The sequence below is a fragment of the Schistocerca piceifrons genome, chromosome 3, assembly GCF_021461385.2.
Source record: "Schistocerca piceifrons isolate TAMUIC-IGC-003096 chromosome 3, iqSchPice1.1, whole genome shotgun sequence".
NCBI lineage: Eukaryota > Metazoa > Arthropoda > Insecta > Orthoptera > Acrididae > Schistocerca > Schistocerca piceifrons.
The window spans coordinates 218,578,313-218,722,491 of record NC_060140.1 but is presented as its reverse complement, the minus strand read 5'-3'; the positions used below and the strand labels follow the sequence as shown (position 1 = coordinate 218,722,491).

Genomic DNA, 144,179 nt, shown 5'->3' with positions numbered 1-144,179 from the left:
ACAACTGTATTCTTTGATTTATTTTTTTCTAGAAAGTTTTGAAGCACTTTTACGCAAACATCCGCTTCATTTTTCGCAACATCATTTGATCCCATTATGCATATGACAGTCATTTTCTTGCTTGGATTTTGTTTGAATGCAAGTGTCTAAAACGTGTTTAGTTCCTGCTCCAGGTTTGACAACACTGGTTACTGTTATGTCTTGATTTATTTCTCGAAACATACTAGATATATTCCTGCCATGGCTGTCTGTCAGAAGAAGCACATTGTTCTTTTTACCTGATGTTCCCCGTTTATCTTCATTTTTCTCAGAGTGATTATTCATTTTCAGCGCATTGTCTTTTGCAATGTCTGGACCATATACACTGTCTTTAACACCATCACTGGACTGCAGAACACCGTATTTGTTTTTATCCGTAAATGTAACTGCTGTTGCAAAGTTCATTGTTATTTCTCCAGCTAAAGTCCAATGATGCATTGGTATCTGGTTTTTCTATTTAAATTACCCAGATCAGGGTTTTCAGGCTGTATTCTCACATCAGACCAGGAATGACACACAGGGTGAACCAGAGTTTAACCGACAAACTTTCAGATGTTCAGGAGTACCAGAGGCTTGCGGTAGAGTTATTGTATTTCATCTGGTTACTTGGCCCCATTAGCTTTGTATCTGTATTGCACTTAAAATAGTGTACAACATTGCAAATGTTGACAGTATATGCTATGCTGCATCTTATTTTCGTTCACTCATGGTATCTCCTGTTGACAACAATAATGCCGTCCTTGGCTCTCCCTCAAGTACGTGTTCAGTGCTGCTCGATTCCGTCTAGGATTTTGTTTTCTGGCATTGCTAGTTGTGAGTTAACAGTGATGCACAGCAGTACTCTGAATCACTTTGAAGAGTTGGATGGTATGAACCTTGTCAATGGGTCCAGTTAATGCAGTGGAACAATGGCACGACAGTGCTATGCTGAGCTGTTTCCACACCAACAGCAACCACATCGCAGTACGTTTGCATCTGTACATAGTCGCCTATGAGAAACTGGTTTCTTCCACGTTGAGATAGAAGATACTGAGTGTGTGAGGTGTGCTAGAACACCTGACAAGAAAAAGAATGTATTACATGTGATTGATGGCAGTCCTGTCTCTAGTAGTTAGGGCATTGCATCACCACTGAACAAAAGCCAGTCACCTGTTTTGAGAGTCTTACTTGAACAACAAGTGCACCCATATCATCCGCAGAAGGTGCAGTCTTTGCAGCCAGCGGACTTTCCATTTCACATGGTGGTTGCAATTTTGTTCCTACAGCAATGTACAGAAGGCCCCAATTTTCCTGCTTTCATGTTATTTACTGATTGGGCCATTTTTATTGAGAGGACAAGTTCAATAGTAGAAATAACTTTGTATGGCATGACGAAAATCCACACACACTTGTGTAATATGACCACAGTAGAGAGATTTAATAACAAAGGAAAAAGTCTTCTCAATAAAAATGATTAACTTCTCAGATGCTAACTGGCATACGCCTGGGGCACACAGTGAATAAATGTAGTGGGACATGAAGACTATGCCACTGATAATCCCTGATGACGGAAGTTGAGTGTTTGGAGTATTGGCCGACAGCTACGTCTCAGGATATCGCCGGAAATTCGTGCTTCCAGCTGCAGTGGCTTCTGACCGGGCTCTGACTGATGGGCTGTTAAGAGCTGGTGCATGAATTGGCCTGGAGCTTTGGTGGAACAAACTTCCAATGTATTGGCTTGATCACCCTGTATAACTGGGGTGCGGAGGAATTCATACTGATCCAGAATGAGATTTTCACTCTGCAGCAGAGTGTGCACTGATATGAAACTTCCTGGCAGATTAAAACTGTGTGTGGGACCAAGACTCAAACTCGGGACCTTTGCCTTTCGTGGGCAAGTGCTCCACCATCTGAGCTACCCAAGCACAACTCACGACCTGTCCTCACAGCTTCAATTCTCCCAGTACCTTGTCTCCTACCTTCCAAACTTCACAGAAGCTCTTCTGCGAACCTTGCAGAACTAGCACTCCTGGAAGGAAGGATATTGTGGAGACATGGCTTAGCCACAGCCTGGGGGATGTTTCCAGAATGATATTTTCACTCTGCAGTGGAGTATGAGTTGATATGAAACTTCCTGTCAGATTAAAACTGTGTGCCACACCGAGACTCGAACTCGAGCTCTCTTCCAGGAGTGCTACATCTGCAAGGTATGCAGGAGACCTTCTGCGAAGTTTGGAAGGTAGGAGATGAGGTACTGGTGGAATTAAAGCTCAGTTGGCAGAGCACTTGCCCACAAAAGGCAAAGATCCTGAGTTGGGGTCTTGGTCCGGCACACAGTTTTAGTCTGCCAGGAAGTTTCATATCAGTGCACACTCCGCTGCAGAGTGAAAATTTCATTCTGGAAGTAATGTAATTAGTTTAGCACTTTTGAAGCTGTATTTAAATATCTTCTTGCCCATCCACAGCTCTGTATAGTACACCATGACAAAATGCCATTAAAAATAGTTTTCGAAACTATAGGCAGAGTGGTGGCCTTGCTATATTCCACCATGTCCAAGTTAAGAGTTGGCCTGTCAGCATCTAGGAATTGTAATTGCTCCATCCATGTTAAAGAACTGATATTTCTGCTGTTTAAAGTTACTTGATATAGTCCTTTACACAGACAAAAAAGGGCTTAGTTGCTTGGTGACCGGTTAACCTTCACTGCATGTGATACATATTATGTAACTTGAAGGTGGAGTGGGGAGAAAGGAAAGGAACTATTGATGTCAGCTATTACCAGTGTACCACTTGTACACAGTGTTTATCGCAATTGCGCAGTCTATCTCGGCCCACCTCTTGGGTGACCCACATTCCCACCTAGCACCGCCTATTAAGGAATTCTTTTCTGAAGGTATTTCTCATGGGTGTAACCTTGTACAAAAGTGAAAAGTGAACTAATAACAGCCTAGACAAGAAGAGAATACAAGCTTAGAATTGTGCTACAGAAAAATGCTAAAGATTAAAGATGTATGATCATCCTGAGATCTTAAGGCTATGCTCAGATGTACATTTACATGACTACTCTGCAGTTCACACTTAAGTGCCTGTCAGAGGGTTCATCTGTTCAATGAACCTTCAGATGATTTATCTTCTGTTCCACTCTTCAGGAGCATACAGGAAAAGAAACACTTAAATCTTTCCGTGAGACCCCTCAGAGGGTCCACAGCTCTTTGGTGGGTAAGTGTGTGGTGTGCACAGGTCCCTGAGCTACTGCAGCGTTTATTCTTTTCCGGGCTGCTTTACCTTCCCCTTCCTTCTCCTTTCCTTTGCCCTTACTTTACTCCTCTTGGTGTTCTTCCTTATGTTGGACCAGCTATCCTCCTGACTTTGCTTTTCCTACTCCTTTTTTACTTTTCTTTCTTTGGTCCCCCTCAGGTGTCTGACCTCCATCTCTAAATTTGAAATATGTAATGTGAGCCAAATTGGGAAGAACTCCCTCCCTAACATCTTTGACATGGATTCCTGCCCCCCCCCCCCCCTCCTCTCCCTCTCCCTTCTCCCCCTTCCCCTCTCTCTTTGCCCCCTTCCCCTCCCTCCCTGCCATAGCACTTTCCCCTCCTCCTAGGTCACCAGCTCAGTAGCCAGTCTGTGTGGTGGGGCTGTTATGTACCCATCTGGCTGAGTCCCCAGACACCACAGGGATCACCCTGCTGATACCGGCAATGTGAATGCTTTGTGCAAACCGAAGAGTGGTTGCTTATCGTTTGAGGGCATCAGAGCTTCCAGCAATAACCATCTTGCCAGGCAGCCGTTGATGTGGCTCGATGGCACCCGTGAGGCGAGCCACTGTTTGGAATGGGTGGTACAGGGAAGGACATTTGGGACATGAAATGTGTTAAACTCTCTGGTCACTCTTCTGTGGCCACATCTTTTCCTGGAAATAGTTCCTGTTTCTGCCTAGCCAGCCTTACTCGGCCATCCCCTGGGAGGAGGGCCAGGTCCACCGGTTTGGGGTGAAACCCTTTCCACAGCTCCTGCTCTGTACCAGGACTGATGGGGAGATTTTTGCTGCCACCAAACCCCTTTTCTTTGTGGAATATATTGAGAATAAGTTTGCTGAAGTTGAGTCATTAAGCAAGATGAGATCTGGCTCTCCTCATAAAGACCACTTCTGCCAGTCAGTCAGCCTCCCTCTGGGCCTCCAATTGTTTAGGAAATAGCCTTGTGACTATCGCTTCTCACAAGTCACTCAGTATGACACAGGGTGTAATTTTCCTTAGGGACCTCCTCCTCCAGTCCGATGATGAACTTAGGGCTAATCTGGAACGATGTGGCATGCATCCAGCATCTTTAACATGGATGGAGCAATTACAATTCCTAGATGCTGATAGGCCAACTCTTAACTTGGACATGGTGGAATATAGCAAGGCCACCACTCTGCCTATAGTTTTGAAAACTATTTTTAATGGCATTTTGTCATGGTGTACTATACAGAGCTGTGGATGGGCAAGAAGATATTTAAATACAGCTTCAAAAGTGCTAAACTAATTACATTACTTCCAGAATGAAATTTTCACTCTGCAGCGGAGTGTGCACTGATATGAAACTTCCTGGCAGACTAAAACTGTGTGCCAGACCAAGACCCCAACTCAGGATCTTTGCCTTTTGTGGGCAAGTGCTCTGCCAACTGAGCTTTAATTCCACCAGTACCTCATCTCCTACCTTCCAAACTTCGCAGAAGGTCTCCTGCATACCTTGCAGAAGTAGCACTCCTGGAAGAGAGCTCGAGTTCGAGTCTCAGTGTGGCACACAGTTTTAATCTGACAGGAAGTTTCATATCAACTCATACTCCACTGCAGAGTGAAAATATCATTCTGGAAACATCCCCCAGGCTGTGGCTAAGCCATGTCTCCACAATATCCTTCCTTCCAGGAGTGCTAGTTCTGCAAGGTTCGCAGAAGAGCTTCTGTGAAGTTTGGAAGGTAGGAGACAAGGTACTGGGAGAATTGAAGCTGTGAGGACAGGTCGTGAGTTGTGCTTGGGTAGCTCAGATGGTGGAGCACTTGCCCACGAAAGGCAAAGGTCCCGAGTTTGAGTCTTGGTCCCGCACACAGTTTTAATCTGCCAGGAAGTTTCATATCAGTGCATTCTGGATCAGTATGGTACTGGCAGAATTGAAGCTGTGAGGACAGAGTGATGCTAAGGGCCATCGTGTGGACACTGACACTTTCATCCTGGCATTTACCCTGCCCAAGCAGGTCAAGGAAATGGTCTACAGAAGTGATATGATACCATACATTCCACCTCTTGTGCATTGCTTCTGTTGCAAGTTCAGCCATATGTCCTCGTGATGCAATGCCACTCCCGTGTGTGGTGACTGTGGCTGCCCTCTTTATATCAGGAGCACTTGCACCTGACTGCCTAACTGTGTAAACTGCTCTGGTCTCCATTCTCCCTGCTCATCAGTGTGTCCAATGTATATGAAGGAAAAAAGAATTCAGGAAATAAACATCTCTGACAATCTCAGCTACTTTGAGGCCCGGAAGAAGTTTGACAGACTTCACCCTGTGAATCTCTCCTCTATCTTTGCCTCTATTATGTCTTCTCCTCCTTACCCTCATCTTGCCCCCCGTCCATTTCCTCACCCTCTGTGGCTCCCATCCCTTCTTCTCAAGGAACTGCCCCACCTCCTCCTCCTCCTCCTCCTCCTCCTCAGACAGGGAAAACATCCTCTTCTCTGGCTCCTGCTGGGATGGGGTTCCCTCTCAAAACACTCCTCCCAAGCATTCTCAGGACAGCCTGCAACCTTGGATAGGATGAGGGACTCGCTCTCCGAGGGCCCCAAATTCGCTCATTCCCTGTCCAATCCTGACATCGCTGCCACCTATTCCCTTACTAACAAGATATCCTCCCTCTCTCCGAGGGAGAAGAATCAACAGTGCAAGTCAAAGGACGAAGCTTCCCAGGGGGCTTCGCCCCCTCCTCCACATCCCGAATCGGACCTGGTTTTTGTGAATGTTACCCCATCCTCATTGGTAATAACCATTGACCTGGTGAATGACCTCACCTCAGCTTCTGTATGTCTACCCTGGACTCTAGCCACATGGTAATCCATTGGAATTGCAACGGATATTACTGACACCTACAGGAAAATCAACAACTCATTTCCTCATATTCTCCATTCTGTCTTGCTCTTCACTTGATGCACTCCCATGATGACCACTCTCCAACTTTTCATGGTTATCAAGCATTCTGTCGGAACTGTGCCAGCCCCAGGATAGTGTCTGGGGGAGATCTACAGTTTGGTTTGCACCAATGTCAGTAGTGTCTGGATTCCCCTTCCCACCTGGAAGCAATAGCGCTAAGAGTGCAAATGTCTCCAACAATCACCTTTTGCAATGTCTACCTCTCTCCTGGAAGGCCACTTCTTTATGTTGACCTAGCTGCCTTACTACAGCAACTCCCTCCACTGTAGCTCCTACTTGAGGACTTCAGTGCACGCCACCATCTGTGGGGGTGGGCTACTTTGACAGGTAGAGGCCTTCTAATTGACCAACTTATTACAGACTTCGATTTGTGCCTCCTCATTGTTGGTTCCCCTACCCACTTCAGTGCTACTAACAACACCTTCGCTGCAATTGATATCACGATATCCTTACCCACTCTCGTGGCTTCCCTACATTGGTCACCCCATGATAATCTTCATGGCAATGACCACTTCCAGGTGATTGTCTCATTCCCCTGCTACTGCTAGGCTGACAGGCCCACTTGTTGGGCATTCTGCTGAGCCAGTTGGCAGTCTCCTGTGCACTTTGACACCTCTCTTTCAGATTGCATTGATGCAATTGCACAAGACGTCTCTGCTGCTCTTCTTATCACCACTGGCACTGCTATCCCCATATCCACAGGTTTCTGTCATCGTCGACCCATATCGTGGTGGACCAAGGACATAGCAGTTGCTATCCAGGACTGCTGATGGACGTTGCAGTTATCTAAACGACACGCTTTAGAGGCCAACCTTCTCGCTTTGAAGTGCCTCCGTGGTAAGGCTCACTATCTAATTAAGCAGGATAAAAAGGAATCTTAGGAGCGCTGTGTTTCCTCCCTGGGGACGTATGCCTCTTCATCACAGGTTTGTTCCAAGCTCTGTGCCGCGCAGTCTGGGGCATCTTGTCGTGGTCTGCGAGTCCTCCCTTGGGCGTGTGTGTGTGTGTGTGTGTGTGTGTGTGTGTGTGTGTGTGTTCATCCTTAGCATAAGTTAGATTAAATAGTGTAAGCTTAGGGACCGATGACCTCAGCAGTTTGGTCCCATAAGAACTTAACACAAATTTCCATTTTCCAAGCTCTGTAACCTTCTGGGCCTCCAGCGACGCTCAACTTTCCAGGGTCTTATCCTCCAAGGTGCTTCATGTACTGAACCATTGGTCCTTGCCGAACACCTCGTGTCACACTTTTCAACAGCATCAGCATCCTCTTCCTATCCTGCTACCTTTCTCTGGCAGGAGTACCGAGTTCAATAGACACCTCCCCCCCTCCCCCGTTGCAGCCCCATCAAGCTGAACCCTATGATGAACCATTCACTGAATGGGAATTCTTGTAGGCTCTTACTACTTCACATGACGCAGCCCGAGGCCTAGATTCCATCCACAGCTAGATGATCCAATATTTGGACATTACCCAGAGGCAACATCTACTCAGGGTCTTCAACTGCATTTGGCTCATGGGTGCCTTCCTCTCGCAATGGCAAGACAGTATAATTATCCCCATCCTTAAGCCTGAGAGGAACCCAACATCTCTTGACAGCTATTGCCCAATTAGCCTGACGAACATACTTTGTAAACTGCTTGAGAGGATGATTAGATTCCCATTATGTTGGATACTCGAATCTTTCTTCAGTATAGCTTCCAGGAAGGATGATCTCCAACAGACCACTTACTCAGATTGGAAACTGCAATCCAACAGACTTTTACTCACTGCTAGCCCCTTGTTGCAGTCTTCTTTGACCTACATGAAGCATACAACAAGACTTCGCACCATCACATTTTAGTTAGCATTGATGACTGGGGCTTTCGCAGCCACCTTCCAATTTTCATCTGAGAGCTTTTATCTCACTGGGTCTTCCGAGTTTGAGCTGGCTCTTCATTCAGCACCCCTCGGATTCAGGAGAATGGTATCCCACAAGGTTCTGTGTTAAGTGTCACATTCTTCCTCATAGCTATCAATGGGCTTGTAATCTCTGTTAGGCCTCTGGCAGGCGCGGCTCGTGGTTTCTATACTGGGGAAGGCTGCGGCATTCATCAATCGGAGCCAATATAGACCTCTGGCTACGCTACACATTAGTATGACATAAACAACTGAGAATTCAGGGGGAGGGGGTGGGCAGATCACACTCTACCCATAATTTTACGTACTGTGTCTTCTATAATCAGGTATTAAATATCATTAGAAGCTAACTACGAGTTAAAATCTTTTGTTAGTGTTTTTATATGTCATCATTACATTTTCTGACACTTTGCAGCAAATCATATGAAAAGACGCGTTTCGGAGAGATATTTAATGCGATGAATGTTAACTTTGCGGCTGCTTAATATTTTTGGTGTTTTCAGTTCTAAATTTAAGGCGTTTATTGTAGTTTACCTCCAAAGCTCGAAGTTAAATGTTTTTCGCTGGAATTATGTTTTTTCACCTTTGCGTCAAAATTCTTTAAGTCAGTGATGCCAGTTTCAGTCCAGGCACTGTCAGTACTATTTGTACGAAGACAGGTAAAACAGAAAAACGCATTTTTCACTTCACAACCACTCAGCTGCATCGTACATTGCTCTATTAAAACTGCGTTTGTATCCTTGCCTTGATTTGCACTGTTTCTGTTCTTGATTGATCGTTAGATCGGGTCTGGGTGCACCAAGTTCTTTCACTTGCATCCTATGGCTGTGTTCCAAGTTTTTACCTATTTAATTGCACACTGAATTCAATTGCGCTGGATTCACACTCGCGGTATGTCGCAGATATTCACAAGCAAGTAAAACTCACTAAAATCTTGCAAAATACACTCCGAAAAAAAAACTTGCTAATATCACACGGTATCAACAAAAGCAGTCAGCATCAGCAAGCAAGCAAAATAAAGTAACGGGACAAATTTCGCGCGCTTTGTCCTCTACTCTCGCTAGATGGCAGTACTGTTATGTTACGGTAGTGTAGTGCACTCTGGCGGGATATTTGCAAACTTATTCTAAATGTGGATAAAATAGCCAATGGTAGACACAAAACAACTATGTAAAACATTATCAAAACAATAATACTAAACGTCGATTAATGACGCATCGAAGCGTAGTAGAGATGTGCAAAAACAGAGATTGGATAGCGAAGTTTCGGCCACTGTACATTCCTTTATTACATAGATAGTGGAACGTGAAAAACGTGTGGTGGTTGGTATGACACCCTTAGGCTGCAAGCTCTGAGCCTTCGGGTCGCCCATAAAGAGCAGTACTATGTAGAAGCCACGTCCCCAAACCGCTACTACATGCAGCTTACTGACGTTCCAAGGCGCAGCCTAAACACTACTAACCGTTCGGAAAACATCTATCGATGCAAACAGTTCCAAAAACGTTGACCGTCGTTACTTTAATCGGAATGGGAAATGTGCGAAATTCGTCCTGATAATTTAAATTATGTAATATGTTCTTGCGAAATTTACTTTAACATATATTTTGGGGCGGCTCCGCCTCAGAGCCTTTAATTACGAGCCGCGCCTGGCCTCTGGCTACCACAGGTTTTGTATGTTGATTATTTTTGCACCTGGTGCATCTCCCACTCGGTAGCATCTGCTGAGCAGTGGCTCCGAGGCGCCATCCGACATGCCTCTGCATGGGCCATCTCCCATGGCTTCCAGTTTTCTCCCTTCAAAACACTTGTTATGCATTTCTGCCGTGGATCCATAGTACAGCCCGATCCAGAACTTTATTTAGGCGACCAGTTCCTAGATGATGTGGCACAGTCTCGTTTCTTGGGCCTTATTTTTGATAAAAAGCTGACTTGGCTGCACCATGTTCACCACCTGAAGACTACATGCATGCAGAACCTTAATGCTCTCTGCCTCCTGACCCACGCATCTTGGGGTATAGACCATGCTACTCTTCTCCATCTTTGCCATGCTCTGGTCTTCTCCAGACTAGATTATGGTAGTCAGGTTTATGGCTCAGCGGATCCTTCCACTCTGAAAATACATGACCCTATATATGAAGACAGTAACTGTTCTCGAAAGAACTGATTACTGTTGTTGACCGTGCAGCTTTTCCCTGGAATAAATGATGACTAACTGAAACCCTCAGCTGCCGACAGGTGTTGTTGATATACCTCGATGTGAACAGCTGAAAATGTGTGTCCCGACCGGGACTCGAACCTGGGATCTCCTGCTTACATGGCAGACGCTCTATCCATCTGAGCCACCAAGGACACAGATGAATAGTGCGACTGCAGGGACTTATCCCTTGCACGCTTCTCGTGAGACTCACATTCCCAACTATCCACAATTCTACAAACGCAATGTACCCTATGGACATTTGCCCATTCACTCATTACTCGCGCACGCTTTGGCGACAGTTGGGAATGTGAGTCTCACGGGAAGCGTGAAGGGATTAGTCCCTGCAGTCGCGCTATTCATCTGTGTCCTCGGTGTCTCAGATGGATAGAGCGTCTGACATGTAAGCAGGAGATCCCGGGTTCCAGTCGGGGCACACATTTTCAGCTGTCCACATTGAGGTATATCAACAACACCTGTCGGCAGCTGAGGGTTTCAGTTAGACATCATTTATACATGACCCTGTTCACCTTTTTGGGGTGAGTGTGGCTACTGGTGCCTTTCACACTAGTCCCATCGACAGTCTTCTCGCAGAAGCGGGGTTTCTCCCTCCACAAATACAATGCAGCCAACTCCTGGTTTCGTACGTAATCGCCATTCGCCATTTCCCTGACCATACCATGTACCCTGTCCTCTTTGCAAACGATGGTTGTCTCACTCCTATCCCACAAGTGGGATTGCTGGTTCGAATCCATCTCACTTCCCGCTGTTGGGATCTCCATCTCCACTTACTGGAATGTGCCCTGTGTATTTTCTCCCACACCCCCAGTTGAATGGTGCCTAGACTGCAGATTAGGACCAACATGTTCCAGGGTCCTAAGGTCTCTGTTGCCCCTATGGTCTTCCAGCATCTTGTACAATCCATCCTTGCCGAGTTTCTACTCTGAATGTTCTAAGATGATAGATAAGGCGGGATACACTTTCACATCACCTCCTGTCTTAGACCACCATTTATTGCCGGGATCATGTAAGGTGTTCACAGCAGAGCTGGTAGCCATCAACAGGGCCCTCCATACTGTTTCTCAGGCTTCCATCCACAGTGTTTTAATATGTACCGACTCAATGAGCAGCCTGCAGGCTATCAAATGATGCTACGTTCATCATCTTTGGTCTCTGCTATCCATGACTTTCCCTCTGCCCTTGGCCATGCCGCTTGCTCAGTTGTCTTTCTCTGGGCCCCTAGTCATATGGGCATCCCAGAGAATGAACTGGATGACCATTTGGCTAGAGAGGCAGATACTTACCCCCATTGCTTTCCATGATTCCAGCTGCGGATGTGCTGATCTATGTCAAATCTCTCTTTGCCCAAAAGTGGAATGACATCTGGTGCACTAATGCTCGCAGTAATAAACTCTGCACAATCAAGGAGACTACTGCAGTTTGGCACTGTTCCTTCCACTCCTCTCAGAAGGAGTTTTATGTCATGTACGCATTGGTCATACCAGGCTCACCCATTTTTTCCTCTTGCATAATGAACCATTCTCACAGTGTGGTTGTGGAACCAGACTGACGGTATCCCAAAATATATTGGTGGAATGTTCCCTTCTTGTGGCCCTTCATGCCAAGTATAGTCTTCCAGATTCCTTGATTTTAATATTAGCAGACGATTCAAGGATGTTTGAGCTGGTCCTCAGTTTCCTCTGTGAAAGTGGTTTTTATTTCCAGATATAAGGTTTTCCTTTATTCCTGGAGCAGGGGCACTGTGGTTGTGGTTGGGGCCTCTCTTAAGGTTTTCTTGGTCTGGAACCCATGACCACACTCCCGTGGAAAGTCCTCTCTTTTACCCCTCTGTCTTTTCCAGTTTTTAGATTTGGTCTACCCTTTATGCCTTCTACTGTGTGTGTTTTAAGTTCCTCATTTTATAGTTTGACTCCTCTGACCGGATACATCCACTTTTGGCAGACCCTCTCTCGTCTGCAAGTAACTTTGGAATTGCGGAACTGATGACCTTGCCGTTTGGTCCCATGATGTCCCTCAATTAATCAAGTGATCAATCAGTCTTGCCATGAGAGCTCTGATTTCTGTTATTTTCTTATGATGTCCATTTCTTCCCTTGTAGGTGGTCATCAACAAAATAGTTTCATATTCGGAAGAGAATTTTTGGTGACTGGAATTTCATGAAAACGTTTCACTGCAGCCAAAAATTCCTTTGTTTTAGTGACTGCCGTCGTATCTGTCACACTCTCTCTCCTACTTTCCAAAAATACAAAACAAACTGTACTTTGAACTTTTTCGATGTCTACCATCAACCCTATCTGTTGAGGATTCCATACCATACAGAAGTACTCCAGAAGAAGATGGACGAATGTATTGTAGGCAGTCTCTTTAGCAAATCTGTTGCTTCTACTATGTGTTCTAGCCTTCTGCACAACATTTTCAGTGTGATCATTTCAGTTTAAGTTGTTCATAATTAGGATCCCAAGGCATTAAGTTGACTTGATAGCCTTTAGATTTGTGTGATTTATCATGTAACTTAAATTTAACAGATCCCTTTTAATATTCACTTGGATAACTTCACACTATTTATTACACTTCATTGGCATTTGGTTAGCAGCCACTTGTGAGGTAAAGTGTGAAATGCTTTCTGGAAATATATAAATATGGAATCAATTTGAGATCCATTGTCAGAGCTAGTTGTGTTTCACAAGGACAACATTTTCTGAATCCATGCTACATGTCAATAGATAATTTGCTTCATGGTAATTCGTAATGTTTGAACACAGCACATGTTCAAAAATCCCATTGCGAATTGACATCAGTAGTATGGGGTCTATAATTCTTCAGATTACTTATATTTCATTTCTTGTGTACTGTGTGACCTGTTCAAATTTTCTTTCTTTAGGTGAGGCTGTTTCATCAAGTAAGTGGTTGTATGTGATTGCTAAGTATGGAGCTATTATATCAACATACCAGGAACCTAATCGGTCTATAGTCTGGAACAGAAGAGTTGTCTTTATTAAGTGATTTAAGTTGCTTTGCTATGCTGAGGATATTTAATTCTAAGTTACCATACTCTGTTCTTGATTTGGCTTCTGAAATATTTACTTCATCTTCTTTGGTGAAGGAATTTCAGAAAACTGTATAACACATGTTGATGCACACTAATTCGTGATTGAATTTCAAAAAACCTCAAATGGCAAATGGTAGAACACATTAGTCACTGCAGTTACCCTAATGCAGTTTGTTTCAGTGGAGGCCAGAAAATGAACTTAGGAGAAGCTATAATTTTGTGGTTTTATTGTAAGGAAATGCAAACATAAACACAATGGGTTTATGCAATTTTAAAGGATAATACTCTACAAGATTACTTATTACATTGCAAAGTGTCATAACATATTGCTTTTCATCTGAATAAAAACTCATAATTATTTTAGGTTAATATGTATTTAGTTTTATCAATGATAACATCTAACAGCTTAACACTCTCTTGTTCTTTACATCTATTTCCTCGGGAACACATAGTTATCAATATTTGAAGTGCTGGAAAGGATACTCAGGTAAGAACATGTCACTGACAGTAGTACTATTTGAAGCTGAGGTCCCAAAGTATGCAGCTGAACTCTTCAAAAGTGGGCCGAAATATTAGGCTCCTGACACATGTAGTTTCAGCTAGATCAGAATTTCACATCCTTTGAATATCCAACTTTGTGTGTGAGCAGACAGTTGCAAATATTCCTACCCAGCCCTTCCAACAGAAGAAATGCCACACTGATGACCTTTCTGCCAGTACTGTACTGGCAGACAACTGATTTTTTGGGAGACTTTGGGGTTGTAGTAGGCAAGCAGGTGATTGCCAGCAAGAAGACTTTAGCTTTTACGTGTGCACCTGACTGTGCTGCTCAGCTGACCTCTGCATGGGGTGTGGTCCAACTCGTCCATCACAACTACTGGTGCTGAGCTTGTGTCTGTGGCTGATTCTGTAGTGCTGGCTGGCTACCTAGACAGAGCATAGAGGTTTAATGGCACAGTCTTCACGGTAGCACAGGTGGTAGGCCTGCAGAGTTTGCACAGCAGGCTTTGAGCACATTACCTCACTTTCTTCATTGTTGCAGTATAACAAGTTTGTGCAGTATCTGTTGGGTCTAGATCCTACCAGGTGGACATGTTGTAGAGCCCCTCAACCTCACAAAGTAGATTGCTGACATGCTTTGCAGTTGACTGCAGTGAGCAGCGGAGTCACTCTCAACAATCCATGCAGTGTGTCAATTAGAATCTTCATGATCTCTGTTAGCTTTCACTTCATAGTTGTCTCTGATTTTCAGCAGTTTGTGATGTTCATTAAGTAGTTCTGAAATGCTAAAGACTTGTTTGAACAGTTCTTGAAATGAAATAAAACTGCTTAGATGATCTTTAGAAGAAGTATACCGTGTTAAACCTATAGACAGATTCCTCAGCTTGTCAAAATCCTCAGCGGACCGTATAGTTTTTCTTGTTGTCAAGAGTAAACATGTCTAGCACAATAATTTTCCTTTTGTAGGGCTAGCACATAACCACTCGTGCTGCTCATAACATGAAGTTTGCAATGCACATATTTTGAACTTATCTTTCTGAAGAAGGTATAATGCGGCTGTTTGACACCCTTTCTTCAAAATTTCATGTTTTCCAGTTTTACAGTTCCAGTTCAGTCCTATGGGCTCTAAGGCCAGTACCCCATAAGCAGTTGTGAACAATTTGCAAGCATCCAGGGAAATTGATCTCTTTCTTGAGTTGGATTGTGTTTGAAAAAGGATGCTCTATACAGGTGTCAACTAACATATTGTCTTGCTGAGACATTGACACATTTCCCCAGCCCTACTCTCAAAACTGGTAAAGTACCACTATCTCATGCCACTGCTTTAACCACTTCTGGATGCAGTGAAGTTGAATGCCTCATAATGAAACCATCATACTGGATGAGAGTCAGGACAGTATCTCTCGTGGGCTACGCATGCTGAGACATCCTGGCAGTAAATGACTGTTCTATACTTGTCTGTGATGCAGTGTGTTATCATGTTCGGCATTCGTTGGCTATATTTGTGTCACATTTGCAACACCCCAAGAAAAAAGGAAACAATGCTAGAAAACATTTACTGTGTCACGGAGATGCAAGTCCTCTCAGTGGAATTCCAGAGCCTCAAACAGTGCCATGCCACTACAACCAGGGGGTTGTGTGATTTAAACAGTCCCATGAATTCCACACAAGAGGCTCCATTTCATGTGTGGAATGGGGTGATAAAAGGATAATGTGGCACTGTTTTTTCTTGCTTTGTCTATCACACATGTGTGATATATAGTGCCCATCAAGTGTTAGCACAACAGGATCATCAGCAGATTACTTCACATTTTTCACAAAATTATCAAACGACTCAGTAGGCACAAAGCATATGGTGAGGAGGCCACTCACGTATCAGGCCACCTGTAAACACTCTGTTGCCATGGTAACCATTATGTTGCTGACAGAAACAGATGATGGGGTACCTGCAGCAGTAGACATACTACAGTGTGCCTCTGTGCCAAGGGAGGCCAGTTACCGTAGTGCTACCTCTCTAGGTTTCCCTTATATTTGTTGTCCCGTGTGCAGTGAATATGGATAAATCCCAACCTTGCACAAGTACTGATGTGACACTTTCAAGTGAGGACGTCATTACTTACTTGCAGGAGCTTTCATTTTCAAGATGTAAAACTGGACAACATGAAATTTTGAAGAAAGGGCGTCAAACAGCCGCATTATACCTTCTTCAGAAAGATAAGTTCAAAATATGTGCATTACAAACTTCATGTTATGAGCAGCACAAGTGGTTGTGCGCTAGCCCTACAAAAGGAAAATTATTGTGCTAGACATGTTTACTCTTGACAACAAGAAAAACTATACGGTCCGCTGAGGATTTTGACAAGCTGAGGAATCTGTCTATAGGTTTAACACGGTATGCTTCTTCTAAAGATCATCTAAGCAGTTTTATTTCATTTCAAGAACTGTCCAAACAAGTCTTTAGCATTTCAGAACTACTTAATGAATATCACAAACTGCTGAAAATCAGAGACAACTATGAAGTGAAAGCTAAGAGAGATCATGAAGATTCTAATTGACATCACAAGTCTTTTGAGTAAACAGGAGCTAGCTTTCAGAAGACTTGATGAGACAGAAGATTCCCTGAATTCCAGAAATTTCAAGCCATTTTTAAATTTGTGCTAAACAGAAATGAAAATTTGAAAGCACATTGGAAGAAAGCAGGCTACTTCTGTGATTTTCAAAAACTATACAGAACAGACTGACTGATTGTATAATAAAGTCAATTTGTGAAAATATACATTCAAGTTTGGATTTTATGCCTGCATTGTGGACAAACAACAGACATTTTTGGACAAGCCACAATGCTCTATTGTTGTGAGGCTGGTCAGCTGCAAAGGCGACATGTAAGAACATTTTCATGTTAGCCAAGCTGCTTTATTTATGATATGTAGAACAAACTGATGGCCCAAACCTGTGATGGTGCTTCCATTCTGGCAGGAGAATTAAATGACCTGCAAGCTGAAGTCTGTGAAATTAACCTCCCCCCCCCCCCCCCCCCCCCCCCCCCCCCCCCCCGCTCCCAAGCTCTTTTTACTCACTGTTCTTGTATATAACCACTAAGAATTCGGGGACAATTCAGGTTTTGAATGAAATAATTGACTGTTCAGACTCGAGTACAACAGCTACCAGAGAAGCCTGTGGTTTCAAAAATAGCCTTCTAGACTCCTTCTGGGTTTTTTTCTTTCTCTCTGTTTTCAAAGCATATTTTTAAAGACTGAACTGCTTTTTGACAGTCTGCAGGAAGAAAATGATGACACGTAGTTTTACAACAATTTTGTCTCAGAATGCATAGCTTACATGAAAAATTTAAGAAAAACAGATAAATTGATTGACTTTTGAAATTCTATGAAATGCTTGACTAATTCACAACATGAAGCTCCCGTGAATAGAACTGAAATGATGTATGAATACATTTTCAATCCATTGATGTCAAAATTTAAACATGAGTACTTTGAGGTATTGGATAATATTGTAACACGACTGGAAACAAGATTTTCACATTGTGAGAAACAGCTCTTCCGTAAGTTAGGTGCTACTACTCAGTTTATGGATTATGCTCAGCATTTCATTGTAAACCATGTGGATTTATTATTACAAACATAGGGTGCATCCTTCAATTGCTCACAGTTGTGTGTCAAATTGGAGACTGTATTGTCTTCTTAGCGTAAAAAAACATTTCCCTCTGTCACTGCAGGAGACATAATCAAAAGAATGACAGAATGAAATGGGCCAAATTTTTCTAGATGCTTTTGAATTATTTTGCCTAAATGCTACCATTCCTGCAACAAGTGCTTCAGCTGAAATGAGCTTTTCTTGTATTAAACACATAAAAACTTATTAGAAGAACAGTATGGCCCAGGATCACTTATCAGTTCTTGCTTTTACCATAATAGGAAAACCAATACTGTAAATACTTGAAAGCCGAGACACATAGCATGACAATGTCATCGAAAGATTGTTTCACAAACAACAATGCTGAAACACCCAGTCTACCAGTTCATTTGTAAACAAAAGTGAGTGTCACTATTATTATTATTATTGTTAGTAGCAGCAACAGCAGCAGTAGTAGTCGCTGTTGTCTTGGTGGTAGTGGTGCTGGTCATTGGGGACTCTAGGTATGTGTACATTATAAGGAAAGGACAGGGTTTTTGTAGTTTGTTTTGTGGCCTCCTCAGAATTGAGGCCCATGATCCACCACTAGAGGCAGCATGTTCTACTATGCAGGACTGTCACGTATTAGCATTCCAGTGGTATCGCATATTAAGAATAAGTCATCTTGTGGTAGAAACCTAGCCTCATAGTTACACTGTTCAGTTTGAAAGACAATTCAGTGTAGGGGATGAAAGAGCACGTTATGTAGAATATAATCGTGTGAATATTGTTGCAACAGCTACTCAACTTTAGATATTTAAACTCTACAACACAGACAGTCAAAAAATTTGAAATTCAACTCTCTCAAAATCAAGGATTTTTAATAATGTCCAGATGTGTAATCGTCTTATTGTCACTGCCTAAAGTGTTTTAAGAACTAAATTCTGATACTTCCTGGCAGATCTGAGCACTTACTTTAGTCAGAATGTAGCTGTCTCACATTGGTGAGCTCTCCCATAATGGGCACCTTTCCACTATTTTCAAATTTGTTTGCAGTAATGGTAATACCTTTTGGGTAAATTAAGAATGATGTCACATCAGAACATAAATTGCCATTTTCTCAAATTTTGTGATTTTCATGTTTGCCGTTTAACGTTGACACCAACATTTATGAGCTCATCATTAAACATTTATTCATGTTAACGATTTATTTCCCATAGACTTTCCCATTCTGTCTGCTACTTCTGTGATTAGTTTTATTTGTACATGCAAAACTTTCTCTTTGGCAGCTTAATTTGGATCTGATTGTTTTAGAAATTGAGAGTGATAGTGAATATTCCCAAGTAAAAGGGCAAAAGCATTGCTGTTGAGCTAGAGTGTTCATTTGTGCCAAAGAACTGAATAATTATTCAATTAGTTACTCTCTTTTACATTTGAAATAAGAGCTTCATGAAAGATAAAATTTTGATACAAGTCTAATTGATCTAAAACCAATTTCTCCTCAAAATAACAATATTCTCTTACTCGTATGGAATGAATGCTCTTAAAATAACTTGGATGAATTTTATTAAAAATTTTGTGATACTGTTTTTATTAGCTTATACTACAATAGTTCCCTTAAAGTCTGTAAATAATATGCACCATTGTTGTGCTCATCAAGACAAGAGAAGCTACCACAAAATGGTCGTTGGCACCTACCATGACAGGGACATTAAAAATATTTGACAGATGGTGGAACTAACCTCTGATTCAGTGAGTAATGACCACACACATTGACTGTGAGCTACTTGCACAATGATGCTAACACCTTCTTCAGTCTTGTGCTGCCAGTCAGTTCACTACATATTTCTCAACTGCTGTCAACATCCTATAATACCATGTATAATATTTAATTGGTATTAATTTCCAGTGTTACACATATATAGTAGGTCTAACTGGTGTGATAATATGTTGCCGCTGTAACCCAGCATGGTTATTAATGGGTTAAAATTGGTGCCATTATTTTTGATCTGATGTACACACTGAGAATGCCTGATGTGGGACTTAGCCATTTTCCATTCGAAAAATTTTGTTGTGTCAATTGTGCCTAATAGAACAGTTCATGATGGGAAGAACCCTTCATGGTACACAGTCACTGTAAAAATAACTTCTAAAGTAACTGAGACTACTGCGTAATAATTGTTGAATGAAACGCAATTGGCTGTCAAGAGGGCAATGTGTGAAACCTTCAAATGATTAACGTAACAGAATATTATCAAAGGATCTCACATGAAAGCTGAATAAATTCTCGTTATATGTAAAGGCTATCAGTGGTACCAAAGTTAGTATTCAGACACCCAAGGATGATAAAGGGACTGAAGTTGAAGGCAGAAAAGCAAAAGCAGAAATGCTGAAGTCACTTTCAAATGTTCCTTTACAAATGAAAACCCAGGGATATTACTCCAGTTTAACTCTTGCTCCATGGCTAAGACGAGGGATGTAAATATTAATGTCAGTGATGTTGAGAAATAGCTGAAATCACTAAAATTGAACAAAGCTCCAGGACCCGAAGGAACCCCAGTCAGGTTCTACAGTGAATTTTTGGTTGAGTTGGGCCCATCTTGAAGAAAAAACCGGCCCAGTAGTTGGTAAAAAGCACAGGTCACACCAGTCTACAGGAAGGGCAGCAGAATGATCCACAAAACTGCATCCAGTATCCTTCACGTACATTAGTTGTTAAACCTTGGAATGTATTTTGAGCTCAAATGTAATGATATATCTCAAACAGCATGGATTCAGAAAACATCAATCATGTGAAACCCATCTCACTTTTTTTCTCAAGTGACATCCCGAAAGCCGTGGATCAAGGCGCATTTTTTGATTTCCAGAAAGCTTTTTACTTAATACCACATCTACACTTATTATTAAAAGTATGAATGTATGGTGTGTCAAGCGAAATTTGTGACTGGATTGAGGGATTTTTTTATAAAAAAAAGGGGGGGGGGGTGCAGCATCTTTTCTTGGAGGGAGGTTCATCAACAGATGGAGAACTAACTTTGGGTGTGCCCCAGGGAAGTGTGTTGGGAACCTGCTGTTCATGTTGTATATTAATGACATTTCAGTCTTTTAGCAAATGATACTGTTATCTATAATGGAATACTGTCTGAAAAAAAGCTGTAGAAATATTCGGTCAGATATTGATAAGATTTCAATGTGGTGCGAAGATTGGCAGCTTGCTTCAAATATAAAAAAACATAAAATTCTGCAGTTCACAAAATGAAACAATGTAGTATCCTACAACTACAGTTTAAACAAGTCACAGATGGAATTAGTATACTGTAATTTATATGGTATACTAGTAATGGCAATGATATACTGATGTGACTGGCCTTGGTAACTTAGATGTATGTCCCAAAATTCATTACAATTGTTTCCTGAGTCAGTTTTGGAATCTTGCTTGTTTCCTTGAAGGTGTGTACAGTTTCTTGCGTTTTCTTATGGAGCCCTCGTGCAGTGATTTTGTTTCATGCCTGAAGAAAATTCTTCCAATGTCTTTTTATAGCCATGATGTTGTATCTCTCTTTTCTTGACCATGTTGCCTAAATTTACCAAACTTAATTTTCTTTCTCTTGCCACTACACTCCTGATATATGTGCAGCAGCAGTACATTATAAATGATACGCTTTTTTGCATTTGTGACAAGGTAATTTCTACTAATTATTCATAAAAAAGCTTTTTTTTCTATATAGCAACCTCCATAGTGTTCATGAGAAGACACTCAAATTGTATAATGCAGGGTAGGCCACAGTGTCATCCAATTGTAATCATAATTATTCAGTAACACAAAATGTTCATGATCAAAACGCTTATAACATTTTTCAGGTTTAGTAAAAGTAAAGTTTAAAATATTATTTCTTGTTTTTCTTTTGTTCCGTACTTGTTACTGATTATCTTTTAGAGTTGATCAAAAAGAATCATATAATTTTAGACATTACCCTTCAGCAGGTGTTGTATGATTGAATGATACACTATACTCGCCCCCCTCCCCCCTCCCCCCCCCCCCCCCCCCTGGGGCCATAAGAAATATTATCATTTTTATGGATTATGGCAAACAGCTGGTATGTCTGTTATAAAAATATATATTTAACAGAGATTTTAGACAAAGAACAGAGTTACTGTTTTTTTACATGCTTTGAAATTATACTTATGTCTAAAATTTTCATCTGGTCCAGGGATAGAGAAATCCTTTATTAGGGACCATTTCTTTGAAAGTATGTGGCTGTTCAAAATCTCTTATGAATAACTTATGTACTAGGAACAAAAGTTAAAAAACAAGTAAAATACAGATAGTAAGACAGGTAAATCTGAACATATTCAGATGTTCATTGACATTCCCAAACATTTCCAAATTCAAATATTCAGCCTATACAGTTTATACAGGGTGTTTTATATAATGTTTCTCGCATACAAATCTCATTATTCAAATTCGTGAAAGTGTTTTTTGGGTTATTATCATTTGTGCTATGTTCCCAAATCCCACTGTTGAGCGCAGTCTCTCTGCGCTCAGTGGTAGCTACCTCAGCAATGCGTATGATTAATAACCATGGACAGTTTATATGGCTCGATGCATTGTCAGCATCAGGTGGAAATATTCCGTCCTAAGACATACAACAGCTTGTGTGGAGTTGCAAAGCCGAAAAGTACCCAATGTACAGCATACCAGTCCTGGAGTTCTATATGGTAAGTATCCAGATCATCCTCTTCTTTTTTAATCATTGTCTTCTGTGTTCATGAAATTCCCTAAAATGTGCATCCATTTGTCATTGATGTGCTGATCACCAATTTTTTTCTAATGACACATCACTTATCACTTGACATAGCACCACAGAATTTTCACATGCACCTGTTCACATATCATCTGCTTATAACTTTTGATCACTAACACTTTCCTTGATTCTTGAACATTAATTTCCAACAAGTACATTACAATATATCACTTACAGTACAATAATTATAATCAAAATAATATTTTCAAAATAAGATGTAAAAATAATACTATAATCATACATTTGTATCTTACGGGCAAGGACAAGTTTCCTCATCCTGATGGTCATGTCTGTGCACCATCTCAACACTCTATATCCCAAAGAAAAATTAACTGACTCATTTGCATCCATTATAGAAGGGCTATTCAGAAAGTACGGATCATTTTGGCACTAAAAAAGGAAATTAAGTACAAGAAATACATATTATTATATAAGTCTGAAAGAGTGACTGACACACTACCTTTCTACATAGTGACCAAACACATTGAGGCACTTATCATAGCGGTGGACAAGCTTTGAAAGACCTTCGTCATAAAATTCTGTTGTCTGAGACTTCAGCCAGTGAGTCACGCCTGCCTGGAGTTACACATTGTCATCAAAGCACTGTGTTGCAAGCCAGTTATTCATCTTGGGAAACAAGTAGAAGTCGCTTGGTGCAAGATCAGGGCTGTAGGGTGGATGAGGGAAAATTTCCCATTTGAATGAATTAAGGAGTTCTTTAGTACGGTTTGCCATGTGAGATCAGGCATTGTCATGCAAAAACAAAATTTTGGATGTCAGTTTTCCTCGGCGTTTGTTTTGAACTGTTCTTCTAAGGCTGTGAAAAGATTGACAGTACCGGGCAGAATTTATGGTTGCTCCATGTTCAATAAAATCTATAAGAAGCACACATTGCCTATCCCAAAACACAATCGCCATCAACTTCCTTGCTGACAAGGTTTGCAAACATTTTCTTGGTTTTTGGGGAGGGGGGCCTTGTGTGTCCCCACTCCATGGATTGTAATTTTGTCTCACAATTGATGTATTTCACCCAAGTCTCATCACCGGTTATGATTCAATCCAGTAATGAATCACCATGTTTGTGGTAGGCCTCCAGAAATGTCAATGTTGCCCCCATTCACTGTTCTTTATAGTGCTCTGTTATCATTTTGGGCACCCATCATGCACAAAATTTGTGGTACCCTAGTTTTTGAGTGACAGTTTCAAACAACAAAGTCCATGAAACTTGTGGAAAAGAAAGCGAAAGCTACATTATTGTGAAGCGATAGTTTTCATGAATCGTTTCATCAACTTCAGCGACAAGATCGTCACTCACAATGCTTGGGTGTCCACTCCTCTCTTCATTATGAACGTTGGTTCAGCCATTTTTAAACTGAATGCACCATTTCCGGATGGAACATTCACTCAGTAAATTGTTTCCATACACTTCTCACAGTTCATGATAAATTTATATAGGTTTTAGGTTTTTTGCCAACAAAAACCGTATCACAGACCACACCTCACAACTGGCAGGATTTTCGATTGCAACACAAATTTCAAATTTGAATATATATATATATTAAAAAAAAATTAAATAAAATGTGCAGAGACATTCCCGCTGTCACGGATGGATGCCGACTGAACTGCCAAGCACGTAAATACCAAAATATACACAATTGGCACGTGCCTAGCTGCACCAGACGGAAACGCTCCCTACTTTCTGAATAGCCCTCATACTTAACAACAGAGCATATAACTTTCCATGAAGTTCAGTGTAAGATAGTGTATAGTACAGAGATTAAAAAGAATAGAAAGAATTACTATTCACGAGGGAGACAAACTATTTCAACATGAAGTTACTTCATATCATCAACCAGGGCTTAACTGATTGTCAATACTTCACTCATGCAGGCTGTTCAGCATCTCACTCCACCCATGTGGCATTCAATAATATGTTTTGTTACTATTTATTCTTGTGTTTTGTGCTATAATCTGTGACATAAATGTTTTGCTGCATCTTTCAAAGTTGTATGTCAATACAGGACAAGTTCTCATATGCAACTGTATTTTCCTTGTACAACTGATTAGTTTTCTTTTATGTGCTAATTTGTTTAGCATAATGTCCAAAATATCACTGTGTCACGTGTCAGTGGTTTCAGCAAGTGTCACTAATAGTCTAAGACAACTGCATATACTTACTTCATTTTGACACTTCTTTTCATAACACTGTATAACATTCATGTATATGGGCTTACTCACATTTGTGTGTATGTGGAGGTATGTAGAGTTTAGAGTACATTAGTAACTGACATGGCATTTTGTGTTCCTTCGCAGCTAAGGTTAAATATTCTTTCTGCTCTCCTAGCAGTTGTGTTTGTTTTTCCTTTGACATACCAATATTCTAGGATTCCCTAATCATTATTTTCCCATTCATAAAACACTTTCATAGAAAATACTCATAACTACATTACAAGCAGGGCCAACCATTGGTATCTCTGCCTTAATCATATATTCCCTTTATAGAAAGTGGAATGTACGAAGCATCATTTCCATCATATTTATCAAAATAAAGATATACATATTTAATTCACTAGTACATTCTAGTTTCCCATAGGTCAACCAGCTGGTTCATGCATGCATATTCATTCACACAAAGAGTTCCTAGACAAAGAATATCTGCTGACCAAATAACATGTTTATATTTGTATTCTTTTGGATTATAAGTATTTCAATTAAGTTTATGCTTCTTGCCTGTTGTCAGTTGAGCATAACTTTATTGTGCTGTATTTAATAATTTATACAGTTTCTTCTTCATATAGTCCCCCTTCTCCATTGAAAGTAGCTCGTTTTTATTATCCTATAGATTATAGATGTAGGCATAGTGTTTATCTTAGTTTTAGTGTGCTTGTTAACTTAGATTTAGTGTAAATATTGTATTTACCTAGGTGCAGTTAGGTGGTAGGTCATTGCATTGTACACAGCTGTGTATATTCATGTATATTTGTGTATGTCATGTAGCTTAATGTAGTGGTATCCACAAGTATGCTACACAATTTATGTGCATTGATTGCCTCTCATAAAATATTCCTAACTCTCGTCACATCATAACATAGTAGCATTGTCTATGTATATGTCTTATTTAGCACATGCCCCCAGATAATTTAAGGGTCTAGTGAAGTTACATATTATGCACATAATATTCAGGTGTGTTCCCTAGTAGTGATGCAAAATGGATCTTTATCCACGTGGCTGCCTTCAGGACAATGCTCATAATTTAAAATTATTACTAACTATATTTAAACTTGTTACTAACTATTTACATATTTACACTCTTCTACCTTTTATCCCAAGCTTCCTGTGTTCAGCAATGAAAATTCTTCATAACTTTGTGTGCATACAATCCTTTGATTTTTCCTGATTTGGAATACGCTAACAAATAGCATCCTGGATGTGGAATGTTCATTATTATGAAAGGTTGTGAATATAGTATTTCCCACTTCTCATTTACTTTTTTAACTCTACTGGATTTTGGATGTGTTTGTAACAATATCTTGTCTCCTATCTGAAAGGTTCAAATCCAGTTTAAATTATTGTCGTACTTGGCCTTCCTTTTTTGTGTTTCCTCACTCAGAATAATTGCTGCATGTCTTATTTTCTCTTTGAATGATGGTTCGTGTACTGGTATATGTGGCAATGGTTTTGACCACTCATCAAATTCATTTTTCTCTAACATTAGTTCAGTAGGTGTAAATCCTGTAGACGGATGTGATCAATTATTAACTGTGTGCTGAAAGGGAGCAAGTTCAGTAGGTGTAAATCCTGTAGACGGATGTGATCAATTATTAACTGTGTGCTGAAAGGGAGCAATGTAGGATACTCTACCCATTTTGTTTGCTTGTTTGGTATGTAAGTTCTAATAAAGTTATTAAACTGCTTGAATATACGTTCACTTGGACTTGCTTCTGGGTGAAATCGGGCTACTAAAATGTAGTTTACTTGTTGTTCTTTGAGAAAGGTTTTCCATTTAGGGTTTTAAAATATGATGCACTGTCAGTTAATATGGCCTTAGATTTACCTATTCTAGAAAAATAGCCCTATACTATCCTTCTAATAATTGTATTAGTTAAAATGGTTTCCATAGGATACATACATATGTATTTTGTAAAGACATCGTACACAACAATCAAATATTAGACACCTCCCCTTCCTTGACAAAATGGTCCAGCTGTTTCAAGTGACACCAATTTTAGTGGTTTTGTTGTAATGATAGGATGTAATTTATTCAGGCATGTTTGACCTCCTGACATATGATATATGTTTTTATTACTCATTACACCTTGTGGCACAAATTTGGAGAGTAACAATATGACATAATTTTCTCACTACACTTCTTTACTCCACAATGACCCCCTATGTGATGTGTAAACCTAATAAAATCAGTTACAGAATCTTCAGGTATACAGATGCTCCATCAGTTTGATTACAGCACCTGCCGATGAAATAGCACACCTTTGTATATTGTATAACACTTCCCTAGATTTCCATCTGCCTTATTATTCAGTTTCTCTTTTACATTCCTCCAGTGTAGATCCTTTTCTTGGAAATGACCCATTTCTTGACACAGTTTTAAGTAATAGCATCTATAATTTTTGTCTTGTAGTAATAAGATTCTAAAATATAAGGTCTGTTCATTTACTTCTGTAAATTCATTTAATCCTTGCAGGAGTCTATAAAGTGCATTGGCCGTAGAGTTTTGTTGCCCTTTCATGTGTTGTTATTTCAGAATTGAAGTCTTGTCAAAATAAGGACCAATGAGCAATTTTCTTGTGTAACAACTTGCAAGTCAACAAAACAGATAAAGCTTGGTGGTCACAATAAACTTTTGTATTTTTTCCTCACAAACAGTTTTCAGATTTCTGGAGGCCAACACTACAGCTAATGCTTAGAGTTTTGTAGCCGAGTAAGATCATTCACACTCGGTGAGTGTTTGGCTACCACAACTAACTATACAACTTGTTCTCTTTCCATCTGTCTTTCTAATTAGAAACAAACAAGCACTGAGTCACCCCTGGTGAGACAAGCCTCTACATCCCTACATTTGTCCTCTAGCCATCCCTGCTTAGCCATTTTGGACTTCCTGTTGATCTCATTTTTGAGACGTTTGTATTCCTTTTTGCCTGCTTCATTAACTGCATTTTTATATTTTCTCCTTTCATCAATTAAATTCAATATTTATTCTGTTACCCAAGGATTTCTACTAGCCCTCGTCTTTTTACCTACTTGATCGTCTGCTGCATTCACTACTTCATCCCTCAAAGCTACCCATTCTTCTTCTACTGTATTTCTTTCCCCCATTCCTGTCAATTGTTCCCTTATGCTCTCCCTCAAACTCTCTACAACCTCTGGTTTAGTCAGTTTATCCCGATCCCATCTCCTTAAATTCCCACCTTTTTGCAGTTTCTTCAGTTTTAATCTACACTTCATAACCAATAGATTGTGGTCAGAGTCCACATCTGCCCCTGGAAATGTCTTACAATTTAAAACCTGGTTCCTAAATCTCTGTCTTACCATTATATAATCTATCTGATACCTTTTAGTATCTCCAGGATTCTTCCAGGTATACAACCTTCTTTTATGATTCTTGAACCAAGTGTTAGCTATGATTAAGTTGTGCTCTGTGCAAAATTCTACTAGGCGGCTTCCTCTTTCATTTCTTAGCCCCAATCCATATTCACCTACTATGTTTCCTTCTCTCCCTTTTCCTACTACCGAACTCCAGTCACCCATGACTATTAAATTTTCGTCTCCCTTCATTATCTGAATAATTTCTTTTATTTCATCATACATTTCTTCAATTTCTTCATCATCTGCAGAGCTAGTTGGCATATAAACTTGTACTACTGTAGTAGGCGTGGGCTTCGTATCTGTCTTGGCCACAATAATGCGCTCACTATGCTGTTTGTAGTAGCTTACCCGCACTCCTATTTTTTTTATTCGTTATTAAACCTACTCCTGCATTACCCCTATTTGATTTTGTGTTTATAACCCTGTAGTCACCTAACCAGAAGTCTTGTTCCTCCTGCCACCGAACTTCACTAATTCCCACTATATCTAACTTTAACCTATCCATTTCCCTTTTTAAATGTTCTAACCTACCTGCCCGATTAAGGGATCTGACATTCCACGCTCCGATCCATAGAACGCCAGTTTTATTTCTCCTGATAATGACATCCTCTTGAGTAGTCCCCGCCTGGAGATCCGAATGGGGGCTATTTTACCTCTGGAGTATTTTACCCAAGAGGACGCCATCATCATTTAATCATACAGTAAAGCTGCATGCCCTTGGGAAAAGTTACGGCAGTAGTTTCCCCTTGCTTTCAGCCGTTCACAGTACCAGCACAGCAAGGCCGTTTTGGTTATTGTTACAAGGCCAGATCAGTGAATCATCCAGACTGTTGCCCTTGCAACTACTGAAAAGGCTGCTGCCCCTCTTCAGGAAACACATGTTTGTCTCGCCTCTCAACAGATACACCTCCATTGTGGTTGCACCTACAGTATGGCTATCTGTATCGCTGAGGCATGCAAGCCTCCCCACCAGCGGCAAGGTCCATGGTTCATGGGGGGAGGATTTTAAATCTATTATGCAATAATCTAGGTGCAATAATCTAGGTTTCTTTAGAAGTTTCTCTACAGTGAATGTATACCATGGAGGTTCCCTCCCATTATGAACTGTTCTACTGGGCACATATCAATTCAGTGCATGTTCAACTATTCTTTTAATATAAGCCATAGTTCCTCTACTCACTCCCACCCTCTGCTGAAAGTTTCAAGTTCCTCATTTAGTTTTAGGATATGGATTCCACCTTTTTGCAAACACACAGTTTTTTCTTTTTACCCAAACATGTTTAAGCACCTATGTGGCATCATCAGTGTCTTTTTATTTATTGAAAACTGTAAAAAGTGAAACTGTTTTAGGTTATAACTGATTTAGCAAGGTGAGGCCTAAAGAAAGTTTTAATTCGTTTTGCTCCTTACCATGATTTTACATTATATGGTTTTGCAGGACCAACTGTACGGTGTCCTGCACTGACAGCTTGTCATGTGCAAACCAAATGATGTAAATGTAAATTTCATTATTGAGTAACACATGCCGTGATTAAGAAAAAAAACGATTTTAGCATGTCAAAATGTGAGTAGTAACAATGATACATGCAAAACATGTTAAAATGTGAGTAGTGAGAATGATATATGCAAAACATTTTGGCACGCCAAAATCACTTTTAATTCGAGAGATGCATTAACTCACTGATGAAATCTACATCTACATCATTTGATTTGCAGATGACAAGCTGTCAGTGCAGGACACCGTACAGTTGGTCCTGCAAAACCATATAACGTAAAATCATGGTAAGGAGCAAAACAAATTAAAACTTTCTTTAGGCCTCACCTTGCTAAATCAGTTATAACCTAAAACATTTTCATTTTTTAATGTTTTCAATAAATAAAAATGCATTGATGATGGTAAAAAGAAAAAAAAATTATGTTTGCAAAAAGGCACAACCCAGTTCCTATTATTTTTACTGCAAATGCGGTAAGAAAGGACGAGCTGCAGATCCAAAAGATGAATATTTCTCATTGAAGTATGACAGTAAGTGACACTACTGACGTTTTATCTAGTTTACTGAACATATATATCTTTAGCCGGCCGGTGTGGCCGAGTGGCTTTAGGCGCTTCAGTCTGGAACCGTGCGACTGCTATGGTTGCAGGTTCAAATCCTGCCTCGGGCATGGATGTGTATGATGGCCTTGGGTTAGTTAGGTTTAAGTAGTTCTAAGTTCTAGGGGACTAATGGCCTCAGATGTTAAGTCCCATAGTGCTCAGAGCCATTTGAACCATATATATCTTTCTGCTTGTTTTAGTTGTCCTTTGTACTTTGGTAATCATTGTTGTCACAGTTTCGATGTGGATGTCCTCAAAGAGGTCAGGTCTATTTGTTGGCATTAGATTAAATACATTTCCATCATGAGTGGATTGACTAATATGATTGATTTATTTCATTGAGTGATTTTATTTTGTGTTCCATAGGTCCAACTGTGTTGGGTTCACAAGAATGTGGAACGAGTCAGTTTTTTACAAATACAATATGATAATCTTATAGCATATACAGAAATTTGAGTAAATAATTATATAAAAATGTCTACAGTAAATTCTTTGAGCAGCAATACAGAAAAAAGATGATACATATTTTCTTAGAATCATTAAAGCACTACAGGAAAACAGATACAGAGCACAAACGGATACAGAGCTCAACTTAAATAACATTCTTAGTGGCATTATGTCTATTTGTGTTATATAATATTAAAATTTTACAATTTATTTATTTAAAAATTCATCTAGACTGTAAAAATCATTTTTCTAGCAGAAATAGTTTTAATGTTTTCTTAAACTTACTCTTATTATGGATCTCTGTCTTTATTTCAGGAGGGAGAGCGTTGAAGAGTTTTGTTCCAATGTAGTCAACACCCTTTTGCACCAAGCTCATATTTCTATGCTCACTGTGTATGTCATTCTTCCTCCGCATGTTATGCTCATGATAATTACTGTTTGGTTGAAATATCTCTATATTTTTACAGACAAAACACATGAGAGAAAAAATATATTAGCAAGTAGTTGTGTATATTTTAGATTTTCAAAAGATATCTACATGAGTCTCTTGGTCGCAATCCACATATAACTCTTAAAGCTCGCTTCTGAGCAATAAATACTTTCCTTGCTAATGGCTGGTTGCTCCAAAAAATAATGCTGTATTCAATAAGTAACTGAAAATAGCTGTAGCATGTCACTTTTGCAGTGTTAGGTTCAACACATGTAGTGACAACCCATAAAGCTTATGTAGCAGAGCTAAGCCTCTTACAGAGATCCATAAGATGTTAAGACCAATTCATTCTCTTGTCAATGTGCACTCCAAGAAATTTTGTTGTTTCCATTCCTTCTATTGGCTGATTACCACATATTACACTTCTTTGTTTTCGTACAGAACTGAGTAAAGCTGGTCTTACTGGAATTTAATGAGAGACCATTCACCTTGAACCAATTAACCACATCTGAGAGTATGTGTGTGATCAATGGATTCCTCAAGATTACTGTCTGTTGTACTGCTCATAAAAATTGTGGTATCATCAACAAATAATGTAAATTTGCACGGCAGGCTTGTACATGATGGTAGATCATTTATAAAAATCAGGAATAATAGTGGCCCAACAATTGAGCCCTGAGGCACTCCACATGTACTGGAACTCCATTCAGAATGTGAGGAAACATCTCATATTTCACCTGAGCTATTCAAGACAACTTTTTGTTTTCTGTCTTGGAGATATGACTGTAGCCAATGTCTGCAACACCACTTATTCCTACTAATTTTGCAAGAGAATCTGGTGATCTACACAGTCAAACGCTTTAGACAAATCACAGAAAACACCAAGTGCTAGCATTTTCTCATTAAGGGGTTTCTAGGACTTCATTTGCAAGGGCATAGATTGCGTCTTTTGTTGAACGGCCCTTTTGAAAGGCAAACTGGCTCTTGCTGAGAACTCCATTCTTCATGAGATGATCAGTAATTATTACAAGTATTAGCTTTTCTAGGATTCTAGAGAAAGCTGTCAGAAAAGAGATAGGTCAGTAGGTAGTTAATTCAGTTTTATCGCCCTTTTTGTGTAGAGGCTTAACAATGGCATACTTAAGTGTACTGGGAACAACACCTTTCTGAAGGAAAGTATTGAAAATATGGCATAGAATGTCCCTTATCCACACACAAGAATATTTCAGTAAATTACTAGAAATATTATCAACCCCTGCAGAGTTCTTACTTTTTAGAGAGATGATGATTTTTTTGAATTTCGTATACAGTGACGGGATTAAGGTGCATTTCTGCAATTGATTTGATTGATTGATTGATTGATTGATTTGATTTGATTTATTTCGTGTTCCATAGGTCCAACTGTGTTGGATACACAAGGACGTGGAACGAGTCAGTTTTTTACAAATACAATCTGATAATCTTTTAGCATATAGAGAAATTTGAGTACATAATTATATAAAAATTTATACAGTAAATTCTTTGGGCAGTAATATGTAAAAAGAAAATACATATTTTCTTAGAATGATTAAAACACTACAGAAAACAGATACAGAGCACACACAGATACAGAGCTCACGTTAAATAAAATTCTTAGTGGCATTATGTCAACTTGTATTATATAATATTAAAATATTACAATTTATTTAGTTAAAAATTCATCTAGACTGTAAAAAGCTTTTTCTAGCAGAAATATTTTTAGTGCTTTCTTAAACTCACTCTTGTTATGAATCTTTGTCTTTATTTCGAGAGGAAGAGCATTGAAGAGTTTTGTTCCAGTGTAGTGGACACCCTTTTGTGCCAAGCTTAAATTTCTGAGTTCACTGTGTATGTCATTCTTCCTCCGTGTGTTATGCTCATGATAATTACTGTTTGGTTGAAATATCTCTATATTTTTACAGACAAAACACATGAGAGAAAAAATATATTGGCATGTAGTTGTGTATATTTTAAGATTACGAAAACTATTTCTACATGAGTCTCTTGGGTGCAATCCACATATAATTCTTAAAGCTCGCTTCTGTGCAATGAACACTTTCCTTGCTAATGGCTGGGGAAAAAATAATTCCGTACTCAATGAGAGAATGAAAATAGCCATAGTATGCCACTTTTGCAGTGTTAGGTTCAACACGTGTAGTGACAACCCGTAAAGCATAGGTAGCAGAGCTAAGCCTCTTACAGAGATCAATAATATGTGAAGACCAGTTCATTTTCTTGTCAATGTGCACTACAAGAAATTTTGTTGTTTCCATTCTAACTATTGGTTGATTACCACATGTCACACTTATCTCTCTCTTTTTTTCTGTTTTTGTACAGAATTGAATAAAGCTGGTCTTACTGGAATTTAATAAGAGACCATTCACCTTGAACCAATTAACCACATCTGAGAGTTCCTCAAGATTGTTGTCTGTTCTACTGCTCATAAAAATTGTGGTATCATCAGCAAATAATGTAAATTTACATGGCAGGCTTGTACATGATGGTAGATCATTTATAAAAATCAGGAATAATAGTGGCCCAACAATTGAGCCCTGACGCACTGCACATGTAATGGAACTCCATTCAGAATGTGAGGAAACATCTCATATTTCACCTGAGCTATTCAAGACAACTTTTTGTTTTCTGTCTTTTTGAATATACAGCTAGACATAGATTTACGGCCCCAACTATCTGTTCTTCGTAGTTTTCAGAGATTTGCTGAAAGTTCTTTTAGCAGACCTTAGTTACTAATGGTTGAGATTCCGTGTGAGCCAATGAAAAGGAGCCTGGATGGTAGTTACACGAATACCGCAGCTTACTTCAATGCGGTAAAGGCTGAGCCATGCGCAACGACTTGTCTGCGCAGCGTTTGTGCATACAATAAATGGCTGTAAATTACTCCATTTGCAAGGGGCTCCCAGCAATGGATTTCGTAAACCGATATCCCAGTACCGCTTCCAGGTGATCGTGTAAACACTTCAAAATCGGTCCTGGAAATCCTATTCTGCAATTTCGCAACCGATTTTCGCTCCCATGCAAAAGCAACCGGTTTTGAAACGCGCTTGTATTGTCAAGTTATGTCCTTTCTTCAGAATTTTCGGTTAGTATGGACTTGTGTAGTGAAGGAGAAGCAGAAATATTAGACTGAGCGTGAAGCTGTCTGCTGTAATATTTAGGCGAAGAAAAATAACGATAGTGTTGACTGAATCAGAAACTGGATCCTCTGTTTTCATGCGCTATGTTTAACTGGGCAAGCAAATCAACTTCTGACTCTTAACATGTAAACGCTACAGCGGAAAACGGTTTCCGACATTCGGTTTTCGTCTTTTGGAAGACATGTCGTATGTAAACGTAGTAAATGTGCTTGCGTACATCACATTAGTTTCAATCTTCTGCTGGCCCACGATCCGTCGGTCTAGGAAAGAAATTTCAGCGATAAGCGGCTACGTTCTGGTTAAGGATATTTCAATTCAGCATATTAACTCGTAATTTAGAAATTACTTCCGTGTTATATATTCGTAACAAGTCTTCTTTCCTCTAGTTTCTTGAGTATCTTTGACGACACGTTTTATTATCTTAGATAAACAGTTCAGTGGCGGCGAAACTGTGTGTTAAATATGTGTGATAACACATTTTTGTACAAAATTCCGAATGGTCAACAAGTTAGATGCTTGAAAAAATGGAAATAATCAGCTGCAGATGCGTAGAATTTATGTAGTTGTGGTTTTAAGTCCGCGATTTTCGTCTGGTTTTGTGTTTTGAACTTAACCATCGTTTCCAGCTACATCGTCTGCTAGAAGTAGCTAGCAGACAACTAAAAATTTCGTAACTGTGCGACAAGGAGTAAAATTCTGTATAGCTCTGGAAAAGTGTAGTACTGTAGTTGCGTTTGGACACATACATAAAACCGAATGACTTTTAGAGTTGTATATTACACGTGCCACATGGTCATGCTCATTTAACATTACAGTCTGTTTCGTTAGTGGCACTTTATATACGTGATGGAGTCCACAGCAGCGGTCATTATTATAGGAGACGAAATACTGAAAGGTCAAACAGTGGATACGAATTCACATTTTCTTAGTAGACAACTGTATAAATTAGGCGTCAGACTGTGTTGTATATCTGTAATTCAAGATGATGTGGATCAAATTACTGAAGAAGTTAGGAGGCTAGCTAGCAAATATACGTGGATTTTTACCACTGGAGGAATAGGACCAACTCATGACGATATTACGTATCGCGGAGTTGCAAAGGCCTTTGGAGAGCGGTTGGTACTAAATACTGAAATAGTGGAGGTACTGAAGAAAGTATATCCAACCGCCCACAACCAAATGGACCCAGAAGTGAATCCTGTATTGAGAATGGCACAGATACCAGAATCTGGAGTGCTTAATTACCTCAAGAGCGAGGGAGAAGGGGCACTTGATGGATTCATTGATAATTTTCCAGTTGTCTCAGTTTTCAACGTTTATATTTTCCCAGGTATACCTGCATACTTCCAGTTCGCCTTCAAGAAATTGAAGCATATATTTGCGAACCGTGGCACAAGGTTTTACTCCGTACAGCTTTATTTACAATTGTCGGAGGTCGAAGTTGCTCCAGTTCTTAATGAAGCTGTTCGGTTGTTTAATGGTAAAGTTTTGTTTGGTTCATACCCTTGTACAGAAAGTGGCTTCTATTTTACTAAAATAACAATGGAGTCGAAAGTCTATGTAGAGGTATTGGAAGCCAAAGCTTTTCTTCAGCGGAATTTTGCACCGGAATCGATTATTAGATTTCTACCAAGCTCTGTAAGTAATGCTGTAAATAACGTGTATCAGATGGTTGAATCATCACTCGTGGATCGGCTGTCACTGGTTGTGAAGAAGGCAGTTAAGGTCAGTAGTGAATTGAAATAAATAAAACCCTTATTTCAAGCTCTTTCCTAAAGTTGTTATCGCTTGAAAGTTTCGCAAACTGAAACTTAGGACAATGATTTTCGGCCACTTATTCAGAAAATTTAGTGCGTTTTCATACAACACTATGAAACAGAATTTGATCATATTTTCAGTGTCAGCTGTGAAAACAATGGAAGTGGCCCACAAATTTAAGATAGTCAAATAACACAAACAAGTCCATGCTGCTGTTCACTTCTGTTGTAGAGATTTCATTGCATGAACCTTTTTTTAAAGTGAATTACTGCAAAATTTTATACTAAATTTATGGTGATGTTGGACTTCAATCACTGTGACAGATCTTTAGCGGTAGCATACACACTACTTGCATGTTGCACTTTTTACTCACAAGCATGAATATCGAGTATGCACTATCCTTAACAGAATCATTACAGAAAAGAAATCAGATGAGGCAACATAGATGAATAGATATATGATGTAACAAAAACTTTCAGGAAATATTCATCACACATGGAGGAAGAAAATAAATTGTATGGACATGGTCCTGGAAATGCTTTATTTCCATGTTAGAGCACAGTTTCTACAACTGTTAAACACATTAATCATCTACTTTGAAATGAGACCTAATTCATGAACAGCATACTTGCACTAAAGTGAGGGCTGACACACTGTTGAACAAACCATTTGCAGAAGTGTACACATGCTGGGACATCAGCTACTGATAGTACCTGCACACACTGTACACAGTACAGATACAGCAGGTTCTTGTGTAGCACTCTTCAGGCAGTCATGATCAACATTTCTTGTTCTAGCTAATTATTTTCCACTGACACTCAGCTTGTCATCAACAACACAAAGTAGTTATCCTCTAGTTGATGTGTTGTTGTCCCATAGACCTCTCCCAGTCATGAGTAGTAGGATTAAATGTTACACAGTCCCTATGACAAGTATCAGTTGCTTCAGATGTCCTTTTAGATTAGATTTACTTTCATTCCAATTGATCCGTACTGAGGAAGGCCTCCAGGACGTAGAACATGTCAGAAAACAATAATACATGACAAATATTTACAACTGAAACAAATACGCAAATCTACCTTCCACAGGTCTCAAGTGGAATGATCGTAAATTTTTTTTAAATGAATACTACATGAAAGAATCATTTTACAAACACTAATGCACTGAATTTAAATTTAAAAAAACTTTTTTATATTTATAAGGTAATAAACATGTAATAGGACTACTATAATACTTATTTACAATGAACACATTTCTGCACTGAAATGGTGTGGAAGTTAGATCACACACACTTGGTTCTACTGAGAAATTCATCAATGGAATAGAAGGAGTTGGCCACCAATAAATCCTTTAGGCTTCCCTTAAACTGAATTTTTATGGCTGCTGGCAAGTTATTGAAAATTTTTTGTTCCTGAATAATGCACACCCTTTTGTACCAGAGTAAGTGACTTTAAATACTTGTGAAGATTATTCTTATTTCTAGTATTGATTCCATGAATTGAGCTGTTGGTTTGAAAAAGTGATATATTTTTAATGACAAATTTCATTAAGGAATAAATATATTGGGAAGCAATAGTTAGTATCCCTAGTTTTCTAAATAGGCTTCTGCGGGATGTTCTTGAGTTCACACCACATATCTCTGTTACTGCACATTTTTGTGCATGGCCAACTTTAGCTCGGCTTGATGAATTACCCCAAAAAATAATCCCATATGACATTATGGAATGAAAGTAAGCATAATATTCCAGCTTTTTCATTTTTATATCCCCTATGTCTGACACAATTCACTTTGCAAATGGAGATTTGTTAAGACGCTTCAGCAGTTCTGTGGTGTGCGCTTCCCTGTTGAATTTATTATCAAGCTGTAATCCCAAGAATTTAACACTGTCCACTTCTTCTGTCTGCTTGTCATCGTATGTTAGGCATATAATTGTGGGACTCCCCTTACAAGTCCTGAACTGCATGTGTGTTTTTTCGAAGTTTAGTGACAAAGAATTTACTAGGAACCAGTGATTAATGTCCACAAATATTTTATTTGCCTATCTTTCTAAGACTACACTTGATTTGCTATTTATTGCAGTGTTTGTATCATTGGCAAACAAAACAAACTTGGCATCTGGTAATGTTACTGATGAATGGTCATTGATATACACAAGAACAAGTAAGGACCATAAAATGGAACCTTGTGGGACCCCACATGTAATTAGTTCCCAGTTAGATGATGCCTGATAGGTTAATACATGTCTTTTCTAATAACAACCTTTGTTTCCTGCCAGAGATATAAGATTTGAAGCATTTTGCAACATTTCCTGTTACACCATAATATTCTAATTTACTTAAAAGGATATTGTGATTTACGCAGTCAAATGCCTTTGACAGCTCACAAATTATACCAGTTGCCTGCAATTTTTTGTCTAATGAATTAAGCACATTTTCGCTGTAAGTGTAGATAGCCTTCTCAATATCAGAAACCTTTAGAAATCCGAACTGCAACTTTGACAGTATGTTATTTGAGATAAGATGGTTATAAAGCCGATTGTACATTACTTTTTCTAAAATTTTTGAGAATGCTGGCAAAAGTGGAATTGGATGGAAATTTGATGCTATTTCTTTATCTCCCTTCTTAAACACTGGCTTTACGTCAGCATATTTCAACCATTCAGGAAATATTCCACTGATAAACGACTGTTTACACAGATAGCTTAATATGTTACTTAACTCTGAATCACATTCTTTAATTAACTTTGTTGATATTTCATCATACCCACTAGATGTTTTTGATTTTAAAGATTTATGATGGAAATTATTTCTGCTGGGGTAGTGAGGGTCAAATTCATATTATGGAAGTTACTTGAAATGTCTGGTCTCAGGTATTCCATAGCAGCATCTACAGAACCTGACAACCCCATCTTTTCAGTAACAGTTGTAAATTGTTTGTTAAAAAGTTCTGCAACACTATACACATCTGTCACCAATGTATCATTTACTGTGCTATTTGCCCCTCTTCATGTCTGGTTCTACCAGTCTCCTCCTTCACTATATCCCATATTTTCTTCATTTTGTTATCTGATATGACTACCTTTTCCTCGTAATATATTTGCTTTGATGTCCATATTACAGTCTTTAATATTTTGCAGTATTTCTTTCAATGTGCTATAGCATCAACATCAGAACTGTTTCGGATTGACAGATACAGTTTTCTTTTTGTTTTACAAGATACCCTCTATTCCTTGAGTAATCCATGGCTTCTTTGTAGACTTTTCTCTAACCTTGGTTAGTTTTGGGGGGAAACATGTTCACATAAGGTAAGCACTTTATTAGTAGAAGTGTTACATTTTTCATTCATGCCTGGAGCACTGTAAACATCGTTCCAGTGAATGTCTCTGAGAAGTGTTCCAAAATAATCAATTTTTGGCTTATTGACTACCCTCTTGAGCTCAGATTTAACAGATTTTATATCCTATTCAGTATTAACATTTAACAGAAGCAACTGCATGCCATGGTCTGAGAGGCCATTGACTGTTGGTTTTGTAATATAATTTTGTTCATTGGACTTTTCCATAAAGATATTATCAATGGCTGTTTGTGAGCAATTGGCTACTCTATTGGGGAACTTTACAGTGGGAATTAAGTTGAATGATAGTGTTACTAACTCAATAAGTTCTTATTGGGAGAGTCTTTAAGGAAATCTACATTGACATTGTTGTAGACTGGCAAGACAGCCAATCCACAATGACGGGTAGCCGAAAGGCACGCGTTTAAGCTCACGCAGGATGGCGTGAGGTCTGGAACAGGTCAGGGATATGAGACTAGCAAAAATAGTACGTATCTGTTGGAATACTTAACTTTAATCCATAATTGGTGAACATCGGTCTGACGGTACATGCATCACAAGATAAATAGCAATTGATAATGGCGCCTTGCTAGGTCGTAGCAAATGACGTAGCTGAAGGCTATGCTAACTATCGTCTCGGCAAATGAGAGTGTAATTTGTCAGTGAACCATCGCTAGCAAAGTCGGCTGTACAACTGGGGCGAGTGCTAGGAATTGTCTCTAGACCTGCCGTGTGGTGGCGCTCAGTCTGCAATCACTGATAGTGGCGACACGCGGGTCCGACGTATACTAACGGACCGCGGCCGATTTAAAGGCTACCACCTAGCAAGTGTGGTGTCTGGCTGTGACACCACAGAAATCACCAGCAACCACTATTTCTTTGTTTTTGGTTGTATAATGGGCCAGTACAGCTTCAAGGTGGTTTGTGAACAGATTATAGTTACCTGCAGGTGTTCAATATACACTTAATATTAAGAAGGACTTTTTGTGAAATTCTACTTCTGTTGCACATGCTGTCCATATGCTGTTCTAGGCAAAATTTATGAATGTCTATGTTCTTAAATTTATGACAGTTCCTGATGAACGTGGCAACTCCTCCTTTCCCCATTTCTGCTCTACAAAAGTGAGATGCTAACCTAAACCCTGTAACACTTAAAAGTTCTATACCGGTGGTCACATGACGTTCAGAGAGGCAGATTATGTCAGCTGGGTTTGAAGACTCTAATTCATCTATGCAGATAATTAATTCATTAATTTTATTTCTCAGTCCTCAAATATTTTGATGCAATAAAGATAGCTAACATTTCACATTGACTGTGTTAAAATTGGGTAGAGTTTAAATATCTGCTGACTGTTGAAAATTCTTAACCAATAGCTGTTTATGCTGATGTAATAAGCTAGAATTATGTTTTTTGGTTTCTTTCTCAAACTGAAGGTTTGTCTCAGTTCTAACCTCTCTTAAAATTTGGTTTCTTTCTGTCCTCCCGACCCTAAAAAAGGGTCTTTTCTGAACCCTATAACCACTGGTATTTTATCACACATGCCAGTGCTTCCCCCTTTACCTTTTTTGCTATTTTGCCAGCCAGTTTACCCTTCCTTTTCCTATTAAGGTGAAGGTTATGCCTAGTATAATCCCACCTATTGAGAGAATCAACAGGAACCACACCAATGTGTGACCCTGCACCCGACATAAGTAGCCGTTCCAACTCCAAATTAACTCTCTTGACAGAAGTGTTCAAATGAGGTTGGTCATGGCACACAAGAACAGATACAAACTCAACACTAGTATGCTTCGTTGCTGATGCAATCTTTGCCAGGTCACACTCTATACTGTACCCAGGATCTCTGTTAATACTATTACCTGCCCCACCCACTATAACCACGGTGTCTTCTGTTGTGGCACTGTCATTCTGGAAATCTCTACCTGTATAAGTATTGAGCACCATGGTGGTTAACATCTGTCAATCCATACAGCAAATGGGCATCTGCCAACTCTGCATTTGAGTACACTTCCATTGTACTGTACCAGAAACCAAGTCCACAATGCACACTAAACAGTTGATGCTCCATCCGTGCTTGATGCTAGTAGAACAGTGAAGTTCATCACATGTCAATTCAAGCAATGAAGTGAGCCACATGTCAACATTACTTTCATTCTGTTGGAAAACCAAGCACTGCCAGTGAGCTTGAGAAATATAACTTACTGACCAAGTATAATGGAGAGGATATTTTGAACATGTCGTGTAAGGAAATGTTTCATGTAATGCTGGTATGTTCTGTTTCTGTGTGTTTCCCGTGATTATTGTGATTATGGAGAGAAGATGAAGCTGAGCTCTGACATGGAAATGAAGCATTTCCAGACCAATGTCCCTGTAACGCATTTATTCCTCTATATGTGAGAAATGTTTCCTGAAAGTTTGGCCATATAAGTATTGTGTTGACACCCTCCTACATAGGAAGAAATGATCATTATAATAAAATAAGAGAACTCAGAGATCACACGGAAAGATGTAAGTGTTCATTTTTCCCATGTGTTTTTCAAGACTGGAACAGTAGAGAAATAGAATGAAAGTGGTTTGATAAACCCTCTGTGAGTGACTTAAGTGTGAATTGCAGAGTAGTCATGCAGATATAAATGAGGCCCTGTATAGGCTGCATTTAGAATCTAGTGTGGAAAACTCAATCTGTATTTACCCAACTACAAATGAAACAAACTATTTGTTATCCGGACCATTTAGAAAGCTGTTGTTTCTGTCTCCTGACATACACCCGTTATGTTGATACTAGAAAGAACAAATGCCCTTCTGGTGATGTAACATTTACTGTAGAACTCTAAATATACATTACATTTAGTGTCATTTTCAAATTGTCTGTTTTATGCACTCATCCACAAGTGCATGGTGCTTTCACTTCTATTGTAATGATTTCATTGCTAGGAACTTTTGAAACTGAATTACAGAAAAATTTTAAACTGAATTTATGGTAGTGTTAGACTTTAATTATAGTTACAGACATTTAGCTATAGCATAAATACTATTTACATCTCCATTTGGCCATCCTGACTTGGATTTTCCATGGATTTCACTTGTGCCTAAGGTGATAGATGATTTCCTGCCCTATGCTCACCTTATCTTTTCCTATTTTGTAAATGTTTTATACATATGTATTATTCCTGTATGTTTCTGGTAGTTATTGTACCAAATGGCCCCCGGGCAAACAAATAATCAAATAAATAAGACTGATTCAAGTTGAGAGAAGGCAGTTTTCCAGCCAATGAAGGACACTATGCTTCAGAGAGCCTGTTTATGGACAATGTCATTGTGTGGAGAGATGTAGCTAACAGCAAAAAATGCACAGTAATTCAGAAAGACATGTAGTGGATTAATGCTCAATGCATGCAGTACAAGCTGACTTCCAATGTGAGAAAATGTTGACATATTACTTGTAAAGTCTTTGGAAGATCTCTGTTTGTTTGATTAGACATTTGATATTAATATAATCACTAGGGTAACATTGATAACATAAAACTAGTTGTGGGAAAGGCAAATGCCAGACTAAGATTCATTGAAGAACCTAAAGTCAGTGTGATTCATCCTTATCAGTAATTTATTTTTCCTGGGCTCATTAGACAATGATACAGACTCAGTCAGCTTAAAGTGAGAAAAACAAATCATATACAGAGATATGAGTATGTGTTTACTGAGAAGAGGATAGAAGAAGACAGGTAGTTGGCTGCAACCGTTTGAAGAACCCATTCACAAACAAGATAGTTTTCAAAACCATAGTTCAGTGAGTTCTGGTTTATTGTTTATTGGATTTGGTGGCATACTAGGTAGAGTTAATAGAAGATAGATAGTAGAATATTCAAAGGAAAGCTAATGTGTATGTTCAGTCACCAGTTCCTTTGGTCACCACGAGACTAATACAGAAATAGCCAACCAGATGTTACAAGACAGTTATATGTGACGGGAATTCCAAGAAGGTGCTTCACAACATTAGTCAATTACAATTTCTTCAATGTACATCTCTCAAAAGGATTAGAATTACAATTTCTTCAACATACATCTCACAAAAGGGCCATGATGGTGAAACAGAATAATTTGCATTTGTACAGAAATTTACAGAAACCCATTCTTCCTATGGAATATTTGAGTGTGGAATGACTGAGAAAGGGGGAATGATAGTGTACATGTTGTACCTGCTGCACTAGGAATGTACACGTAAGAATGGAGATTAGCAAGTACCTTTATTATGATATCTTACAATTTAAACTGCATTTCTGTGTATTAATATGCCGGCATCTAATATATGTAAGCAGTAAACTCTGGTAAAATTGGTGAAAGAGGATACTGGTTACACATGAAAAGTTGGACATGACCAACCGAAGGTGTCAGAAAATTCACTTTCATCTAGAAAGTAGCAAAATATGCCCAATGATTTATCATCTTACTCTAATGTATGAACTTATCTTACTTACCCTACAGTACTTAAAAATGCACATCCAATTCCCATGGAAAGGCAACAATTAAAAATCATCTGTAGTAACTTAAGAGCCCCATACATTTATTTTCAGCTGTCACACCATGTTATTAGACGCTATGGTTAAGACGGCGGAGCTGCATTTGAGAGGGTCAAGCTACAAATCTCCACTGAGACATCCTAAAGTTCGTTTTCAGTGGTTTCCCTGATTTGAGCAAGTTGAAAACCAGGATGCCTCTTGAAAAATGTGTGACTGATTTACTTTCCTAATCAGAGCATATATGCCATCTCTTAATGACCATATTTTTGATTCGATATTAAACCCTAATCATCCTGCCTTTCGGCAGACCTCTTTATGCTGTCTTAGTGTTGGCCAGTGCAAACGTATCACCCTCAATATTGTTTGAATTTTCTATTATAACTGGTGGTTTCAAATGGGGCTAATGTTGTATTATATTTTTATTTCATGTAGTCTAATAGAGAGCTGCTGTTATAATCATAAAAGTTATCAGTGACAAATGCCACACCCAATAATTTAGTAACAAGAGGTTCAAACTGTATGTACCTTTAACAAGCAGTGGCTGCATCAGAACAAAATCAGATACGATGAGATTAGTAAGTAACATCGCACCATGCTGGCAGACAGATTAAATTGTTAACATTATGGTATGAGCCTCGCGAACCAACCAATAGGTGACATCACTAACAACATGGAAACAGTAGAAAAACAAAAACCTCAAAGTAAAGTAATAAGGATTTTAATACCCTGAAACATACTAAAATCTTGGAAAAATCAGATCCCCATAAAAAACAGACATTTTCACCAGGGATGTATTTGTAATGAAGGACTACACTATATATAAGAGTGGCATCTTCCATGCTGCCTTCACAATTTAGTCTAACTATCATTATCCATGCTGTGGGTCAGGCTATCACCTTAACCATCATAAAAAAATGTGCAAAACAGAACAACAAGAGTATTGCAGTCTTCAGTATAAGTGTCATCACTGATAGGCATTTGTAGACCTATAGACATACAACACAATCTAAGATACCAACCCACAACAATTAAATGACATATTGTTAAAGAATACAATGCCTTCATGACCAATACATAAAAATAAAACCATTGCAGACACCAACTATATAACATACGATATACCAGTTAAAAGAATACATTTGTGGTTCTTATTTTTCTCTAGATCCAACAAGACAATGGCTGTTGCATTAGTAATGTGCAGGGGCTTATTTTTAGTGCTTTATTTTGCAGGAGATGGAGAGAGATTTTCCTCTGGACCATCAGGAAGCAAGAGTCAAAATTTATTTTTCTCTATTCACTAATATCTGTTGCCTATTTAGTGTCTTGAACAGCCTATTACTCCACATACTTTTAACCAAATTGATTGCATGCCTATACAGCATGATATACTGTAAGGCTAGATGGACAAGATGCCATTATTGAAATACCAGATACTTACACAATGATATTCATAACTTTTCAGTATTTATATTTGCTGGAACATTTGATGAATTGATGAAACCATTAAACTACTATGAATTATTGAGAGAATAAAGAAATAATAAAACATTAGAGGAACTTCAGAATCACACACTTACCTTACTATTGCAGGAAGATAGATGACTTTAGCAATAACCATACAAAGTTGAGAAGTGCCTTAGATACGATTTTTGAAACAGCCTCATGTGTAAGAGTCATGGACTAAAAATTATATTTATTCATTCTATGATCATTTTGTGCAATGATATATACAAGTTGGTTTGAAAATTCATTTACAATACACAGAATATAAGTAATATCAAAATTGTGTTATGGCAGGAGCAAAAATTGCTCAAACAGCAAATCTGGTTGGCAGTTCATATCCTACTGTCATGAACATCTATGGAATGTGGTTGAAGGACGTTGAAACCACAAGTAGGGGACAAGGTGTTAAATGTCCACCACTGATCATTGAATGGCTGAGGGCTTATCCACTCTGTAAAACAGGCAGGTGGCAATCCACACTGTATCAGATGACGAAGTACCTACCAGTGTATCTTGTTGAACGTGGTGCTTTGCATCAGATAACCCCTAAGTGTTCCTATGTTGAACCAACGACATCGCCAATTATGACTGCAGTTGGCATAGGATCATCTATATAGGGCCGTGGATCAACAGAAATATTTTGCCTGGCTTGATGAATCCCTTGTCTTGTTACACCAGGCCAATCGTCATATCTGGATACACTGTAATCCAGGTGAATGGCTGCTCGAAACATACACCTTACCTCGGACACAGGCCAGTTAGTTCATTAATATACTGTGGGGGCGTTCACCTGGGCTTCCATGTCACCTGTGGTAGTAATAAAAGGCACACTTACAGCTGAGGACTACATAAATGTTTTGAGAGCCATCTGCATCCCTTCATACTCGATATCTTTCTCGACAGAAGTGGCAGCTTCCAGCAGAATAGATGTGCATGTCTTAAGGCCTGATTTGTGCTGCAGTGGTTTGAGGAGCACGACAGTGAACTCAAGTTGATGCCTTGGTTACCAGATTCACCTGATGTACCCAATAAACACATCTTTGATGCTGTGGGCAAAAGCTCCATGCCCACAAACCTCCGACCTGTTATTTAAGGAATTACATGAGTTGTGCATAGACATTGGTGGCACATACCTCTGGAAAACTACAGCATAAGACATAACAATACAGCATTTACTCAACATTTTGTTCAATAATTCAATGTTTTCCTCCATCTTAAATTATGATCTAACCAAATTGCCTGAAACATTGTGTACCATGTTTGTTTATCACTAAAGCTCCTTTAATTCTAGCACTAGCATGATATTGTATCAGGCTATTGTTCTTACATCCCTAAAGCTCATCTATATCATTCTCTTGTCATTTACCACTGTGCTATTGTTGTAGACCATTTTCTGTATCTCTTGTTGTTAGAGAGACCTTCTGCTGTGAATCATCTTCATTGCATTCTTTTTAATTAAAAGGCTAATATCATATGCAAACAGCACTGGCTCTACTGTCAGTAAATTATATAGGAAATCATTTATAAAATCAAGAGTAACAGAGGGCCTAAATAGATTGGCTGAAAGATTCAACTTAAACCAGTTGTAGGCAACTAGTTTGGATACCATGTGTGTATAATTTTCTTAGCAGCAGTGTATAATTGATCAGATCAAAGCTTTTAGATAGTTATAGAAGCAGTGCAGTGTTTAATTCACCTTGGTCTGTAGCTTTCAGGGAAAGGTAGGTAACATTTCATGCATGAGAATTCAGTTGTTTATCATTGTGTGTGTTGTCTCTCATCCTAGTTACAAGCATGTAAACCAATAAAAAAAGAGCCACACATGAGAATAAGCATAGTGTAACAACAGTTACTCTTCTCTTTGCAAGTGAATTTCTTTCAAAAGACATACTTATAAGGTGCAGCTTTGAGGGAGGTTTCAGCAGGGCTTGCAGATTGGTATTGATTTCTTTTTATCAAAAGATTATTAACAGTACAAAATTCTGTAGTCCATTTAATTTTCATGATTGAGATATTGCTGATTTAATGTGCCAATTATATAGCAAAAAGCTTTTCAGAGAATTTACTGCTTCACTGTGGAGAAAAGCAGTTAGCAAATATCTATTGTAGCATTCATTCTGATGAATTTTTGCCAGTGTACAGAACACCACAAATTGCCAACTATTTTTATTTATTTTTCAATTCAATAAACTTTACCAACAACTGTTCACTTTAAGATATTTTATTTTATTTCTATTGGTCCATTACGGCCAGGGGACATCGGCTGGTACATACTTTTCAGCCATTTAGCTGTAGTTGGCATAGAGTCATCAAGCCGTATAGCTGTTGGTAAAGTTTATTGAATTGAAAAGTACAAACTAGCCAATGTCCCTGGCAGTAATGGACCAACAGAGATTTTATTTATTTTTTAATTTTTACTTGTGTTTTCAAAATGCACTACATCTTTTCAAGGATACCAAAATAAACCCTTTCATATTGTTGAAAATCTGTAACAACAATTAAAACGGGTAGATTGGTACTCACGCATAGAGGAGGTGTTTTGTGGCTGACAAGTGTAGTGAAAGAAGACTGCTAGATATTATCACCTATCAGATCGTAACCTCCAGAAATGACGGTTGATGTGTGTGTGTGTACATTTGATGATGGACTTAGTTTGATAGCTGATAATATCTAGCAGTCTTCTTTCCATTTGCCTGTGTTCCATTCAGTGCCCCCTCTGTGTGATGAGTAGCAATTTAACCATTTCAGTTGTTCTTGTTCCATAACAAGTTTCCATTGTTGACAAAAATTTTGTAATGTACTCACATTTTACCGTAGCTCAAATGATAGTTATCATGATTTTATCCATGTTTGCATATGTTTTGATCTGTTGGTTCCCAGAAGAATCAGTACATAATGTCTGTTTACAGGTACTTGAAACATGTTTCCAGAAGTATACTCTACCACAGCTCTTTTTGAATTTCAATGGAGGAAAAGACTGCACTGTTCTTCTGCATTTGGTGCATGCAGTAATGCAAAAGCATTTTCCAAATAAAAACTCTGATGTCAAATTATTGACTTTGTACATAAGACCAGATGACCCTTTTCCTGAAGTGGAGGCCTTCATTGAAGAAAGTGTTCAGAGGTAATATATTAGAAATATTCATTGCTGCTTGTAAAATGGCGGAAAAACCTTTGCTTGATATGATGTAATTGTTTTACCCAGTGAGCTGAACTAGTATAAAATTCTTGCATTTCTACCTGGGCGAGCTAATTGAAAACGTGTGATGTATAGGTTAGTATACAGTAGTTGAATAGCAGCTCCAAATTCAGATTCAGCATCACTCACTATCACATTCATACTTCAGAAACAACTGTTCTAGGACATGATTATACAAACTCTCTTTAAAGGTGCAACTTTTCACTTGTTGAAACATTTGGTAATAAAATTGTATGGAGCTGGAGCTGCTACTTAAATACTGTAAACCTTTAGGGATACTGTCCATACTTGTGTCTTAAAGTAACCATAGTCAAAACAATTCATATTGTGAAGAGTGTCACTCTGCTTGTCTGGCACCTGTGTGATCTAAATGTAGGCAATGCTGCCTCCTTTCAGTGTTGTGGGGCAGGTGGATGGAGTGGAGAGACTGTATTCAATCCTGGCACAAAGTCAGTCAGGCTCTACCTGACATACCATCTGTATGTTCTTTGCAAGGTTGACGTAAATGTATTATGGCCAATAACAGTCCTCACCAGAGCTCATTTAGTATTCTCTGTATGCCTATCAACAGCTCTGCTTAGGACATGATACCATCCATTAAGCATTGTGAATGCACTTAATTGAGAGACATGCAGATGGGACATGAGGTGCAGGCTGACACTGGTCACGTTTGAAGTTGAGTGTGGCCATCTGCCCTGCTCCCATCCCTACCCTCGTCTATAAGACACAGATGTCACCCTGAAACTTTGGTAGATGTTTGTGAGAGTGACTTTCATTGCAAGTTTGTGCCTTCTTAATGAGCTTATATGTTGAGAAATCTGAGAAATTTATACTGAACTGTTTCTCATTTTTAAGTTATGTATTTTTCCCCACATTTTTTTTTTACATTTTAGGTTATATTCTGGTAGTCACTTATGTTATGTGTATCTTTTAAGATCATATTAATTCATGCATATTCCAGCCCGGGACATGTTGAGTTGCATTCTTTTGCCAGTTATGCTGCAGACTGTCATGTTTCCGTGTTACACATTCCTCCACACTGTGTGTGTTTTTCATCAAACAGCCTCAGCAATGCAATTATGCAATTAAAGCTTGAGATCTGTGGAGCACACACAGATGCATGAAAGCGTAAGATAAAGCTACTAAGTTATGTAAAATGCCAGTATAAACGGTTGGAAAGAAAACTCAGACTCTTGAAAGTTAAAGTTTCCTTTTTAAAAACAAAATATAAAGCACAAATGAGAGAAATTTGTAGGTAGCTAGCAAAGATAATAGGGAGAAAGGGAAATCATTTGGACCACATAAATGATGGAGAGGCGAATGATACACAGGACAGAATGTAAATTGTAACAACCAGTAAAGTAAGTTTAGCATGAATGTTAACTGTCATATTACAATTTTCTACTTTATCTGAATGACTTGAATGTTACTTGATGTGGAATTCCAATAATTTGTTTATGTCTTATGTTTCTGACAACTTCCTAAAATTTTGACTTTCCATTTTTATTTATTTATTTTTTTAATTTCCACAATACTTTTCACTGTTGAAATCCTTACCTCCAAAACTGAAAGAAGAATCTCATTTGCTGCACCCTTCTGATTTTTCTGCTATGTTACATTCTGCACTTTTACTATTTCTGAAATAAATTCACATTCATAATTTGTTATTTTTATTATATAATCATATAATTCAAGTGTACAGGGTGTCCTCAGTACATTTATTTTGTTTCCAGTATGAGTTGTTTTATTGGTTTCTCTCCCCATTTTGTCAATGCACTTGTGGCTATACTGTTCAGTTTGCAACACTGATTGCAGAATTATTTCCAGATATTGTTAGTCTTCACCATTATTGTTTCCATACATATTACTGTGCCACAAATGCCAAATTTTGAGAAATAGTCTGTGGTATCTGAACAGGCAGGCAGCATCTGACTAATTTAATTATTTCAGTCATGTAAAGATAGGAATACTTCTACTTATCAGGCAGCTGCAGGCATAAGCCCAAACCAATGGTGTCACATATGCTAGTTTTTGAGATGCTTTTTGTGAGCTGTATTACAGCTGTTTGTAGCTTTATTTATCTTATTTAATACATTCTGGTTCTTGTGTTCAGTTCATCAGTATGCAGTTTTCATTGGCTCCTTGTAGGATGATTTATGTTAAGTTTTATTTCTGTCTGACCTGTCATTTCATTCATCATCAGTAGCAGCATCCATTTGACAATATGAAATCCACAGGCAGATAAAGACCTTTAGACTTTTCCTTATTCTATCAGTTCCAGCTATACACATACACATTACTTTTCCATGTTTAACAATGTTGTCTACTCTCCTTACTTTAGGTTGTTATCTTGGTGTTTTCTTACCCTCTAGATGGAAGCAAAGATCTTCCTTGATGCATGTACCATCTACATCCCTAGTTATTTGTCCCACCCATCTCCATATCATTTTCATTACTGTCATTATTATATCTTCCATTTCAGTCTGTCCAGTGTTTCATTTATTTTCCTGGCTCTTGTAGTAATTCCCAACAGGTATCTGTTCATTGCTTGTTGATCAGTACAGATTTTTTGAAAGATTTGTGCATTGATAATCCATATCATTCCCGTAAGCTGAAACTGGCAGTACACAGATCAAACTTCCTGTTTCAGGCCCAAAGTAAGTCTTGAAAACTCTGTTTAGTTTACCAATAACACTTTATGGCATTATCTGATGGAGGCTTATCAGGGTGAACTGGATACTAAACAACCAGCTAATTAGCTGTGCAAGAACACCACGATAGCATCCACGATCTGATAAAATCCATGTTTTGCTGTATCATACAATATGTTTCTGACACTGCACATCATGTGCACTATTATTCATACTTTCCTGTGTATTGAATACAGTCACATACACAACTGTAAAATATGGATAAAATTAATAAGCATCAATACCAAGATTGTCTGCACTGCTTAGAAGACATCTTGCCCTTTAGTGGACTGAGGACTGTCTCCCTACAATAAGTGGCAGCTATCAGCAGAAAATCTTGTAGCCTTTCATGAAGCAAGAGTAAACGCCTCTGCTGCAGTTAAATGTGACAGTAGCAGATGTGGCGGAAGTTACTGAATTCACTCAACCATTCTACTTCAACAACCATAGTAAGAAAGTTAATCAGAAGGCTCTCTAGCAAAGGAGGACCACGGTCACTGCTATGCTGAAAGGGGGGGAGACCTCTGTCCTCTTCCAGTGACATGATCTGAGAAATGGCAGACTGTTTTTGCCAGATAACATCTAATAATACCCAAGATTCTACTTTCTGATTTCATAAAGGGAGCATTTGGACTTCAGCTCCATCAGCCAGGAATTTTACAAATCTCACTTCCTAATTTACAGCTATAATGACCTTATCAATGGGACATTAAACTCCAATCATTCTTCCTGCCCTGCCTTCTCCATATGGGCATTGAGATCCTGTGCATCAATATCTAATGATACAGCTTCAGGGCTGAATACTATTCTGTATAGCATGTTGCAACATTTAAATATAAGTTACAAGAAGATCTCTACATTGTCATCCAACTATTGCAGTGTTGCTGTGATGACACAGATGGTAAACCACCATTTGGTGTTGCTTCTTGGTACCAGACTTTCCCCATCTCCCTCTTAGAGGTAGTTGAGGAGGCGCTGTTCAACTTTTGACAGCCTAACTCACATTGAGGCTGTTATATAAGAGCCGTCTCTATTCAGGCAACACTTCATTTGCATCTTTTTCTACATTGAAAAAGCTTATGATACCTCTTGGTAATATGACATCTTCATTGTTGATGGAAAACTCCATGGTTGTCACACTTGAAAGCAGAAGAGCGCTACTCATGGGTCAACATTTATGCAAAGTGCAGTCAGCATTACAGATGACATTGTCTAGCATAATTACTGTAATGACTGTAGAGCACATGTTTGTGATTCAGAGAAGAGTAACCAAGCCATTTGCGACATTTGCAATTTGGACTGATGGGGAGCTTGGAAGTTTAGCTTTGGCAAATATTAAAAAAAATTGATTGACAGGTTGGAGTAAGTTCCCACCCTGGTTAGTATTGAAGCCCAAGGTGATTTTAAAATTGACTGAGTGTAAGAAAACTTGTACTGCTGTGCAACACATGCTTATACACTGGTGTATTTATGACGCACTGAGTGATTAATTTTGTGGATGATAAGTAATGAAAGTGGATCCTGCCAGTTGGATATTAACAGCATTACTGCCCTTACTGTTGCAAGACATTATACATTATCATGCTACAAATCTAAATGCATAATTTGTGCATGTTCTATCTGAAGATGAGTCTGAAAAGAATCATGAATTAGTTTATTGAAATAAATAAATATTTCACGAGTGACTGGCCGGATTTATCTATATTTGTATTCAATTAATATGGAGTCGCAGTGTTCTAAAATAACCATTATGGTAAGATTAATCTGAACCATAGGGTGTGATGTGATCTATTAATGTCACACCAGTGATTTTACGATTTGTCCAGCCATTCGCAATTACGTCGTGTGAGGATTAATATTTGCAAAGTGTTTCATTTTCCAGAACAGGTACCAGCCTGTTGAATGAAAAAGGGGAGTGTGGGGTGGGGGGTGTTCTGCTAATACATATGATAGATAGAATAGTATCATTTTCTCATGGATCCTACAAATGTGGGATGTGAAAGATACAGGGTGGAAGCATCCAGGATTGTTAGATGTGTTTTCTGATTTGAGCATAGCGATGATCTTTGGCTTTACTCCAGTCATTAGGGAGCTCTCCACTTTTTTGAAGAGTTCTAGTAGTCATTGTATGGTTTTAGTTCCCAAATGTTTTTCTAGGATATTGTTTAAGCTTGAGTCTTCCTTACTTTAGAGTTGCTTGGTAATTGCCCTGTTTAACCCACATGTGGTGAGGGGAAGAGGTGCTTGTAGTTTCTTCTTCTTCTTCATTCCTAGTTACTTTGGAATTTGGTTTGGAGGGTTTCCAAATGGTTTTTTGTTTTCCAAAAGCTGGTTGGCAATTTGTTTTGTTCCTAGAAGCTTACAGCCTCATTTAGATAGTATACTTTCCAACTACAGTTCAGGAAAACATTGGCACAATCATAGACAGTATCTGTGTAGCTTCTTCTCTACTTGATGGGTGCAATGTGAGGAAAATTAGTAATGGGTTGTCTGACAGTGATTTACAAATGGTAACATTGACAGGAATAAAGGCAGAGTCATATCGCAAGGTAGTAAAAGAAAGACTTAGAGATAAGAAGCCATTTGCAGAGCAGACATTTAAGGCCAGTCTCAGAGGTCTAATGTGGCAACAAGTCTACAATACAGATGATTTGAATGACAAATATAATACATTTCTTCAAACCTTTATCACTTTCTTTAATAGCACTTTCCTCTTAATAGCACTTTCCTGTTAATAGCACTTTCCTGTTAATATTAATAGGTGTTAATATTAATTATAGTTGTTAATATTAATACATGTAGCACTAATAAACATCGAATTTGGATGACTAATGGCATTAGAATATAAGTAGGAGAAAACGGGACCTGTATCATAATGTGAAGGACTGTTACAGAATTTTACTACAGGCAATACTGCAAAGTGCTGAGGGATATCACACAGGCTAAAACATTCCATTACACCAAGAGACTAGAAAGCATGCAGAACATAATGAAAACTATTTGGTATCAGAGTGGAATATGGGTGCTCAACATATTTCACTTCTCTTGTCTCAGTATGAAACTGTTAGTCATCCACCAGAGTTGTGCAAAATATTTAATAATCACTTGTTGTCAGTAATTAGCAAGTTAAATCAAAATGTTGTTAGTATAGGTGAATATGTAGAACTCTTGAAAACTGGTGTTCCAAGGCAATTGTATCAATGCAGCTATAGTAAATCAGCAAAAATGGAACTTCATCAGTTGTTACATCATTAAAGAATAGAGACTTTCATGAGTACGATGAAATTTCAAGCAGTATCATGAAAATCAGTGTACCATATTTTTTCTCTTTACTTAGTCACCTGTGCACTGTGTTTTTCAGGTGTGATCATTTTCCAGATTGATTAAAATAGCCATCAATGAAACTACTTTATACCAGGATTCAAAAGATATAGTAGCCAGTTACTGGGCAATTTCTTTGTTACTAGTGTCTCAAAAGTTTTTGAGAAAGAAATGTGCAGGGAATAGTGGCAAATTTTAGTACACATAATTTGCTGTTAGACAATGCTTGGTTTCACAAAAGGACTAACCACAGAAAATGCTATGTATTATCTTTGTGTGACACACTAGCAGGGCTATACAACAGGTATAGGGCAGTAGGCATTTTCTGTGATTTATTAAAAGCATTTGATTGTATGGACCATATAATACTGGGTGGTTATAATTAAACTTTCCCTGTTTACCACAATATAACATGGAAACTAGTCCTGAGTATGGGATGCATGATTTCCATGCGTCACAGTGTCACTGTCCAGTTCCAAATGTGGCCACCAGGTGCCATGATCAATCACTGTGATTCATAGTCTCACACATCTGACCAGTCACAGTGCACTTGTTGACATGTCAACATGAGCTTGGACAAAAGTACCAGGGCATTATTAGTGAAGCTCTATGATCAAAACAACAGTAATGCTGCAGCTGCACTTCGTGAATATTGCCGGCTGAAAGGATTATGGAAGGGCTCTCTTTCTCCACCTGCTGTGTGGAGCATCATGAAGAAGTTCAAATCAATTGGAGAACTTGACATCGCTCCAGGAAGAGGGCAATGGCTGCTTGCACCACAGGTGGTTGATGGAATTGCTGTTGCTATGGCAGACAATGCTGTGTGCAATTCCCAATTGTCAAGCTATACGCGTGCTGTGTCATGACAGTTGACTTCGCTCTCCACTTTCTCGCAAGGTTTGAAGTTGATGAGGGCCGATACTGGACCATCCTTTGGACAGACAAAGCTCATTTTTCTCTGACGGGTGAGGTGAACATTCTTTTTTGAACAGGTTGGAGCTCAAGGACCAAAGACGTGTAATGTAACTGGCCGGCGTTACTGCAATATGGTTGCCAGCATGTCATACCAGCCCTACAGCAGAGAGAGGCATTGAACTCAACAGTTTTCATCCAAGATGGAGCCCCACCACACATCGCTCACGAATTCAATTACTTCTCCAAAACACATTTGGATATGATCGAATTATCAGCCAATCAATTCCAAATGCTTATTCAGCATTATCACTAGATCTCACTCCGTCATTTCTGGTTGTGGGGCCACCTGAAGGGCAGGGTTTACCAGGGCACATACACAAATAAATTACTCCAACTAAAATAAGTTATTTATTGTAACTCACAAAATACCTTAACATGAACTCTGTTGCTAAAATATCCACACAACAGAAATGTAGTCCTTGACAAATTATCACCAGTAGCACTGTTCTCCAGAGACTAAGTCCTTTACAGAAATGCAGTACTTGGGCTATGGTTGTTCCAATAACAAGTATGTTTACTGACAGGACATATTCCAGTATGGCATCTCTCAATAGTCCATGGCACTTGTGGCAACTTTGTAACAATGATTGTTGGCGAACACGACTTTTGACTGTAGAATGTGACTTAAGAATGCAACTGGCTCTACATCTCTCAGGCCATAGCTTATAACGTCACACGGATGGCTAGATTGTATCCATGATTGATTGTCATTGCCAGAGGAAATGAGCTGATCATCCATGGGCTCTCCTGGCTGGATGATGTCATCACTGTCCCTTGTTGGTGTCTGTGGGAGGTGTGGCAAAGTAGTTCCTTCACTGGAGGCAACTTTCATTGAACAGTCAACCAGACTTGGGTCTCTCACTATCTTGCCTGACAACTGTAAACACACTGATGTGAGAAGGGATGTATCTGCCTGGAGTAGCTCGAAGATACAACACTCCTCCATGTTTAACAGTGGAATTCCTTTTTCACTTCTCAATATTGACACCTTTGCTTCTTCAGTGGAGATTTTCTGTCTCAGATAGTCCATAATACATAAGTATTTGAAACAAAACTGTGATGAAATGCACTGCACACCTTTTTGTCTTCTCTGACTCAAGAGTGTGTTGAACCAGGGTTTTAGCCCTGTCAACAAACACCAAATGAGGTCACCTGGGGGGCAAAAATTTTTGTATTCACAAATTTTTTTTAGTGACTGATGACCTCAGTGGTTTGGTCCCATAGGATCTTACCACAGATTTCCAGTTTTCACAAATTTTTGTGCAGTGATAGTTTGGAGTGTCATGAGCAACATACTGGAAATCATGACTGGTGAGGGTGGTCTGGCATTTATGTCAACTGTTTATGTTCAAAAATATTTCCCAGTACAAAATTAAACTGCATTAAATTTGTACAAAAAAGTCTTATCGTTTTTTTCAACTAGATATTTTACAACTGTTACTTGCCATAGTCATTGCAGTTGTGCAGTCAAATATTAAGTTTGTCCCCCCTCCACCTACATATGGAAAAGATGTTATATTTATAAACTGCTAGTTCCTGCACAAGATGCTAATTATCATTATGTCCATCATTATGGTCCAACATTGCATCTTTGGTGTAGACTATATTGTTAACTTTTCTTTAAATGCCACTTCATCGTAGTTTGTATGTGCATGTGTGTGTGGGTGCACACACGTGTGTGTGTGTGTGTGTGTGTGTGTGTGTGTGTGTGTGTGTGTGAAAGAGAGAGAGAGAGAGAGAGATTGATTCTGATTGGTGAACTTTAATTTCTATGCTAGAATAACGTCCTTTGTTTTGCACATTCTGTGTCGTTGTTGTGGTCTTCAGTTCTGAGACTGGTTTGATGCAGCTCTCCATGCTATTCTGTAACAACAGAAATTCACCCAAGACAGGTGAAGGTTTTTCTTCATTTTCAACAGTGAAGGTATGAATGGATGAATTCAGATGTGCTCTTATTTCTCTTGAAAGTCTGTGAGAAGGATGTCTCAAAACAGCAAGCCACTAGTAAGACCCCTGACAAAGTCCAGTATGGTGTCAGTTAATGAAAACTTTTGGGTCTGATGTCTGATGGAAATTTTGAAATACCCACTGGCAAAAATGTTGCGTATAACACTTGTTAAAATGTTTTATTTGAGCACTGTCACCTGGCTCGAAACATGGGAGCTTTTCATCATAAATATACACCGGAAAGCCTACATTTACACATGGTATCGGGTGAACAGTAGTTACAGGTGTATGAAATGCTTTGCCCATAAAGGTTATTTGGCAGGGTGGATTTTCTGCAAGGTGCTGTAAGTGAATTTGATATATCAGGTGCCTAATTTCTTCCATTCTTCACAGGAGAATATTATACTGGGTACATTGCCTCAAATGGTTTCTGCCATAATCATATCATGCCTTTGGCATGTGCCAATCGTTCTGGGACTACTTCTTCATTGTCTACAGCATCCAATAGCACCTGTAGCTGTGGCAATTTTGGTGCCTTGTAACATGCTAAGATCAGAGCTACTCATGTGGGACAGTGGCTTTGTACCCCGTAGTACAGAAGTGGCTACTTGGTGTTACCCAAGTCCACTGGTAGTTGTAGTCCCCCATTACTGTCTCTTGTATCTGTTTGCTGTGACACTCATTAGTAGCCAACAATGCTCCTTCCCAGTGGTGTGTTGTTGCCTATAGCAATAGACTCTCATGGCACTGACTTTGCCTAAATTGATATACTAACTCTTGACATGGTGGCAGGTGAAAAGACTAGTGCTGTCATGACCTCAGAGACAGAGAGTCAGATGACTCAAAATTACCGTGATATGCACTAATTACATGTTTTGTCCATTGTGTCTCACTTAAGCCAGTGCAAGGTCTTACAGCATCCCAACCATGTGACTTTCTGAACTAGTCCATTAGTCACAGTGACAAAAGGATTCTATCTCCAACATAGTAGCTCTTTCTTACCCAGTTGCCTGTAAGTGTAAGTGCTTCATTGGTTTTAAATACATGATGTTATATTTATATATTACAAGCACATACTGTCATATGCCCCCCCATGAACCATGGACCTTGCCGTTGGTGGGGAGGCTTGCGTGCCTCAGCGATACAGATGGCCATACCATAGGTGCAACCACAACGGAGGGGTATCTGTTGAGAGGCCAGACAAACGTGTGGTTCCTGAAGAGGGGCAGCAGCCTTTTCAGTAGTTGCAGGGGCAACAGTCTGGATGATAAACTGATCTGGCCTTGTAACATTAACCAAAATGGCTTTGCTGTGCTGGTACTGCGAAAGGCTGAAAGCAAGGGGAAACTACAGCCGTAATTTTTCCCGAGGACATGCAGCTTTACTGTATGATTAAATGATGATGGCGTCCTCTTGGGTAAAATATTCCGGAGGTAAAATAGTCCCCCATTCGGATCTCCGGGGGGGGACTACTCAAGAGGACGTCGTTATCAGGAGAAAGAAAACTGGCATTATACGGATCGGAGCGTGGAATGTCAGATCCCTTAATCGGGCAGGTAGGTTAGAAAATTTAAAAAGGGAAATGGATAGGTTAAAGTTAGATATGGTGGGAATTAGTGAAGTTCGGTGGCAGGAGGAACAAGACTTTTGGTCAGGTGATTACAGGGTTATAAATACAAAATCAAATAGGGGTAATGCAGGAGTAGGTTTAATAATGAATAAAAAAAATAGGAGTGTGGGTAAGCTACTACAAACAGCATAGTGAACGCATTATTGTGGCCAAGATAGACACAAAGCCCACGCCTACTACAGTAGTACAAGTTTATATGTCAACTAGCTCTGCAGATGATGAAGAAATTGATGAAATGTATGACGAGATAAAAGAAATTATTCAGATAGTGAAGGGAGACGAAAATTTAATAGTCATGGGTGACTGGAATTCGTCAATAGGAAAAGGGAGAGAGGGAAACATAGTAGGTGAATATGGATTGGGGGGAAGAAATGAAAGAGGAAGCCGCCTTGTAGAATTTTGCACAGAGCATAACTTAATCATAGCTAACACTTGGTTCAAGAATCATAAAAGAAGGTTGTATACCTGGAAGAATCCTGGAGATACTAAAAGGTATCAGATAGATTATATAATGGTAAGACAGAGATTTAGGAACCAGGTTTTAAATTGTAAGACATTTCCAGGGGCAGATGTGGATTCTGACCACAATCTATTGGTTATGAACTGCAGATTGAAACTGAAGAAACTGCAAAAAGGTGCTAATTTAAGGAGATGGGACCTGGATAAACTGAAAGAACCAGAGGTTGTAGAGAGTTTGAGGGAGAGCATAAGGGACAATTGATAGGAATGGGGGAAAGAAATACAGTAGAAGAAGAATGGGTAGCTCTGAGGGATGAAGTAGTGAAGGCAGCAGACGATCAAGTAGTTAAAAAGACGAGGGCTAGTAGAAATCCTTGGGTAACAGAAGAAATATTGAATTTAATTGATGAAAGGAGAAAATATAAAAATGCAGTAAATGAAGCAGGCAAAAAGGAATACAAACGTCTCAAAAATGAGATCGACAGGAAGTGCAAAATGGCTAAGCAGGGATGGCTAGAGGACAAATGTAAGGATGTAGAGGCTTATCTCACTAGGGGTAAGATAGATACTGCCTACAGGAAAATTAAGATAAGAGAACGACTTGTATGAATATCAAGAGCTCAGATGGCAACCCAGTTCTAAGCAAAGAAGGGAAGGCAGAAAGGTGGAAGGAGTATATAGAGGGTTTATACAAGGGTGGTGTACTTGAGGACAATATTATGGAAATGGAAGAGGATGTAGATGAAGACGAAATGGGAGATAAGATATTGCGTGAAGAGTTTGACAGAGCACTGAAAGACCTGAGTCGAAACAAGGCCCCGGGAATAGACAACATTCCATTAGAACTACTGACGGCCTTGGGAGAGCCAGTCATGACAAAACACTACCATCTGGTGAGCAAGATGTATGAGACAGGCGAAATACCCTCAGACTTCAAGAAGAATATAATAATTCCAATCCCAAAGAAAGCAGGTGTTTACAGATGTGAAAATTACCAAACTATCAGTTTAATAAGTCACAGCTGCAAAATACTAACGCGAATTCTTTACAGACGAATGGAAAAACTGGTAGAAGCGGACCTCGGGGAAGATCAGTGTGGATTCCGTAGAAATGTTGGAACACGTGAGGCAATACTAACCTTATGACTTATCTTAGAGGAAAGTTTAAGAAAAGGCAAACCTACGTTTCTAGCATTTGTAGACTTAGAGAAAGCTTTTGACAATATTAACTGGAATACTCTCTTTCAAATTCTGAAGGTGGCAGGGGTAAAATACAGGGAGTGAAAGGCTATTTACAATTTGTACAGAAACCAGATGGCAGTTATAAGAGTCGAGGGGCATGAAAGGGAAGCAGTGGTTGGGAAAGGAGTGAGACAGGGTTGTAGCCTGTCCCCGATGTTATTCAATCTGTATATTGAGCAAGCAGTAAAGGAAAAAAAAGAAAAATTCGGAGTAGGTATTAAAATTCATGGAGAAGAAGTAAAAACTTTGAGGTTCGCCGATGACATTGTAATTCTGCCAGAGACAGCAAAGGACTTGGAAGAGCAGTTGAATGGAATGGACAGTGTCTTGAAAGGAGGAAAGAAGTTGAACATCAACAAAAGCAAAACAAGGATAATGGAATGTAGTCAAATTAAATCGGGTGATGCTGAGGGAATTAGATTAGGAAATGAGACACTTAAAGTAGTAAAGGAATTTTGCTATTTAGGGAGTAAAATAACTGATGATGGTCGAAGTAGAGAGGATATAAAATGTAGACTGGCAATGGCGAGAAAATCGTTTCTGAAGAAGAGAAATTTGTTAACATCGAGTATAGATTTAAGTATCAGGACGTCGTTTCTGAAAATATTTGTATGGAGTGTAGCCATGTATGGAAGTGAAACATGGACGATAACTAGTTTGGATAAGAAGAGAATAGAAGCTTTCGAAATGTGGTGCTACAGAAGACTGCTGAAGATAAGGTGGGTAGATCACGTAACTAATGAGGAGGTATTGAATAGGATTGGGGAGAAGAGAAGTTTGTGGCATAACTTGACTAGAAGAAGGGATCGGTTGGTAGGACATGTTTTGAGGCATCAAGGGATCACAAATTTAGCATTGGAGGGCAGCGTGGAGGGTAAAAATCGTAGAGGGAGACCAAGAGATGAATACACTAAGCAGATTCAGAAGGATGTAGGTTGCAGTAGGTACTGGGAGATGAAGAAGCTTGCACAGGATAGAGTAGCATGGAGAGCTGCATCAAACCAGTCTCAGGACTGAAGACCACAACAACAACACTGTCATATGATGGTTGAACTGCACATTTTCAAGCAATATGTATGAACTGAGGTGCCAGAAACCAGTGCAGATAAGTGCAGTTTCCAGGTGTACGGAGTTGAGTGCTGTACCGAAAGGGCATGGGTGTCCTTTGTTGAGAGAACAAGGCAAGTAAATTGTGAGTCTGACAAGTGCTGAGTTACAGTGTCAAAAATAGGTACTAGGTCTAATTTAAGTTGTATTGCACAGTGGCCAAATGAGATAATTGCAAAGTCCAATTTTTCTGCAACGTTGTCAGACAGTGCCTTGTGATTTGGAATTGATAAATATGAATGTGATGCGAACTCTACTCTTGAAAATGTTTTAGAATTTATCTTTTTCAAGCATAATTTTGGGGAAAATCATGAATGAACTGGATAAGAAAATAGGCCTCAAGAACATGAATGAATAGGTTTCAAGATTAATTGTTCTGCTAACAGTGTATTAGCTGCTCTATATTTTACTATTTCTTTTTTACTTTTTTTACAGTTATTAGTTACCGGTGATTCATAAAGCAGAGCTAATTTATAAGGCTATTCTGAAATGCTCAATAAACAGTACTAAAAGTCCATGCAGAAAATAAAACAGAAAATTCCGTGAAATCGAAATCATAATTTGGGTTTGTTTTATTTTGTTTTTGCTAACACTACTTCCACATGTGAAGGATGTTGACGCCTTTAGTTACAGCTGTGTTGGAAAAAGCCACAACCACATTATTGCAAAGTTGTGGCTATGGACTGTGAACTGTACAGGGATTGAAACAGTTAAGCATAAATACTTGCTGAGCAGACATTCTTCGTACAGGTGCTTTTCAACAAAGGAGAACCAATAAAATGGTTTCGTAAACAGCTGATGAATACCATTCTTGGTTTTAAGGAACTAGATCTGAGGTCACAGTCACTGAGGAAGCTTTGAAAAGTTGTTCTCCCAAAAGAGCTCCCACTAAGGTCTCAAAGCACAGGCGACACAAGAACCTTGTGGAGTATTTCATACCAGAAAAACTACCATTCATTTTACATAAATCTGCCTCACAAAAAGTAGACTCAAAGCAGTCATCAGTGATAACAGCAGCTTTAGAAAGAAGAATGCTTTGAATATATGGGTATGATCTCTGAGGCAGCCTCTAAATGAGAAGAATAGACATAAATTTGGATATTTGCACTAATTTATGTTAGAACATAAAATAATTCTGTACTAAGTTTGTGTCATTCTTTTGTGTCTGAGAAAGCCAAAGGAGGTACACGCAATGTCTTATTAAGTATTCCCTGAACTTTATAGAAGTAGTACACATCCAGCAGATTTCAGTCTTTAGCGTAAGTAGTCATTGTACAGATGAAGTCAAAAATCACATTGCAAGTAAGATTAAATTCAGCCAGAAAGAATGCTATGTAATTGCTGAAGTGTGCAATTCATTTTCTCAAAATGCAGTAAAATCCAATTACATCATTTTGCTTCTAGGTGCCTCAGTTATTTTAATCTCTCATTTGAGATGGTCCATGTCACAAAAGTGAGTGTACTTAATTCATGAATTGTTACTATTTTCATTTTTACTTAATTCATGAACTGTTACTAGTTTCACTTCTACTTAATTAATTCTTTTTTATCGTATCATTAGCTGTCTGAGTTCTGCACCATTTCCTGTAGTCTATTTCTTTTTATTTCTCTTTTCCAAAAAGCAGCAAACTGTACATAGATGACTGGGAAAGAAACCACAACACTAGATGAGCTCTTTGTATAGCAACACTGTCCTCCACATAGAGGAAGATATAGTGAGGCAACAGTTATGGGGAAACCCCACAACAATCATTTTTCTGATGTGACTCTCCTGTAGAATAGGTGAACATCAAAATGTGCTTGAGGGAAATTTCCGGCACTTCAACAATTTACTCATCCTCCACAGGCTGGTGACTAAAGTTGCATATGTAGAATGGCTACCATACTCCAGTGAAATAAAAATGAGATCAAGATGCATGGGTAGAACTGCAATTCCTTACACGCAGGAAACATGTGGCATATTTTACAAAATATATTTTAAATGATTTATATCCTTGTGTTAGGTTGTTATAGCTTTCAGGGAGCTCTAACGGTAGTTTGTCCAGATCCAAAAAACTGAGGGCAGCATTCCTCAGCTATTATTCTCTCTGCTTCTTCACATGCAGTTTGTGCATCAATGTACAGCCATCAAAGGGTATTCATATGCTTCGTATTCCTGCCTTCTCTTAAAATTGTAGTCCAAGAGTCTCACATTGACTTCGTTACACAGCTCCCTTGTCCACTTCACCTCATTGATGATACATAATGTATTATGGGACTCATGTTGCCACCAGCTCCAGGGAATGAGCTGTTTAGAACCTCATCTGTTCGGAATAAATATTATTGTATGGTCTTTGTTCTGAAGACTGATTTGATGCAGACCTCTTTGTTAAACTATCCTGGGCAATCCTCTTCATCTCTGCATAACTTCTGTAGCCTGCATCCATTTGAATACTGTAGTCAAGCCGTGGCTCCCTTCTACAATTTTTACTGGCCCCATACACCTCCCTTATTTACCAAATTGCAAATTCCTTAATGCCTCAAGATGTGCCATATTTATGTTGTGCCACAAATTTCTTTTTTCCACAGTTTGATTCAGTACCACCTCATTATTTATCTGATCTACCTATCTAATCTTTAGTATTCTTCTATAGCATCATGAAAGCTTCGGTTACCTCCTTGTCTGAACTGTTTATGTACATCCACATTTCATTTTGGTAAATTGCATACCTGTACCTTCAGAAAATAACTTCCTAACATTTAAATTTATATTTGATGTTAACAAATTCCTCTTTTTGTAAACATTTTCTTGCTATTGCTTGTCTGCATTTTATGTTATCTCTACTTTGTCCATCATCAGTTATTTGCTCCCCAAATAACAGAACTCACCTACTGCTGTAATAGTCCCATTTCCTAACCCAACTCCCTCAGTATCACCTGATATAATTCAAGTACGGTCCATTACCATGCTTTACATTTATTGATAGTCTTCAGTGACTTGCACTCAATTGATCACTTCCTGATCTGGAGTCACCTGTTAGACAAAGTGGTGCCAAAAAGACCAGACTGGATCCTTTACAGCAAACTTTCTGTGTATGAACACTGTGACAACATCCAGGAACAGATGGAGCATACACTTGTATGGCTGACACTTGAACCTACACAGACCTGTTTGCTGGGTCCTGATTGCAGAGCACTGCTCTTCCCTCCACCAAGGGAAAGGCTGCCTTTTCATCTGATCTGAAAACTGCAGAGTGAATGCTTCAGTGGCATGTTGGATCATTTTGGTAAATGGAAATGTCATGTGACTAGTGCCTCCTGTCGGGTAGACCATTCGCTGGGTGCAAGTCTTTCGATTTGACGTTGCTTCAGCGACTTGCGCGTCGATGGGGATGAAATGATGATGATTAGGACAACACAACCCCCAGTCGCTGAGCAGAGAAAATCTCCGACCCAGCTGGGAATTGAATCTGGGCTCTTAGGATTGACATTCTGTCACGCTGACCACTCGGCTACCGGGGGCAGACGGATCATTTTGGTAATACACTGGTATGCAAAACTTGGATGCAAAATTAAATTTTACATGATGTGTGTCTGCCAAGTAACACAGCTTGATGAAACTTGGACCATGCATGGGAAGAACTGCTACAGTATTGTACATAAGGTAACTGAAAGAAGTACATGGTGATACGAACGGAAATGACACTATTATTCAAGCACAATAATGACCCTGGAAGCCACAGTGTTTTATAATGGTCCCCTGGACATCACAAAAGACAGGTACGCAGTTCTTAATAGGGTGCGGGATTGCCATGGATGGCAGTGCGTGGTCTGCAACATGTTCTCATGGTGGGCAGATGTTTGGTTAGGAGTTGTAGTGGTAGGGCATTCCATCCCTCCACCATTGTTGTTAAGTGCTGGATGGTCATTGGTGCTTATGGACATGCTACAGTACACAGCGCAAGCCCCACTTGCTTGATGGAATTTAAGTCAGGAGAATGGGTAGGCCAGTCCATTTTCCAAATATCCTCTCATTGAAAAAGCTCCTCCACCAGTACAGTTCGATGTGGTAATGCACTGTCACGCTTAAAATTGAAGTCAGGACGCCCTTGAAAGAGACATTTTTGGAAGGACTACAGTGTCACAATGTCGACTGGTGAATCTACTATGTTCAAAGATTTGGAGGTCATTGCACCCATGCAACATTATGCCTCCCTAATAAGTCTGCAGACTAATCCACTACACTTTGCTCAGACGTGGTGGCCTGTTGTGCCACAGTTACCGCCACTGCTAGTCAAGGCTCAGCTTTCCAGTGCTATAGGGTGGCTGCTGAGAGCGACAGTTGAGACTTCCATTGTATCACTTATGAAGAATATAACTGCCCGTAGTCCATAACACTTGGACTACCAAAATGGTCATGTTCGTCATCATTCCTGGGTGCATAACTGTTCCATCCTCCTCCCCATTGAGATACATAATGCTCCCAGGAACGTTGCCGAAATTGATCGTGTCAAGAGGCATAATGCTGTATGGGTGTACTGGCCATTTTTGAAGAGGTACACTCATAGATCAATGTTATTGTGACACAGCACTCCTTCACCATATTCATCTTTTCAGGGTTGCATTTGACTCTGACTTCATTTTTAAGGATGTCAGTGTGCAACCACATTGAACTGCATAAGTGATGGAGCTCTTCTGATGAGAGGCTATTTGACAAATTAAGAACCATGTCCAGGGAACCATCATAAATAGTGGTGACTTCAGTGTAATTATTGCCTTTGAATAATAGTATCATTTCTGTTTGTCGCATTGTGTACATCTCTGTTACTTTCTGTACTATAGTGTAGCAGTTCTTTGTGTGTATGGTCCAAGTTCCATCGGGCTATGTTACTTGGCAGTGACAGACCATGTGGAAATTACTTTTGTCCTTAAGTTTTGCATGCCAGTGTATTACCAAAATGATCCACTGGGATACTGAAGCGTCAGTTCCATAGTCTTCAGACCTGGTGAAAAGATAGCGAGGAATGCTGGCCTGCAATCAAGGATCCGATATGCGGCTTCACTTAGGTTAAAGTGCCAGCTATCTTTAGAGAACCTTGTGATCTTTCGGGTAGTGAAGGCAAAAGTCACCAAATTATTAGAGGCAACAAAAAGAGACTGTGGCAACATCTCCTGAAAGCCATAAGATGTTCCACTTAAAGTACAATCGTAGGGGAGACCATCAGGATGGTTTCTGGAAGAGGAGGTAGGTGTCCACTGGCTGCTGTAATAGGGAATGGAAGTCTCCAGCCTAATCCATGAGACTTTGCCCAGATGTGGTGGCCTGTTGTGCCACAGTTACCGCCACTGTTAGTCGAGGTTCAGCTTTCCAATGCTACAGGGTGGCTGCTGAGAGGGACAGTTGAGACTTCAATTGTAGCACTTATGAAGAATATAACTGCCCCTTTCACACGTGGGAGATGGATTCTGCATTATCTGCAGCTTGTGGCATGTTACCTGGCCACAATAAGGTTCATTATAGTATGTTATGGCACCTCATAGTGTGGAGCAAAGAATCTTCCTCACCCTTTTTAACCTCATTTGGGCATCAAGACACTTTCCTGACTAGTGGTGAGAGGCAATTTCAGTTCCACTTTTAAAATCTGGGGAGAACTGCATGTATCCATGTTGTTGTCATAGTGTTTCTCTCACCAGCTGTGTGAGAAAGACTTTGGAGTGGAAGGTCAACTGCCACATTGTGTAGGTTTTAGAATCCTTGCAGCTCCTTAGTCACCTGTAGTGTGGGTTAAGGAGACTTCACTCAACCTTTGATAACCTGTCGTTCCTGGAAGGGTCTATATAACCGGGTTTCCTACACTGTTATCTCTTGACGGGCATATTTTTTGGTAGCAAGAAGGCTTACACTACTACTTGGAGGCATATTATCTTCAGGCAGCTCCATGAATGGGGTTTTTCATGATGGCTTCTCATCTTTATACAGTCCTTCCTCTCACTACGCTATTTTAAATATCGAGTTGGTGAGATCCTCTCTAATCAGTGTCAGCAGGAGAACAGTGTCCCCCAAGAGAGTGTTTTAAAAGTGATTGTCTTTGCCATATCACATCAGTTGTTAAAAGTCCAGTCTGGTGTTCCTTGTTTGTTGATGACTTCTCTGTCTTTTGTTCCTCCTTGAGCCTTGCAACAGCAACTCATCATTTACAGCTTACTGTTTGACGGCTGGAGGAATAAACAGAGCAGAGGGGGTTTAATTTCTCCATTGAGAAGTCTGTGTGTGTTCTTTTACACCTTTGACATTCTGTTTTAAACTTTCCTTAGTTGAAAATGAGGGGCACTGTTCTTAATTTTAAAGACACAGTGAAGTTTCTGGGTGTCATATTTGACTTTAAGTGTACATGGTTGCGACATCTTAGGGACTTGAAAAGACGGCCTCAGAAAGTACTCAGTATTTTAAAAAGTCCTAGCCATATTTCATGGGGAGCAGATGAATTTGGCTGCCCTAGTTTTGTGATGTTGGCTTAATTATGGGGTCATGGTGACCCTCTTATTCAAAAATGTTGGATACCATTAGGCCTTTATAACCAGCTCCAAACTGAGCGCTTGCGCTGACGTTACTGAACAGTCACTTCACATCAAACAATGACTCCTCATGATTCGACAGGCTTATAACACACTATACATGCCACACACAACTGCATACTATATCGCTGCTTGACCACCAATGGAAAGGCGTTTTCATAATTGACAGTGAGTGATGAGGCCCTAAGAGGTTCCTCAAAGCATTGTGTTTTAGAGTTGGGTGTGGCCTGTTTTAAAGTTTTATACTGAGGTTGGAGCAGATCTCTGTCTGGCTACTGCAGAGGCTCAGAATTATTTTAAACTTGATGCATTATAAGAAAGATTGAGTTCCATATTTTATGTTCCAGTCTCTGTTTTTTACCATTATACATGGGCATCACACTTTTACAGTTGCTTACACTGATGGATCCAAAAAAGGGGACACCCGTGGCCATTCCATAGTGTTAAGGGTTCACCTTCCCTGTGAATATACTGTTTTCACTGCATAGTTTCATGTGATACTGAAGCTACTTGAGCATGTGAGATGTCTTCTGGCCAAACAGTTTCTCGTCTGTTCCAATTTCCTTAGTGCTGTACACACATTGAAGCATATGTACCTAGAAGAGAGAACTGTCCAGCTAACACAGGATCAACTGTATTTCCTTCAATGGTGGGAGAAGCCAGTACCATTTTGCTGGGTACCAAGGTATTTGGAAATTTGGAGAAATGAATGAGCAGACCAAGCCACGGGCCTGCAGGGAACATGACATAACACAATGTGCCATTCTCCTGCAGGCCATTATTTCTCTGGTGTATCAGACACACAGGCAGTTGTGGGAGAGGAGTGATTGGCATTGACAAACAATAAGTTGTGGATGGTGAATCCATCTTGATTTTGGCATTGCTCCTGCTGGTCACTCCAGAGGTATGAAGTGGCCTTGATCCACCTCTGAATTGCACATTGACACCTGACATGTGGCTTCCTCCTCCATTGAGAAGATCTTCGCTTTTCCTCACTCCATGTTCTTACATTAAGTTTATTTCTCTTCCTTTTCAAACTCAAACTCCAGTCCTCCATCACAATTAAATTTTTGTTTCCCTTAATGAACTCAATAATTTCTTTCATCCCATCAAATATTTCTTTTAACCTTATCTTCATCTGTGGAGTTAGTACGCATGTATATTTGTGCTGGTGTGGTAGTCTTGGTTTTGTGTCTATCTTGGTTGAAACCACGTGTTTGCTATGCTGTTCTTATTACTTCATACACATTCCTATTTTCTTATTTATTGTTAGACCTACTCCTGCTTATCCCACTTTGATTTTGTGCTGATAACTTTGTTCTCACCTGACTGAAAATCCTATTCTTCCTGCCACCAAACTTCACTAATTCCTATTAAATCTAACTTCACCATATCTACCTTTTTTCACTCATCCGATCTGGTTGTATCATTTAGGGTTGGGAGCCACCCCACTGCGACAATGTCCATGTTGGAGGTGGGAGGGGGTGGGCTTTGAGTTTTATTGAACACAAAAGCTTGCTAGTTGTTTACCTAAGTGCCACACACAACGAACGTTTTCGCACAGCCTCTCAAAGTGCTCAACATTTCAAAATGTACTAGCAACAGTCACGTTAAGTAGACTGCTCCAGTTTTATGGGAACTGTTTGGTACAGATTAGATCATGGATACAAAGTTTAAAAGTCTGTTAGACCATCACATTTAAGAGTCACAGATTCTGTCCAGTGTGAGGGATGGAGGCTGACCACAGTCTTCTTCTTTTTCCATGCCTTATCCCATATCTTCACGAGGTCAGCATGTTATTCTGTATTTGATGGTGTTAGTGCCAGTGGGTGGCCGGATGCACTTCCTGTCGTTACCAAAGATATATTTAGTACTAACCCTGTTACTAGCCTCTGTGCATCTGTTTATCAACCAAGGATTTGGAAGGGAAAACATCACCATGCAGTTGTCATTGACAAGAGTTAGCATAAAATATTATTGTAATTTATATCAATTGCAAAAACAATGAAAATTATTAACAAAAGGAAGGAACAGTATTTTGTTAAGGAGTATAGGAGACCTTGGCATGTAGAAATGGGAAAATAAGATCAGTAGGCATCATGTTGAATGAGCAGATATGTAACTTGCATTGTTACTTTAATTAAACAGTGGGTAAAGTAACCATTGCTGTCAAGCAGTCTGTAGTTCTGCACACTTTGAACACACTTGTGTAAATTGCTAAAAGTGGAAAATTATTGGAGAGCTGTCAGAAATGACCAATTAGTGTGCTGTGTTAGTAGAGTTCCAACACTGATATTGCAACAATAATGATTTGTTTGTTGAAGAAAATAACAAAAATTTTAAAACCCAATCTTAACGGGATAAATATATATATCAAATGACCAAATTATGTATTTTACATGTTGGCTGTGAGGCTCCAATTCTCTTTGGCGTGCGATTCTTCGAGAACCAACCAATATTAAAATCTCTATTTCATAGAAATTACTACAATGGCCACCATACATTTCTTGTTAATCCTCCTGCATAACAACTTTAACCTCATTAAAACTGTTACTCTTGATTAGCTCTGCAGAACTTACCAAAATATGTGAAAGATCACAGTTCTTTTTTGAATGGAGTGTATTTATTATGGTTGATAGCCAATCGATTCTCTGTTAGCTGCCTTTGTTCACAATGAGTACTCAAAGCTATAATAAAATGATTTTCTACAACTCTTGACACCATGGAGTGAAAAAAACTTCCTCCTCACTGATCATATGAACTGTTGTAGAGCATCGAACATAGTTGCACATTTTAGAGTCAAACATTTAAAAAAATATATTCTCCTCATTCAAGATTTGGTAAGTTTTATTTTAACTTAACAAACACCTAACATGAGTAATCATCCCTAAAATTAGTTACAAATTACATCACCTATTGTTACTAGCTTAAAACATATCTCTTCATTAGAGAACTGCATTACTTCTGTGATGAAATTAGAACTTTCAAGTTGAATAGATTTAACAAAAATAGAAAAGGTGGGAATTGTAAGTGCAGAGAAGGTAACACATGAGAATTGAACGCTGAAAGAGAAGTCTGAAGAAAAAAGATTAAAATGGTATAAGTATGTGAAGGGAATGTATGAGAAGAGGATACCTAGGAAGATGCACAAGACAGGTCATAGCAGACAAAGGAGAAGACAAGGTGCAAGTAACTAAAAGGAGTGTAAGATGGAACTCCGAAGAGAGGTGACAGACAGGTTGCGGAAAAACCATAGAAGGTGGAGAGGCTTGTGTTCCAAGCAGAATCTGCCAGTGGTAGGAAACTCTACACGATGATGATAAATAAATAAATGTTGTATGGCTCCCAGCCTGATGCATGCCTTTCATTTTCACACTACTTGAATAGCTTGGATGCTACTTTCGCTGATTATTCTACTAGAAGCTTTTTGCTTGGTGTCTTGAGGGAGAGTGGACCCTGTCCCAGATCTTTCCTCAAACTGAATAATTATTAATGGGACATCTACGGATTTTACCTCACCCAGGAGCAAATAAAGAAGAAAGACCTAAAAACTAAACTGTAGTTTTGTATAGTAATTTCACGTTTATTATTGCAGTTATACAGTATGTTTAGACATTTTCTTGCAATAATACTTCTCAGAAAATGGTTACATTTAATCTTTGTGGGCATGGTCCAATGTCTCTGTATGTATATGCTGTTTTGTCGTACACTTAGATGACAGAAGTCATGGCATAGTGATATGCGTACTTACATATGGCAGTAGTATCATGTATAGAAGATATAAAAGGGCAGTGCATTGGTGGCACTTTCATCTGTACTCAGGTGATTAATGTGAAATGGTTTACTCTGTGATTATGGCCACATGACTGGAATTAACAGACTTTGAATGCGGAATTATAGTTGGAGCTAGACACATGGGACATACCATTTTGGAAATCATTAGGGAGTGCAAAGAATGTCAAATTGCAGGCATTACTTCTCACCATGGATAATGCCGTGGCCGACAGCCTTCACCTAAGAACTGAGAGCAGTGGCATTTGCATAAAGTTATCAGTGCTAACAGACTAGCAACACTGCTTGAAATAACCATGGAAATCAATGTGGGATGTATGACGAATATATCTGTTACGGCAATGTGACAAATTTGATGTTAATGAGCTGTGGCAGCAGACGACTGATGCGAGTGCATTTGCTAGCAGCAGCTCTCCAAAGCTTGTGACCATATTGATTGGACCCTAGACAACTGGAAAATCATGGCCTGCTCAGATGAGTTCCGATTTCAGTTGGTAAGAAGCCATAGACCCAAATTGTCAACAAGGCACTAGACCATAACGGTACAGGCTGTGTTTACATGGAAAGGAGTAGGTTCTGTGGTCCAGCTGAACTGATCATTGACTGAAAATGATTATGTTCAGATACTTGGAGACAATTTATTCCCAAACAATGATATAATTTTTATGGATGACAATGTGTCATGTCACTGGGCCACAATTGTTTGCAATTGATATGAAGAACGTTCTGGACAGTCTGAGCAAATGATGTGGCCTCCATATTGCCCAACATGAATCCCATCGAACATTTATGGAACATAATCGAGAACTCAGTTTGTGCACCTGCACCAGCAGCACTTAATTATGGACGGCTATAGAGTCAACATGGCTCAATATTTCTACAGGGGACTTCCAATGACTTGTTGAGTCCATGCCATGTTGAGTTGCTGCAGTATGCCAGGCAAAAGGAGGTCTGACATGATATTAGGAGGTATCCCTTGACTTTCTTCACCTCAGTGTACATCAAGCACACTCATTGCTGGTTATAACATCCAACCCTACATTTGTAAATTTTGAACCATGTGCCCCAGGAAAGGTGACCAAATATGGAGCAGATTTTATAAGAAATAATTCAGTCTGCATAAGAACACCGCTTTAAGTAGGATTAATATGGCCTGTGATTTTTGAAATATTAGAATTTTTATGTCCATTGTATCTAAAATTTCCAGGTTTCTTTGTTCAGTCCAGTTGGACATTTCTTCCTTCATTTCGGAAACATGTTTATCAAGTTTGTCATTGCTACGATTTTTGATCTCTTTCATCATGAGGTCCATGCGATAAAATAAATTGGCAATCAACTTAACAGAACCTGCTCTGTGGCTATGTTATCTGTTTTCTCTACTTTTTGTGTGATGCGGTTCTGTTCTGCCACAATAACAGCTATTTTTTCTACTTTTTGTACCATGGAGTTTTGTTCAACTGCCATGGTGCTCAGAACACTAACAATGGCTTCTAGTTTCTGCAACGGATCAATAATTTTTTTCTTGGGGAATTTTTGCAGTTATGTGTCATTCCACAACTTCTCTCTATGACCATATCAGATTCTGCCCTAGCTTCGGTTCTATTGCGCAGATCAATGTTAACATCAAAAAATAAAACAATCTTTCCTATAAATTGTAAATAGTCATAAATATAATCAACTTTTACATAGATAATGAGATTTGCACTCTGCAGCGGAGTGTGCACTGATATGAAACTTTCTGTCAGATTAAAACTGTGTGCCGGACCGAGACTTGAACTCAGGACCTTCGCCTTTCACGGGCAAGTGCTCTACCATCTGAGCTACCCAAGCACGACTCACAACCCATCCTCACAGCTTCGCAGAAGAGCGTCTGTGAAGTTTGGAAAGTAGGAGACGAGGTACTGGCAGAATTGAAGCTGTGAGGACAGGTTGTGAGTCATGCTTTGGTAGCTCAGATGGTAGAGCACTTGCCCACATAAGGCAAAGGTCCTGAGTTCAAGTCTCAGTCCGGCACACAGTTTTAATCTGCCAGAAAGTTTCAACTTTTACATATACTATTAAGTACCCACTGGCTGATCATTAATAAAAAAAACAATCTTGTAATAGTGGTCTCAACTATGAATCCTACCACTAATATGTTCCATTGTTTTTTAAAGGAGAGGACCACCATTTAATTGTGTATTATTATATTTATCTTTTGCGTCGTACAGATTTCAGCTTTTATGCCAATATCAAGTATAATGCTAAATGTTGTTAGGCCATTATTAAGTCATATTTGTTAAGGCAGTCCAATACAGGTACACAAGGCTAACACATGTCATTAAGATGTAACTGTAACTTTTGACCGTTACATTGATGTTGATTGCCTGCTGTATGGATTTTGGGATACAGGAACCCAAACACCTAACTATAGTCTGGTTTCAAAATGTATTATTCTTTATATATCATACTTCTGACAGTTACTTGATGTTGATTGCCAGCTATAAGGACTTTGGGATGCAGGAATCCAAACACGTAATTATGCAAGGTTCGCATTAGAGCTTCTGCAAAATTTGGAAAGTAGGAGACGAGGTACTGGCAGAAGTAAAGTTGTGAGGATGGGGTGTAAGTCGTGCTTGGGTAGCTCAGATGGTAGAGCACCTGCACGCGAAAGGCAAAGGTCCCGAGTTCAAGTCTCGGCCCGGCACACAGTTTTAATCTGCCAGGATGTTTCACGTAATTATATACGGTTTCAATGCTACAAAGGAGGAAGTCAGACCAAACTAATTGAGGCCATGGTAAAGGCTTTTCTATACAAAGACTGTGGGTAAGTGTGTCTTGGCTGATGTCATCTGCACTGTCATGATACAGTTGTTCATAAATGCATAAAAAGCGAGTCTAAGGATACATATCAAGTTCACTACATTCGTTACTTGACATCATTGTTTATGGGAAGACACTTACAATCCATTTTGCTCCAAATAACAAAATACCTCAGAGAAATATCTTAGAATTTTACCTTTGTATTTTTACAAGATGTCCCCAGAGTCGAAAGTCCTGTTTGTCAATAATTATTTGTGAACATTTTTCCTACTATCTGCTTGTCTTCAAGCCTCACTATTACCTGGGCACCACAAGGTACCACAAACTTCGAATGATTTTGTGGGATTCTTGGGCCACATTTATAAGACAATATTTATTTTACCACTGTGCCCATTTGATCCTAAAGCAGCAATTGTGAAGGCGTGAGACATTGTGGTATTTGAATAGTAGGAACTGTAACAGTTGCAGTTCTATGCTAGATTCAACCAGATCTGACTTCTGTATGTGCATCAGCCTGATTTTCATTGTTATTGTCATTGTTGTTGCTGTTGTAGTCTTCTGTCCAAAGACTGGTTTGATGCAGCTCTCCACACTACTCTGTTCCATGCAAGCCTCTTCACCTCCGGGCGCTGATGACCTCGATGTTGAGCGCCCATAAACCCCAACACACGCGCACACACACTCTTCACCTCCCAATAACTACTGCAACCTACGTTTGATTGTAGGTCTCATTACTTGCTATTGTGCTAACATTTTCTTTTTGGTGACCGGCAGTTGTTTCAGATGATCAACTGATGTACAACGGTGATTGCAGAAACAGAAGGTGTGAGTTTCAAATTAACTTCTGATATTACTGTTGTCCCTATAGCTCTGTGTTTCTCACTCATGATAATGTTCAATGTTGATCAGTCCTAATCACTGTCATTAGGTTTTTTCACTATTACTCTTCACTGATGACATCTTGTCGTGAGATACACACTCTGTCATCGCACTGAATATTGTTGAACTCAACAAATGCTTCAATTAGTTGCACTCCAGCTACCCACTACTATTGAAAATTAAATTGTGTTCCATTTTGTGTCACATACATGTCTTGTCAATCCAAAGGGCTTTGAGGCTGAATTGATAAAACAGAGAGAAACATTAAGGTAGTGGCTTTAATGTTTCAAGTGTTCTGCAACCCCCCCCCCCCCCCCCCCCCCCCCGTCCCTTTCCACACTCATGTGAGTACAACACACAAAACAAACAGTCATACAGCCTTGTGAAACTGTCAGAAAAGCCCTTCTTTGGTATGATGATCAGCTTGTGCATTAAATTGGTTGTGTTGCCACAATGTTGACCCTTCATGTGAATTTCTGCACTGTGTTGTGGTAGGTTCATATTGATAACACCAAGTGTCATCAAGCATGATGGTTTTTGCCAGAAAAGAATTTTTTTTTTTTAAATCAAAGTATGCGGGATGAATTTGCACATGCTTCTCTGTTCTTCAAAACATTCTGAAGAATCTATTGAACACTTGATTTAGAGATATTGTCCTGCTGTGATTTCTGAAGCAACAGCATTGAAACACTACATTTGCACATCCATTGTTTAAAACTGCCTGCTCATTACTAACTGGTTGAATGCCCACCTGTATTCATGTTCTAAACAGCAGCTTGACTGGAGTGTGTAGTCATCTCAGTTGGATACACAGATTGAATGAGGGAAGACAAATGACATGGAGAGACAGCAGGAGGTTACAACATGTACAAACAAAAGTACTGGCTTGTGTCACACAGGAGGGTAGAGAGGGGAAGGGGGCACTAGAAGGATAAGCAGTTGAGTAAACTTTGTTGCAAAATTACAGGACATTAAACTCTGTTTTATTCTCTGAAAAAAGTAATTAATGTGTAGGGGCACTGAGAAGCATTAACCTGCTTGCACATGGAAAAAGATGTGGGCACAAGGTAGAGAACTGGGATGGAAACCAAGACATTTAAAGGACAAGAATGAACAGAAAATGAGGGTAGTTGACATACTTGGCCTTAGAATGTGTTTCTTTCCAGTTTTTTTTTACAGTATACACCAGTTTCCCATTTCCCATCAGCCTCGTGACAGATTGTTGCATTTTAGATGTAACCTGTTGTTAATACTATGTATGTGAGCAGTAGTTTTATCGTTTTGTATTGTGATGCACTGCTGAGTAGTGTCAGTTACTTACATACTGTTTAGATTAGACTGTTTCAATGCTGCCCCATAGAGTGTGGGCACTGCCAGATGCCCTTAGCCCAGAGTGAAGTTTGTAACACTTGTAGAATATTTTTATATATTAAACTCCTTTACCCAAATTTTCTGGTTTGGACAAGGATGAACTGGCTATTAAATGACCCAAAACAAGCAAACAGGCCCAACCACATAAGAAAGTTGTCAGTGAACAATTTGTTATTAGTATGCATATCATAGATTATTCTGTATTGTTGGCATAATTTAATATTTCTAACAATTTTTGGGAAAAAACTTAGGGTGATGATAGCAACAAACATTACTTAAGTTTTGCAGCTTATGTTTGCTTGATAACTGGTGCTTTTATAAATGTCTCATTGATTACAGATATAACCTGGAACTGAAAATTATACCAGGTTCAATCAAAACTGCACTGGAAAAACTATTAGCTGAAAAGCCGGCCTTAAGAGCAGGACTTATGGGAACTCGACGAACTGATCCTTATTCAGAAAAATTGAATACGTTTCAGGTGTTTATATCTTTAATAATTTATCTTCTTCTTATCACAAATGTTTACTTAACTAACAAAACATAGGTTTTAGTACTTTCCTAACAGAAAAATACTATTGCAGCTATGACACCTTTTTTTGTGGAATAACAGAACACTTATATCAACCATGTAGAACATCCAAGCTGGGCAAAACACTGACATCAAGTGCAGGGGAAAATCCAGAGGTGGTTTCTTACATAGTGCTATTGTTTTTTCTCATGGGCCTCAAGTTCACAGATAAAGTGCTACTTTGAAAAGAAATATTATCAAAGGAAAAACTCACTAAAAAAGTAAAAAGTTTCATTCACAAATATGCATACAACTCATTGAGCAAACTATTTTCGCATTTGTTTTGACAAATCAAGATGCACCAGCCTTTGTTATTTTTGTGGAGAAAAAAGATGTTCATATCAGCTGCTACTCTCATTTGGGTGTTATTTAGTTTTAACTTACTTGACTCCTCCTACCAAGGGAGGTGGTGTAGTGCTTAAGGCACTGTAGTCACATACAGTGGGGTAGGAATCACATTTATTTAGTGAGTTATGTTATCATAGGATGCATTTGTTGCATTGTTGCAACATGCATTAAGAGGTAAACTTAGAAAAATGTCTTCAAACTTTTTCTACATGCCACTGAATTTTGATAGTCAGCTTACCATGCATATTATACAATGCTGATTTGCCTGATCACTTTTTACAAGATTGTACAAGATGGCACAGCAGATAAGATATTGGACTTGCAGTCTGTGGGAGGGAGGTTTGAAATTATCATTCAGCTAGCCAGATTTGTATTTTCCATAGCTTCCTTAAATCAGTTAAGTGAATACCAGAATGATTCCTTTCAAATAGAACACTGCTTTTTCCTTACACTCTTCTCTTGACTGAGTGTCTCCTCCATCTCTGCTGACACCATCATCAGTGGGACACTAAACCCTAATCTTCCATAATGAACTGTACAGACTCTCAATTTTGGAAAAAGCTGTACTTATTCCCATAGATGAGGAGCCTTCAGTCAGGAATCAATCAGTTAAACAGGAAAAAGTCAGTCATATGTGAAATGGGTGTCATCCACAGTACTGCATGGAAAATAATGAGAGAACAGCAGCTATACCCAACTACTTGCAGAAATTGCAAATTTTAAGTGCTGCTAACTTTGCTTTGTGTTGTGGAAATGGTTGCTACAGTATTTTATAGCCAATCCTCACTTTCTTGAATATACGCTTTCGTTGAATGAAGAAACCAAGTGCTTAGTTGTGTAGGAGCCAACAGTGCAGATTTACCTTAATTTCACCACTATATGCTGTCTTTTTGAGAAACATTCTTCCATTGTTGTTGAAAGCTATCCTACTTTCTGTCCAACGATAGATGTGTTTCCAAAAGATGGAGATCTGGATTGCTGTGCATATCTTGCTTGTGAACACCTGAGTTAGCTGTTCCATGGAAAGAGGGTGGAAAGAAAACATTCTGTCCATGCTTGATTTCTTCAGGAGTCACATGAAAAATCTTGTTGATGAGGAGACGCATGTTGCATGTGACATTCAAATCTGAGTTTTTAGAGATTACGACAAAACTGTGTGTTTTTCATGCTTTCATAGAAGCTGGGAAGTGCCACTTTGAGCAGTTTCTGTCAATATAGCACTTTGTGCAAGTTGTTCAGATAAATAAATTTATTAAGGGGACTTGCACGTGAATAACTGTCAAAAAAAATTTTTTTAATTTTTGCCTTAAACAATACTCTGTGGTTTTCTGAATAAGAAAAAGTTTACTTCCAGGAAAATGGACCACAGAAAGTACCAAAATTAGAGGAATTTGAAAGTGGCTGCATGCACCACAACATTCCCATGGCACACAGTCAGCTCTGTTGAATATAAAGTTTTGCACTCATTTGTTTCATTTTTCCAACTTTTTAGTCTCTTAAGTTAGCTAACCTGTGAAAGCTTTACAGTTGCTTATCTTTTGTTTATACAGAGTTTAGTCATTGTTTGCTATTGTTTTGGCATGAATATTTTGTTTACAGTGAAGTGACTGTGCGCATGAGTTTCTTATTGTATTATTATCGACAAGCCATAAGACAAAATAAAAATGACTTTGAGGGAATGAAAAAAGCATTATGGACTACCTTCTTTCATAAATTGTCCACAGATCACAACCCATGTCATTCACTCTGCCCACCTGGCAGTGATTCATGGTGTGACTACCAGAGGGTTGTTACTCAACCATAAATATTCTTAGCCATTTGCTATAATGGAAGTTATAAGTGAGCTTAGTGACACAAGGTTATTAGAGAAATGTTTACATGGTAGAACTCAAAATTCAAATGAAAGTTTCAACAAATGTAGATGGGAACGGATACCAAAAACTGTTCTAGTAGGACTAAATACTTTGAAAATAGGTTTATTGTTACATTCCATCTTGGATTTTCCATTGTTAGAAAATAGGTGTGCTAGATGTTGTTCTATGTTTCAATGATGGTGCAGTGTCAAGGCTTAATGTTATGGAACTGATGGGAGCACCTGGTGGACTAAGTATGCATAGACCTCTAATAGCCATTGCTCAAAGGAGACTCTTCGAAGCTGAAACCACCAAAGAAGTAAGAATAAAATGTAGTAGTGTTATAAAGAGAAGGGAGGAAAAACAACAAAGGAAACAAGATGAATATCGATGTGGGATGCATTAGTGCCATGCAAGTTTAACAGAAAAAGCAGGTTTAGTAGAAAAAGCAAGTTTCAACTTTAAATTGAATTTCCCAAAAGCTAAAATTTCATGTTCTGGTACATTTTGGCTAAGAACTATTAAACATAGAGATCTGAAATTTTGTATACTGTCTTAAAACATGCTTAACTAAAAAGTAGACTACTCTTGTGACTTATTGAAAATAAAATGCTTTATTGAAAAAAAACTCTGAGTTCATATCCAAAATTTTTGATAATCACACTTAAAAATTTTTTCTACCACAGTTTATGACAGCAACATCTTTTCAGTAGTTTGCTTTAAATATAATAGAATAAAGAACTGACAGGAAAAAAATAAACCTTCTACTTTGTTTGTATTTTGAGTGATGTGTACCTACGGTGTACATAAATAATTAGCATGGATTATTTCACTTGCAACAAAAAAATACAATTAAAAAAAGTGGTTCATTCATAAAAATGTTCCCAAAAGATGTCTTAAAAGATGGTAAGCATTATATGGGCTTACAAATCTTATTCTTTGAGTTACACTGTTTAGAAAACAGAAATTTTTTTCGAGGTTTCCCCGGGTATTCATGGACCAGTCCCCTGAAAAGAGTACATAGCTGGATTTTTATCATTGTCATCAAACCAACAATAAAAGTGAATTTTTCTTATTTCTGCTTATAACTTAGTCATTTGCAGACATGTTCTCCCTATTTCAGATTGATACATTTGCCCTTCTTCACCAACCCTGAAAATTTATATTATCATCACTTAAACATCCTGTATAATTCATTGGGTTTTCCACTCGCAGGGGGGCTAAGGAAAAGTATTATAAGAATCTTAATAAAAGAGCATATGAAACCAAATTTGTACATGGTATACCTTTATGGTCGAGATATGAAGGTACATTATAATAGATTCTGGAAGTGACTTCCCCTCACCTGTATACACAATTCAACACAGTGCTCCATATTTGTGAATGTTGCTGCCAGAGTACTGGGCGTGTCTGCCTGGATTTCGCAGCGGAAGTTCTCAGGTGTCTCATCGATGCATGTGGTTTGTTCTTGTACGTGTTACCTTTAAGGTGAACACCGCCCCCCCCCCCCCCTCGCCAGAAGAAAGACAGCATGTTTCAAGTCAGATGACTTTGAGGGCCATAATTCCTTGGAAATCACTCTGTGAGGGAGAAATGATTACACAAACAACCATTCACACTTTAGACATACGACATCTTATCTCATCTTGCTGGTATCAGCCAAGGGTCAGTTATTCATCACACAGCAGGTTCAAAAATTCCTGATACAATACCTGGTGCACTTCACTGGCAACAGTAGTGGGGGGAAAAATAAAAAAATAAATAAAAAATTAAAAAAAAATGTGCCACTGTCATAGTGTACAGAACATGCCCACTTACTGAATGGAGGGGTTCCTCCATGACTGCTTGCTGGTTGCCACTACTCCATAAACATGTGTTTTGTGAGTTCACGTATCCTGACAAGTGAAGCCACACTTCATCACTGCACACCATGTGCACTGTACCACCTTTCAGTGATAAATCACTGATACCAATGGAACTATGTTAGGCATTTATCAGTTTTGGTCTGTATTGGTTCATGAACAACAGTAAACTTGTATGCCTGCTTGCTTAGCAGATCTGTGACACATGCTACATGGTAGTCCAGATTCGTGCAATGATCAGTGAAGAGAGATTGTGAGTGATGCCGAAAGTTGTGTCTTCAACTCAGCCACTCTTTCTTTTGATAACTGCCGGTGCTCCCCACTGTGCAAGGTTCCCTTTGGTTCCAGCATCATCATCAAGCTTTGATATTCTAAAAACAGCTGCTGACATGTTTGAAAGGAACCACTTACCCAGTACTGTTTCACAGGAAAGATATGTTCTTCCACAGAATTTCGACACATCGTCAGAATCAAACACCACCTGAAGAAGCAAGTCACTCAGAACACCACAAAAAGTAAATCACTTTACACTGCAACACAAGACCCACACATAAACACACATGTTGCCACATTTCACAGATGCTGCCACATTGATGAGTTATATGAGAACATCTGCCATGAAATCCAATACTCCAGCAGCAAGATTTGCAAACATGCAGTGCCATGTTTAACTGCATATTCAGGTGGGTGAAATCACTTCTGGCATGTCTTGCAATGTACTCTCATCTCTCAACCATAAAGATATGTCATGCACCAATTTAGTGTCATATCCTCTTTTATTAAGATTTTTATTAAATTTTTCACTGGGCCCCTTACAAGTGGGACATCTTGTACAGTGACAATAGGTGAACCCATACCTACAGTTAGAATTTAGAAGTGGCAATGTCATCATTGAATTCTCTCATCATTTCCTGTTGTGTCCCCCTTGGCCTGAGATCCTAGGTAACTAGCCTGTCTAAGCTGTGAAACATCCTGCTAGCTCTAGTTTCTTTTGGTGGATGAAGGATAACTTGCTTTCAGGAGCTATGAGTAATAGTTCCACCAATCACTCTGTATTGGTATAACTGGGCTGCCATGTGATAAGTAGCACATTATTTCCAATCTTTTGATGCAGAATAAAGAATGTGTGTGTGAACAATGTGGGTGCGAACATTTAATTGGCTAAAGGAAGAAAATAACCAGATGTGGAGGTCATGAGGCGCATATGAAAATATATAGAATTCTTTGATTATAATAAGAAAGTTTCCTTCTGTTGATTAATGAAACGACTAACAAGATAAGTTGATTCCATATTTTAATAGATAAAAGATTTCATATTTTTAATAAGCTGAGGAACATGTAGCACAAATTCTGATAATGAATTAGTATTTCAGACAATAGTCATAATTTAAGGACTCTGGGGATTCAAAACTCCTTTTGTGCAAACCATTATATGAATATCACCCTCATTAATATCTATGTCATCTTATTTTTCTTCTTTATTTCCTTGTCTTCCCACCTGTAAATAAAGACATATCATGCCTTTGTGTAACAAGAGTACTTTACAGATGACAGATAATGATTGGCCTCAAGTAATGCGTGTGTCTCCTCTGCTGGACTGGGATTATCAAGATGTTTGGCTATTTCTCCAAGAAATGTCTGTGTCTTACTGCAGTCTGTATGATGTCGGGTAAGTTTGTAGCATTGTACTTGTGTAGTTTGGTAAACATATAGTTCTAATTTCCCATCTGCAAAAATATATACCATCATTTTTCTTGAGAGAAGAATGAATGTAGCCTGTTTCGCTGAGCATATCCATCTGTTTTACATTATCATATGCTTTATGACATTTGGTATGCACAGTGTTTCATGATTGTAATGATGTTCAATATATGAATGTACTCGTATGTCACTTGGTGAGAAAGGAAGTTATTGTTGATAGTCTTTATTTTTCTGGATAGAAAAAAAGGGAGATAGCATGATGCAACTTAACCACACATCTGCAATGTATGTGATACATGATTAACTGAAGGATATGTTCCACTTTTATACAGAATTTGTTTTACTCAGTGACCTTTTTAAAAATACAAGACATAAGTAATGTGACATTTGATGTGTCCTTGGTCCTTGTATGTGAAACATGAATATAAGATTTCTTCATCAGCCTTGCACTTTGCATGTCAGATATGAATCAGCTCCCTGACGCTGTTGCCATGGCACCCTTCATGAAATAAACAGTGTTATTGATCCCACATAAGAAGTGTACTTTGCTCTGCTGTGAGGTCCTCACTTAAGCTGGATGTCACTTACCATTCTGACCTGTCTGAAGGGAATCAAACCTTTATCTAGCTTTAGTATTAGGAAGTGTATTGCAGCTGACTTTAATACAAGGAGAAAGTGCTGTGATACTTATATTTAAGCAAACCAGAATAGTGCAGTGATACCGTCAGCAGTAAAAATATTATCTTCCTAATTGAGTGATATTTGAGTTATTCTTTGTAGATTTTATTAGTCATCTTTTACTTTTTTTAGACCAGTCAACGGGAATAAGTGTCTTGGTTCCGTGTTTTAAGATTTTATGTTCTTGTAGGAGTATGCTAACTGAGAGAAGTATCTTTTGATTGTGCAGTTATGTTTGCATTGTGTTGTGTTCTTGTAAGTACATACTGATTTTGTTACCTGTGACAGTTTCCATAGATTTGTGCCCTAGAAAGTGAAACATTGTTGAGAAGAAAATATGAACTCAGTGCATTGAAAGAGTTTTTTTTTTCCTTTCAGAAGGTCAGTGTGCTTAACTTTTGGACTAAACTGATCATCTGTTTCATACAATATCCACAAATATAAAAGTTAATGATAAGAGCATAAATATCACATGAGTACTTTTCACAAATAATATGTTGAGAGTAGTGCTCTTTTTTCATGCATAGATATCTTTGCATGGTATGCAGATGATACTTAAAAGTTGAGTTATAAAACTCAACTACAAATGACGCAAGGAGAGAAGCATTGGCAGGCAATTGCAAGCCGGCATAAAGTGCATTACAGTAGAAAAAGTCGCTGATGGTTCGTGGGTTCTTGCACTGTTGCTGCCGCTGCTTCTGCCGCTGTTGCCCAGGCTGGCTGCGGGAGTGTGAAGCACGTTGTTGTGCTATTCTAGCCATTGTGACTTTCTCCCTTGCAGTCACATCATTTGCAGTTTTCACTGATTCTGCTTTCCTGGCAATGTCTGCTCATCCACATTCAGCAGTTTGCATTCTGCATTCATATCGTCGCCTAAGCGGTTCATCACTTTGCCAGTGGACATCTTGTCGAGCCAGCTGTACAGCTGCATTTTATAACTGTACTCAGATCACTGTAGAATACGCTCTAAGTCATCCACAAACTGGGGAGAATGAGACAAATGAATACCTCAACAACACGTTGCTACCCCTTACAAAAGTATCATCAAATCTTTCTAATGGAATTCCTGTAGAACGTTGGAATGTTAGCATGCCCAGTACCAAGAAGAATTTGACATTCATCAATATGACTGCTGCTGCAGGAAACTTTACACTTTCTGGTGCAAGTGATATTATGAATAATTTGACACGTGAGAGAAAGAGCACAAATTATGCAGTCACTACTTCAGACTACCATGTTGGCACATGGAGAAATTATTCACAAGATGAAATGGTTAAAAATGCCTCTGAATATAACAGTAGCCATGTTCTTCCACTGTTTGTGAATCTTTTTGGGTGTGGGTATGAACCTGAAGATCTTTGTAGACATTTTTACCATGCCTATTCGGAGGTAGGACTTGTATTTCCTTGCTTGATTTTTGTTGATATGGGCCCACCATTTGCAGTTCCGGATCCACAAGCAGACAAATATGTGTCTGTTGGAGATCCTCTTCGTGATTTCTTCCTGTCACTGCTGCCAGCATTTACATGTCTCTGCTGTGCAATTTACATTCATATGAGGCGCTTATTCCAATTGAAGCCTCAAAACAAAAATGAACAGAACTCTGTTAATATCAAAAAGCTCAAGCGAAACTCAATTGCTCCTAAAAATTTTTATGAAAGACGGATGATGGAAATGGACATAAAATGGCAGCATAAACCCAAAGTGAGCACTCCACTTGAATGTAGGAGTATTTGCTCTTCAGTAGAGCCTGATAAATTAAAAAAATCTGCTAGTCGGGATGATACTCGGCATCCAGCTTTTATTAAGGTGCCACCTGCAGATGCTGTCCCAAGAGCTCAGGCTGGACCAGTAGACCATGAGCAGTTTTTATAGACAGTTAAAGTAAGTATTTTGATTCAGACTGTTATTACTTGTTATTTATTGCTACTAGTTGTTTGTTAAATTTGCAGCACTGCTAATGTGAGTAAGACATTGATTCTTGCCACATGTATTACTGCAAAATCATTTCAGCAGAGTAGCCATATGCAGTAAGTTTCAAATGTTTCAGTGGCCTTGTAATAAAAAAAAAGTTAAGAGTAGAATACTACTATAGTTTCTCCAATATATGTCCTTCACATGAAGTCATATTGTTTTTTAATTGTATTATGGAAGTCTTCTTTTGATATAATGTTTATTTTACTTCTCATGGTTCTTTCAGTTTTCCGGACTGGTCTAGAAATTATATGCTTAAGGATGTACTGTCGACTTTGTTACCCTGTTCTTGTGACGTCCTTTTGTTATTTGAATTATTATTGAGCCTTCAAACAGACACAAGTTAAACATTGTTCAGTTTCTAGATCCAAAACAGTAGTTTTAAACATTACTGTAAATTGGAGAAATAAAATATCTACTCACCAAACAGTGGGATTAGAACACACATATAAAGATCTTGAAATGTGCAAGATTTTGGAGCCAATGGCTCCTTCTCCTGGCAGAAGGATTGAAGGAGAAAGAAGAAGGGTAAAGGAAAAGGACTGGTGAGGTTAAGGAAATAGGAAGAGCTCGGAATTGCATACAGAAGTCCGGCTCAGGGGTGACTTACCACATGGAATAATAGGGAAAGAGTTATTGTTGAGCTTGAAAATATAATATAATTGGATAGATAAAAAAATCTAGTCACCAAGTGGTGAGCACACACCTGTAAAGCTATTGAAATCTGCAACCTTTTAGAGCCAGTGGCTCCTTCTGGCAGAAGAGTTGAAGGTGAAGGAAGAGGGGTGAAAAGGACGAGTGAGGTTTAGGAAATGGGGGAGAATTCAGAAAAGTCACAAAATATAATGTAACTGGATGGATGAAAAAATCTACTCTCCAAGCCGCAGTGGGAGAACACACATATAAAGGTATTGAAATTTGTAATCTTTCTGAGCCAGTGGTGGCTCCTACTGGGACGAGGACTGAAGGGGAAGGAAGAGAGGTGAATGGGAAGGACTGGTGAGGTTCAGAGTCATTTTCCTTCATCCCTCTTCTTTCCACTTCAATCCTACTGCCCGAGAAACAAAAGCTTGCAAATTTCAGTACTTTTAGATGTGTGCTGTTCTATCACGGCTTGGTGAGTAGATTTTTGTATCCATCCAATTACATTATATTTTCAAAAATTGAATAATTTGTTGATATATTACTGTAAATGAGCATGGTTTAACTCATGTAAATGTAGCTTGTGAAATATCAAACATGTAACTATTGTTACATGAATTTAGGATAGTGACATTAGTTAATCAGTTATCATATGTCACATGCTTTGTATAGGAGCACTCTAGTAGAAGAATACCTTACCAGAGGAAAAATGCTCTTGCTGGAACACGAAAAAGGTGGATACGTTCCTCTTTCAAAGACTGACATATAAGAGGGGAGCCAGTTACCTAAATCCTCATTCTACCTTCTTCACCAAAAATTTTGGCATGCCAACATATTTGCACTCTTTTAACACAGAACATTCTAAATTCTTTAAGCCAGTCTCTCTTCATAGTTAAGTCTTCATACTCAGCATATCACTCTTGTTGCCACTGTCTGTATATGTCTCTTTCGCCTGGTCTCCCTTTTTTCCCATTGGTTTACCATATATCCCACTGCCATTGTCTTCTGTCTTACTTGTAATGTCTCCTTTTGTCTCTCTCTCCCACTGCCCCTATCTCCACCATACCTCGGCAGTTCAAAAATTTGGGAAGGGAGAGGGGGGTGGGTCCAACTTGTTTTTTCCTCTACATCCACATGTTTAAGATTTTGGTCCAAAATGCATCCTTTCCTATAAAATACAAAGTAAAATTTGCTGGTCTGTGAGGGTCCAAACCTCCCAAGCCTGTCTATCTCTGTTCATCAGTGTTTTACATTTCCATTGTCTCTTCTCTCTTTTGCTCCCATTATTTCTGCCTCTCTCCATCTCTTTTTCTCTATTAGTGCCACTGTCTCTTAGTGCCCATCAGTATCTTCTCCCTCTTTCACTATTATTGTCTTCATTCATCTCTCTCTTTCACTGTCACTTTTGCTCTTCCACCATCACTGTTTTCCCTCTCTTTCTCTCCCCCTGGCATTGTCTCCCCTCTCTTTCTCTCCCACTGCTTCCATCTCCCCAGTCTTCCACCATCGGTGTCTCCCTGCTACTCTCTTTCAGCACATAAAAGTATGAATGTGTTTGCGTACCAAAATTTTTGGTGAAGAAAGTAGAATGAAGAGTGAGGCAGCTGCTTTCCCACTTTTCTGTCATAATGTTTTAAATAGTAACATACCCACCTTTTTTGTGCTCCAACTGGAGCATTTTTCTGCTGTATCCTTTCTTTTCCCTGCTATGACAGGGTGTGTTGCTTATAGAAAGTGAATCCTATAGATTAGGATAAAGCTTTGAGAGTTTATTTACATGCTTCCACACATTTATATCCTTTGACACATACAAACAAGTATGCATAATATAAGGTTAACTCAAAATTGTTTACTTCACATTTTTTCTGGATACTTTGCTCACCGATTGCAACTCATCCAAAATGTGTGGATCGTGATTTGTATCTAAAAAGAGGAAAAAGTATCTTACTGAATTTGCAATCTTTCCAGGTTTACATAATTTTTGACAGTGAGTCCTAGTTCTTTTCGGGTATGTTAAGATGCTCTTTAACCCATTTTTGTCACTACAATGCCACTTTGCCCTTTTTTGTATAGGCATGAAATGCCCAGTATATAGAGACAGGATGTCATTAAGTTTTAATGCTGAAGAAATGCTGACTAAAAACATAGTTTGGTGGCCTCACAACCCTTGAGATAACGCTTGCCATATGGTCATTGTGTTTGTTAAAAGCACATTTACATCACAGATGGGATATTATGTGCATCTTTTACGTGCATAATTACGATAACTTTGAACCTCTGCATCTCAGTAATGGATAATTATATCAAAAATAGTTTTAAATTACCCCAAGAATATCATTTTAAGAGCATACATTAAAAATTTTGACAATCTGTCTTGAACAGAAATTATAGAAGTGGCCACCCCCACAACTGGTACTTTTTATACTCAAAAAGCATGGTTTTTCAGGCTTTCTTGAAGAACCACCCATGAACAAGTGATGCTTTTATAAGCAGCCTAAAGTTCACCCTGGATCACACCTAATGCAAAAGAACCAACTGATTTGCATGATTCACCTGGGCTGGGGGAAGCACGTAATATGTAAATTTTGGTCTCGTACTGTAAGGTAGCTACAGTTTGCTTGTTCTTCCAATAAGTATATAAATGGTTGTTAGCCCAAGAGCTGGTACTATTTTTATTTCTACATTTGTATCATCTGCAGAAAGAACAAAATTTTCATCTTGTGACAGTGCAAAGAAACTTCTTTAAGAGGTGACTTACTTGGAATTTGCAGCAACTCTTCTTTACTGTGTAGCCGGATGCTGGAAACCTTCTTGGCTTCTTCTCTGTCGAATAATGCTAGGTACAGGAATTTTTAGACTGTCTACTTTGAAATAAACAGACATACAAACTTTGCTTTTCATCAGTTAATGATGTATTTGACTTTCATGCTAACACTTTGTTCAAGAATCATGAAAGAAGGTTGTATACGTGGAAGAACCCTGGAGATACTAGAAGGTTTCAGATAGATTATATAATAGTAAGACAGAGATTTAGGAACCAGATTTTAAATTGTAAGACATTTCCAGGGGCAGATGTGGACTCTGACCACAATCTATTGGTTATGAAGTGTAGATTAAAACTGAAGAAACTGCAAAAAGGTGGGATTTTAAGGAGATGGGAACTGGATAAACTGAAAGAACCAGAGGTTGTACAGAGTTTCAGGGAGAGCATAAGGGAACAAATGACAGGAATGGGGGAAAGAAATACAGTAGAAGAAGAATGGGTAGCTTTGAGGGATGAAGTAGTGAATGCAGCAGACGATCAAGTAGGTAAAAAGACGAGGGCTAGTAGAAATCCTTGGGTAACAGAAGAAATATTGAATTTAATTGATGAAAGAAGAAAATATAAAAATGCAGTAAATGAAGCAGGCAAAAAGGAATACAAACGTCTCAAAAATGCGATCGACAGGAAGTGCAAAATGGCTAAGCAGGGATGGCTAGAGAACAAATGTAAGGATGTAGAGGCGTATCTCACTAGGGGTAAGATAGATACTGCCTACAGGAAAATTAAAGAGACCTTTGGAGAAAAGAGAACCACTTGTATGAATATCACAAGCTCAGATGGAAACCCAGTTCTAAACAAAGAAGGGAAAGCAGAAAGGTGGAAGGAGTATATAGAGGGTCTATACAGGTGCGATGTTCTTGAGGACAATATTATGAAAATGGAAGAGGAGGTAGATGAAGATGAAATGGGAGATATGATACTGCGTGAAGAGTTTGACAGAGCACTGAAAGACCTAAGTCGAAACAAGGCCCCAGGAGTAGACAACATTCCATTAGAACTACTGACAGCCTTGAGAGAGCCAGTCCTGACAAAACTCTACCATTTGCTGAGCAAGATGTATGAGACAGGAGAAATTCCCTCAGACTTCAAGGAGAATATAATAATTCCAATCCCAAAGAAAGCAGGTGTTGACAGATGTGAAAATTACCGAACTATCAGTTTAATAAGTCACTGCTGCAAAATACTAATGCGAATTCCTTACAGACGAATGGAAAAACTGGTAGAAGCCGACCTCGGGGAAGATCAGTTTGGATTCCATAGAAATGTTGGAACACGTGAGGCAATACTGACCCTACAACTTATCTTAGAAGAAAGATTAAGGAAAGGCAAACCTACATTTCTAGCATTTGTAGACTTAGAGAAAGCTTTTGACAATGTTGACTGGATTACTCTCTTTCAAATTCTGAAGGTGGCAGGGGTAAAATATAGGGAGCGATAGGCTATTTACAATTTGTACAGAAAGCAGATGGTAGTTATAAGAGTCGAGGGGCATGAAAGGGAAGCAGTGGTTGGGAAGGGAGTGAGAGAGGGTTGCAGTCTCTCCTCGATGCTATTCAATCTGTATATTGACTAAGCAGTAAAGGAAACAAAAGAAAAGTTCGGAGTAGGTATTAAAATCCATGGAGAAGAAATAAAAACTTTGAGGTTCGCCGATGACATTGTAATTCTGTAAGAGACAGCAAAGGACTTGGAAGAGCAGTTGAATGGAATGGACAGTGTCTTGAAAGGAGGGTAGAAGATGAACATCAACAAAAGCAAAACGAGGATAATGGAATGTAGTCGAATTAAGTCGGATGATGCTGAGGGAATTAGATTAGGAAATGAGACACTTAAAGTAGTAAAGGAGTTTTGAGTTTTGCTATTTGGGGAGCAAAATAACTGATGATGGTCGAAGTAGAGAGGATATAAAATGTAGACTGGCAATGGCAAGGAAAACATTTCTGAAGAAGAGAAATTTGTTAACATCGAGTATTGATTTAAGTGTCAGGAAGTCGTTTCTGAAAGTATTTGTATGGAGTGTAGCCATGTATGAAAGTGAAACATGGACGATAAATAGTTTGGACAAGAAGAGAATAGAAGCTTTCGAAATGTGGTGCTACAGAAGAATGCTGAAGATTAGGTGGGTAGATCACATAACTAATGAGAAGGTATTGAATAGAATTGGGGAGAAGAGGAGTTTGTGGCACAACTTGACTAGAAGAAGGGGTCGGTTGGTAGGACATGTTCTGAGGCATCAAGGGAACACCACGGATGACGTTGTGCAAATCCCACAATATTTCCTTGGAGCAACTGTCCGACATCGTCAGGTGGCGTTGACATGCGGATCTTGTCAGTCGTACCTAGTCACCAGCGTGGTTCAACCTTTCCTTTTCTTGATGTTTTGTTACGGAGGAAAGCAGATGGAACCTTGGGACACAGCGTATACCGCAAGCCAACGCATACAGATCTATTTTTTCAGGCCACAAGCTGCCATTATCCAGCACAATGCAGTAGTGCATTACGTACGCTAGTCCATAGAGCGCGTGTGGTATCTGACTTTGAAAGCCTGCTGAGTGAGATGCAACATTTGAAGACAGTCTTCTGTCAAAATGGTTATTCTGAGAGACAGATAAGTAATGCATTCAGGCCCAAGCAAGTTCAATCTATGGAGTAGAATGAAGATACGAAGACACCCACCACCGTGGCCTTCTTGCCGTACTTTGGTGCCATGTCGTCAAGAATCGGAAGAGTCCTAGAAAGATATGGCATCAAGTGTGTTTTCCAACCAACCTGTTAGGTTCGGTTAAGGATGATCTCGGTCTGAGGAAACGTGGTGTGTACAAGATTCCTTGTCAGTGTGGGGCGGCATATATAGGTTAGACATGTCGCACAGTACAAGAACGTTGCGATGAACATCAGTGTCATAACATGCCTACGCCAACCGGAAACGTCGGCAATTGCAGAACACTGTCTGAACACAGGACATCACATGATTTATGAAAAGATGGAAGTTTTATCCCCAGCACCCTCTTTCAGGAATTGCGTCATTAAGGAAGCAATACATATCCATACAGCTGATAACCTTATCAACAGGGATGTGGGATTTCAATTGAGTACAGCCTGGAACCCTGCATTGGCTGCTGTTAAATCACGACGAGAAATCAAAGAGCTTTCGATAATAGACCCGTCACTTTGGCAGCATGTTAGTAAACACAGCGTCAGCGCTCGCGCAGAACGGCCGCTCTGCGTTTCCCGGCATAGGGCGTTTGAGTCTGGCACCATCTATCTGCAAATTTTTGCCCATGCGTGGTTCCCATGCCTGCACAATCTTCACGCACATGCTCTATATACAGCGGCGTCGACATGCGGATCTTGTCAGTCGTACCTAGCCACCAGCGAGGTTCAACCATCTGATGATGTCGGACAGTTGCTCTGAGGAAATATTGTGGGAGTTGCACAACGTCATCCGACGGCACACCCATGAAGACTATTTATAAAATAATTTTATCACTGTCTGAAAAATAATTTTTATTTGGAACCACTTGTGACAATCTTTTTGTTGTGCCTATCTGCGACTCAGCATCTCCACTATATGGTAACAACTTTCCTTTTATAATATTGTTACATTCCATCCAGGGTTTTCCATTGTTTGAAAAGCATCTTTTTGTGTTTTTTGGTTTATTCCTGTCCTTTGTCACATTGTTCCGTAGATGGCAATTTTTGGTTCCTTTGATTACTTGTAGTAACTTTCAAGGACATTGCAGAATTTTTATCTTCATTATATTCATGATGTCTGGCATCTTCAGCAAGCAAACACGTATTAATTGTAGCACACTTAAAATTATTGTCTGGCAAATTGCACTAAGGTGAAACTTCTGTGTCCCATTCATCTGGAAGTCCACATAAAATAGTCATTGCTAAACTTGGATTTTCAGTTTCATCACTAGTGTTAGCTAGATGCAGTTTATATGTACTAGATGACTTCCCATATATTCACAGTCCTTCATTTTTAGCAAATATAATTTCTGTCTCAGTTGCACAGTGTAAAATTTGCTGTCTTTTGTGGCGTATAATTTTTGAAGTTTTTCCCATTTTGTTTTTGGATTTGTCAAATTTTGTGAATACATTTGTTGCTTATGATGTATGGAAAGTACAGTTTTTGCTAGCACCTTACCTTGACGAGCTATATAAATCTTTTTATCAGCAGCTGATGCACCTTCTCCAGGTTGTCACGCCAAGCACAATTATAGTCCACAAATCAAAATCTATTAGAATAGGAAGCATAATTCACTGCATTTCGTTTTTGATTGTTGTGTCTGTTGTCCATCACCTACGTATATTTCTTTAACTATCGTACTATTGTTGAGGTATGCATTTTAGAGCCCATTTTACTTGACAATTTTTTCTTGTTTTGATTCTTACTACCTCCTCCCAAAGTAGAGAAAGCAAAGAGCTCACAGAAGAAGAGATGTTTCACAGTATCAAAGATGAACAAGTGTTTATAGACCATAAGTATCCATCTTAGAGACCATGTTTACTAGACCTTTTTTTGCGTTAAATGATCATTCCTGTCATATCCCTTAACACTGGCTGTTTCTTGTGAGACACCCTGTTTATGCATTCCATAATAAATTATCGCATTTGTAATAAGCACCTTTTTTACCTAGTGTCACACCTTTTTTGCACCTTTTTTATTGCATTTCAGCAGCTGAAAGTCTGGAGTTTAATTTTTACTAACTTAATACGAATGACTACTTGTGTCCACAAACCTCTAAGTGTTGATCACTACAGAACCAAGGGATGTCAATTTTTTAAAAAAAATGTTATTCTTTACAAACGTAGGTGGCATATTCTCCTTTCCCCTTTCTTAACTTAGACTAAGTGCATGCTAAACTGTACCTATCCATATTTGCACATTACTATTTCAGTGTTCAAACAAGGTTCAGAAATACATATTATATCTGTACAATCTGCAGTCAGTGTTTCAGCTAAACAAATCAGGAAGTTAATTAAATTTTATTTTAGAAATTTCTGATATTTTTGTGTAATAAATATATTTTAACTTCTTTTCAACAAACGAAAATCCAGGATGGAATGTAACAATATTATGAAAAAGGTAGATGCTACTCACCATATAGTGGAGATGCTGAGTCGCACATAGGCACAACAAAAAGGTTGTCAGAAAAAGAGCTTTCAGCCACAAGGCCTTCATCAGTGATAGAACACACACATGCACTCACACAAACGCAACTCTCACACACGAGACCACAACTCTGGCTGCTGAGGCCACACTGCGAGCAGCTGCGCATGATGGGAGACGCAACCGGGTGGTAGGCATAAGGAAGAGGCTGGGGCAGGGAGGGGGAGGAGAAGGATAGCAGGTTAGGGCTGAGGAATGATAAAGTGCTGCTTCTGGGAGCATGTGGATGAGGTGGAGAGAGGTTAGGGCAGCTAGGTGCAGTCAGGAGGGTAGACGAAGGGCAGAGGGGGGCGGAGGGGGGCAGGGTTAGCAGAAAATGGGAGAGGTAAAAACACTGGGTGCATTGGTGAAATAGAGGACTGTGTAGTACTGGAATGGAAATAAGAAAGGGGCTAGAGCGTAAGGACAAAGACTAACAAAGGTAGAGGTCAGGAGGGTTACGGGAACATAGAATACATTGCAGGGAGAGTTCCCACTTGCGCTGTACAGAAAAGCTGGTGTTAGTGGGAAGGATCCAGATGGGACAGGCACATGACTAGTTTAACAGGTAGCCCTGCCTTTGATGGGGTAGGTGATGCTTTTAACCAGACTGGAGTAGGTGGTGGTGGTGGTGGTGGTGGTGGTAGTAGTATGTATGGGACAGGTCTTGCAACTAGGTCTATTATAGGGATATGAGCCATGAGACACAAGGTTGGGAGCAGGAGTTGTTAGGGATGAATCAGAATATTGTGTAGGTTCGGTGGGCAGTGGAATACCACAGTGGGATGGGTGAGAAGTATAGTGGGTAGGGCATTCCCCATCTCAAGGCACGACGAAAGGGGTCGAAACCCTGGTGGAGAACATGATGCAGTTGCTCCAGTCTTGGGTGATGCTATGTCATGAGGGCAGTGCTCCTCTGTGGCCAGATGGCAGGAGTTTGGGAAGTGGTGGGTGACTGGAGAAAGATGTAATAGCTACATGTGGCTAGCCTGTATGAAGGAACTTATTGGTATGGAATGGGTGGCAGCTGTTGAAGTGGAAGTATTGTGGTGGTTTGTAGGGTTAGTGTGGGTGGAGGTACTTATGTAGCCATCTTTGAGGTGGAGGTCGACATTGAAGAAAGTGGCTTGTTGGGTTGAGTAAGGCCAGGTGAAGTAAATGGGGAAGAAGGTGTTGAGGTTCTGGAGGAATGTGGATAGGGTGTTCTCACCCTTGATCCAGATCATGAAGAGTCATCCGAATCTTAACCAGGTGAGGGGTTCGGGATTCTAAGTGTTCAAGAAAGATTCCTCTAGATGACCCATGAATAGGATGGCATAGGATGATGCCTTGCGAGTGCCCTTTCCCATATCCCAGATTCGTCACCAACTTATTCATGGGCCATCTAGAGGAATGCTTTCTAAACATCCAGATCCCAAATCTTGCACCTGGTTCAAATTCATCGATCACATCTTCATGACATGGATCGAGGGTGAGAGGAATCCCTTCTAAACATCAAGAATCCCAAACCCCACACCTGGTTCATGATCTGGACCGAGAGTGAAGACACCCTATCTACATTCCTCCAGAACATCAACACTTTCTCCCCAATTTGTTTCACTCGTTCCTACTCAACCCAACAAGCCACCTTCCTTAATGTTGTCTTCCACTTCAAAGATGGCTACATTAGTACCTCCGTCCATATCACACGTTCCAACCACTAGCAGTGCCCCAACTCCAACGCAGCCACCAATTCCATACCAATAAGTCCCTTCCGCACAACCCATCCACCAGGGGCCGTCACCTATGTAGTGATTGAGCAGTTCTCTTGAAATACACTGAGGCTCTCAGTGAGGCTTTCACAGACCACAATTACCTTCCCAACCTTGTACAAAAAGAGATCTCTCCAGTCACCCACCACCTCCAAATTCCTACCATCTGCCCACAAAGGAGCATTCTCCTCATGAGTCAGTACCAACCTGGACTGGAGCAACTGAATCACATTCTCCACCAGGGTTTTGACTGTCTTTCATTGTGTCCTGAAATGCGGAGTGTTCTACCCACTATACTTCCCACTTGTCCCACAGTGGTATTATGTTGCCCACCTAACCTACACAATATCTTCATCCACCCCTACACAGCTCCTGCTTCCGACCCCTTGCCTCATGGCTCATATCCCTGTAATAGGCATAGATGCAAGACCTGCCCCATACTTACTCCCACTACCACATACTCCAGTCAGGTGACAAGCATCATATATCCCATCAAAGGCAGGGCTGCGTGTCAAACCAGTCATGTGATCTACAAGTTAAGCTGCAACCACTGTGCTGCATTTTACGTGGGCATGATAACTAACAAGCTGTCTGTCTGCATGAGTGCCACCGACAAACTGTGGTCAAGAAACAGCTGGACCACACCATTGCTGAGCACATCGCCCAACAGGACATTCTTCATTTCAGTGACTACTTCACAGCCTCTGCCATGTGGATCCTTCCCACTAACACCATCTTTTCTGAATTGCGCAGGTGTGATCTCTCACTGCAGTATATCCTACCTTCCCGTAACCCTCCTGGCCCCTAACTTTGTTAGTCTTTGTCGTTACCCTGTTCCCATTCCAGCACTACACAGTCCTCTATTCCACCAACGCACTCAAAGTCTTTTTACATCTCTCCTCCACAGCTAAAACACCCCCCCCCCCCCCCCCCCCCGTCTAACCTCCTGACTGCTCCTAGCTGCTCTACCCTGTCCCCACCGCATCCACAAGCTTCGACAACCAGCATTTTACCATCCCCCACCCATACCCTGCTATCCCCCCTCCCCCCCCCCCCCCCTCTCCGCTTCCTCCTTACACCCATAACCTGGTTGCATCTGCCATCACGTGCAGTTGCTCACGGTGTGACCTCAGCAGCCAGATACTGCACCCTTGTGTGTTTGAGTTGTGTTTGCATGAGTGTGTGTGCATGTTCTATCTCCTTGTTGGCCGAAAGCTCATTTTCTGACAGTCTTTTTGTTGTACCTGTATGTGAAGCAGCTTCCCCGCTGTATGGTGAGTACCATCTATCCTTTTCATAATATTGTTATTCTAACTTCTTCTCTTATATTCACTTGTTAGACACTCTAGATTTTCCTGTATGTTAATTTTTTTTAATATGATGCCCTCAACTCTTGAGTGCAACCAAAACAGTGCATGTGAAAAATTCTAATTTTTAAAAACAGATAATGCTTTAAGTATGAAAAAATCGAGAATTTTCAAGAAGATCCGCAAATATCCATAATAACTGTACATAGTAATACAGATTCAGAGTGATTTCTAAAGTATGTGTTTATTTTGTTTTATTCAGACTCATAAAAATTGAGCAAGCTGTGATGTGGACTATTGTTGTTGTTTGTGTATTTAAGATGATGAATGAATGTTTTTCACTTTGCTCATGAAAGGTAAGAGATTCTTTAGAAACAAAATTAGGTTAACATTACAGGTATCTTGCGTCTCATAAGACGTGCAGTGTTTAAAAAAATAAGCAACATTATTAACATGCTAGATTCTCCAATTCATTCTTGTGCAGTTATGTTCCTGCCTGCCAGATAAAGTAGTATACATTGATTTCATAAGGAAAGTATTATTTTCAAATATTTTCTTTCTTTAATTTTCTATGTCTTTCTTTTCCAGCTACACATCTCTAGGAGGTCGCAGCAATACTGCTCCCAATCCAGCACTGCTTTTCCCAACGAATGATGGAAAGGAAGCCTACAAACCTGCATATTTGTTGGGAGATGGAGCTTCTGAAAGGAGTGGCAGATGCTAATGATTTTGTGAGTAAAAGCAAAATGCCTATACACACACACTGTCCTTAGTTATTTTCTAGATACATATTCCAATCTCTGTTCTTAATTGCAAACCACCCTTGCTGTGGGTACACATTGTGTGTTTTTAATGCAGCAGTTTCTGTTTCCTTCTGCATCCTCATACCATTGATCATTGCTGATTCTTCTGCCTTTAGGAGTAGTTAACTATTTGAAGGCCAACAGATGACACAAAATATATGTGCACAGGCATTGCCCTGCTGGTACAGCTGATCTCCCGGACAGTGTAGAAATGTCAAAAGAATGGACTTGGATAATGTTATGGGTGTATCTTGCACAGCTCAGTGTTTCCTCAAAAAACAGCAGAGATGCACAGTCATTATTGGCTATGGCTCCCTGTATCATGATTCATGGAATTATCCAGTTTGAGACAATTTTGGTTGTGGACAGTCAGTTTGACAAAAAAGTTATCCATCCAAAAGTTCTGTTCAACTGTAGTATCTATTGAAAAGAAGTTGCTAGTGACCCTCCTTGTCACTGCCTCACAGATTTTGTTAGTAACTACTCTCCTGGATGACTATTGTTGATGCCAAATCAGAATTTGGATCTGCTCTTGCCACTAAACATGACTTTTCACTGCTAATCTCTACAGCTGTATCTATCATTTCACAGTCAAAGGTGAGGTGCATGGTGGTGATTTTATGATGAGAAGCCTGGCAAGTGATACACTTCTTCATGGCCCAACTTTCCGCAAATGGTTTCTGTTGGCCTCAGCTTACACTCTGGATGCAACTTGGCTACAGTTACATGTGATGGGCAACATTTCTCCAGGTTACAGTATGTATACTGATGGTATCTGAACCCGTGGCAGTAGTATGTGCATTTTCCTTAGATGACTGGTGCAAATACAGACACCTTGTGTCTTATATTTGGGGAAATACTTCAGAAGAACTACACAGCCCCTTCTGGGTCATAAGGACATCATTGAAATTCAGTCTTTCATAGTGTCATGACACATCTATAATGCCTAGTAAAGCTGGAGGATGCTCAAAACAACAAACAACTGTTTCAGCAAATCAGATACAATTCTTAGGAGGTCAGTGTTTTCATGTTCAGTTTGTAGTTCGTTTTCCAATAGTAGCGTGGTGCCTTGAACCATTGCCTCTAGTGTCTACTGTTGTCCCATTCAAGTATTGTTTCCATTGTGTTTTCAAGGGTGTTCGTTTTTTTTTCATTTTCCACTAGTGTATTGTTTGAAGTTGAAGTCCAGCATTGGGTTCATACTTATTTTTCCAATTATATTACCTGCTACATGAAGTGACAGTATTCATGTCAGTTTTATAGTAAGTGGATTGTTGAAATGTACAGGGTGTTTCACAGTTCATGTTACACACTTCTGGGGGTTGTAGAGGGGACTTAGTAGATCAAGTTTTACATAGGAACCCATGTCCAGAAACAGTTCATTTCCATGTTACAAGAAAAACAAGAGCTAATCAGTTGCATGCTAGATGTTTTTTACATAGTTCACCTGTTGTGGTAGGCTGCCCATATTCACGAATGATAGAATGATGTGATGTCACGTGATATCCTCTGTTTCAATCTGCCTTGTTTCCATGCTTCATGGTGATGCATCAGTAACAGGATGCTTGAGTACACATTTGCAGTGTACAATAATATGTTGTTGATTTATGGTGAAGCTCCCCATGACGGAAGAGAAACTCACTGTCTGTATCACAAGTACTTTCCAAATCGTGTGACTCCATCTCATCTCATGTTTGCCAGAGCAGAACAACAGCTGCAGGAAAGTGGGAAATTCACTAGTGATAGAGCAAACTGCTGTGCTTCAGGAAGGCAGCATACTGCCATATTGCAAGAGGAGGTGCTCCTCCAGTTGAAGAGAACCCATCGACAAGTACTCGAGCCGTTGGACATGACTTGCATATATCTCTCTGGTCCATCTTGCATTTTCTTCATGAACAGCAATTTCACCCATATCACCCTCAGAAGGTACATGCCATGCTCCTGTCAGATTTTGTGCTACATGTCAGTTTCTGTACTTAGTTTTTCAATGTAGTGTGGATTTTCCGCAAATTCCAAGGTGAATTTTGTTTACTAATGAAGTGCATTGAATGCTTGAAATAGCGACATTTGGGATCAGGAAAACCACAAAGCCATGTGTACACAAAGATTTTAGCACACCTTCAGCATTGGTGTATTGCCGGGTTATTGCAGTGTGATTGGGCCATACATCCTCTCTCTCCACGTAATGGGTGCCAGGTACTTGATATTCCTGCGACGAATGCTGGTGAAGTTTTAGGAAAATGTGCCATTGGACATTTGGCATGGATTGTGGTTCCAGCATTATGGCATGTCAGTACATTTTTACATCTGGAACCATCTGAATTAAATCTACAGGTGCATGTGTCGACCACTTCAGTTATAATAAAAATGGTGCCAGGGCAACAGAAAGAGTTTTGTGTTCAGCATTTTGCACAATGCAAGTTAGTAATAACTGTTCAACGGCTTACATACTAGGTATGGTGTAGATACATCTACAGCACAGAGCATTAGATGATGGCATGAACAATTCCAAGAAACAGGGTGTTTGTGTAAAGGCAAATCCCTGAATGTCTGACAGAGACATCGTATGCATCTGCCATAGTTTCACAAGAAGTCTGCAGAAATCTGTTCACTGTGCAGTTTGACAGCTCAGCATGCCCCCAGTGTCCATCTGGCATGTGTTGCGTTGACGTGTTCATGTGAAACCATACAAAATTCAGCTACTGCAACCTCTTTGTGAAGTTAACAAACAACAATGTGTGTGGTTCAGTAATTTCGTTCTTGGCAAGATGGAGGATGACAGTTTTCTTCCACAGTGTTTAGTGATGAGGCAACATTCCATTTAAATAGGGTGGCCTCCATTACCAACAACAATGAATGAACTGAGACATTGCATAACAGAAACTGTGGAAGCTGTAATTCATTACACACTCACAGCAGGGTGGGACTCATGTGGTGCGTAGAAACACTGAACAGCATACAGTACTTACACTAGCTTTCAGAGTTCTTGCTCTTTGTGTAGCAAAAGTACACATATTCACATCTACACTTGCAATAACACAGGCATCCAAATGCTCATACCAGTAGCTGCACAGAGACTGTCTGTTGATTATTGATTATTGAGGGTAGTTTCCTGGGTTGATGGATGTGGGGAGAGAGCAAGGAAGGATGCATGAGGCAAAGAGGGGATAGCAGGGTGGTGTGAGGCATGTCTTTTGACAGACAAAGGGGGAGACACTCATTTATTTCTTCCTTGGATACAACTTTTACTGTCAAATTGTAATATGTAATATTCACAATTATAAGTTCCCTTCATCTTGACCAGAGCAAGAACAAAATTGGAGTCATTAAAATGTAACAACAGAGATATTTAAAAAAACCAGAGATAATACAATGATAATATTCACTTTTCTTATGCAAGGAGTAACATCTTTGGTTCCCACACACAGCATAGTATCTAACACAGTTATTTCAGTAATAAAATGTGATATTACACTCCTTTCCAGCACTATGAGTGCTATGTTGCTCACAGCTTCAGATCAGTATTTTTCTTTGAAATTGCATGTAACGTGTTATGCAAGCATAAAGTATGAGGGATTTTAGAGGAGCAGTTGTTGTAACATTACCGTGGCAGAGTGGCCTAGTGCACTGACTGGCAAGTCATTGGCTCGGGTTTGATTCCTCCAGCTACCAACATTTATTTATTATTTTTTCCATTTTATTTTATTCCTTGCAGTGTTAAACCATTAATTATAAATTTAAATATATTTAAACACTTTAGTTTATATGTGTAAAATTAATGTATTGATTGTAGTTACAAATACTACCCTTGTAAGGGGAAAAGCCATAAATAGTGGTAAAAATAAGTGAACTTTTGAAGGCCAGACATACCAACAATTAAAGGGAGCAGCCATGGGTACCAGGATGGCCCCCTTGTACGCCAACCTATTCATGGGTCACTTAGAGGAAGCCTTCTTGGTTACCCAGGCCTGCCAACCCAAAGTTTGGTACAGATTTATTGATGACATCTTCATGATCTGGACTCACAGTGAAGAAGAACTCCAGAATTTCCTCTCCAACCTCAACTCCTTTGGTTCCATCAGATTCACCTGGTCCTACTCCAAATCCCATGCCACTTTCCTTGACGTTGACCTCCATCTGTCCAATGGCCAGCTTCACACGTCCGTCCACATCAAACCCACCAACAAGCAACAGTACCTCCATTATGACAGCTGCCACCCATTCCACATCAAATGGTCCCTTCCCTACAGCCTAGGTCTTCGTGGCAAACGAATCTGCTCCAGTCTGGAATCCCTGAACCATTACACCAACAACCTGAAAACAGCTTTCGCATCCCGCAACTACCCTCCCGACCTGGTACAGAAGCAAATAACCAGAGCCACTTCCTCATCCCCTCAAACCCAGAACCTCCCACAGAAGAACCACAAAAGTGCCCCACTTGTGACAGGATACTTTCCGGGACTGGATCAGACTCTGAATGTGGCTCTCCAGCAGGGATACGACTTCCTCAAATCCTGCCCTGAAATGAGATCCATCCTTAATGAAATCCTCCTCACTCCACCAAGAGTGTCTTTCCCCCATCCACCTAACCTTCGTAACCTCCTAGTTCATCCCTATGAAATCCCCAAACCACATTCCCTACCCTCTGGCTCCTACCCTTGTAACCGCCCCCAGTGTAAAACCTGTCCCATGCACCCTCCCACTACCACCTACTCCAGTCCTGTAACCCGGAAGGTGTACACGATCAAAGGCAGAGCCACGTGTGAAAGCACCCACGTGATTTACCAACTAACCTGCCTACACTGTGAAGCTTTCTATGTGGGAATGACCAGCAACGAACTGTCGATTCGCATGAATGGACACAGGCAGACAGTGTTTGTTGGTAATGAGGATCACCCTGTGGCTATACATGCCTTGGTGCACGGCCAGCACATCTTGGCACAGTTTTACACCGTCCGGGTTATCTGGATACTTCCCACTAACAACAACCTGTCAGAACTGCGGAGATGGGAACTTGCCCTTCAGTATAACCTCTCTTCTCGTTATCCGCCAGGCCTCAACCACCGCTAATTTCAAGTTGCCGCCGCTCATACCTCACCTGTCTTTCAACAACATCTTTGCCTCTTTACTTCCGCCTCGACTGACATCTCTACCCAAACCCTTTGCCTTTACAAATGTCTGCTTGTGTCTGTGTATGTGCGGATGGATATGTGTGTGTGTGTGTGTGTGTGTGTGTGTGTGCGCGAGTGTATACCCGTCCTTTTTTCCCCCTAAGGTAGGTCTTTCCGCTCCCGGGATTGGAATGACTCCTTACCCTCTCCCTTAAAACCCACATCCTTTCGTCTTTCCCTCTCCTTCCCTCTTTCCTGACGAAGCAACCGTTGGTTGCGAAAGCTAGAATTTTGTGTTTATGTTTGTGTTTGTTTGTGTGTCTATCGACCTGCCAGCGCTTTGCTTGGTAAGTCTCATCATCTTTGTGTTTTGAATATATGAGAAAATTCATTATGAAAGTGTTTTCTGTAGAGGATCAGCTAAAGAGGCTCCTTTCCAATACATACTTGGAGAAGTGAGATTTAAACAGGGAGATCTACTCCAGATGTAAATCTTAACAACAGGAGGACATAGGACTAGGGACACTGATTTGCCTCAAACTATGTGAGTAGAAGCACGTACAGATGCCCCTTTCAAGTTCCTAGGATGTTTCACCTGAGTGGGCCGTGGAAAAAGGTAAAATGCTCACTAAGGAATTACATCCCCCAGGGAGCTCTTGGTTCGTTTGTGAGTTCATGTGTGACGCAGATGGGGCCCCGAGCTATTGCAGCCCATTCTCCGTTCCTGGACTGCATTTCCTTCACCGTGCTCCTCCTTCCCCATCCTTGCTCCTTCCCCACTCACCGCTCCTTCCGCTCTCTCAATGTTCTGGTTTATGACAACCTGGCTATTCAACTGGTTCCCTGTATTCCTTGCAATTTTGTTCCTCTTGCTTATTCTCTTTCTTTTTGTGTGTTCCCCCTCCTCTCCCCCCCCCCCCCCCCCCCCCCCCATTGGGATTTCACCTCCACGTCTAAATTTTCTGACTTTAGTGTAGCAAAGCAAAAGATGAAATGCTTAACTCTGTTTTCAAATGTTCCTTTATAAAGGAACCCAGGAGAATTGCCCAGTTTAATCCATGTACCACTGAAAAGATGCATGAAATAAGTATTAGTGTCATTGGTGTTGAGAAACAGCTAAAATCGTTAAAGTAGAACAAAGTTCCAGGGCCTGATGGAATCACTGTCAGATTCTATACTGAATTTGCAGCTGAATTAGCCCCTCTGAAATCTATAATCTATCATAGATCCCTCAAACAAAAAACCATGCCCACCCGTCTACAAGAAGGGTAGTAGAAGTGGTCCACAAAACTACCATCCAATATCCTTGACATCGATTTGTTGTAGAATCGTAGAACATATTCTGAGCTCAAACATAATGCGTCATCTTGAACAGAATGACGTCCTTAATGCCAGCCAGTGTGGATTTCAAAAACATTGATCTTGTGAAACCCAACTAGCACTTTTCTCACGTGCCATACTAAAAGCTTTGGATCAAGGCAACCAGGTAAATGCAGTGTTTCTTGATTTCCAAAAAGCATTTTACTCAGTGCTGCACCTATGCTTATTGTCAAAAGTATTATCACAAGGGGGTATCAAGTGAAATTTGTTACAGGATTGAGGACTTTTTGATAGGGAGGACACAGAATGTTGTCTTGGATAGAGCGTCTTCATGGCATGTACAAGTAACTTCAGGTGAGCCCCAGGAAAGTATGTTGGTACCTTGCTGTTCATGTTGAATATTAACAACCTTGCAGACAACATTAATAGTGAAATCAGGCTTTTTGCAGATGATGCAATAATCTATAATGAAATGCTGTCCAAAATAAGCTGCATAAATATTCAGTCAGATCTTGATAAGACTTCAATGTGTTGCAGAGATTGGCAACTTGCTCGAATTGTTCAGAAATGTAAAATTTTACACTTCGCAAAATGAAAAAAACATAAGGCCCTATGACTGTAATATCAATGAGTTACTGTTGGAGTTGGCCAACTCTACAAATATCTGGTGCAACTGATATGAAATGGAATGATCACATAGGTTCAGTTGTTGGTAAAGCAGGTGGTAGACTTCAGTTTATTGGGAGAATACTAGGAAAGTGCAATTAATCTACAAAAGAGGTTGCTTACATATCACTCATGCGACTGGTTCTGGAATATTGCTCAAGTGTGTGGGACCTGTACCAGATAGGACTTACAGGGGTTATTGAATGTATACAGAGTAGGGCGTCACAAATGGCCACATGTTTGCTTAATGCAGAGTGTTACAGAGATACTGAAAGAAAAGAACTGGCAGATTCTTGAACAAAGACATAAACTACCCTGAGAAGGTCTGTTAACAAAGTTTCAAGAATTAGCTTTAAATGATTACTCTACGGATGTACGACAACCCCATATGCATTGCTCACATAGGGATTGTGAGCATAACATTAGAATAATTACTGCGCGCACAGAGGTATTCAGTCAATCATTTTTCCTGCACTCCATATGGGAATGGAACAACAAGAAACCCTAGTAACTAGTAGAATGGGATGTACCCTCTGCCATGCACCTCCCAGTGGTTTCTAGAGTATGGATGTAGATCTAGAGGTATGTTCCCAACATCGCCACAGTCTCTGTATTTTCATTGCTTGTGGTAACTGTTATAGTCACCCAGATATGTAGCAGTATTGAGGAAGTTTGTGGATAACTTGGACTAGCCAGGAATGGCTGCTTGAGTAAATGAGCCATCAGCAGATGTGTAAATGAGAGGCATTTGCTGTATCTTCTTAAATGTACATTGCTACACCATATGATGGATGGTATATAGCACCTAGCAATCGTTACCTGGTATTTTTCCCATTTTTAAGCTGGTAAAAATAGAAGCTTTGTAGGATCACTTTGTTGCCAGTCTGTCTGTTTGACTCTTGAGAACTTTTTTGTCGGGAATGGATAGAAATATCAAGTTGAAATTTACATCACATAGTAAGGCTTTGGTGACATCAAAAATTTATGCTTCTACACCAGTACAATGCAAAGATATGGCCATGTATGTCACATATTTTGAGTTTCACAAACTCCCCCATCAAATCTTATAGGGTACTTCCTGATGGTGTAGAATCATGAAATTTGGCAGAAAGCAAGGTTCCCCATGACACATGAAGGGAAAAATATGAAAATTGTTAATTTGTAATTATATCACATGAAGAAAAAAAAAATTGGCTTGTTATCTGACAGTCTGTCCACCTGGTAAGACCTCTTTTTCTCAGGAACAGGGAGACTAAACAAAGTGGGAATTTATGTCACATAGCAAAATCTACAGCCTTTTGGTGGTGTGAACAATTTCAATTTTTGTGTCAATGGAGTCAAAAGTTACAGCCATTTATGTCATATTTTGATTTATTGCTAGTATCAGTATTGATAACAGGCAAAAATCATCAAAATTCTAGACTCCCAGGATGACTTCCAGATTGCCAGGATGGAAAAACTGTGTGTATACATAATTAAGTTCGTGTGGAACCTTCAGTGTGTGACTCCTACTTCCACGTATCCAGATTTTTTGTGGTTGGTCTTCCATTTCACTATGAGTTTCCAGCATGACAATTAGGTCGATGTTATTATTTTTTTAAAGTTTTGATAGGCATTGTCATATGTTTTCTATATTAATGTGACAAATTTGGGCTGAGTATATCAGTTTTCTGGTCAGTAGGTCCTAAGAAGAACCATTTGTTTGGTCTGACACCATGTTTGCTTTTTGAGATACATGGAATGTGTATTATGGTCATGAGATCGCACGATTGTCTGACCGCCCCTGTTTGCTTCTTCATTTAACGTCATTCAGGGTGCTCATGTATCCTTCTGCCATGGAGGCAAACTAGCTTTACACCCTTGCATATGTGTAAGGTACCTGAGGGCTAATAAATGGTAGGACAGAGACTTCGAAGCCAGGTTTTAAACTGTAAAATATTTGCAGGTGACGATGTGCACTGTGACCATAATTTATTGGCTATTAACTGCAATTAAACCTGAAGATATTGCAGAAAGATAGGAAATTAAGGAGATGGGACCCAAAGAAGTTCAAAGAACCAAAGGTTGCTGAGAGTTACAAGTTTGTCGTTTGGTAACAGCAGGAGATAGGAATATGGTAGAAGAGAAATGGATGGCTTTGAGAGATGGAACAGGGAAGGTAGCATAGGATCACGTAGGTAGAGAAAGACAAGGCCTAATAGAAATCCCTGGATAACATATGAGATATTGAATTTGACAAAAGGAGAAATACAAAAATTCAGAAAGGGCACAATGGCTAAGCGGGACTGACCACAGGATAAATGTAAGGTTGTAGGAAGATGCATAACCAGAGGAGAGATGGATGCTGCTTATATAACAATTAAAGAAACCTTTAGAGAAAATCTGTATGAATAACAAGACCTCAGATCGCAAGCCATTACTAAGCAAACAAGGGAAAGCTAACAGGAACATACAATGGAAATCTATACAATGGAAACAAATCTCTGGATGTGTGTGAAGGTCAGAGGGGAGATATCATAATGTGAGAAGAATTTGACAGAGTGCTGACTGGCCTAAGTCAAACAAGACCACTGGAGTAGACAACATTTCCTCAGAATCAATGAGTGAGAAACTTGAGAGAGCTAGCCATGATAAAATTATTCTGCCTGGTATGCAAGATAGATGAGACAGGCAATATGCCCACAGAATTCAGGAAGAATGTAATAATTCCAGTTTCAAAGAAGGCAGGTGCTGAAAGGTGTGAATAATACAAGACCATCAGTGCCATAAATCACTGTTGCAAAATATTGACACAAATTACATACAGCAGAAAGGAAAAATTGATAAAAGCCGACCTCGGGGAAAATGAGTTTGGGTTTTGGAGAAATTTAGGTATGTGCAAGGCAATACTGACACAACAACTTATCTTAGAAGAAATACTGAGGGAAGTAGATACAAAAAACTAGGAGCAAACCATTATTTGCAACTTGCACAGAAACCAACTGCGGTTGAAAGGGAAGCAGTGGTTAAGAAGGCAGTAAGACAGGGTTGTCGCCTGCCCCAATGTGTTATTCAGTCTGTACATTTTGAGCAAGATGTGAAGGAAACCAAGGAGAAAATTGGAAAAAGAATTCATGGAAAAAATATAAAACTCTGAGATTTTACGATCACATTGTAATTTTGTCATGATGTAAAAATACCGTTGAACAAAATGGGTAGTGTCTTGAAAGGAGGATATAAGATGAACATCAATTAAAGTGAACCAAAGGTAATGGAAAGGAGCTGAATTACATCAGGCAATGCTGAGGGAATTAGATTTGGAAATGAGACACTACAAGTAATAGATGAGTTTTGCTAGTTGGGCAGTTAAACAACTGATGATGGCCAAAGTAGAGAGGATATGAAATGAAGGCTCACAATGTCAAGAAAAGCTGTTCTGAAGAAGAGAAATTTGTTAATATCTAATATCAATTTAAATGTTAGAAAGACTTTCCTGGATGTATTTGTCTGCGATTCAACCTTGTATGGAAGTGAAAAATGGGCAATAAACAGTTCAGACAAGAAGATAATAGAAGCTTTTGAAATGTAGTGCTACTGAGGAATGCTGAAGATCAGATGGACAGATTGAATAACAAATGAGGAAGTACTGAATCAGTGTGGTGAAAAATAAATTTATGGCACAACTTGACTAAAAGAAGGGATCGATTGATAGGACACATCGTGAAGCATAAGGGATTCATGTATTTTGCAGTGGATGGATGTGTAGAATGGAAACATTGTAGAGGATGACCAAGGACAGTAAGCAGGTTTAAACAGATGTTTGGTGTGGTAGTTGTGCAGAAAATAAAGGGTCATGTACAGAGTGTACTAACTTGGAGAGGTGCATCAAACCAGTCCTCTAACTAAAGACCACAGCAGATGAAAAATAATTTATTTAGCTTGTGAACTGCATCCAAGATCTTGAAGGGGGAGAAAAGTACACAAAAATAAAGAGTCATAAGCAAAAGTTAGCATTATACCTGTACAACTGACCCTCTTTTATGCTTTAAAATTTTATGAGAATAACCTGCAGGTTCTTCTATCTCATGAGCCTCTCCTGTTGTTGTTGTTGTTGTTGTTGTAGCATTAAGTCCAAAGACTGGTTTGATGCAGCGCTCCACTCTGCTCTCTCCTGTGCAAGCCTCTTCATCTCCGAACAACTACTACAACTTACATCCTTTTGAACCTACACCCCATATTCATTTCTTGGTCTCCATCTACAATTTTTACTTCCTTCTAATATAAATTAGTGATCCTGTGATGTCTCAAGAATGAGATTGTTTATTGTCTATGTTTCACTTCCATACGAGGTTAAGCCCCAGACAGATACCTTCAGAAAAGACTTCCTAACACTTAAATCTGTATTCGATGTTATCAAATTTCTCTCTCTCTCAGAAACACTTTTCTTGACATTATCATTCTACATTTTATATCTCTTCTATTTTGGCCATCATCAGTTATTTAACTGCCCCACTAGCAAAACTCGTCTACTACTTATAGTGTTTCTTTTCCTAATGTAATTCCCTTAGCATCGCCTAAGTTAGTCTGAGTACATTCCATTACCATTGTTTTGGTTTTGTTAATGTTCATCTCATATTCTCTTTTCAAAATGCTGCCCATTGTGTGTTCAACTGCTCTTCCAAGTCCTTTTCTGAGAATTAAATGTCATGGGCAAACTTTGAAGTTTTTATTTCTTCTCCATGAACTTTAATACCTCCTCCAAATTCTTCTTTGGGTTTCTATACAACTTGCTCAGTTTATAGATTGAATAATGTTGGGGATAGGCTATAACCCTGTCTCATTTCCTTCTCAACCACTGCTTCCTTTTCATGCCCCTCAACTCTCTGCAATTGCCATCTGGTTTCTGTACAAGTTGTAAATAGCCTTTTGCTCCCTGTATTTTATCCCTTCTATCTTCAGAATTTCAAAGAGTGTATTCAAGTCAACATTGTTCTGACTGTTTCTATAATATTGCCTTCTCCAAGTCTACAAATTTTATAAATATAGGTTTGCATTTCCTTAACCTATCTTCTAAGAGAAGTCATAGGATCAGTATTTCCTCACATGTCCACACATTTCTCAGCAGTTCAAAGTGATCTTACTTGATGTTGGTTTCTACTAGTTTCATTTCTGTAACAAGTGTTTATTACTGTTTTGCAACCATGACTTATTAAACCATAGTTCAATAATATTCATACCTGTCAGCATCTGCTTTCTATTTAATTTAAATTATTACATTCTTCTTGAAGTCTGAGAGTGTTTTGCCTGTCTCATATATCTTGCAGGGCAGGTGGAATAGTTTTTCTTTGGCTGGCTCTCCCAAGGATAGTGGTACTTCTGACAGAATGTCATCTACTAGGAGGACCTTGTTTCCATTAGGTCTTTCAGTGTGCTGTCAGATTCTTCTCGCAGTTCCTTTCTCATCTTCATCTACATTTTTTTCCCTTTCTATAATATTGTCTCCAAGTTCATTTCTCTTATATAGCCCCACTATATACTTCTTCCATCTTTCAACTTTCCTTTCCTTGCTCTTTCCCTTCTTGGCCTCTCCTAGACAATAAGAAAAAGAGAGGGGAACATCTCTAGATCAGTACACCAGACTCTCACCCACTTTCCCTTCTGCTGAGATCTGCTAGTGATCTAATTAGGTCTCTGTACTCAGTGCAGATAACACTTTTTCACCAGAATTGTTGTATTTTCTTCTCGTAACCATCACTGTCAAATGAAAGGATGCTTTGAGAAGGATTGGGACTCATACTTGTGAGGAGAGGAAAGACATCCCTGTCCAGCCATCAAAGTTAGGATAATCTGTTGTTTCCCTGTATCATGTCATCCTAATCTTTAGGTTTTCATATTGTAGCTAATTACATATCCAGTATGTCCCCAATGTGCTAACAGTTTATACAGAGTGCCCCACTCAAACCTCCCTGATTTCAAAGACCCAGGAAAAACACACACACACACACACACACACACACACACTAGATATGACAGTGAAAAATGCACCACATTGTAGAGCATCTCAAAGAATTTATTTATTTATCATCAGTACACGCTTTACATGTGAACCATTTGTAGCAAAAAGAAAGTCGAGTCTATATACAATTTCTTGCCAAGTTCTTTGTAACATTTCCTCTGTTATTGTTGCAATCACATTAGTGATACGAAGTCGTAATGTAGGAATATTGTCCACTTTGGTCGCGTACACCCTGTCCTTCATGAATCCACATGAAGAAATCAAGCGGTGTAATGTCGGATGAACGTGGTGGCCAGGCAATGGGTCCATGGCGTCCGAACCAAAGATTGGGAAATTTCCTAACTAGGAACTTGCGAACAGCCATTGACCAATGTGGTGGCACTCCATCTTGTTGAAAAATGATGTTGGGTTGCAAGTCTTGTATCTGAGGGTACACAAACTGCTCCAACATGTCCAGATACACTGACCCATTCACTGTTTGTTCCACAAAGAAGAACGGTCCAACAATCCTGTCGTGCATTAGCCTGCACCAGACGTTTAGTTTAGGACTGTCACGAATGTGTTCAGTGACAACGTGCGAATTTTGCAAACCCCAAATCTGAACATTATGCCTATTAATCCTTCCTGATAGATGAAAGGTTACCTCATCTGAGAATAAACATCTTTCCAGGAAGTTGGAATCCATATCAACACGCTACAGCACATCTGAAGCAAATTGTTGTCAGCGTGGATTGTCATTGGCCATCAGATGTTGCAGAATTTGCACTTTGTAAGCATACATACGAAGACACTGGTGAACTTCACGATGCAATGTTGATCGAGGTACGTCAAGTTGCCTAGATGCTTGACGAATTGACTTACGTGGGGTTCTGAGAAATGTTTGTCTGATGTCCTCCACTGTCTCTTCTGAAACTCCATAACTTGCACTGCCAGAATGTTTCAGAACACTTCCTGTTTCCAGAAACTTCCTATACCATACCTTAATTATTTCTGCTTGCGTGTGCTGCTGTGGACTCTCCGTTTTCACTGCATGCGACCATGCTGCACTCTGGTGATGATACTTAGCGCTTCTGATGTGGGAATATAAGTTCTTTGAAATGCTCTACAATGTGGTGCATTTTTCATTGTAATATCAGGTAGGTTTGAGTGGGAAAGCCTGTATATATCTACAAGATATTTATTCTTGACCCTTTCTTACTCACCCCTCTAACCCACTCCCCTTGTCGTCCTAATTATTTCCTCCTTGTGCTGTTCAGTTTCCCGTGCTCATCCTTGTCATTTTCCCTCCATCTAATCACCCAACTACTACTCATCAGCACTCTCTACATCTCACCCTCCTACCTGTCACCCTGTCCCACATGATCGTCCCCTTCATCACCTTGTCTTCCCCCCTCCACATAATCATCCCCTTCCTCACCCAGTCTACCCTGCTGCACATAATCATCCTCCCCCTCACCTTGTCACCCACCCTTTTTCCCACCTCATCACCCTCCCCCTGTTTGTCACCCCTCTCTCTTGGTCACCATCTTGCTCCTCACCACCCTCCCCCACATAATCATCCTCTCCTTCACGTTGTCACCCTCCCATTTCCCCCCCCCCTGCGGGTCCGGGGGTTAGAATAGGCCCGAGGTATTCCTGCCTGTCGTAAGAGGCGACTAAAAGGAGTCCATCCCCCTCAAGGGGGTAGTTAGCGCCTGCGTCCGGAGACGGACGGTTCCACGACCTATATTTGTGGTCCTTTTGGTTTTTCACTTCTCGTTTCTTCCTTCCTTTTGTTGGTTCCTTTCTTTGTTCTTCTCCATCTCACTGTCTTCCTTACTCTTTCCCTTGCCTTCTTCTCCTTGCCTTCTCTGGTCTCCGCCTCGGCGTTTGAGACAGTCTGTCCTCTCTCTCTTCCTTTTCCTCTTCTTCCTTCCTCCCTGTGCGTGCCTGAAGGCCGACCCACGCGTTCGCACGCGTAGCCGGTGATGGGGTAACGCGTAATTCCCCGCCCTGGGTAGACAAGTAAGGCACGCACGTACCCCCTGGTAAAGGCCAGGCCCAGGGAGGGGTGATTGCCTGAGCTGATACCTTCTGACCATGCCAATTGGTCCCTCCGTCTGTTTCTCGGGAGGTGTGACCTGAGGTGTAAACATTCACCTAAGGCGGGAGTGCCCTCTGAGAGGGTCCCCATAAGGAAGGAGTGCGCCATCAGAGACGCTGGCAATCATGGGGGATTCCTCCGCAATGGATTTCTCTTCTTCTCTCTCGACTTCTGCCCACAAACGGAAACATGGCCAGCCACCAGTGACAAAAGTACTACCGCCTGCCGCACAGTTCCTCGTCGTTTCTCGATCTGAGGACGGAAAGGATTTTTCCTCTGTCAACCCTTTCGTTATCCAGAAGGGCGTAGATGCCATAGCCGGTACTGTTAAGTCTTGTACAAGGTTGCGTAATGGTACCTTATTACTAGAAACTGAGAGCGCCTTTCAGGCACAGAAACTGCTTCGAGCCACACTCCTGTACACATTCCCTGTCCTGGGTGGAGGCTCACCGAACTTTGAATTCGTCTCGTGGTGTGGTCTATACTAGATCCCTCGACAGATTGACTGACGAGGAGATTCAGTCTTTCCTCGCTGAGCAGGGCGTGACGGCTGTCCATAGGGTCATGAAAAAGGTCAACAATGACCTTTTACCGACCCGGACACTTTTCTTGACCTTTGATAGTGTTCAGCTGCCATCGCACATCAAAGCGGGCTATGAGGTTATTTCTGTTCGCCCCTATGTCCCGACACCTAGGCGCTGCTACCAGTGTCAGCGTTTTAATCACACTCGCCAGTCTTGTTCCAATGCGGCTAAATGTGTCACTTGTGGCAGGGATGCCCATGAGGGTGACTGTCCACCTCCGTCTCCTCGTTGTGTGAACGTCAGGGTGACCATGCAGCGTCCTCCCGCGACTGTCCCATCTATAAGGAAGAATGCTGTATCCAAGAAATTCGGGTCAAAGAGAAAGTGTCCACCTCGGCTGCTCGCAAGCTATTAGCTAGTAGGAAGCCCACGCTGCTCCCAGCGGGGAAATACGGTACTGTCCTCGCCTCTCCTCGGACTACTAGGGAGGTGGCAACCCAGACATGCGATCTGATCTTCAGCACCACGGTCGTCCGTTCGGCCAGTGCTAAGATCGCGCGGTCGACGTCTCTTCTTCCTCCCATCACCCCACAGACACAAGCCCCTTCATCAGCTTCTGCTAAGACAAAGACCCAGAAGTCAGATGCACTGGCCTTCAAGAAGGAACCATCCCGTGCAGACTTCCTACGTACCTCGACTTCCCAGCCATCGACCAGTACTTCCACCAAACGACCTTCCAAGAAGGCTCATAGGAAGCACAGTTCTCCTTCTCCGCCATGGCGCATTTCTTCTCCTGCGCCACCCAGAGGTTGCCGCCCCAGGCTGTCATCTGTTTCGCCTGGCCGCACATCTGGCCGTTCACCGGCGGAGGAAGCTCCCCCTCCCGGCCATCTTACCAAGATGGCCGATGAACCTATAGAACCAATGGACGATGACTGTCCGCCTACTGATAGCGGCGGCAGTGCTTGCTTGAAGCCAGGCCCTCAGCGGCCTTCGAGGTGACCCCTTCTTTCATCTTCCTTTTCTTCTTACGATGGCACTTATTCACTGGAATATTCGCAGCATTCGCTCCAACCGAGAGGACTTGAAGTTGCTGCTCTGCTTGCACCGTCCGCTCGTCGTAGCCCTCCAGGAAACGAAGCTACGCCCATGCGATCAAATTGCCTTGGCACACTACACCTCTGTGCATTTTGACCTACCCCCTGTGGTAGGTATTCCGGCTCATGGAGGGGTTATGTTGCTGGTCCGGGATGATATTTACTACGATCCATCATGTTGCACACCGGCCTGCAGGCAGTTGCCATCCGAATTAGTCTCCCCACTTTTACATTTTCCATTTGTACCGTTTACACTCCATCGTCATCTGCCGTTACCAGGGCAGACATGATGCAAATTATTGCTCAGCTACCTGCACCATTTTTGTTAACTGGAGACTTCAATGCCCACCATCCCCTTTGGGGCTCTCCAGCATCCTGCCCGAGGGGCTCCCTGTTAGCAGACCTTTTCAACCAGCTCAATCTTGTCTGCCTCAATACTGGCGCCCCTACTTTTCTTTCGGACTCATCTCACACCTATTCCCATTTAGACCTCTCTATATGTACTACCCAACTTGCACGCCGGTTTGAGTGATATGCACTGTTTGATACATATTCGAGCAACCACTTCCCGTGTGTTATCCATCTCCTGCAGCATACCCCCTCTCCGTGCTCATCTAGTTGGACCATCTCCAAAGCAGACTGGGGGCTCTTCTCTTCCAGGGCGACCTTTCGGGATCAAACCTTCACAAGCTGCGATCGTCAGGTCGCACACCTCACGGAAGTCATTCTCACTGCTGCTGAATATTCCATCCCTCACCCTACTTCTTCTCGATGTCGCGTACCGGTTCCCTGGTGGACCGCAGCATGTAGAGACGCTTTACGTGCTCGTCGACGTGCTTTACGCACCTTTAAACGCCACCCTACAGTGGCGAATTGTATCAATTATAAACGATTACGTGCACAGTGTCGTCGTATTATTAAAGAAAGCAAGAAAGCCAGCTGGGCTGCTTTCACAAGCACCTTCAACAGTTTTACTCCTTCTTCTGTTGTCTGGGGTAGCCTGCGCCGGCTATCTGGCACTAAGGTCCACTCACCAGTTTCTGGCTTGACGGTTGCGAATGACATCCTAGTGGCCCCTGAGGATGTCTCCAATGCCTTCGGCCGCTTTTTCGCAGAGGTTTCGAGCTCCGCTCATTACCACCCTGCCTTCCTCCCCCACAAACAGGCAGAGGAGGCTAGGCCACCTAACTTCCGCTCCTCGAATCGTGAAAGTTATAATGCCCCATTCACCATGCGGGAACTCGAAAACGCACTTGCCCGGTCATGGTCCTCTGCTCCAGGGCCTGATTCTATTCATATTCAGATGCTGCGGGTAAAAGATTTCTTCTTCGTACTTACAATCCCATCTGGATTGAGGGACATGTTCCCGCATGCTGGCGCGAGTCTATTGTTGTCCCGATTCCTAAGCTGGGGAAGGACAAGCACTTGCCTTCCAGTTATCGACCCATGTGGCTTACCTGCTGTGTCTGTAAAGTGATGGAGCGAATGGTTAACTCTCGTTTGGTTTGGCTGCTCGAGTCTCGACGCCTACTTACCAATGTACAATGTGGATTTCGTAGGCGCCGCTCTGCTGTTGACCATCTGGTTACCTTGTTGACCTTCATTATGAATAACTTCTTGCGGAAGCGCCCAACCGCGGCTGTGTTCTTTGATTTGGAGAAGGCTTACGACACCTGTTGGAGGGCGGACATTCTCCGCACCATGCATACATGGGGCCTTCGCGGTCGCCTCCCTCTTTTTATTCGTTCCTTTTTAATGGATTGACAGTTCAGGGTACGTGTAGGTTCTGTCCTGTCAGACACCTTTCGCCAGGAGAATGGGGTGCCACAGGGCTCAGTTTTGAGCGTCTCTCTCTTCGCCATAGCGATCAATCCAATAATGGATTGCCTCCCAGCTGATGTATCAGGCTCCCTTTTCGTGGACGATTTTACCATCTATTGCAGCGCGCAGCGTACATGTTTCCTGGAGCGCTGTCTTCAGCGTTCTCTTGACCGTCTTTACTCCTGGAGTGTCGCCAATGGCTTCCATTTTTCTGCCAAGAAGATGGTCTGTATTAACTTATGGCGCTACAAAGAGTTTCTCCCACCGTCCTTACGACTCGATCCCGTTGCTCTCCCATTCGTGGAGACAACAAAATTTTTAGGTCTTACATTTGACAGGAAACTTAGCTGGTCTCCACATGTGTCATATTTGGCTGCCCGTTGTACCCGTTCTCTAAATGTCCTCCGTGTTCTCAGTGATATGTCGTGGGGAGCGGATCGAACCGTCCTACTTCGTCTATATCGGTCGATCGTCCGCTCCAAGCTGGATTATGGGAGCTTCGTATACTCCTCTGCACGGCCATCCATCTTACGCCGCCTCAACTCCATACAACATCGGGGTTTATGACTTGTGATCGGAGCGTTTTATACTAGTCCCGTCGAGAGTCTTCATGCTGATGCTGGTGAATTGCCACTCACCTACCGGCGCGATATACTGCTTTGTCGGTATGCCTGTCGGCTACTGTCAATGCCCGACCACCCGTCTTATCGTTCCTTTTTTGATGACTCTCTCGACCGTCAATACGGGTTGTATGTCTCTGCCCTGCTACCCCCTGGAGTTGGCTTTCGTCGCCTCCTTCAACACCTTAATTTTTCACTCCCTGCAACCTTTTGAATGGGCAAGAGCCACACGCCACCTTGGCTCCAGGCTCAGGTTCGCGTTCACCTTGACCTCAGCTCGCTCCCAAAGGAGGTTACCCCCGGTTCGGTCTACCACTCCCGTTTTGTCAAACTTCGTTCGAAGTGCATTAGTATAACCTTCATTTATACAGATGGCTCTAAGACCAATGATGGGGTCGGGTGTTCTTTTATTGTCGGGGCACAAAGTTTCAAATACCGGCTCCATGGCCATTGTTCGGTCTTCACAGCTGAGCTCTTTGCCCTCTACCAGGCTGTTCTTTACATCTGCCGCCACCGACATTCTGCTTATGTCATCTGCTCCGATTCCCTGAGTGCCATCCAGAGCCTCAGTGATCCGTATCCGGTTCACCCTTTCGTGCACCGGATCCAACGCTCTCTTCAGCAGCTGGTGTACGTCGGTTCTCCGGTTAGCTTTATGTGGGTTCCTGGCCATGTCGGTATCCCTGGGAACGAAGCTGCAGATGCCGCGGCCAAGGCTGCGGTCCTCCAGCCTCGGACAGCTTCTTGTTGTGTCCCTTCGTCAGATTGTAGCAGGGTCATTTGTCGGCGCATTTTATCGCTGTGGCGTGCTGATTGGGCTGCACTTATGGACAACAAGCTTCGGGCCTTTAAACCTCTTCCCGCGACTTGGACGTCCTCCTCCCGCCCTTCTCGACGGGAGGAGGTCGTTTTGGCCCGGTTACGAATTGGACACTGCCGGTTCAGCCATCGCCATCTGCTGACGGCTGCGCCGGCACCGTTCTGCCCATGTGGGTACTTGCTGACGGTCCGCCACATTTTAACGTCCTGTCCGGATTTTAACACACTGCGTCTTGATCTTGGCCTGCCATGTACTCTAGATGCCATTTTAGCGGATGACCCACGAGCAGCTGCTTGCGTTCTTCATTTTATCAACTTGACAAACCTCTCTTAGGACATTTGATTATGCTGTTTTTTTTAATCGTATGCCTGTCAGTCTGTCTTTTATCGTGTTTTCCCTTTTAGTTGCTGTTTTAAACTTTTGCCTCGCGGTGCATTCCTAACGTAGTCTGGGTGCTAATGACCATTGAAGTTGTGCGCCCTAAAACGACAAAAAAAGAAGAACTCTCCCATATTCCAACTTCATTACCCTCACCCTCTTTGCTCCTCTCTCTCTTTGTCACCTCCCCCTCTTCTACATCCGCCCCCCCTTCTTCAGTGTACCCCCTCCGCCACCCTCACCAGCTTTTGCATTTATCAATTTCTAAATTTTAAGTAAATTTACATGAGTGCTCAGATTTTTTACAATTCTGATCAAGGCAAATGGTGACAGAAAATTTGACTCAGTATCATACAACATTATGCAGCTGCAGATGGTCTCTCATCCCCTTTAATGTACAAAACTATGCTCATATAATTTTTAGCATGCTCCATGCTTACTCCAGCATTACCCATTATCTACTTAATGAAATTTAGTTTTCCATCATTAATAACTATCCAGCATACTATAACCTGCCTTTTCATATTCAAAGGTGGATAAGTAGTGTATTATGTGGTGTCTCCTGCAGTACTGTGGTGTCTTATGAAGTCTTCACTTTAAAGATGCACAGAGGGGTGCATTCTTGCATACACAATGTTTCCCCTGACCACTTGTTTTAAACTAGCATTTTTGCAATGTTTATACACACAGTTTATAGCCTGATTAATTAGCAATTTGAATGACTCTGCTTTACACATGATTGGTATTTCTTGTCATATTTTAAAGTTTAGTATTACATATTCTGAGAAGTTTCAAGAGGAGCTAAATATGACCCTACTATTACTGCAACAGTAAGTCCGTGTTAAGTTACTGTCAAACACGTATCCCTGTGGGGTACTGTTATGTCACAGTAGAACAGGAGTTAAATTTTGTGTAATTTCCAGCCTCTTCCCTATATTAGGCCAGTTTTAACATTTATCAGTGTGCTGTTTCTGTGCTAGTCAGGTACACTTAGCCAAACTGCTGGTTCAAATACTTTATTTTTTGTCAAGGCTTTAACTAAGACATATTTTCCCTGATAGCTGTCACTATTGTTTTAATGTATTAAAAGGAAAGGCTTGAAAGGTTTTAAGCCCACTCATTCAATAAGATTTTTTTTTCTTGCTAATAACTTCATTGTAGAGGGACCTAAATCAAAATCCAAAACCATCCTTCAGTGGGGTGGCTCCACTGTCATATGATAATCTTGTGTGCCATTCTCAGCCTAACACTTTGCAGTGAATTGAAAGGTTGGCTGATATTTACCTTCAGACAGCATTATTCCTAGTATTGCCAGTACTAAGTGTTAAACTGGAAAACAGTTATCTTAGAGTAGGAACTGTGTACTTCTTGTTCATGACTGAAAAATGAGTCAGCTGGGGAAGGTTGGAAAGGTGGTACATCACTAATAATGTACATTGAGAGGCAATGCTAGGAATTCACCTCCTGAAGGTAAATATTGGCCACTTTTTTTCTCTCTTTCTTTGAAATTTTAACAATTTTGTCAACTGAATTTTCCATTTGCTACATTGAAATAAACTCTCTCCCCTTAGTTTAACAAAAGAGTGATATCCAAGCTGAATATGAATTTTCTCATTGTATATTTGTGAAGTATGGCACAGTCCTCAAAATTAAGAGAATTGGCAGATATTCTGTAGATAGTGTAATATATTGAAAAGTGTCTAGTTAATTTATTGCATTTTCAACAAACATTTAAACATGTTTCAGGTAATGTTTATCTGCAAAACTGTGTATCTCTGAATTAATTCTATGAGAGTACACAGTTGTTTTCTTTTTATGTAGACTTGTTCAGTGTTAGAAGTTGTGAGTAATTTTGATAAACTAATATGATTTAGCTTTTCACTTGCTTTGTGGAGTAAACACACTTTCTCTTCCGCTTGTAGGGAGCTGAGTAAACATCGGGTCCTAACAACTTCTGAATGTGAGACAATACTGGTGTTTCTTCAAAATGCTGCATCTATTATTTATTGTTAAAATCTGTGTAATAATTCTGTTAATCACGCACATTGTGAGGAAAGTAAAGCTTTAATGTTAGAGTTAAGGAAAAACAGTATCAGTTAAAGAAATCTCTTGTAACTGTGTTATCTCTAAGATGGCTTTTATGAACATAATGATAATATGATACTCTCTCATAAAATAGCCTTCTGCACTGATATGCCTACTGATGATGAATCTCTGGGACGAAAATGAGGAATATATGTACTTAATGAACTTACCTTAATTTTAAGGATGCACAGTTGTTAGTCATAAGAGAGCCTGTTGGTATGCTATTATTTGATACATTCAGTTCTGAAATTATATCATTATTATTCATTTACCATTTTATAGAAGTTCATAGATTATCAGAAGTATGAAAGGGTTTTTCTATTTTTTTTCGTACTATTAGTATGGTAAAGCCTGAGAAGTAGTGTGTAGTACATAATAGTGCTTAAGCAAAGCACTGTCTGATTAGTTAATATTTGTGTCAAACATTCTGTAAATAATTGTCTAAATTTTGTTTTAAAATAAAAATGTACCTGATACATTCATTTTCTTAAGGGTTCCAAATTAATAAGCATTTTCTGCTTTCATTACAAAACATTGTTGCATAAGATGCTCACTTTGTCTTCCTTGTGCTCCAGTTTCAAAAAATCGCAATATTAATGTATCTAGTTTTGTAAAATGTTCTGTGTCGAGTGATTTCAATTTCAGGTAGCTAGTTTCATTCTGTAGGTGCAGTATTGCAATGATCGTTTTGATGAAATGAACTCTCATTTATTACGTAGCATGCTGATGCAGTAAAATTTCTGTGCACTATTAAAATAAACTGTGTTATGAGACTGGAGAAACCATTGTTTATATATGAAAAATATATAAATATTTAGTGAGAAAAGAATATATATATGTTATGGTGCATAGGTATGATTCTGAAACCAGTGGCCGTTTCATTCTGTGTCTTTACTTTTTTACCAGAGGTTCTGCACTCAGGACAAATTTTAAAGACAAGAAACTGTTTATATATACTTGTGCTGTTAAAATAAATTGTTGATGTTGTATTTTAAAAAGTTCTTATATCTTTTTTACAATGACCTTAATAACAACACAGTCCTAAAACACCTGCCATGAATGAGGAGCAAGTCGTGTGTGTGTGTGTGTGTGTGTGTGTGTGTGTGTGTGTGTGTGTGTGTGTGTGTGTGTGTTTTAGATTAAATTTAACATCCATACTGTCTTTGTCCTTTCAATTGTTATAGGTGAGCATAATAAAATTGGCAAAAATGCCATTATTTTGAAAAAAGCTGTTACTTCATCAGTTATACTAAGCAGCTGCTGATTATCTAAAAGGAAACAAGGAAGACAAGTGTTTAATGTTCCACTGAATGGATTCTCTGCTGTTGCTTGATTTTATAAAGACACAGTGGTAATAATTAGTATATTGAAGGGTGAAGAGGAAAGCAGTTGACTATTTCAAAGTGAATTGTTTGTTGTGAACAGAGAATCAGCATGATATGATTAATTGATAATGTAGCAGATGTTAGTTTTTAATTACATATTTCAGCCTTGAGTCATACAAGTGGTATCATTACTGGCTTTAACTTATTACCAAATTACATAGTTGTGCATCAACTGAAGAGCCCCTGAGTGACTGTGTAACATTTCAAATCATCTTATGATGGCTTGATAATAAGCAGAAACTTGCATGACCTGAGACTGAAATAAATAAATAAAGAAATAAGCAAATTTCAATAAGAAAACTAGAAGGTCCTTGTATTTCCCTAAGGTGAGTCTGTGGCCATAGTGGTGGCTGCTGAAAGTGAATAATGTTGAGGTGGGTGCTCAATAGAATGGAATGTGTTCTTGGTGATGGCTGTAACTAAGTACTGACATGCACCCCTGGTTATATGACTGTTAATAGCATCTGTCTTTGTGCAGTTTCCAGAGTTTCACATTAGTGTGGAATTCAGTTAATGTTTTCAACCTAGCAAAGATGAAATATGAAGAACATGGTATGTAGCTGATATCACATCCTTCTCCTGCAGGCCTCAATAAGTGTTATTTATTAGTTAATTTCTTGGACATTCATTCCCATAATGTCGACATTTTGGTAGAAATAATGAAAACATTAGGAAAAAACAGAAAATAACTTGGGCAATTCCATGAATTGTGGTGCAAACAATGATTGTTATGCTAATTAAAGGCCAAAACAAATATAGAGTACCTAAAGCACAAAGAAAACATATACAGTAGTAGTTTTCAGTGAGACAGAAAAGGCGATAAATTTTTAAGTTAAATGAAGGAGGACGAAAATGCTTAAAACTAAGCAGTGTACAACACCAGTTTCATTTTGTAAAATCAGGACATGAACTGTATAAATAGAAGAAAGATTTGCACAAGGAAAGAAATAAAGATTTAGAACTGCTCTTGAGAGTCAGTGTACATAATGGAGATCTGTGAGTCTGCGCTCTCTGAATTACTTGTGAGATGAACATTACTTATTTCCAGGCTTCTTTGACTTGGTTAAACAGATTCAGGAAATTATAAAGAAACCAAGTCACAAAATTATGAAGTTTAACACAAGTAAACTTGTAGAGGAGTTGTCATTAATAAGCAATACTATAGAGAAATTTGTAGCTGACATGAAGAAGGAGCTCCTTGTTATCCCCTAAAAGTTGTGTATAAAGACAATGAGTCAGGTTTTGTGCAAACCACACTTCATCATTTCAAGCAAAAAGAAAGACAGAGTCCCTTGTGCAATTGATGAATGCTTTAATACATTCATATACAAAAATGCCAGTGATAAGTATCTGTGACTTATTGTTTTCACAGCTTCATCTGTATCTTCAGGAACATCAAGGCAAATTAGGACAAAAAATTTAAAACAAAAAGGACTCTCTACTTGGAAATACCTTGTAATTGACATAGCAAAATATGGAAAAATGGGAAAAAGTAATTTTCAGTGCTACATCTGAAACATCTTCTTACCATTTGTAGAAAATATTTCATTATTTTTGTTGGATTCTTGACGTGGACATAACAACCACCCCTGTCTTTAGGAGGACTGAAAAACTTTTAATACACTCCTGGAAATTGAAATAAGAACACCGTGAATTCATTGTCCCAGGAAGGGGAAACTTTATTGACACATTCCTGGGGTCAGATACATCACATGATCACACTGACAGAACCACAGGCACATAGACACAGGCAACAGAGCATGCACAATGTCGGCACTAGTACAGTGTATATCCACCTTTCGCAGCAATCCAGGCTGCTATTCTCCCATGGAGACGATCGTAGAGATGCTGGATGTAGTCCTGTGGAACGGCTTGCCATGCCATTTCCACCTGGCGCCTCAGTTGGACCAGCGTTTGTGCTGGACGTGCAGACCGCGTGAGACGACGCTTCATCCAGTCCCAAACATGCTCAATGGGGGACAGATCCGGAGATCTTGCTGGCCAGGGTAGTTGACTTACACCTTCTAGAGCACGTTGGGTGGCACGGGATACATGCGGACGTGCATTGTCCTGTTGGAACAGCAAGTTCCCTTGCCGGTCTAGGAATGGTAGAACGATGGGTTCGATGACGGTTTGGATGTACCGTGCACTATTCAGTGTCCCCTCGAGGATCACCAGTGGTGTACGGCCAGTGTAGGAGATCGCTCCCCACACCATGATGCCGGGTGTTGGCCCTGTGTGCCTCGGTCGTATGCAGTAATGATTGTGGCGCTCACCTACACAGCACCAAACACGCATACGACCATCATTGGCACCAAGGCAGAAGCGACTCTCATCGCTGAAGAGGACACGTCTCCATTCGTCCCTCCATTCACGCCTGTCGCGACACCACTGAAGGCGGGCTGCACGACGTTGGGGCATGAGCGGAAGACGGCCTAACGGTGTGCGGGACCGTAGCCCAGCTTCATGGAGACGGTTGCGAATGGTCCTCGCCGATACCCCAGGAGCAACAGTGTCCCTAATTTGCTGGGAAGTGGCGGTGCGGTCCCCTACGGCACTGTGTAGGATCCTACGGTCTTGACGTGCATCCGTGCGTCGCTGCGGTCCGGTCCCAGGTCGACGGGCACGTGCACCTTCCGCCGACCACTGGCGACAACATCGATGTACTGTGGAGACCTCACGCCCCACGTGTTGAGCAATTCGGCGGTACGTCCACCCGGCCTCCCGCATGCCCACTATACGCCCTCGCTCAAAGTCCGTCATCTGCACATACGGTTCACATCCACGCTGTCGCGGCATGCTACCAGTGTTAAAGACTGCGATGGAGCTCCGTATGCCACGGCAAACTGGCTGACACTGACGGCGGCGGTGCACAAATGCTGCGCAGCTAGCGCCATTCGACGGCCAACACTTCGTTTCCTGGTGTGTCCGCTGTGCCGTGCGTGTGATCATTGCTTGTACAGCCCTCTCGCAGTGTCCGGAGCAAGTATGGTGGGTCTGACACACCGGTGTCAATGTGTTCTTTTTTCCATTTCCAGGAGTGTATAACTCAGTAATTAACTTTCCAAGTGTGGACAGACAGTAGGACCCTAATTGATAATGTTTTCTTTGTTGAAGCTTAAAGTAAGAAAATAACTGTTTACCCAATAACATATGCTCCCTCTGATAATGATGCACAGTTAGTTAGGATAAACAACACAGCACCTTACACTATGGATACTTCTTAGTGGAAATCAGTTAGAATAATTAATGACCCCAAGACAAATGTTTTTAAGAATACTTTACATGAGATGTAGTTTATAGTGAAGCAAATGCTAACATGGGATTGAATTTATTCCATGATATCCTCATATAATTATTTGAAAATAGCTTTCCACATAAGCTAAACTGAAAGGACACTAAACGGCGATGTGAAAAACCATGGCTCTGTAGAGGGATTAACGTATCTTGTGAAAGGAAAAGGGAATGTATCTTTTGGCAAAATGGCAAGAACAAGTGGGGATTCTGCAGTAGTTGCACACTACAAAAACTACTCAAAATTACTAAGAAATGCTATTACAAAATCAAAGAACATGCACATAATGTCAGAAATAAGTACTTGCGACAACAGACTTAAGGCTATGCAAAATTTAGTGAAATGAGAGACAGGACAGCCAGCCACACAAAAACACATCATCACTATTGAACTAAATGGAAGGTCTGTAAATGATAAGTCAAAGGTAGCAAATGCATTTAATAATCATTTCTTAAATATAGTAGAACACATAGGGACAAACAGTTCAAGAGAAAAATCACAGCAGTATGTTGCAAATGTAATGTTATGTCTAACCAAAAGAATGCAGGAAGTTGTACTTAGTAATTCAAGCAAAATAATCCAGGGACATAATCCTGACTGGGGTGAAAACACAATTGGGGTTCCCCAGGGTTCAATCTTAGGTCCACTACAGTTCCTCATGTATGTGAACAATCTCCCATCTAGTATACAACAAGCAGAATTAACTCTTTTAGCAGATAACATTAATATTGTAATCAACCCAAGCGTATGTACAGAAACAGAAGAAATGGTAAACAAAGTTCTTAAAAGTATCATTTACTGGTTTTCTGTGATTGGTCTCACCCTCAATTTTAAAAAGAGACAACATATTCCGTTCTGCACATTTAGAGGTACTACACTGATGGTAAGTGCAACCCATGGTGAAGAAATAATAAATAGGGTGGAAACTTAAAAATTTTTTGGTGTCCCTATTGATGAGAATTTTAATTGAAAAAACACATTTTGGTACTCTTAAAACAACTTACTTCCACCACATTTTGTGCTTACAATCATTGTAAATCTTGGGCAGAAACAAATCACAAAGTTGATTTATTTTGCATATTTTCATTCAATAATGTCATATGGAATAATGTTCTGGGGAAAATCATCTCTAAAAAAGAAAATCTTCATTATGCATAAACGTGTTGTAAGAATAATATGTGGTGCTTGCCCATGATCACCTTATAGACATCTGTTTAAGGAGTTGGGCATTCTGACTACTGCTTCATGGTATATTTATTCCCTTGTGAAGTTCGTTGTAAGTAATCCATTGCTGTTCAGAAAGAACAATGAGGTACACAATTACAACACCAGAAGGAATAAAATGACATTCATTACTCCACGTTAAGTTTGTCTGTAGCACAAAGAGGGGTCACAATGCTGTAACAAAAATTTTTGATCACTTACCCAGTGATATAAAATGTCTGAGAGACAGCAAAATAAAGTTTGATAACAAACTAAGAAACTTTCTCCTTGACAGCTCCTTCTATTCCTTAGAAGTATTTCCATTACTGTAATGCATAAAAGTTGGTGGGTAGGAATTACTAACTCACATCTGTATATCTTTTTTTCTAACTTCAGAATAGAACCGTAGGTAAAAATTAATTTGCGCTGTGAAATTAAGTGCATTTTACATGACTCGTTGGTCATCATTGTAATCTATCTTGCAAAATGATCCATGGAACATGTAACTGACTGACTGACTGACTGCCTGACTGACTGTCTCAGATTCCACCCGGAACCACTAATGTGATTCTGCATCTCTATAAAATATTTTTTCCATGGTGTAAAGCGTTTTTCAGAAAATTTCCGGCCATTATAATTTCCAATAGCTCTTTGTCATTTCAGCTTTATTAGCAGAACAGTATTGTTGAACTTCAGTTCAGTTTCTGCACTGTCAGTTTGCATCAGCACATTTTATGTATTTGATCAAGTATGGCTGGTATGCTGAACAGTGGTGTTTCCCTTCCTGTCCCTCTGTATCTACCTAAACAGCCACACCATCAGCCACCACTCCTCTCATACAAACCAAGCTTGGCAACCTCCTTAACATCCCACAGCTTTCACCACTGCCTCCCAGACCAAGAATAACCCATAATCCTAAGAACCAGTCACAACAGTACAGTGTCCTTCAACTCCCATCTAAAGCACTCTCCCCTCTTGAATCATCTGTATTATCTAAGGGTCTCACTTTCAGCCCTAGACCTGCATTTCATCATGCTGCTTTGGTTAAGGAACTACTTTCCTTCATGTGTAATGTCACCTGAAAATATCACTTTGCAACCCAAGTCCAAAACCTTCCCAACAGCAAACCTGGTATTGAACCCTGCCTTGAAGAATTCTGATCATGATCCCAACTTGATCTACCACCACTACCTAGAAATCGTCTCTTACAAGCCTTTCAAGAATTCCTCACATTCAGCATAGCTTCATAACCCATTCTCGGGTCCCTACAGCATGACCCTAACCATCCTCTGTAGAACTCCGAACTCTATGTTTCCTAAAAGCTGATGGCTCCATCATTATCCTCTCAGCTGACAAAGAATCTACATGGTACGTGGCCAACAGGACTATATTAGTGGAGGTCTACACCAACTGTCCAACACCTCTACATACAGCATCTGCCATCAAGATCCCATCCTGATTCAAATTTACCTGCTGTCCTTCCTTAAAACCTCAGGCCCCTCACAAGGACTAACACTTCAAAGCCACAGAATTTCTTACCCCCACCCAAACTAGTCATCCCCAAATTTTATCTTCTTCGATCCACAAACCCAATCATCCTGGCCGCACTATAGTTGCTGGCTTCAAAGCATCCACCAGACATACATCTGACTTAGTTGATCAACACCTGCAACCCATAGTACAAGGACTCCCCTCTTACACCAAAGATACCAACCATTTCCTAGATCATCTGATATCTGTGCCTGTCCCACTCCCACCACACATCTTGCTTGTCACCATTGATGCCACCTCCCTCTATACCAACATCCCCCATGTACTGTCAGTGCTCACCTAATTCCAAACCTATGATATCCTTCCTACTAACCCTAATCAACTTTATACTTACCAACAATTACTTCACCTTTGAGGGGCAGACATACAAACAGATCAGGGGAACAGCCATGGGAACCAGGATTGCTCCTTCCTATGTCAACCTTTTCATGGGCCACTTGGAGGGGGCTTTTCTGGGATCCTTAAGTCTTCAGCCCCTAGTTTGATTTTGATATAAGGGGCATTCAAAAAGAAACGAGCCAGAGGCATGATTACAGAAACCAGTACCTGTATATTAGAAATATTGACCCTGGCTGTTGAGACACTTGTCCCACCATGACACAAGGTAGTGAATGGCTGTCTCATAAAATTCCCGGGGCTGCAATGTTAACCAGTTTCGGGCATACAGCTGGATGTTGTCATTCGAAGAAGTTCAGGAAAGGTTATGCTGAAGTTCTTCTTTGACCAAGATGGCCCCCTTCTGATTCACTTCCTGCAGCATGGGACAACAGCGAATGCCCAGTGTTACTCACAAACCTTGACCAAACTTGACTCGCAAACCTTTGCCACGCAATCAAATCAAAACGAGCAGGCAGTCTCTCCCGTGGGGGCATTCTGCTCCACGACATTGCAAAGCCTCATATGGCCAGCACAGTCATGGCACTCCTGCAGAAATTCAAATGGGAGGTTCTCGGCCACCCTTCATACAGTCCAGACCTCTCTACCTGTGATTATGCCATTTTTGGTCCTCTTAAAAAGGCTCTGAGGGGCAAATGATTCACCTCGGATGACGATATTCAGCTGGTCGTGCGGAACTGGTTAACATTACAGCTCCGGGAATTTTATGAGACAGCCATTCACCACCTTGTGTCTCAGTGGGACAAGTGTCTCAACAGCCAAGGTCAATACTTCTAACATACAGATGGTTTCTGTAACTACATCTCCAGCTCATTTTTTAAACATCCATTATATATTAATAACATCTTCACTATATGGACTCATGGTGAGGCTGACCTGCTAAAATGCTTGGAATCTCTGAATACCTTCTCCCAATTAAACTTCACATGGTCCTATTCCGAATCCCATGCCACTTTCCTTGATGTTGATCTCGTCCTTGCCGAAGGCCAGCTACACACTTCTGTCCACATTAAACCTACCAACAAACAATAGTACTTATATTTTGATAGTTGCCATCCTTTATATGTCAAACGTCCCCCCCTCCCGCCATACAGCCTTGACATCCGAGGGAAACATATTTGTTCGGATGCAGACTCTTTACAGCAATACACCACCATTCTCACCTCAGCCTTAACTGCACCCACCAGCCTAGTTAAGAAGCTGACTTCCCAGGCCAATACATCCAATCCTGGTATTGCTGATCCCTTCCAAAAACCAACTTCGGAGCACACCATTGATGACTCAGCATTATCCTGGTCTGGAAAGTGTTAATCAGCTACTTTGACAGGGCCATCAGTTGTTAAAATTGTGACCTGAAATGAGATCCATTCTGTCTGAAATTTTGTGCACCACAACTAGAATAGCTTTCCGTCACCCTCCTGATATCCACAATATTCTTGTCAGACCCTATGCTCCTTCTGCACCTATCTCCCCACACTGTGGCTCCTACCCCTGTGACCATCCCTGCTGCAAGACTTGCCTTATGCACCCTCCTACCACCACCTATAGCAACCCTGTAACTGGCAAAACATATACTATCAAAGGGAGAGCCACCTGCAAAACAACATGTCATATTGACTAACACCAAATTATCAATTAGTATGAATAGGCATAGGCAGAGGGTGTACACTGGCAACTTGCAGTATCCTCTTGCAGAGCATACTCTACAACATGACAATAGTGACCTCGGCATCTGTTTCACCACAAGCGTCATCTCCATTCTTTGCCCAGACACTAGTTTCTCAGAACTCCACAGGTGGGACTAGTACTACAACATGTCCTTGGTTCTTGCCACTCACCTGGCTGAATTTATATTAATTTCTTCTGTCTCAGCATTTTTTCACTATAACCACTCTTTGCTTCCCTCCATTTTAGTTTTCTACACCTTTCAGTGTCTTACCTTACTATTTTTCACCAACCCCATCCCCCCTCTGTTACGTACAATGCACGTAGCTTTTAACTCTTATTAACTCGTGCATGATGTTTAAGCAGTAATCTCTGTCTGCACATTGCCCTGTCTTCCACCTTTAATGTCTCAAGTTTTCAAATCTCGTCCGATGCAGTCCCCAACAATCAATCTTTCCTTTTCATCCCATACGGTAAGTCAACCCTGACCTGCGGTTTTGGGTGACTTTATCAAAATCTACCACTTTTCCTGGAGCTCTCCAGTCCTTTTCCTTCACCCCTCTTCTTTCCTCTTCAATCCTTCTGTCTGAAGAAAGAGCCACTGGCTCCAAAAGCTTGCAAATTACAGCTGTGTTCTTTCGCCGCTTGGTGAGTAGATTTTTTATCTATCTAATTAAATAATTTTGTCATTAATTGATTGTTTTCATTAAACAATGGAAAATCCAGGATGGAATGTAACAATATTGAGAAGGAAAGTTGCTACTCACCATATAGTGGAGATGCTGAGTCGCGATAGGCACAACAAAAAGATTCACACAATTGTGGCTTTCAGCTGTTAAGGCTTTTGTCAACAGTAGACACACATACACACACATGTGAAAGCTATAATTGTGCGAATCTTTTTGGTGTGCCTATCATGACTAGCATCTTCACTATATGGTGAGTAGCAACTTTCCTTGTCAATATTGTTGATTGTTTTCATTGCAATATAGAATATGTGCTTCAAATAGGCAAATTGTCAAAATTAGCTAATCGGATGATTTAAATAAAGTGATGAGGGTACAAGCTGGAGAGGGGGTGGGGACAACTCATATTAGTTTAGGAGTGAATGACAAAATAATTTTGATATTTCATGAAAAATATCTCTGGAAGCACTTCCTACCAGTCAATAGCCTATCCATTACATGTTTTGTCTTTCTTTGAACTGTTACAGAGCTGATCAGAAGCGATTTGTCTGTCTTTATAGTGAGGCATGATGTGAGTCTAGTTCACCTTCTCTGTCCTGTGCTGGTTGTGCCACTGGCAATGTCCTGTTTTTAGGAAGCATCCCAGTATTCACCTGGAATGATTTGAGAGAAAAAATTGGGATAATTGCATCAATTAACAACCCTAAATCTTCATTTCATTTTGTAAATTTCACTCACTGTGAAGTGGACCTTGTGTAATCTTGCAAAGTGTTTGCTGACAGAAAATCTTTAAATTCTGATATGCAGTTCATCACCATCTTCAGTTATTATGGAAACGTACTGAAAATGTAAGCTGTACAGGACGCACATTTTTTTGTATGAAAGATGACAATATGTTCCTCACACATGGATTATTTTTCCTAGTTATTTGTCTGTTTCAGGCAAATGCATCTTATCTCCGAAAAACATATGTATTGCAATATAAATGCATGAATCTAGTTTATGGAATAGTTGCATACGTGAGTTCAATGAATCAACAACATATCCCATCTGGGCATCCTGTGGCCTAAAATTATTATTTCTGTATGACTGAAATCTCCCAAAAATATTAACCTCACATGACAGGAATAAAGGTGAGCAATGAAAGTCAGCATAAATTTACCACTGTTGCTGACAGTGGTAACATTATCAGCAAAGGGTAGTTGCATTTCACTTCTACAACAGGTCATAAAACTGTGCTTTCCACAATAGCTCCTTATCTGCAAAATTTTATGTCTTTCTTTTCATTTTTCTTACTGCCACAGCAACAAAGTACGATGTCACTCATAAAATTACATACATGTAGTATTTGTTGTACTACTCAGCCTGTCAGCCATTAACCAGGAATTGAGTCCCTTCAGTACATTACTTGGTTTATTGTTCAGTTCACAACATGAATCAGATGCAAGTTTATTTCCTGTCAAGTAACTGTCTAAAGTCACTTTTTGCTTCCTTCCACATTATTAAGATGAAATAAACTGTGTGGTTTCCACTAATTTCACACTGATTTGTCTTTGAGCGTAGTATGAGGCAGAAATCGAGTGAGGTGGCGCAGTAGTTAGCACACTGTACTTGTATTAGGAAGGACGTCTGTTCAAACCCATGTCCAGCTATCTGATTTAGGGTGATTTATTTGTCTCCTTCTACTCCATAGAGGAATTTTTAGATATAAATTGGGGAAAAAAAGAAAAAAAACAAAACAAAAAAATTCAAAAAAAATAATAAAATAAAAATAAAAAAATAAAGAAAAACAAAAAACACAAAAAAATAAAATTTTTACATTAACTTAAGTATGTTGTTAAATTAACCTAATTATGTCATGTATTGGAAAATTTGACACGTTCCACATCATTACGAAATATCGTATTCATGATCCATGGAACTAGTATTAATCTAATCTAATCTAATAACATACAATGCTAATTGTTTGAATCGAGCCCACGAGACGTGTTGTTGGAAATATGGATAATCCAGTTTTGTTAATATAAAACTCTAGTAAATATTGATGTAACCTTTTTGTGAAAAAAATTAAATTTACACAAGACAATTGATAAACAACATCCTGCCCAAATATTCAGTTCATACTTAATGAAATCTTCAACTGAGTAGTATCATTGCTAAAGTAGAGGATCATATATCCTTTTTTCAGTGAATCTAGGTTTTTATTAACAATGTACTTGCAGACTTGTAATATCGAGAGAAGCTTTTCTGAGAAAGATAAATATGTTAAAACATATAAATTTAAGCATAAGAAGTATTTTCTGAAAGAATTTGTCTGGAGTGTTGCACTATACAGAAGTGAAATGTGTGCAATAAATAGTACAAACAAGAAGAAAATAAAAGCTTTTGAAAAGCGGTGTTGCAGAAGAATGCTGAAGATTAGATGGGTAGATCAGTTCACGCAGGATGGACTATTAAGGAAAGATGCATAAAACTGAAGACCACAACAACAACTCATACAACTCCCTGCAAGCTACGTGCCATCAACGATTCATGATGGAATACTCCATACACAACAATAACGAAAAATATGGAAGATGGTCGTGCTATCTATGAGGTCTTCCCAAATAGTGATAGCTGGTCTCTTTATGACTAGGGATCATTGCTATCCTAGCAGCCTACTAAATGTCACAATATGCCAGCTACACCTCATTTTTGTCGCCTAAATTGGTTGTAACACAATGTGACAGAACATTTAATTTTGTTAGAGGTTTATTATACACTGGACACCACATTTTTCAAGTATCTCTAAATCTACCCATGGCAGTTACGTGGCATGGCTTTTTCTTGCTGGTTTCTTCTGCAGGTGCTGTTGGACTGTGATGCAACAAGTACATGTGTAATTTGCTGTTCTGAATACCTATGAAACACCTCTCTCTCTCTCTCTCTCTCTATCTATCTATCTATCTATCTGTCTATCTATATATCTATCTCATATATAAAAACAAAGATGAGGTGACTTACCGAACAAAAGCGCTGGCAGGTCGATAGACACACAAACAAACACAAACATACACACAAAATTCAAGCTTTCGCAACAAACTGTTGCCTCATCAGGAAAGAGGGAAGGAGAGGGGAAGATGAAAGGAAGTGGGTTTTAAGGGAGAGGGTAAGGAGTCATTCCAATCCCGGGAGCGGAAAGACTTACCTTAGGGGGAAAAAAGGACAGGTATACACTCGCACACACGCACATATCCATCCACACATACAGACACAAGCAGACACATATATATATATATATATATATATATATATATATATATATATATATATATATATATATATATATATATATATATATATAGAGGGAAACATTCCACGTGGGAAAAATATATCTAAAAAGAAAGATGATGAAACTTACCAAACAAAAGCGCTGGCAGGTCGATAGACACACAAACAAACACAAACATACACACAAAATTCTAGCTTTCGCAACCAATGGTTGCCTCGTCAGGAAAGAGGGAAGGAGAAGGAAAGACAAAAGGATATGGGTTTTAAGGGAGAGGGTAAGGAGTCATTCCAATCCCGGGAGCGGAAAGACTTATATATATATATATATATCAGTTCTTCCTCAAGGCTTTGTTTATGAGACAATGTATATATGCTCCGTGGAGTATTGTCTATAGAATCCTCTGTGAAGGGGGGTAATGGCTTGTGTTATGAAGATGGAAGTTACTACAAATGGACTCACTGTTGTCACAGTGGCTGATGGATCCATTTGCTCTTCTCTTAACCAGAGTGTCAAAACAAGGTAGCTTATCCTCGAGTCTAAATTCATTGTGAATTTCATAATACATCAGTGCTAAAGACATTCGTGAAGTTCTCCATCTCATGTGTCCAGACTGCAAATATATCATCAACATACCAAAAGGGAAGTGTTAGCTCCAAGTAAGTTGGAAATTACTGGAACTAACCGACTGTCTCACCAAAAAGTGATGAAGCTGACAGAGAACATAGCAAAAGAGATCTGTTAAATCCTTCTCAAATTTCTCAGCAATTAGTTTCAAAGATTCATTGAGTGAGACTCTCATCAATATAAAACTGCATAGAAACTGACCATGAAATTTCTCTTCTGAACTGCAACTCACCAGGACAGTGATCAAAAATGGCAGAGTTGCTGATGAAGTGTTCACATTTACCCACATTATAATTAATTAGGTTCTTCATATATTTGGCAAGCAATTATATAGGTGCACCAGTGCAGTTTTGGTTTCTCATACAACCACAGTGTAATAATTGCACATGCTGTTATTTTTGTACTGAAACATGTTGTGCTCAACAGTGTGTTCTCCATAGAACAAGCAGAATCCACTGCTGTGCCCAATTTCAGTGGCTGCTTCACAACCCATGCCATTTGGATCCTCCCTGTCAAAACCAGTTTCTCTGACCTACATAGATTGACTACATCCTTGAAGCCTGTAATTCTGCTGACCTCATCTCCAGTAGCCCTTGCTCCTTGTCCACCTCCATCCCTGCTTCATGTCCCTAAATTCACACTTACTGCATTCACATCCTCTTCTCAACAGTCTCCCTCCTCTTCTATTCCATCTCTCCCTCCCAAACAACTCTACCACATCATTGTGCACCATGACAACTGCTGATGACTGTGGTCGAAACGAGGTCACTGGTGCCATATTCTTATCCTGTGCATTATCTGCTTCCAACTCCTATCCATCAATCCAGCCTTCCATAATCCTCTCTCCCATTCTCTAGCTGCTACCCCCCCCCCCCTTTTCCCCCATGCCAGCTGGGACAATGTAGCCATACAATTGTATGAGTGTCTAGTTATATATATTTACTCTACAGCTCTGAAGAAGGATTTTTTCAAAAGCTAGCAACATTCCCGATCTTGTTTATATGACTACTGATGACTCAACTCATCAACTGTTTGGTAAATTGTTATCTTTACTCTTTAAATTATAAATATTTTTATTACTCCAGTGTCAGAAACACTTAGTACAAAGTTAAAAACTACCATCACTGAAAAAAAAAGTGTGTAATTCCACTTCTGACCTATACATTGCAACTTGAAACACATACTTCATTGTCTTCAACATTCAGTCACCAGTACAATGAAAAGGTCATGCTACACACTCGAGCTTATGTTTTCGTGGTTGATTTTTGTCAAACTCACATTTAATGTTATTGGGACTGACACAGACCCATCTCACAAGAGGTTAAATCCACTAAGACAGAAAATGAATCTGCAAGCAAGATCATTTAGGCAAGACTTAGTATCAACGACGGGCATAAACCTGTAACTGTAACCTTTTGTTGGCTGACAGAGTAACGCCCAAATGTAATGAAAAACTTCAGAGATAATCTCGGCTGGCTAATACATATGTTCTCCAAACATACCGTTATCTTTGGAGGAGACCTGAATCATTCAACAACCAACTGACAAACTTAACAGTCTTATAAAGTGATTGGTATAATAAGTCATGGCACCAAATAGGCTAGAATTCTTTGAGGATGTCCACATTGAAACGGGTATCAGTAATCATGGGAAAATAAAACGAGCAGAAAAAAATACATTGTCAGTAAACTACATAAAAATGCAGTAATGTCACATCTCAATGAAAAATGTGAAGCATTTAGTTCTGGGCAGTGACATGTAGGGAACTGAGGCTCAAGTTAAAATAATAGTTTACCAAATACTGTATAGATATGTAGTAGCTATCAGAACAAATTATAATTAATTGAAACCCTCAGCTGCCGACAGGTGTTGTTGATATACCTCGATTGTATGAGTGTGTAGCTATATATATTTACTCTATTGCTCCGAAGAAGGATTTGTTCGAAAGCTAGCAACATTCCCAGTCTTGTTTATATGACTACTGATGACTCAACTCAACTATTAGAACAGTTTATGATGGGAGGGAGCCACCAGGACATATAGTCTCTGTGAAAAACTTACAAGAAAGAGCAACTACTGCACAATATATGTTAAACAGGGCACTGATGTATAGCTAGAGAGATACTAAATGAAATGCATTTGGCTGTGAAAAGGGTAATGTGTAAAATCTTATATGTCTACTGTAAAAGAAAGTTACTGAAAGACTTCCCTCTAACCCAAATACATTCTTGTCATATGTTACAGCTGTTACTAGTATCAAAGTTGGTGTCCAGACACTCATTGATGACACAGGAACTGAAACTAAGAATAGCAGAGCAAAAGCAGAAACCTGTTTTCAGATGTTCTGTACAAAGACAGATCTATCAGCAGAGCACTAATTTAATACTTACATTGTCGTGACTTTGCAAGACAGCCAAGCCACTATGAGGTGAAGCCGAAAGGCACGCGTTTAAGCTCACGCAGGCTGGCGTGAGGTCTGGAACAGTTAAAGGAGGTGAGACTATTAAAAAAAGGTACGTGGCTTTTGGAATACTTAACTTTAATCCATAATTGGTGAACATCGGTCTGACGGTACATGCATCACAAGATAAATAGCAAATCATAATGGCGCCTTGCTAGGTCGTAGCAAATGATGTAGCTGAAGGCTATGCTAACTATCGTCTCGGCAAATGAGAGCGTAATTTGTCAGCGAACCATTGCTAGCAAAGTCGGCTGTACAACTGGGGCGAGTGCTAGGACGTCTCTCTAGAGCTGCCATGTGGCGGCGCTTGGTCTGCAATCACTGACAGTGGCGACACGCGGGTCCGACGTATACTAACGGACCGTGGCCGATTTAAAGGCTACCACCTAGCAAGTATGGTGTCTGGCGGTGACATCACATTCCTCCCCTGCAAATCGGCGTACAGTTGTGTTATAAGGCTTCCGCCCGCCGTGGGGAGGACCCCATGTTGACGTATGCGACGAGGTGGGGAGCCTAACAACAGGCGAGGCTGTGCCACCCGCACCCTGCCATTCGGTCCGAGGGGAGCTAGGAAACGCCTGAAAACCTAGGCCAGGGTGCACGCCAACATGCGGTGTATGAGCCCGTAAAGAGACAGGAGAGGCCAAAGGGTCGACCTCCGTCGGGTCGGGGCACTCGACGGGTGAAGACGTCCTATGGTCCGGAGCGGGCAAGAAGTCCATGGCGGAGGACAACGGGTCACGGGAAGCGATCGGCGGCGCGTGACCCAGGGAGGCGCCCGGCGGTTGCAGCGATGTAGCCACTGCGGGCGTCGCCGGCAGGAGAACAGGCGTCGGTGGCGGCGCGTCGCCATGGGGCAAAATGGAAGGCAGCATCGGTAACACCTGGGGATGAGGCGAGCCAGTAGATGGGTCCCCAGGGCGCTGACCGGATGGCACCATCACTGAAAGCAGACGGGGAATGGCAGAACCCGTGTGACGACAGAGGCGCAGCTGATTGAGATGCCGACACACCTCACCAGAGGCCCCCAAAACCAGATACATAGCGCGGCCGAGGCAGCGAAGAATGCGCCCTGCGAGCCAACGCCGTGAACCTTGATAGTTACGATAGTAGACAACGTCGCCTGGGGTAAAAGCAGGTGTCTGCCACTGCACAGGAACCTGATGCGGCGATGTAGCAAAGACATCAAGGTTCGATGAGGACGACCGTGGAGCAACTCAGCCAGCGAGCGACCATCTCGGGGCTGAGAGCGATACGAGGACAAAAAGAGCAATAACGCGTCCTCCCGAGAATGAGACCCTTTCAACTTCAACATCTGTGACTTGAAAGTCCTGATCAATCGTTCAGCGGCACCGTTTGACTGTGGCGAAAACGGCACGGATGTCAGATGTTGAATACCATTGGCCTTGCAGAATGACTGAAATTCTGCGGACATGAATTGTGGACCATTGTCGGAAAGAATAGTCTGTGGAAGACCTTCAATGCAAAAGATAGAGGATAACGCTTGGATCGTGGCAGATGACATCGTGGAAGACATCCGGACAACAAAAGGAAAATTACTGAATGAATCTACCACAACCAACCATCGAGCATTCCAGAATGGACCAGCAAAATCGATGTGTAAGCGTTGCCAAGGGGTAGTGGCTTTCGGCCATGCAAAGAATTTCCGCGGTGGTGTGGATTGTTGTTCGGCACACGCCATACAAGAAGAGTACATATTCGTAATCGCAGCATTGATTCCAAACCAAGTACAGTGCTGACGAGCAAGTTATTTCGTTCTCACTATAACCCAATGTCCGTGGTGGAAAAGCCGTAAGACAGAGGACTGTAACGAATGTGGGACCACGACCCTGGACTGATCATTATCAGAACGCATCAGCAAAACACCACGTCATACAAAAAGTCTCTCCTTGTGAGCAAAAAATCGGCGAACCAACGGATCCTCGATCCATGACTTTGACAAGGGCCATTGCGTAGCAACAAAACGCAGAATGGTAGCAAGGACAGGGTCGGCAGCTGTGGCTGTAGCTACACGACGAAAATCAATCGGAAACGATTCGAGCACGTCATCGGTTTCCGAATCAATGAACATGCAAGCAAGTTCGAAGGAATCGAATGCTCTATCCTCAGCAACAGGCAAACGGGACAACGCATCGGCGTTTCCGTGCTTAGCAGTGGACCGATACAAGATATCGTAGCGGTACTGTGAGACGAAAATAGACCGCGAATGAATTTCTGCGCTGTACGTGGAGGTACAGGCTTGGTCGGATGGAAAAGCGATGTCAAAAGTTTGTGGTCTGTGATGAGCCAATGCTTCTTTCTCGATCTGTGAATAATTTCTTTGCACAGACGAGAGCAATTTGGATGCAAAGGCAATAGGGCGATCGTGCGATCCATCTTTGTGCGCAAGCACAGCACCGATCCCGAAATCCGATGCATCCACCATCAACAAAAGGGGCTTCCGGGGATCGAATGGCGTAAGGCAAGTATTGGAAAGCAACGCCGATTTCAACTGGCGAAAGGTGCGTTCGCATTCCGTCGTCCAGACGAATGGAACACCTTTACGGCGTAAGCGATGAAGCGGAGCAGAAATGGAAGAGGCATGGCGCACATAGCGATGATAGTAATTAATTTTTCCCAGCACACTCTGTACCTGCTTCAAATTCTGCGGCGAAGGCAAGTCTTGTATGGCACGGAGGTGCTCTGGACTCGGATGTATGCCTTGGGCATTGAGTACATGGCCCAGATAGGGTAAGTCACGAGCAAAAAACACACATTTGTTCTTCCGCAAGCGAAGACCATTTTGTCGCAAGACCTGAAATGATGTTCTGAGATTGGCTAAATGTTCTTCTTCTGTCTTTCCGGAGATCACAATATCGTCCAGATAGTTTGCTGCAGTAGGGACCGACGCACAAACAGTTTGTAAATATTGCTGAAACAATGCAGGGGTGGATGCACACCCGAATGGCAGTCATTTGAATCAATACAAACCAAGATGCGTGTTAACCACCAAAACGCTCTGGGATTTTTCGTCCACCGGTATTTGCAAGTACGCATCTGCTAGGTCCAACTTCAAAAAATATTTACCCGGGCACAGTTTGTCAAAAAGATCTTCCGGGCGGGGTAAAGGAAAAGTTGCAATCACTAGTTGTGGATTCACTGTTGCCTTGAAGTCCACAAAAGTCTCAATTTTCCGGAAGGTTTTTGCGAAATTACTAAGGGTGATGCCCAGAGAGAAGCCTGCACACGTTCAATCACACCATGTGATTCCAAATCGTGTAATGTTCTTGCGACCTCACCACGCAATGCGTGGGGAACATTGCGTGCTCCGAAAAATTTTGGTTGCGTGTTTACTTTCAGTTCCAAATGTGCTTTATAGTTCTTAGCGCAACCAAGGCCCGGTGCAAAAATGTCTGCAAATTCTTCACATAGACGAGTAATACTTGCTGAAGGCACAGTCTGGTTCACTGATAGGACCTGATTGACTATAGACAAGTTAAACAACTGAAACAAATCGAAACCAAACAAGTTCACTGCAGAAGAAGAACAAAGGACGTAAAATGACACAAGTTTTGTTTGTCCCCTGTATGTTGCAAGAAGGCTGCACTGTCCTAACACAGGGATAGCTTGTCCTGAATAACTACTTAACTTAACATTTGCGGCACGCAACGGAGGTGTGCCCAGCTGTTTGTACGTGTCGTGATTGATCAAGAAAACTGCAGCTCCAGTATCGAGCTGGAATGGTATCACGTTGCCATTAATGTCCAAGTCTACAAAAAGTTTATAGTCCTGCTGACGACAAGAGCGACTGTCTCGTGCAACGTGAACTGACACTGGTACAGAATCACTTGCAACTTGACGGGATTTCTGGCGATGTCGACGCACACTATTCGTGGGATGAACACAGTCACTGTTAGAGAGAGTGGCACTGGGTGGAGTGGAATGAACTACATGAATGTCCATGGGCGAAGGTTCACGAGCCTGAGTATTCTGGGTTCGATTCCGATTCCGGCGCGAAGCAAAGGGCCTGGAACGGTTGTGAGTGTCCGTTCTGAGCTTTTTCTGGCAAACACTTTGAACATGTCCTTTTTTTATTACAGAGAAAGCAAATAGCCTGGCGTGAAGGGCAATTCTCACGCGAATGTCTAGTAGCACACCACGGGCATGATTTTAGCACTGCATTTGCCTGCTTGCGCGGCACACGTGGCTGAGAGCTTGGCGGCAGCTGCGCGGATGGACGCAAGGGCTGTTTACTGTTCCGTGCAGTGCGCCCGGCGGGCCGGTTAAAGTGACACACGGCCGGTGAAGTTTCAAATGATTCCTGCGCAAAGTCAAGTGTGTCCTGCTGATCCAATATGTCTATCACTTGTTGAAGGGAGGGATTGACTAGTTTCAAAATCTGTTGCCTTATACAAACATCAGAAACGTTCTGTGCAATATCATCACGTACCATAGTATCTGAATAGGGGAGTCCACATTCACACACAAAAGCACAATCCCTAGTAAGGCCTTGCAAAGTTGCAACCCTCTCCCTATTAGTCTGACCGGCTGTACGTTTTGTACGAAAGAAGGTATACCTTTTTGCAACTACATTGACTGATTCTTTGAAATATGCATCCAATGCAGACAAAATTTCGTCGTAGGACAGAGTTGCTATGTCGCATCGGGGAAATAATTTCACTATCACACGGTACGTCTGGACGCCTACGGCGGAAAGGAGAAGAGGCTGCCGCTCATTACCTTGAATTCTGTAGGCGGCGAGATGGAATCCAAATTGGCGTGACTACTCCGTCCAGCTTTCCAGTGCAGCATCAAAGGGACGAAAAGGTGGTGCAACAGCGTGTTGTGGCTGCGGTAGCGGTGGAGCGGCGGCTGCCGCATCATTTTGCATTGCACGTTGACCCTGGACGAGCTGTCCAAGGGCATCCAATAAGGCCTGCGTCTGCTGATTCTGTAAGCGATAAAATTCGGACAGTACATCTGGAGATTGTGGCGAAACCATGACACAAGTAAATCGGGCAATATCAATATGCAAAATCCTCATCGTCAATTGTTGTGACTTGGCAAGACAGCCAAGCCACTATGAGGTGAAGCCGAAAGGCACGCGTTTAAGCTCACGCAGGCTGGCGTGAGGTCTGGATCAGTTAAAGGAGGTGAGACTAGTAAAAAAAGGTACGTGGCTTTTGGAATACTTAACTTTAATCCATAATTGGTGTACATCGGTCTGACGGTACATGCATCACAAGATAAATAGCAAATCATAATGGCGCCTTGCTAGGTCGTAGCAAATGACGTAGCTGAAGGCTATGCTAACTATCGTCTCGGCAAATGAGAGCGTAATTTGTCAGTGAACCATCGCTAGCAAAGTCGGCTGTACAGCTGGGGCGAGTGCTAGGACGTCTCTCTAGACCTGCCGTGTGGCGGCGCTCGGTCTGCAATCACTGACAGTGGCGACACGCGGGTCCGACGTATACTAACGGACCGCAGCCGATTTAAAGGCTACCACCTAGCAAGTGTGGTGTCTGGCGGTGACACCACATACATCACTGCAAAAATGAGTGATATAGGTATAACTGTCAGTGGCATTCGTAAATATATGAAACGATTAAAATAGAACAAGGAGCAAGAGCCAGATGGAATCCCTCCCAGAATCTATACAAATTTTGCAGCTGAGTTAATTCCTGTCTTAAATATAATATAATATCTTAATCTTTGGAACAAGGTAACTGCGATCACTGGTTAGAAAAAAAGCACCGTTCACATCTGTCTACAAGCAAGAGTAGCAGGAGTGATCCACAAAACTATTGTCCAATATCTTTGACACCCGTCTGTTGCAGAATACTGGAACATATTCTGAGCTTAAACATAATTAGGTGTTTCAAACATAATACCCTCTTCCATGACAAACTGCATGGGTTCTGTGAACATCATTTATGTGAAACCCAACTCTCCATTTTCTCACAAGACATCCTGGAGGCTATAGATCAGTAGTCAGATATATGCAGTATTGTGAAACTTGCTGGCAGATTAAAACTGTGTGCCCGACCGAGACTCGAAGTCGGGACCTTTGCCTTTCGCGGGCAAGTGCTCTACCAACTCAGCTACCGAAGCACGACTCATGCCCGGTACTCACAGCTTTACTTCTGCCAGTACCTCGTCTCCTACCTTCCAAACTTTACAGAAGCTCTCCTGCGAACCTTGCAGACCTAGCACTCCTGAAAGAAAGGATATTGCGGAGACATGGCATCTCATATGCAGTATTGCTTGACTTCCAAAAAGCATTTGACTCTGTCCCATAACATAAGTATGATCATATGGCATATCAAATGACTGGAGTGATGATTTCTTGGTAGCGAGGATGCAGGATGTTTCCTTGTATGGAGAATGAACAGTTGTAGAAATAACTTCATACATATCTCAGGGCAGCATAATCATATATTTTCTATTCACATTGTATATTAATGGCCTGATAGACTTTTTGCTGGTGATCCAGTTTTGTAAAATAAAGTACTGCCTA

The 144,179-nt window shown here is 40.3% G+C and overlaps 1 protein-coding gene across 1 annotated transcript; it reads left to right on the top strand.

Annotated features, from left to right (window-relative positions):
• Nucleotides 1-34,485: 34,485 nt before the first annotated feature.
• On the top strand, nt 34,486-122,103 carry LOC124789915 (FAD synthase-like). The gene is made up of 6 exons (XM_047257433.1): nt 34,486-35,777; nt 48,075-48,289; nt 77,473-77,614; nt 83,315-83,436; nt 98,391-98,533; nt 120,963-122,103. The coding sequence occupies exons 1-5, from the start codon at nt 34,899-34,901 to the stop codon at nt 98,524-98,526; spliced, it is 1,494 nt and encodes a 497-aa protein (XP_047113389.1). The 5' UTR covers nt 34,486-34,898; the 3' UTR covers nt 98,527-98,533; nt 120,963-122,103.
• Nucleotides 122,104-144,179: the final 22,076 nt, after the last annotated feature.

Bases quoted from the DNA above. Each gene is read 5' to 3' on its own strand.
- LOC124789915 (XM_047257433.1), top strand. From the start codon at position 34,899: ATGGAGTCCACAGCAGCGGTCATTATTATAGGAGACGAAATACTGAAA. The intron at 35,778-48,074 runs GTCAGTAGTGAA...GTCTGTTTACAG, and splicing joins TTGTGAAGAAGGCAGTTAAG to GTACTTGAAACATGTTTCCA. The intron at 83,437-98,390 runs GTAAGTTTGTAG...TTTCTTTTCCAG, and splicing joins TGCAGTCTGTATGATGTCGG to CTACACATCTCTAGGAGGTC.